This window comes from Neodiprion virginianus, chromosome 3 (assembly GCF_021901495.1).
Source record: "Neodiprion virginianus isolate iyNeoVirg1 chromosome 3, iyNeoVirg1.1, whole genome shotgun sequence".
Lineage (NCBI taxonomy): Eukaryota > Metazoa > Arthropoda > Insecta > Hymenoptera > Diprionidae > Neodiprion > Neodiprion virginianus.
Window position 1 is genome coordinate 26905274 of NC_060879.1, and position 140298 is coordinate 27045571.

Sequence of the window (140298 nt, forward strand, 5' to 3'; positions counted from 1 at the left end):
CAGGTTGAACAGCAAACATGGGAATATCGCTAACGGGACTGCAAGCAAGCAGCATGAGACACCGGAAAGGTTACACTGAGCTAATATGTTACAACTATCCGCGCAATGGAATGTGTCAAGTTTAAAAATTGACAGTTATTGTTCGAGAACGATTACAAGATCAGTTCTACAATTTCATCGCTTTACTTGTACAGTAGCTGCTTCTGCTTGTCTTCCAGAGTAATGTATAATAGTCAGGCGAAAGAAAGAATCTGTGTTACGACTTGCAGTTGCGCGAAGTCGGGGTAAAAGCGGTTGTATATAAAGTACAGACCACGTTCTTGGATCACGAAAATTCCGCGTGATCTGTTGTATTTGGATTAACGCCAATACTGCGCAAACTAAAATCTCCAGGGTACAAATTGATATTTATAAATAAAACTTGGGTCGGTCGATGGATGCGACGAAGAAAACCCCATTTTAGATATGAAATAAAATTGACACTTCGCATGAAATATAACATTACAGTGGTTAAAGAACTATCTCTTGAGGTTTATAACGCACCTCGTAAAAAGTGAATGTCAATGATCTTCCGGTTGCGGCGTCAAGACGAGTGTCGAGTGCTCACGACGAGCGGTATAAAACAAGTATCTACACTACGGATGAACATGTACGAGGTTCCGCCGACTATATCTACACCTCTCTACTCCCACGCTCTCCGGATTTATGCCCATAGATAAACACAAGAAGTAGACCGACTTCGAGCTTCCATGTGTAAATCCCACCAGACGAGAGATCTGGGTCATCTCTCCCACATAGCTGAGTATATAACCTCGATGGAGTAAAGAGGAGAAATAATTGAAGGAAAAAGTGTTATCCACAAATACGCAACAGCTTGACGTTAATTTTTTCAAGAACCAAAATATCACCGACAAAAACGACCTGCTGTCAAACAAGAGACGACAAGTCGGAAAAATTACGTAATCTTTTCATCCTGCGGTAACGTGATCGTTTCGCACGTATATAGGTTGATTGATCAAACGGATGAGGATCGGCCGAAGTTACGTAATACGCGGGGGCCGACATCGAATGCAGGCCGGTTGTAGATCGGCCGAGAACGGGTCGCGGGAGGATCCGAGGAAAGATGGAGGCATCGCTCCGGAGACTCGTGCAACGTCTGTAACACTTATCGGGTGAATGTGCAAGGCGTGCGTGTAAAAGCACACACACACATCTTACACGGGCGAGAGAGATATCGGCAGATGCAAATGCCGAGTCGGATGATTGGCGTCCGGCGACTTCTGACCCTTGCGCGGTGGTCCAATTTGCGGCAGCTTTGTCCAATTACCGGGCATTAGTCATTACCGTTACAACTGTCATTACGGGTTACACCGTTGTTGTCGATTGTCGTTGACAATTCCAGCGCTCCGGACATTTTCTACCAACGCGACGACCAATCACCGCTCCCGATCGCTTGTCCGCTCCATTTTTTTTTTTTTTTTATCTTTCTTTTTTGCCAACGGTACAACGAAATAATTATATGCGTACGTAACGTAGGTGATGAAAAATAAAAACATCGTTACGTTACACGACGGAACGAACGCGCTTTTTTTTATCAGGCTGCTTGATAAAGGATTTTTTCAGATGTGATGTAGATCTAACGAACGATCCTGTCTGAAAAACTTGCTAATACGTGACGAAAAAAAATCCTCCCTCAAGGATATCTGTCAAATCCAATTTCAAAAAGTCATTCTTCAAATTCGGAGTTTTCGTATTTGAATAACATGGGAAAGATGTGATTAGTTTTTAAATTGTTCCCATTTTTCCGCAGCTTCGGAGAATTTCACTTTATACAAAAAAATCCGTTCGTAATTAAACGTAAGAGAAATCCTGTCGCGATGGTTGTTTTCTGCCGTACGTACAAGAATTTTTTCAGACGACAACTGGGATAAAAAAATGCCGCTTCCATACCGAACAACCCAAATCAGTGTACATGGTACAAAGATTTGCAGGACCACCCATACAGACGTGGACTTCGTGTTAGCGAGAGGTAAGATGTATTTTTTTTTTTTTTTTATTCCTCCTGCTTTTTCGAAGAATATCAGGCTTCATTAGAAGACATCAGTACGTTTTCTTTCAACTCTGTTTAAGTCATGCCCCCCCCCCCCCCCCCCTATTTTTTTTACTTCGGCGTATATAGTAAGTCCCAGAGTAGCCGTAGGTATAGTCATACGTATATTCCTCGAAGTTTGGGTAATTTTAACGGGGCAGGCGCCAGGCCCTTCGAGTTCCTGAATGAGTGGCTGGGTCTTGGGCCCTCGAAACCCACCGGGCCCGAAGAGCTAACAAGGTGGGCCAGCGCCTCCCGTAATCACAGGTTTCGCACGGGGCCCGCACTTACTTTTTCTTTCAACTTTCTTATTTCTTTTTTCTTTACATCTTTTCTTCTTCCTCCTTAATTCTCCTTTTTTAATCTTCTGCCACGCAGACGAACGGAGGCTACATCCGGGCCCCGGGCATCACCCTGGCACCATATACCAATTCGTACAAGTTCGTTCGCGTTTCGCTGGTTTTATTATACTTTCCCTTCTCCGATTACCGACTCGGTCATGCACAAATCTAATCGACTTATAACCAACGATTACGGGCAAAATACATAAATACAACTTGGTCGTAATTCCTGCTTCCCACGAATATTATAGGGTGGTCTTGTTGCATACACCGACAACTGATCACTGCACACTTTAAAATGTACTGTGATGAAAATGATCTGCAATAGTTACATTGTTTCACCCTGCACACACCGAATCAGTTTTAAACGCATCTTCAAAGAACGCACGATTTTCAGCACCTCATCTCCCTCCATTACGATATAGATCTTGATTATAGAAGACAATATATTTTATCAAGAATTATTTATTAATATCAAACTCGCATACCGCTCTCTGAAATATTACGACTGCAACTGGGCGCAGTAGAACCCTGTAATTTTGCGGACGAACCCACAGTTTATCTCTATCTTATAAAAAAGCGACGAAAAAATCATCGTTGCATTTTTACTAAATCCCGTATCCAAACTCAATTCGCGAGTGAAGCTGAAACAGAACAACCGATTAATGGTAATCGATCCAGAATTAATTCTATACCTTTGAATTGTCCTTATATTTTCTACCGATCCTGAGTTTAATGAACGTCGGTACGCTTATTGTTATCTGTTGTAGGAAAGCGTTGAGCAGGCTGCGCAAAGAGCGTCTTTAAATGCGGACGATGCGTTGTCCCGCACGCAACTAACTCTAAAGATATTACAAGCAGAAGCGAGCAACAACCACCGTAGATTCACTTATTAGACCACCAGAGTTGTCTAGCACTTTGATATGCCAGCAGAGGAATAGGAGGAGGAGGGGGAGGAAGAGTAAAGAAAAAAGATGAAGATGCCGAAGATGAGGTAAAAGTACAAGAAGAGGGAAGTCGTTTGAAATACCAGCGGTTAGCGTTACGGTTTGAGGCTATGTGTACTGCTAGCATCCTGCAGGCCCATTTCATTGGGACCGATGATCTCACGCTGGTCCCGTCTCAACGGGTATAATCAACGCGCGTTTAATGCCGGTCGTCGTGTCGGGTTCGGTTCAAATCATTCTCAACGACGATTATTCGGCTCTGACACGCGCGACGATCCGCTTACGTGTATCCGCTGATCCGGCCGGGGCCCAAATTGGGACCCGATTGCCGTCCGCGGAGAAGAGAGGAGGAGATTCGCGTCCCTTCGCGTCTCTTCGTCCATCGTGCCAAAGGCGAGAAGGAAGTCATCTCGAAAACCACCGTTTAACGATCCTGGACCTTCGGGGCTGGTTGTCTGTGTGTTTTCTTAACGACATCGGAGCCCGGGCACGAAGCTCGAGGTGGGCCGGCTTCATGCCGCGCAACGTATAATCAACACATTTTTCTACTCAGCGTCGAAAGTTCTTTCTCAATGGCCACACGAAGCACGTTCCCCGGGATGCTGCCTGCTGGCGGAGCCTCTTATTGCTCGATTTCGGCTCACGAAATTACTCGACCACCTTGGGCGCCCACGAGCTCGCCTTACCAGCTCCCCAGCTTTCATTCGCAATTTGCCAATCGCTCGGAAATATTTCATTCTCATTTTACGACTCGTTGCACCCAGCTAAATAATTAACACCGTGTATTTATAACTATACGTATACGTATAGTATGTATACGTAGGCAACTCCAGCTTTGTCTGATATAAGCGTAAAGTTCCGAAGGAACCTAATTCCGAATTATTCAATGACGAAACTTGAAGTAAAGAAATTAATCTTCTACGAAAGAACAAAGTTTCGAATGGTCGGAAGCCCGACGGCTCAAAGTTTTCAAAATTCAAGTTACGTGATAGAGTAAAGTTCCGAAAAGTTAAGTTACGATTGGGCGAAATTCCGAAAAATAAAGTTTCGATTGAGTGCAATTCCGAAACTTAAAATGTACTCGCACAGCGTAGTTTACTCAACCAGTGGGTGTAAAAAATCAGAGAAATCGAAAGTCGGATTGACCAGGATACCGAACGTAAAAATATCGAAAGATCAAAGTGGTGAAATATCACCAAGCCAGAAATTCATAGAACTGAAAATTTTCGATCATTCGGAATTTTGATGTTTCTGATTTTTAAAATTTCTCATTTTTGCACTTTCGGAACCTTGCACTTTGGGAATTTTGAGCGTCGGATTTCGGGACCATTCGAAATTTTGATGTTTCGTCAGAGTTTGATTTCTTTACTTTAAGTTTCGCCACCGAAAAATTGGGAATTCGGCGCTTTCGGAGCTTTTCAATTCGGAATTTCCCCAACCTAACGAGCACACCTGACGAACGGAAATTATAATTTCACCAGTCAGAACTCAGCAATTACGAATATTCAACTTGAGGTTTATTCGCAGATTCCACAAAGGCGACCACTAATTTACACCAGGGTTCTGTGAGTCCATACTATTTTACAAGTCAGATTTAAGCCTGTACTAGGTTATAGTGTTGCCCTAAATTATTGCTCCTGATTCTTGCCGTTCGGTGTTATCCAAAACCTTTGATCAAATTCAGATTTTTCAAATAATCCTGTAACTTCAAAATTATGAGTTAACGTTCTTCAGACACTATTTCGGCAGCAGAATACCCGTGCAACAATTCCAAGCAAAGTGTAATACAAGGATTCACTTCTGTAAGTTGATACATTGTGCACCATTCGTATAATTGTTAAATTGACCAGAGATACCAGATCGCCGCAAACATGCCGAAGGGCTGATTTTTCAAACAAACTGAGCTTCTTGTACACTGGAAGAAACATGTCGTCGACCATTTGCCTCGTAATTACGCAGTCCCGTATTCCTCTAATTGGCCTTTGGTATTCCGGCGTATCTTCTGATGCAGGATTATATTGCGTACAATTAGGTACTTGTCCGCATGCAGAACTGTAAGTTCTCGACTTAACGTTTCGCTCGATTTTCCATACAGCCAGACAGAACGGCTACTTATTCCAGCTATCATACGTGATTACGTCGGGCATAACGAAATGTGGAAAGGAATTGCAGGCTTTAACAAAGCACCGCCGATCTCCTAGTCCAGAGCATCCCTCGGTTCAGGTACGAGTCCTTCCCTTGTAGGGGGGATGTATCCTTGTACGGAACACCTAGGCTACCGTAATAATAAATTTATTGGGCGGTTGGAGCTGATCGGAGAAACTAGGTACGGCAGTAAAGATGCCCTGTTACGTATAATGGAGTGTAGAGTAAGCTGCGAGAGCTTTCAAGATAGGCGCTTGCTTACATATTTCCGAAGGTAAGTGGTTGTCTCATGGGAATTAGTGCCGTGGCCAGAAATAACAGGAGAACAGACAAGTTTTTTGGAATTCATAACAACACAATAGTAAATATTCAAAATTGGGTTGATGCATGCAGTTGTAAAAAATTTAACTGATATTCGATCGTAATGGTTATTTTTTGATTCAATAGTCACAAGCAAAATGCTCCAATATTGGACACTGCTCAATTACAATTTGTAATTAGTTCTATGTCGGTTATAAATTATACGCGTAATTCTATTTCGCCCTCATTGAGAGTTACAAGTTGTGTGATTTGCAATTCATTTCATCCTTGTTACGAAACGCACTTGTAACGACAAAATAAAATAAGAATTAATTTTCTATTTTGTAATTAGGGCGAAATAGAAAATTCGTTACGTCGGTATTTTCTAAATAAGGTGAAATGAATTACAAAATTGAAATTGGATAAAATTCGAAAAAAATTTGCATTCAATTGTTTTCCCAGTTACAAACTCCGGAAGTAACTTATATATGATTTCCATCTTATTACAAAATACGAGTATAATTTATATTTCATTCTCGTTAGATTACAAGATACAAATTCAATTTGTATTTCATTTAGTTTCAGTCACACAATTCACATGTAAGTTGTATTTCATTTCGATCTAATAGCAAAATTCAAATGTAATTTGAATTCCACTTCTATTCTAATCACAAAATACCGGTACGATTTCTATTTTATTTCGTTCCGATTATAAAATAACAATTACATTTGTCATTTGTTACTTAGTGGAAGAAAACAAAAAGACGTTAAATTTAAAAGATCTTGGTAAAACCAGACGACATTACAGAGAAGTTGAGGCCCTCGTTGACAGATATCGGAGTGAGTAACACCAAGGCGACACCAGGATCGCGCGATGATGGGCCCCCTTCAAGTTAAGACCCAGAAAATAAGAAATAATAGAAACAATAACGCCGTGGCAGAGGGCCGCTAGTTCTACCTATCTCCACGTCGTGGCCGGTTGTACGAACCGGGACGGCAGGCGTTCGTGACCAGACCGGACACGAAGCGCTCCGGGACCTGGGGGCAAAGGGAAGGGTACCCGAGTCGTCTTGTTGTGCGGTAGTTACCTGTCCATTGGCGTCTACGAGGGCGCTGCCTGTAACCTTGTAGCGCCTGTAACCGTCGTTGTTGGGAAGAAATATCCATGATTTTTTTTTCTTTTCATTTTTTAATTGATCAAATCACATTTTCTACGTCTCGCACAAGTTATTCACATTACTATACATTTTTGATACCTGCTTGAGTGCAGATGTTCGACAGCTGGTCAAGTTTTAGTTTTTCTTCCGAATTTTTGACCGAGCTGCGATGTAGGATATAGTAATTATGTTATCGTATTATACTAGGAGGTGAACCTGTTCATCGTTGAATGTAGAATGTTTCTGTATAATTCAAACTGGACAGCAAAATTATTCAATCATCATTGGGGGGAAATTACATTTTATTGTTTTGAAATGCTTACAGTTTCCAATTACATTCTGCGATGTCAGAAATACTTTGAGTGGGTAAAAGATTGGAATTGAAATTTCTTTCACCATGCAAAAATGCTTCTTGATCAAATTTTCCATTCAGTCTGTAAATGGTACTTGAATTTTTCTCAAATTTGGTGCACAACTGTGACAGCGAAAAGCCCATCACTCGAACACTTGACGTAATTAGCTTAAATAAAATTAGCGGATCAAGTTCACCAACCAAGTTTTAACTCAACGGAATGATTCGATTTTTTCTAATCCTCTATTGAATTCTAAAAGAAAAGGTATAAAACTACTCGACCTTTGGTAAATAAGAAATCAGGATCGAGACGCCTTGTGCCTATAAAGAAGTTGAATGCATAAAATAAGTTTTGTTACGACCGTAACCGTAGGATTGTTTACAGATATTAGTCCGCGAAACTTCAATCCATACCGTATTACAATATTTACATATTACAGAGAGAAAATTTTTTTAGATGCGCCCTTCGGGTTTCTTCAAAAGCTTCTAACTCGATGATAAAAAAAAAAAAAAACCGTAAAAACTCAATCCAGCCCTTGCTTCCGATATAATTTTCCTCCGCGCAATGCAATGCAAAATGATTAATTAAATTGGACAAGGTTGAAATTTCGAATTTTCACTTTCTCCAATGATCAAGAAGAAAAAAAAAAAAGGGTAAATCGAATTTTTACATCCCCGAACCGATACTACGAGCTCGAAAACATGCCTACCTTATAAAAAAATAAGCAATTGTTTTTTACCGTCAACAAATCCCGTAACATCGACACGAATCGACGAGCACACTCCTAGCGACTTTCTTCGGCCATCCTTGAAGGGTCTCAAAAGTAGTCGTGGCGAGTGCAGAAGCGGGCGGAAGGTCGAAGGGAGACTTACGCCAGTGGAGGACCACCAGGGAGCCGACACGCCCCCGATGCCGAGGCACACTTGCAGAGGAAGAGTCCGAACGCACGCAGACCGAGGCATCGGGCTCACGTAGGTCTCGACGGTGGGACCGAGTGCCAGGAAAAGGCACCTCGAGAAGAACGGGGATCGTATAAGCTTCGAACGGCTCGACGATGGCGGGTGGGCAATTCCGCGTCCCGTCATCTCCTGGAAGAGTTCCCTCCAACGACGCGTCGCGACGCCCACGTGTCCCCGCATATATACCTATGCGCCGAAATCGCCCTTCACTCCGACAGAGGGCGTTATTTCACCGGCTGAAATTTTGCATCCGACTTTTTATGGTCAAGTACCGGGGGTCGGCCGCTCGTCCGGAAGACCAAGAAGACAGGAATTTTCGAAACGTGCTTATGCAACGAAAATCATTTACAAATATCTGCTTTCTATGTATCAACGAATCAAAATCAAAAGTCTGTCGAAATGCAACATGCCGAAGCAAGAAGTAGGAAAACAGGAAAAAGTTAGGGGATTTCAAAATCGAATTGAGCGGCCAATGAGCAAAGTCAGAAGTTTGCTGGAAGTGTTTTCTTTCTTTTTTCAGTCCGTTCTTTTTTCAAACTGGGAACGTTCGGTTATCGGGACCTGATTACCGAATTACATATGCCTACCTGATCAGGTTCGAAAAGAACGTGGTTGAATGACGCGCGAAAATCTGAGGTTTGAATAATCCTACAGCGTCACAGACTGCTTCACGTTTCCGCGTTTCAACCTCTCAGCCTTCGTTATGACGTCAAACCGATTATGACTCGTCGGTATCCTCGACCAATCGAGTGTGAAGTTATCAAATTTCAAAGATTTCTCACCGCCACCTGATCACGCCGTATATAATTAAGTGGAAATAATGACGTCGCTTCGCCGACGCAAGACAGACCCTTACATTCTGCGAAAACGAACCCTGTAATACAAGGCTGCGAAAAGTCATGATAATCATTTCGCCACTGATTTGATAAATTTTCAACTTTTCTCCTAGAGAAAAAAGGAAGAGGGAAAACAAAATACCGTCATGTCAGGTTTAAGGTCTCCGGCTCCGGGACGCGGACCGTGTAATTAGACGAACGCTTCGTGGGTGAGTAAGCTAGCCGTAAATCAGCGGTCCTCTGGACCGCGTCACGTGACGACGTCCCGTCTTCCCGTCTCTTTCACTCCGGCGGTGACGCCGCGGCGCCGCACCTTCTGCTTCGCGACGGGACATCCGGAGCCTCCTTGAGTCTCTGCAACATACGTGGCGGCGAAGGACTGGATCCTCCACTGCCGCCAATTCGAAAATTCAGCTTATTATGATGTGATTGATCAACCAACTTTTGGCCACACTGAGAGAAATTTTTAGTTCCGGTTACCGCTCAGTCCTCGACTATTTTCATTTTTTACCACAATCGAAAGATATTGTTCTAGGTACAAAATGAAAATTCGCTTTGAAGCTGCTACCGGAAAGTCTAGTGTCCGTTACTATTCTTTCTCATTACGATCAATGTTGCTATATTTTCTTGTAACTGTTACGAAAATTTAATGCTTGTGCAACAGTAAATTGACGTTAAAACCTTATTTAACTAAAAAAGTAGAATAAACCGAACAAACTGATTCTGCGTCGCAATTACCAAAAAAGGATCGACAATAGCGCAAAATGGTTAGGCGTACCTCGTTTTTCGTAATTCCAACGATATTCAAACAGTTATTTTAACGATACCTGTTTTACTGAATTTTTCTCGTTACTGTAACAAATGAAATTTTTCTCAGTGCAGTATTAAAAGGATCAAAGATCTTAAACTGGCTGCAATTTACAAGTGACACAGTCATAGTGTTACTAATATGTGTACATCCTTCATATTACAGGCTATGAGGTTATACCCTTTACGAGTATTACGTTGAACAATTTTATCACGATTTCGAATTGAACCATTGCTTCCTAGTTTTTGGCTCTTCCTTTTGTCCGAATGAGAACGAATTAACTTTCCGATCATAAATTCCATTCTGCATTAGATTGTCGGATAGTACCGAATGACACGTTTTTTAAACTTAACTGTTCCGTATGTGCGAAGAGACTAAAATTAGAATTATTAGAAAATTAGAAAATTGTAGCATACACTCCAAAACACCAACTTTTTTGCGTCGCATGAAAGCAATTTATTTTTTGTGCTTTCGCGTGCATGGATTGAAAATGTCGATAAAACGCCTCCAAACGGATCTTATGAGACGTGCGTCGGTAAAACGTGTTTCTGTCAGTTCTCATGGATCTGCCACCGAATGGACTTGATATTTGGAAAGATTAGATGTTTTCACTACAAAAAAACCGCGTCGAGTCGTAATTTTTTCCGACGGCAGAAACTGCGAAAAACTCCAAAACGCGATAAAATTTATGAACGTGTGCTTCTCGTAATCGGTAGGGCCCAAGGGGTTACAAATTGGAGGATTTTCAGTCTCAACCTATACGCTATAACGTATCCAAATTACAGTCGGGTCGAAACTTTGACCCTAAAATTTGTACGCATTCGCTACGATAAGACAACCTGCAAGCGTATCTCACCGAATTGTCATCCCCCGATCGAACAATAGGGTATGATTTGTGAGATATTTGAGTATACGTGACGCGTACATGAGTCCATATTATAATGCGGGTGGAAAAGCACCGTGACGCAGTAAATTCACGGAGAGATAGGAATGCACAATATTGCGCGCCGTCTGTCACTTTCGCTTCGTTCCGCTCGACCGCCTTGCTCGTCTCTCCGCCACTTATCCAAGCCGGACTTACATATTACTTATATCTCAAGTGCTCCCCGCGGAGCCCGAAAACTACCCTCATATTGGGGTTTGAGGTCGGATATCAATCTCTGCATTGGGGTCAGAATCAGGCCGGACATCTTTCCGAGAACCCAAGGCCACCGACTGGAAATTACTACCTACGTCAAAGATGAACATTGTTTGTAATTGCATATTTCAAAATTTGCAGTTCATCACGAATCGATAATCAGTTACGGATTATTTCTCAAACTATCGCAAACTCAGGGACGAATATTATCGGCAGGTACCCTTTAAAAAAAATTCCCAAAAGTATTCTCGAAATTTTTCACGACTCGATGCTTAACTTGAAACTTGACGATTGAGTGATACCGACACCGTTGACGTGTTCTTTACGTAGAGAAACACGTAGGCCGTCGGACGCTGCAATGCTACGGCAGAGCTCGGAGCCACGACAGCTGTGACCGCATCGTACAAACTCCGACAGCTAAAGTCTTATAGCTACCAGACAACCCTTTATGGGTACGTACCCTGTACACACGTGATAGATGCGATCACAACATGTAGAACAAGTGTAAAGCGTTACTTGTACCGGAGGGTAAAGTCCATCATGCGCTGCGGGTCTAATTGGCGTAGGAATCGATTCTAATCGGATTCATTTTAAAAGATCTACTTCACTTCCATAAAATGAAGCTTAAAATAAGCATAAAATAAAGCAAGGTCTCACTTTCATATTTAAAAATAGAACTTGGAGGGTAGAATTTTTGTCATCCCCAAACGAGTTCGATATGCAACATATTTTAGAGGGCGTGAATATTATGCAAAATTTCACCTTCTGTAGTTTCTAGAACATGCTGGTAAAACGGGCATTGTCATAGTAATGGTTCAAATGTTGTTGGAATTAGAAGAAGATGTGGTACAAGCAACTAATTAACGTGGTTCTATATGGTTATCTGTGCTAAGTTTTCGTGTATTTCATCATATTTCTTCAAGCTAAACACTCCCTCTACATCAATTTATCCTTGCGCCAATCATTAAATTATCGCAATGCTATAACAAAATAAGATAGTTAGAAATAATAAAACTAATTCTCATTTTGTACTCCAAACGTCGCTTATGGGTTTTGATGAAAAAATGAAAATATTGAAGTAATGTACAATGGTGAACCAAGACTGTCGGTTTCTCTCCTGGGCGGAGGAAGCTTTCAATGAAGTGGAATTTTCAGATCGAAGCACTGCAGGCAAGATGGAGAAAACGACATGAAAAACAATGGGAAATTATTCCGTAAGACCTTTTTCTAGTCGGCTTCCGTGCTTCGACGACGCGCTCGATATATTTGGATATACGTAATATATAACAGCGAGTTTCCACCGCGTAGCAGGTGGGCCCCGGCGTTATGTTAAATAGGACCGAAAAATTCAGCTAGCCATATGTTAAGTCCCTTGAGTCGGTTACCCCGAGCTCCCCAAAATACCAATTTTTACGGCGTGTCCCGCAATAAAGCCTCCACGGAAGCGTCATTGATCCGTGTCTAGCGCAGTAAACAATCCCTAATCATCGGGGGCCCGATCTCCTCTCCTCTCCTCTCCTCTCACCGGGGCCCGAAAGTCCCGCTCAAAGCAACGCGGTAGCGACTCGGATTAACGAGTGGCTTAGGACGCGGCAGATACCATAGTTGGTACCTCTACCTAGACGAAAACAACACTTCTGGCGCCGTCCGTTCCCCTCCAAGTCACCCGGGTCCACCTTCAGTCACGGCTGTAAAAGAAAATTAGTGTCCTGGGATGAAAGGGTGTTAAACGTACAATGTATTCAATAGTAAGTATCCGCGTCATTATTTGGTCGAGTCCTCGTGCATCTTAACAACGGTTGAACGGAAAACTGTAAGAACAAGACTTGACTCGAGTGTCCGAGAAGCGGGGGGATATTGAAATTTTCTTGGAGGTAGTAAAAAGAATGATCCTTGAGAGTATGCTATAGTCACTCCTTACCGATATTTTGCCGATTAGAGCCTTTGAACTGAGAAAGTCGCAGCCTGCGCAATTCTACACCCAATACCGAATTATTACTGTGTATCTCGCCTAGACAATTCCATTGATTACCATTCCTTCGGTATTAGCATACTCGAGCTATGCTCCGAGCAATTATGCACGTGCCGTGCAAATATAAATGCATTCGATGCGGATCCCGTATATAAGCTGTTCGAACGAGATTTTACGAGCGTGTCTCAAGACTAGTCGAGTCCCCGTTCAATTCTTATACTGTTACCGGTGTCAGAAGTGGGGATAAATGTGCACCGAGGTGAAGTAAATTGTCGGAAAAACGTATCTACCTTATGTTATAGAATCGTTTTCACAGAATTACGCATTTTCCCGCATTCCACACCGTGGGTTCAATGCTGAAGGTATGATCCTCGAATGCTCGTTAACGTTTGCAATAAATCCTCAACGGGAACTTGAAAATCGACTCCATTGATTCAATTGCGTCGAGATGTTGGGGATCGCACAACTTTAAACCGGTTGATCGGCCAAAACTCGGTGTCTTTTATTAATTTCATAACGAGATGGTCGTGCAATGAGTATTTATTAAATTATTATATTCCTGAGCTAAAACTATCTCTTTAAATATACAAAGATCGGTGATACTCGAATTATAAGCAAAAGCCGAGGTGTCGATGCTTCATCTCGATTTAATGGTCAAAAATCTGGTACGTTTATTCGACTTCACTCACAGTTTTAATTCAAGAAATTATTTTCTGCAATTCATTGAAACACTTTGCTTTGATCATGTTGAATACCGAATCAACTCCTAAATAAATAACATCATACGTCACAGTATTTTCGCATAAAACAGTTTTTTCTAACAAAATGAAGCGTCGATATCTAAACTTTTCTCAACAATTCCAGTTATATTTTCTAGCCCTCGTAGCTGAGCAACACGTCAATTCGATAAATACGCAATGTATACATCGACCATCTCGCAACAAAATTAACGAAAGCCGTAGACTTTTGGTCAAGGAACTTCCTCTATCGGCTTGCTTGATCCGAAGAACTCTGAGAGACGATGCTCGGACACGTAGGATTTGATTTCGGGAATCAAGGAGCAGTTCTACGGCTCGAGGCAGACAGGTTCACGCTAAATGGCGCTCGAGCCTGGAGCATGTCGCGCGCCGCGGGGCGTCGCGGCAAAAGCACCGACGAAGACGAAGTTTCATCTCCTTTCCCGCTTTCCCGCCTCCCCCCGCAGTCTTGATCTTCTCTCCTTCCTTTCCCACCCGCTCTAGGTATCTGTCCTTCTATCTATTCTCGCCGCTCGTCTCGCCGGCTTTACACAAGCTATACGCGCGTGATACTCGAATCACGTCACCCATTACCCGGTGCCGGTTTCTGTGCCTGCATACCACCGCACTAAATGCAAGACCTGTTTCCAGGTCGGTATCACCTGCGGACGACCTGGCGCAATGAGCGAAATGTCTTCATTCGTGCCACGAAAATCAAACCTAAAGCGTCGCGGCTCAGTTATCTCGTTATCCCAAAGTTTCAGTTTAAAAATCACTCGGAGACGGCTGGAGGAAAAGTATTTTATTTTTTCACCGTCGCAAACTCCTCTGAGAATAGGTACTGCTGGTAATGATGCCGCGTTTAGGTAGCGTCTCGACTTGTAACAAACCGTTCGATCAAACAACTCCTCATCTCGCATATACAACAATAATTACCGAGGTAATTAAAAACTCACGTATGTGTCAGGTATCCGTGCGTGTACTCGTGTGTTTAACGATTTTTTTGGGCTAAGCAAGTACATATACCTACTGTATAATATCATCTGTGTTAACTGTGCTGTTAATCATTGAATTTGGAAGCAGCGATAATTCTTGACCTCTATATATTTAACGACTACGGGCTTATAGAACATATATATTAATTAAACAGTATACCAAATGTGGAACCGCCGCGACGGACAATTCCTTTTATTTGAGTATCTACCAAAGAGGGAACAGAGAGGAACGAAGCGACAAGGTCGACACCAATCGCCCCACGGGAGAAAGTACACAAGGCAACTTATACGGTATTAACACTACACTCGCACAGACGAAACGTTTCTTACGTAATTTTATACGTATATACTACCGACGAGATTCGCTTCCCGCCTGCGTATAACGCGTGAGATCCCCCCAGAGAATTCATTGTATAATTTCAATGCGGACGAAGGCATTAAAATTTAAAATTCGGTGCAGCCTCAAAATTCGGGACCGAAGACACCGCGGGAACCGTTTCTCGTGCAGATGAGTCGCGCCGCGCTTAAATCGGACATTTGTATTCCTCAAAGATATATTTTCTACGGTATAACCATAAGCGTTTCTATATCTCGTTCTGACTCGGTTTCCGTCGTACGACAACTCTCTTTGACATGATTCAACTTGTAACGCTGCGGCCAGCTACCGATGCTTCTGAATTTCGTTAACCCACGATCACTGATTCAAACGATGGAAGCAAATTTTCCTAGAAAATTAAATTTATGGGAAATGTTCAGGACTGAGCAGAAGTAAGAGTAAAATAAAGGCTCGATATGCGCGGCGATTCAGAGACTGAAAAGTACGAGAATGTAAATCGAAAGCAGACCGAGTAATAAGAATCGAAATTTATACATTCCTTGATTATTTTCTGACGTTGAGATGTGTCCTCACTACAATTTCCTTCGTAAATGAATTATTACTTGTTCAACCTGTCACGGTTTCGTAAATTATATAGAGGCGGAAAGAAAAGTACTCGATCCACTTGAGAAATATACTTCATCTATGCGTATAAATCTTATTTCAGCAATAAGCGTGCACTTCGATTAAGGGTGTGAATAGTTTAAAAGGAAAGCGTTTAAATTCAAATCGGAGAAGATTTTCTTCAAATCCACGATGATATTAAAACGATAATGCGGCTAAATCGGTGTGCGTCGAAGTGTAAGAATAATATCTCCCTTTGCATGCAGCCACGCAGAGACCGGGCTAATTACCCGAATGTTATCTCGCGCTTGACCTAGCGAGGAGCGCCGAGCGGTTAGGAAGCATAAACATTTTCGAGAAGCATAAATTAGTAATAAACAAGCGTGCCAAATAGGCGATTCGGCTTACAAATGGTTATATAAAATCAGAGGGAGTGCCACCGGGGTACCTTATGCCTACCGATTCTAGTTTAACATGGAAACGTTTTGTCGGACATAGAAGGTAAGGGATACCCAGATAGAGGTAAAACTAAGATCTCCGGTATCGATATGCCGACTGCTGCTGTTCCTGCACGTGAGACGCCATTTAGGAAGGTTGGTGATCCGACAATCCGTACCCTTGTTAATTTTACTACGAGTGAATCGTGCATTGAAGATTTATCAAATCGTTACGTTCGCAGGCTCTGAAGGTCTCTTTAAAAATAAAAAAAAAATAGACAGTACAGAAATTGTGAACAACGATGCTTGGTTTTAAATCGCTTAGAAATGGTTTAAAATGTGCCACCGCAGAGCGAAATCGAAGAAATCAACGCGGTTTTTAACAATGTTGTAGCATCGATATTTAAGGTTTAGTTAACAATTTCCATATTTTATATTTTTGCTCGTTGTAACGGGTCTTCATAACTTACAAATATGACAATTTGATAAATCCTTGTTATATGTAAAATGAATAAAGAGTGCCCAATTTTTGGATCACGAGCCTCTGCAAGGTGTACTTTACACCCTCTGCCAATATCCGCGGTACTCCGGTTACAAGTTTGATAGCTTCGCCGCGACACGCATTCGCCACATAATTGCGCGCCTCCGCATTCATACGAGCAGAAGCAACGGCGTGAGCGCAACACGCGTATAAATATGTACAATATATAAGAGAGGGCGCTGGGCCGCGCACACCGCAGGCCCAAGGAACAGGTACATACCTAAGAGAGAAGAGCGCAGGGCCCCGCACGGCCTGGAAGCCCAAAGGCTGCGCCTAAGCTACACGGACGAATCGGAATTAGATGGTATCTTTGACGAGCGCGGCTCTGGGCCCAGGGACTCGCGCCAAGATACGGATCTCCTTGGCGCCACCGTCAGCGGGCTCTCGTAAGGCCCGAGAGCCCGGAGTCCTAGGCTTCGGGCCGAGGGACGTTCGGGCCCCGTAAAATCCGCCTCGTCGAAAGAACTTTTAACCGGGGCTTAAGCGTAACCGATACCCTGGCGGGGGGTCTTTGACACCGCCAACTTACCCGGAACGAGTTCAACCGACCGCAGCCTCCTCATCGTGCACCTCGCGTCGCGCGGAACCCAGCAGTCTAGGAATCCTCGTCTCTATATTCGACGAGCAACCGTATTCACACGTGAAAACTGCTCTTCGTTGGTTCGGGACCACGAGATTTCGGTACTCTGTGATGAAAATGCGATTTGGACTTCTACGTAGAGGATAACTAGCACTATCCGATTCTGAATTAACGAATTTAGCACTAAAATTGTTCCGTTGTAGTTCACAACGCTCAATTTTTATCAATTTTAATAACGCTATTCTCGATCGCGCCTTACTTTCTCAAATATGTTCCTTCGGAGCTGAAAAAACTTGGCGAAGAATGACCCATTCACTTATACGTATAACGTGCAAGTTTCCCCATTGCATCTGGCGTATGGCAGATTTTTGAAACGTCTTACCCGAGTTAAGTAAATGCGAGTGGTTCATCTGGAATTCCCATGAGTACTTACGCACAATTTTTTCATCGGCCTGCATGTCACAATATATTAAGGTTCCCAAGATACGAAAGTACATAGCTGGCGATATTTTCTCCCATTGGCGTTTACGAAATTTACGACAGGTACACAAGCGTAACTGCAGAGAGTGTAACGCGGCGTATAATCCGATTGGTACTGCTCTGCATTCTGGAGCAGTGAGAATACGAAGCAGTTGTATTCGTTAAATAATAACGTTACAGTCATTGTCGGAATTACCTCGAGCGTAGATAAGCTTAACCAATATGTACCTATAATATTCCTTATAGCTGCAGTCGAGCCCTGCACACTGAGAGAAATGCCAACCGTGCAATCATTGTCCGAACGCCGTAGTTATCTCAGCTGATGATAATTGCGACGAAATTACACCAATAGGCTCATCTCGGGCTTTGAGTCCGGGCCTAAGCCGGGCGGGTTTCGTAAGCCGCAAACGTTTGCCATACTTACTGCAGCTCCTGCGCGTTTAGCTTCGGGACGTTGGTGAGTGAATGTACACAACTCTGTACCTACCCGTAACTTCTCGTCGAGCAATGATACCTGCTCGTGCTCGTGCCCCAAAGCTCCCCGGGGCAGGTAGCTTGTCTTCGGGTAATTGTAGAACAATGATCGTCGTGGGCACGTCGGGCTACAAGCATTATCCTGAGAATGAAGGACATCGCTTTGCATCCTAATCCGATCGCAGCGGGACTCCCGATGGATTTGGCAGTCCTCGAATTTCACCGCAGCAACTGATACGATGGAATTTGGGTCAGGACTGTAATTCAGATCGCTAAAGTCAAATTACCTTGTCATTGTACGTGGTTCACTTTACCAAGTGCCTGCAGTAGAATCTCAGGGTGCCTTATATCATACGGTAAGAAATGGCGGTGTTAAATATTGTCCAAGATCGGCTTGCGTGGACTACTGTAAAACAATTTTAATGATCAATTCCAAAACTAAACGTTAAATAGTGTTGTATTGACAAAAAATTGTAGTCTATGTATAAGTCCACACCGTATTTTTCTTACAATCCAAGATGAGTGAAAATTAGAACACAACTGGAGAGAGACTGTCACTTTTCATAGAACTTTTTGCAGTCACAAAAAAAAAAAAACGATGGTTAATAGGCAAGTACTTGATTTGTCATCAGACAATTATACTTATTCGTCGTCATTGTTCAAAATGTTGATTGTTTCAGTACAGTGTCGAATGGAACGTATCACAAAATGTAAGCACAACCATTGGAGTCGAAAGTTATTCTACAGAACATTACTGTATAAACCGTCGTCATTAACCGGAGCATCAATTTATATCCACCAGAAAAAAGGTTGAATCCAACAATAAAAGTCAAGTATCCGACGCCAGTCGAAGCTGGTGTTCAAACATTTGCTCGCGAAGTTACGTCGATCGGTCCCGCGCTGACACGCGAGGGAAACGCGAAGAAGTTCGAGCCACGGAGGCAGGAACGGAACTCCCAGTCCGACGGGCATGACGTTGTAAATATTTGCTGTCATCGAAGCGGCCTGTCAAACGCGCCTCCGCCGTCGACCTGGAGGTAGCCCGAGCTTAATAAGAGGCCCCTCGATCACCCCGGGCACCTTGGGCACCTCGGTCACCTCCGCCGAGTAACAAATGTCACCTGAGTCTGGTATCGGACACTGATGCTGCGGATAGCGGCCGCTTTGTGTCGACCCGAAGCCGCGGCGGTTGTAAGAAAATTGCTTCGAAGGGAACGGAATGACTTGGTGGATTATTTTCATATGTAGCGGGCGGAAGACCTTGTCGTAGGGCGCGTCGCAGTACTTTATACGTATTATAAATAAGTAAAATGAAAAGGAATGACGGAGCAGATGAGTTACTTGTACGATAACCAGAATACTTCTTTGGTCGTAGCGTCACCGACTACTCTGAAAGTGACAAGCTTGCGCATCAAGTGCCGATTTCGAAACTTCGTTTTCCTGCAGGAGGATGGAGACAGTGTCACGATGATATTTGTTCGAATGATGTGTGACGTACCAGACGAAGTGGATTTCATTTGCGATATAGATCGAGGTCGATAATAACGAGGACTTGGTGGATCAGCCATCGAAATAAGAGTTCGCCACGATAAAAGGACGCAAAAGGAAATAAAATTGGTAGCAAGGGTGGCGTCTTGCCGAAGGTGTATCGGCGGTTGTAAGGAATACGGTTCGGGTGTCAAACGCGCGTCATAAGCCAGCAACCTTTGTCCCCTGGGGTATACGTATACCTTTTTCAACTGTCTCTCGGGTCTGTCCTTTTGCCGTTCAAGCTGAGATCCTTTGTCTTAGCTTTTCGAGATAATTAAAAGCCCGGTAGATGCATAAGGGGATCGTGGGTGCGACGCGACGGGGTGCAGATGAAAGGGGGTAGACGGACAGCCGCACCGTCGAAAGGCGACCAAAGGAGACTTTTCGAAATAGGAGTCGGCAGATCTATAGGGGAACTCCTGCTCGATCTTATCTACCGTTTACACCCATCAACTGCCACCTTCATCGGGCCCCGGCGATCCATCTTATTGCTAGCCGAGCTCCGCTCCGCGCCCCGCCGGCCGCAGCCTTCGGATTCCACAAATTCGTAAATATTCCGAGGGTGCAATCCTGGTGCCGGTTCACCTCGAGGGTGACGCCTTTCCTCACGATTTCTGTGCTCCGATTTTACCCGTACCTTTCGTCGCCACGCGTTAACGAATTCTGACGTCGCGTCTATTTGTACCTATAATTGTATACTTGGGCCGTTCCCTGCATCATACCGAAATTATTTTCTTCTTTTACTTGATGCTGCGCCAAGTCTAATATCAAGTTATGACAATTCGAAGTACCTAATGCTCATGTTTACACAGATTTACACAAACTATTTCACGAAACGAACCATTCTGGAATAGTTTGAAGAGTCTTACCCAACGACACTGCCGGAATTCCTTATACCGCTTATTCCTGTTGACATAGAAAACCAATTCAGAAAGTTTTCAGAGACGTAATTACCGATCAGTCCATGACCTGATTCACAGCTGTAGAATTGTCTCGTATTAGGCATATCGCGTCAAAGGGCATAATTGTACACGTATTCTTCTCAAATAATGATTCATCCAGATTTGAGATAAGGTACGGCAGATTTGTCGAGCCGTGCGAGATGGACGTATTAGTGAAGCTCGGAATCGGATATAACGTTGGATAAAAATTAAAAATATTGAATCAGACCTGTATTATACCGTCCGCACAATGTGCTGTTTCGAGAACGAGGTTAGACGATATGGTTAGTGGAGGGAAAGGGGGTAATATAAAACACTTGGTGAAACGGTGTTTCATAAATCCTTAGCGCAACTCATCTCTCGGGCAGAAACCCAGTTAACGGAGTTGTTTATGCTTTCCTGTGTGTATAGCCGCTGCACGCCGGTTTCTGAAATATGCAAATCACGAATTCGCATAATGGTATTATCGCGATAGGCGGCCACCGCGAGATGAGATCGCGGCCATTGCGAACGAACTTTGGGCCAGATATTGGCTCCAGAAGGGCGTGAGTCCCTCTTCTATCGGCTGCGCGAAACGCCGACTGCAATCCGCCGAACAAAAAATCTTTTACCTTTCTTGCGTACGTACGACTGTAAAAAACGCCTACGTGCAACAGTACGTACGTAAGCAAACACGTATATCTTCTCCGAGGAAAGTGAGGTCTGTTGAACCAAAATCCTGTCTCATGGATATTAATAGAAAATTGTTTCTGAACACAGACTACATTCAAAAAAATTTTATTCGCGTATGCGTCAATTTTTATGTAAAATTCCATAAACTTTTTTCGAATCTGTTCGAAGTATCCTTTTACACATGTCAAACTATTGACTCTGTTTCTAACTCGTTCGTCAATATTGGTCTTATTGTCAGCATTATTGAAATTTCTAACATTTATTCTCTGTTATATAATTTGTGCAGTCGTTGTAGGTTGAATTCTACTATATCTACAGAATATCCGTTATTAACGAGTGTTAATTTTATTAAATTAACCGTGTTATTTTCCATGGAACTGAGATATATTCTACTTTTAAGCCAAAATTTTGCTTGTTATCTTCGACTAAAATCAGTCAACCGAATTTTCAAGCAATTTCGTTCAACGATACACGAATAAAAAAATAATTGTTAAGATGTTCCCTGCAGATTTAAAAAAAAAACCTAATTTTCTCGAAAGAATTATAGTTGTAGTTGACTATATCCCCATAACCAATCAATCGTAGCATATATTATAGAGCGATACGAAACTCTTGTTTCGTAGGTAATTCTGGGATTAGGTGGCATTGCAACCGTTACGAAAATCCTTTTCCCAAGTCCCACGGAATATATACTTAATATAGGTATGAGCAATATTGAACAATAGCAATATGGCGTTGAGCGACAAACGACATGCTTTGCGGTTTATAGGCTCTGATAAAACTGAGACGTATTATTTTTAAGAAAACTTTACTAAATTTTATGTTCCAATAGATCCAGTTTATACCTGTGTTAATTGTTTCATTTCTGTTAGTAAATGTGACGAAAATTTTTGTAATTCCAACATTTGATTTGTAATTTGTACTTTTTCTTCCAGTGCATAATACGTTGAAAAATTCTTAAATCAACCGAAACATTTTAGTGGAACTGCTGGGACATTATTTTTCTAACCGTGCAGCATGCTGAAACTCTGAAACTGCTCGGTTCAAAAATCGGTCGGGAATCGAATCCCAGAAAGAGAGAGCTGAGGTCTGGCGATCTATGACAGCGATCCCATCTTCTGTTTCGGTTTCAACCGGTATAAGCTCGAACCGCCCTGGCCATAATTGTCAGAGCTGTATTCCGCCTTCTGTGCCGCAGCTACGGAACTGCCGCCCGGGATCGAGGAACACTGGAAGCTCCGGGCGATAAACTTTATTATCATTTTATTCAGCAGAAGACCGACGATGGGCGGAAAGGAGAGAGAGGAACCCGGAGTGAGTCTCTCTCGTTCTCTCCGCACGGCGAGGCGACACCCCCATTTTCGCAGAGCCTTAAATTTAAAGTTTCCGTTGCCTGCAGAGAGACCTGTAAATCTGCGCGTACCTCCGCAGTATTTTTCGTTTCCGTCTTCCTCGATTTATTTACTTTCACTTTTTGCACAGTGTTCGTTGTACGATGCCTCGTATCGAGCTTCGCCGCACTGCGAAAATCAACTATAAGCGATGCTGCCTAAGCGATGCGCAACACGGCGGCAAAAAGTAGGTGAAGCAACTATTGTCCTACATGCCGAGTTGTTATACCGTATAAAAAATAGGTTCAAAAAATATGTACGTGAACGTAATTAAATACCTGCGTCTGTTTCGAAGCGATAAGTATATTTCCTGTCGTCCGCAGATATGCAGGCGTCTTCCGATATGTTGTACGAGCTAACTATTCGCAAAGAGGTGTCGTAATTACGAGGCGAGCTTTCCGGGCGCACTCAGTTTGCGATTATCAGGTGCGTAAACGGGGAGCGAAGGGGAGCGGTTAACGAGAGTAACGTAAGACGTGCGTAGCAATGTTGTACTCTGCATGCGAGGATCCGAATAGCCGGGACTGGAAATGAAAGGAGTTTGTTTTGCCTTTGTATCGTTTACAGTTTATAGCTGTTCCGCTCGGTGCGTGTCCGTCATGGTATAAAGACTAGATGTAGAGGTGAGCAGGAAAATTAACAAATTTGAACAGCGATACGGTGCCACTAATTGTCTGCAGTGCCGCAACGCGGCTGAATTACTATACGCGTCGTACGTACAATTTCATATCTTGTTTGTATGAGGATGTGAACCTCGAGTGTATACGAGGTATGCATGTACGATTTTATCGCAGTATTATAGTTGAAGACCTCCGTACATTATAACATATAACGTTGTGCGAATGATCAAGAAGCTCGTGCAGGCGTCCGGCTGTACCTGTGGCCATGCGCGTATGGCCGCATGGCTATGGATCGACAGGAAGCATTTCTCTCGCATGCTTATTTCTCGTTTCTCATTTCACGTTGTTACACGAATATCTACGAAACGTGTGTACGTACATGCACGTACCGGTGCGCCGAGTCCGCAAATTCATCTCTTTTACCGGCAAAGTTCCCACGGATCTGGCCACCCGGATAACATCTTTCTTAAACATAAACCATCAGACTCGAAAACACGTATTCAAATTTCATTATTTTTGGAGCACGATTCGGCACTTGACCTCGCGCCCGTATTAATATTCTAGGCAGAAAGTGAACGAAATGCGGAAAACACAAGATATACGGAGATTGCGGCAGACTGCAGCGGTCTCGTCATTCTCACGTCTCTTTCTACGTATTATACCCGTAATACCCAGATATTATTCTCCCTGCACTGTACGTGATGGAGGAAAAAAGAAGATTCCTTTCACTTTGTCATTCGCTTGTTGTATTATAAGTTGAAAGAAGTGTAACGTACTGAAATTCGATGTTAGATACAGAACAGATAAAGATACATTTATGATAAATTTTACCGTTCATTAAACTTGTTGTGCAAATTATTCGATACGTGCAGCTTGAAAAATATGCTGACACTGAAATTCTCGATTTCTATTACCAGGGCAGGTATTCAACGTATCGTGAATGTCAATATAATGTGGTGTCGTTTTTCGATTTACCATACAAATAACGTGGAAATCGCAGTTAGCGATTTTTTTGTACTCTTTATTTACCTGGCACCGTTTTAGTTGTAATTTTGTATTTTCTCGACATTGCGCTTTGGCTACGTTTGCTACCCGCGCTGACGTACGGTAATAATATTTTCAGCTATCTTATGAAACACTTTGGCAAAGAGGGCTCTTCGGACTTGTTGCGGCTTTGCTGCAGCTGGTATGTGCATGATAATTTTATCATACGCTCTATGATTAATGGCAATATAAAAATGCAATATAATCGTTACAACAGCTACAACAGTGTTGACGAAATCTTCGATTACTGAGCGACACGTTTTTATAATAACGAATTGAGGGAATGCTCTACTCGAATTCTAATACATTTTCGCGTAATACCAAAGTGTATAACTGGAGTGTGTTGTATAGAGTTCCATGTAGAATATGCTCTGTATACCCCTTTTTCGCTGCAATGAATAGCCTCTGATAATAGCCAAAATAGAAAACATTTAACGCAGTTGGTCCGGACTGACCATAGCATCTTCTTAACTGACATAGTAAAATACCAACTGTTCAACAATTTTTTCCCCATTGTTTGAAAGCCGCTAATGCCTGAGCGATTACGAGTAATTATCAGCCATATGAAGTGACTTGGAATATCCCAGCTACTTCAAAAATAATTTTTGATTCAGTAAAAATGTGTGAAATTCAAAAATCATTCCTCAACAGATTTTTTAAAGAAACTTTTGTGACTTGTACGCTGAATAATTTTATTTAGCTATTTATTCGATTCATTTAATTTCCCATGTGATTCAACTGGTGTTTTTAGCGTTGAGATAAAAAAAAATTCTCCACGCACATTGTTATCTATCGCGTAGAACTTTGAAATATGTTAATAGAGCAGTGCAAAACTTTCTGCAACGCAAAAGACAGTCTGGCGCCACCTCGCGGAGTTTCTCTTTGTGTTCTCGTAACTTCTGTCTGAAAGTGCTGTCATCTGTAGACGATGGCTGAGTTATTTTTACAACAGCGCTGAGTTTTAAACTATCTAGGTACGACGGTGATGAAAATACAATAGTGATGATAACGAATTCTTCTTGAAGCCAAATTTTTCAACAATACTGGTCTGTTTTTAACATGAAATAGCAATAAAGTCTAGGTTTGGGTGAGTGGAAGTAAAAAGTACGGGATCATTATCATTATTAACAAACTTTTTATTTTTCAGTTATTTAATTTTTTTTCTGCATTATTGGAATGTTAAATGAGAGACATTTTGTTTAAATACTATTATAACTCCACGTTAAAAAAATATTATGAAAAAGTGGTTTACAATTAAATAGTATACACGAAAAGTATAAAAGGCTATTTCATATCGTAGCGAAGGATTTTTCACTTGACAAATTCATATCAATCGCGATGCAAGTTGCATGAAAATACGATGACAATTTCCAAACAGAATCAGATCATTTTATTAAACTCATTCTCCAATGAAAAAAATCTTCCGCTACGTGCATATCAGTGTTGTTGCTACAAATGTACACGAACTAAAACCTAATATCGGCGCGGTTTTTTTTTTTACAAGTTACATAAAAATTACAACTTCGTTTTATTGAAGGAAAATTCAACGTATAAGATAATAAATAAAATCCGTTATTGTGTTAATACGGAAATATTTTATAACATTCGAATGTAAATTGCGTAGCGTGGATAACTTCGTCTTTTATCAGCCATTTTGTAATCCATTTATTCTCATTAGATTTTTGCAAAAAATCGATTAATACCCCACGTGGGCAAGTAAGTAACTTGTCGGAATATCTACTACATTATTATACAACGACCATGTCTATCGGTCAATGGTGCATCAAAAATATTCTCAATTACTGTGCTGGTGCAGGTTTTTGTACAAATTTACAAGAAATTGTAAGATAATTGTTTTTCGTGAGACATTATTGACATTTTTAATACTGACCAAGTGACCAAACAACACTGAATGTTCAATACTGTTACTCATAATGTACGTCTGGAACAAAATTACGGGCAATATTATTGACGCAATCTTCAAGTTTTGTAATACATAACTGCTATGAATACTAATTACACGGATTCCGTTGAAATTCATTAATCTTCACACCGAAAATTATATATTATATTTTAATCAATAAGTAGATGTAATTAGTTCCGTTATTGTTGTGTATGAGTATTGCTGATAATAATACATACAAGTATACAGTGTCATAATCAATTCTAACCAGTTAATTACAAGTACTCAATTGTTTGCTGTACAATTTCAAAACACTTTCTATCACAGACAACGTTTAACGTTTATACAATAATTCGAAACCACCTTCATATACGCCATTAAAAGTAATTAAAGAACTACAGAGAGTTTGATTAGATCAATTGTTTTGTATACGATAAATACGCGTTCTTTTTTTAAACTTTTAATTGTCATTCGCGTTATCACCGTGGTTTCAAATTGAACATTCTTTCGCCGACGTTCATTCAACAGTTCAATTATACGATAACTTAGGATATTAAGTACATTTTGATTGTAAATTAGGTAACAAAGAATTATTTCAACTGCAGGACGACTTGGTAAGTAAATATTAAAAAACTTTTCATTCTATTATTTCTTCTGTTTTCAAGAATTATGAATAATATTAATTACGCGATAAGATTAAGCACAAAATTAGGATATTAATTTAAGTTACAACTCATATTACACTGTAACATTTACAGAATTATTAGCAATATTGTAGACGTCACAATCACACATATATTTGGAAAAATAAATTATATTTTCCATAATGAGGAGGGAAACGAATGTAAGTCAAAAAAACCAGTTAATTCGTTGAATAAATGAATGATAAAATATGAAAAGTTTGTATCATCCTGCAAATAATATTCTTTCTTAATAGTAAAAGTGTAAATAAAAATAACATTTTTAGTACTAGAGATCTAGTTAGTAAACTTCCAATTGGAGTACGATTTTTTTTTACTTTTTTTGTTTTGCTTGTGTTTTCAAAGCTATATTATCAAAAAGCCTAAAACTATATACAAACCTATGTACACGTTAAGTGTTCTATACAGGCACAGGCTCCCAATTAAAGTTTGTTATGAATGCTATCTTACTCACTCAAACATGATACATATTTTTGAACCTAAAATATATTATTTTTAATTCGTGATGAGAACAGCATTTGAAGACTTTTTGCTGTCGACTGTTATTACCTGAAGATAAACTACCCTTCAAGATAACAATTCTAATCAAGATGTTTGAAAACCTGTGCAAAACCTATATGCATTTCCAAACTCTTTTGAACCATACATTCAAATTTACACAAATATTCGGCAATAAAGGCTCACTTAGATTTTTTTTTTTTTTTGCAGACCCTATATTAATACTTACGTAACTGAGGTACACATTGCAGAGCACATTACTTATCTCAACATTGATTTCCTTTGTTAATCAAGATAGACGACACGAGTGAGCCTTAAAATATTTTACCCTTCATGTAGACCTTTTTGAAAACATCAAAATGATTCTTTTTCCTTTCTTTTTCATATTGTCCGTCTTGCAATTTCTAGATATCAAGTCCTTCAATTCATTTTTACCTGGCATTTATTACCCAATCAAAAATATGTATGAAAAAACTGTTACAAAATCACCATTTTTGGAGCAAGGAAATTTTGTAAATGGAATGCTGTAATAAATTCAGATCGTTTACTTCAAACTAAAATCGACTACATATAAAAATAGGGGCAAGATTTAATAGGAATGTTTGTTGATTTTTTTTTTTTTAACTAAAAGTCTACGGACGAAATTAAGTGAGAGGATATACATTTTTATACTCTACATAATGATTATCAAGCTCGGGAATTGATCTGTATCAATCACTTCCGTGTATACATTAGATAGAGTCAGTGTAATGTTTAAGCTCTTTTTACACTCTAAAAAATAGTGAAGTGTATTAAAACATGCACACAAAAATTTCATTGTATCATGACCATTGTATAACTTCTTCAAAGTGAAAAATTGAAGATTTTTCTTATTCTGTAAACACTACAAATTTCCAGCCCTTACAGAATTGGAAAGAACTTCGATTTTTATTTTGGAACATTTGATCAATCACAATGAAATGCCTGTGAAAGTATTATAATTGGTGCGACTATTTAACTAACATAATTCACTAAGCTGGCTTGAATTATTATAAAAAAAAAAAATATATATTTAGAGTATGCACACTAGCTAATGTTTACAAATATGATGAAACAAGCACACTGCCTTATGTAAGTCGAAAATAGATTGCCATTGTTATATTGCTCTATATTATATTTGTTCAGACCAGGTCAAAAGCAACAGGTTAAGATCATAGAGCAGTACTTTCAAATGGCGAAAGAGGCCGCTCAGGCGTACAACATGTTTCTGGTGTACAGCATAACTCAGGTGTTGCTCCGCCACCCCTTAATTTAACCAGATCTAAGTCGGAGAAAAAATCACTTTTCATTGTACCTACTGCGCTGTCCAACCCAAAGCTATCCTGCCTGCAGACGCCTGTGTTTTTGTAACACCTGTGGTCCTCTGTTAGATTTTGTGGAGGCCTACAGCTTCCGCTGTAGATCTGTGATGTGTTGCTTGCTTTATCCAATGAAATTCTTGTATTGTCTTGGAGGGAATTAACGATATCGCGGTGGGCTATTACATCATTTTTTTGATCATCAGTCGATTTTGCTTCAAATTCTTTGAGGCATTTACAGTCTTCAGATAATTTACATAAGCATTTATTTACTTTATTCTCACTTTGCAATGAGATTGAATCAGCTTCGGCGCTATTTAATCTGTAAAATTCATCCTTCTTCAACGTACTTTCATTTGAACAGAAACTATCTGTGTAATAGAGATCACCTTTTTTCAGCGTACTTGCATCAGACCCAAAACTGTCCTGCCTGGAGAGAACATCTCGCTTGAAAACGATATTCTGCAAACAATCGATACTGGGCCTTCTGATCAGTTTCTCCTTTGGCCGGTCCTTGTGATACGAAAGATCGCTTTGCAGTGTTAATTCATCTTCCAAACTTTTTTCATTGCTCGTTGGCTTTGTGTTCTGACTTGCTTTCGATTTCTGATGACCTGACAAGGACCTCAATTTGCTGAACTTTGAGGTATTTTCTACAGACCCATTGTCTGAACTTTTATTAGACCCGGTACTGTCTTGTCTTGAAAATGCATGTTTGAGCTTCTCTTTCGTGGGTGAGATCTTAGTTCTTCTTAAATACGAGCCAGCTGGAGATCTGGAACTATCAGAAGAGCTCTTACTCGAATTGCTGTTGACAGAATTTGAACTGCTGTATCTAGATACGGTTCGATTTTCTTTCTCAGGAGATATTTTGCCTTTAGTAATTTGTCTTAAGTAAGAACTTAAAACACTAGTTGCATCCGAACTATTAAATCCAGTCTGAGATTTAATTTTGCCGTCTGTACTCTCACTTGAATTTTGCCTTGAGATTTCTTTGGTTTTCGTTGTCGCTGATGAACTATTAAGTTGGTACGAAAATTTTTTTCCAATATTACACGGCGTCAAAGGTCGCTCTAAGCCGGTTTCGCTATTGGTTTGACCAACGTATCTCATTTTTTCAATCAGTGGTACTGGAATAACAGTTTCTTTAACTTCGCTTCCATGCCTCGAAATGAGATCATTGTCTTTTCCTGTGATTTCATTCGCATCGCTCAACTGCTTGATGTACCTATCATTAGTCGTCGAAAACAATTTATCAGATTTCTCATGGGGTAAGCCATCTTGCCTTCTGCTATAATATTTCTCATTCAAAGTAGTTTGAGGTTTACTTTTATTACTATTCTGCCGAGAATACATGCCAGGTTTTGTTACTTCCAACGAAACATCTTTGGACTTGGTCTTACTGTTTTGACGGAAATAACGTCCACTGAAGTCATTGCTCTCAGGAGAAATTACAATACTAGGTTTCTCTCTCTCAGGCAATGATTCCTTGGACCTAGAATTTCGTCTGGAATATCGCCCCAAGTTCGGAGCGATGTTTTCATTTAATTTGCTCATGCTTTCACGGGAATATTTTTCCGGACTGAGAGCATCTGGGATTTTTGGATTCTTATTGCTTACAGGACTAGGATCTCGCTCCAAGGTGCTATCGTCACATCCGCAAGAACGCTTCTTCTCTTGATGTATCTGTCCTTCTCTGATTGGTTTCAATTGCGGTGCAAGCGTTTCTGGAGTTGTTGATTCGCTGCTGCTTGGGCTAGGTCCGGTGTAATGCCGAATATCAAAATCTAGGTCTGAAGGTAATGGGGCACCAACAGAAAGGTGCATGGCCAAGCCTTCGAACCAAACTTCCATTACCTCAAAAGGAGGTCTTTTATCCGGGTTTAAATCGCAGCACAAAAATGCAATCATATAAAATGTCTCTGGACAATTGGCGCAAAATTTTTCCTTAAATACATTTTGATTTAGGCCAAAGTCTGATGACCTAGGTAGGTAATCAGGGTCAGCTTGAACTCTGCCAATTATTTCACAGAGTACAATACCGTAGCTGAATATATCAACTTTTTCATCATACTTATTTCCTTTCATCATTTCGGGTGCCATCCAGTAAGGATTCCCCACAACTGTATACCTCTTTTTACGTTCGCATCGTTTTGAACTTCTGCCTTCGCCAGAATGTCGGCTATATTTACGTTTATCAGGTGAATTACCATTTTGAATTATCCTCGCTAAGCCGAAATCAGCTACGACTACAGTCTTGTCTTCTCTTACCAGGCAATTGTGCGAGTTTAAATCTCTATGAATAATATTCATGGAATGTAAATAAGCCATACCAGCTGCAATATCCTTTGCAAAAGAAGTACGCTGCTCCCATGGCAAAGACTCGTTTGTATCATGGAGAAGTCCACGCAAAGTACCGCCAGATATAAATTCAGTTACTAGGTGAAGTTTTTTCTCTTTGTATAGAACACCAATGAATCTTAAAACGTTGTTGTGATGTAGAGAACGTAATACTGCAACCTATGGAAATGTATAATAGATATTTGTAAATATATTGTTAAGAATGATGATACAAAAATTGTTTATATACGTAGACATTTTTATTTTGACTGACCCATAACATGTTTGCAATATAATAAATCGAGTATAAAATCATAATACACAGAGTAGGATGATTGACGAAAATTTTGATTACTGTATTCCAAAATTAAACAGCTATAGGTTTTATTAAAAACTTTGAAATATTTTCATCGCAATGTTATCCTCAATGTTGATTAAAAATGTGTGCACATGCTCTAACTGAAGATATTTTTAAACTCATAGTTCAAATTTTTTTCCATAGAAACATTCCCTGACTTTCCCTGACCAGTTTTCCAATTTTTCCTGTCTAAATTTTTTTTTTTTTTGTCTTTGCTAGTGCTACGAATCCCCAATTCAAATATCCCCAATTCTTCAAGAAATTCGACAATATTAAGGAAAATTACACGAAAACATAATATGTATATATATATATTATGGTGGTCCTTATTTAGGGCTTGGATGAATTTTTTATCATTCACCCCCCAAATAATTAAAAAACGACTCTCTGATTTTTTCAGATTCTTATTCCAACTCTAACCCCTCCTCCAAACGAGTGGGTTTCCCCCATTTGAAATATCCGTGTTTAGGTCACATTCTTAGCATATATTTTATTGTGAGTAATAATTTTCAAAAAAAAATCTGTAACTGTGAGACTTTAGTGGGCATTGGTGCTACTATTTGATAAAAAATTCACATTACCACACGATGCTATTTAGAATTGCAAACCCTCTAAATCTGCCTTTGTTTTTCATTTAGTTGGTGTGCAATTCCTCTAGATTACCTCTTATGGTGTGAATTTTTTCTCAGTACTAGCGCTAGTGGCCACTAAAATCCTGCAGTTACAGATCTACATGTATGAAACTGCAATGGGTCTATAATGACGTCACAATTAAAAAAATTCAATAAAGTAAATTTTGTTATTACTGTAAGGGCAAATTTTAATTATCTTGAAGCAACCAATAAGCTTTTCGTCATACTCTTGGCATAATGGAGGGTTAGCAATTCGATGGATAGATTCTAAAAATTCGAATAATCGAATATTTTATCTAGACTTCACCGATTTACAATCACAATCCCAGAATGGAAACAACAGATTTGAACGTCGTAATGTTAAATGAAAAATATTAGTACCAGATTTCTTTAACATGTTGAGCGCCGCCCCGATTTTCAAGGCAGTCCCCATCAAGCCACGTGCGCCACTAAATATAATTTCAGTGTCAGCCACTGATGGCTGACGCGGCGCTCAACGTGTTAAACACCCGAATATGAATTGGAAAATTAAGATTACAAGCACAAAACTAACACTGCACTCGCTTACCTCTTTTAGGAAGTTTTTTTGAGCCTCTTCGTCAACTCTATACAGTTCTTTGAGGACCATAACTTCACCAGTATCCCGATGCGTAACTTTGTACACCTGCCCAAAGAAGCCTTTGCCCAAAAGCTCTCCTTTCACTAAGTCACTGGCTCGAAATATCCTTTGGTTTTTAGGTTCCACTCGAAAAGATCTGGTCCGACTCAAGTCAGAGGTTGCACTCGATTGTGGAGAACTACAAACATGTTTCAATGTACATACAATAGTATAAAAAGTTTTCTTGTTAAAAAGGGCTAGATTTCGAAAGTTAGCAATTTCATTTATATTCAAGAGAGAAATCTACCCGTCAAGTAATCTGGACATTGAACTACTGCGCTCTTTATGCATGGGATCACGGGTTCTCCTGAGTTGTCTACTTCTTGTTCCACTGATGTATCCCTCGTCACGACGTTTAAACAGCCTTTCTTTGCCCTCTGGGCTAGTTCTTGGGCTTAGAGAACTTGTAATAACAGGTGAGGGAGCATTAGGGAAAGATGGTCGCCTAGATACAGCATCTGGATCATGTTCGATAGTCAACTGAAATGGCATCGTCATTAATATTGTGTTTAGCACAGAGAAACATGGCACAAGGTAGCTGGTGTGTAATTTTGTGGTGAAAGTCTACATGCCAATTATTTTAAAAAATTGCAAAATAGCATTATTGTCTACCTGCAGAACCGTATCGGAATATCGTATTAGGTTTTCGATACTTTCAATAGGTTGTTCTTTAACAGGTGTGCCATTCACCTCTAGGATTCGATCACCAATATGTAGCGACATTAGATCGCTAGACATGTTCAGTCTGTAACATGTTATGCAAAAATATTTACAAATATTAACTATGAAAATCTCATATTTATTACGTATGAACAAATTGTTATTGCGTGCAAGTATTTTCAAGTTGTACGTGCAAATGTAGTTTTTGAAAGTGCTTGGTAAAACCAGATATCAAATTATAAATTTACGAATAATCGACTGCCGACACTCAGACACACGATACTTAGGCATTCAGATTAAGCGTAGTAATTATGATACAATGATGATTAGTCAACTGTGATGAAAACTTGCTCAGAAAATATATCGGTGTTCTTATATATAACTGTCGGAGAGAAACAAGTTTGAAAATTATTGGTAACAAATGAAACTTGCAATAAATATTTATAGGCAGTGAGTATTGTCCAGGCTTTATAACTTCAATTGATCAATAGAGGGGACAAATTCATGAGAAAGCTAGAGCAATTATTCCCTCACTCATACCAATAATTCTCAATCCAAAGCAAATGCAGATGGAAATGGATCCATCATTGATGACAAAAATTGAAGCAAAATATCTACATATTTGCTGCAAAATTGCCAGTGTGAAAGATTATAGCAGAATTTGCTGTATGTATGCTAGCATACTTATGATAAGCAAATTATATAGTGTTAAATTATCGGAATTGCAACAAATGAGGATACACCTTTTGCGAAGTTGTCTCAGCGATAGATCTTGTTAGCTAGATTGTTTGAAATCTAAGAAAAATATATCAAGTACCTACAACTTAGAAACATTTGGTAGGAGATATCTCTTAGACTTCCTAAAAATGTTTGAACAAATAATTTACTAATAATAAATGTGGCAGAACGCAATCGTTAGTGTTAAAAATTTACTGGTTATCATAATACATTGTTCGTGCATTATATTCAAAGACAATGGCATGCAGAAAGTAAAATACAGACCAGTTTTATTCTATAATCAATGTCAATGTGAACGGATAATAATCATCTAACACCAAGCATTGATTTTATGACCGATTACACAACATTAAGTTGGAATTATTAATTTGTTATGAAATACCTATAGTTAGAGAAGTTGCAGCATAGCCTAAACAGAACCTCCATCACAGAGGCAGCCAGCTTACTGATTTTTCCACGCACGTTTCTCATTAACCTGCGTTTTGTTTGTTTTCAGTTATTAGCAAAAGTATTTTATTAGATGTATACCTACTTCAAATTGTAAATACGGGTTACTAATACCAATTTTGCAAGTAAAAAATTGTGTACTTATACATAGATGCATACATTTATACATACATACATACATACTTACATAAATACATACATATATACATATGTATCACAGAAACAGAACAGCTGATTATCTAATAATTTTTATTGTATATGGGTTACCTCAACCCACAAATACTGGATGATTCTAATCAAGTGTCGGAATTCGCATCCGTCTTTTGGCTTAAATTGACAGTTGAATCGCCCATTGAGATCTCTCACAAGTGTAAATGTTCCAATAAATGAATATAACAAAGACGATATTTCCAACGTAATTATATACAAGTAATTTAACATGATGTTATAAAAACAGACTTTTGCTTTCAGAAGTGTGCAATCATTTATTATTAAGACTGTATTTCCCCCACGTAAGACATCAGTTGCATTATTTTATAGTGATTTCAAAATGTCAACAATGAACAGGTGAAACACAAACACAATCATGCTTTGCATCAGCCAAACTGTATTGCACGATATAACTTAATATAAAGGCAAACAATAAACTACAGGAAAAGTAGTGTAAAATTAATTTTTATATGTTTGAAACATGTATTCTATTTACTCACTCAGAGATTCGTAATAAAGCTCCTCCACACGTTCTTGGACTCGGAGATGTGTCTAATGAAAGTTTGATCCCTCTCTGTCTCTTTGGATCTTGTATAACGCCATTCGTATTTGGAGGGATTTCCACTAATCTTATGCTGTGTGGATTTCTGACGAATGGATAATTTGCGGTTTTGCTCAGTGGTTGCATTTGTCTCTTGTAACATACACCACAATACAATTTTGACCTCTCGACAAGGGCATAGCTCTCTCCATCACCAATGAAATTGCTGCATGAATTGCAGGCAAAACATTCTGGATGAAATTTGTGATCTCCTGCCAACATAACTGGGCCTGTGATGACTTGACCACATCCCTGACAAGCCTCTCCGTAAGCAGCCCAATAATCATTTTTACAAAATAATAAACCATCTTTTTCAAAATACCATGAAGATAAAGCAGCATCGCAAGCCGAGCATCTGAAAATATAATGAATGTCTGTTACGATCGACTTATACAAAGTTGCACGAAACATGTTTCTATACATTTCATAATGATCAAGCACAAAACAGAAATCAATCGTAAGAGTTTACCAAAGACTATGGGCAAACAATTTTCTTTTGTGGAATCTCAACTATATGTATTTTCATGTTTTCCACATTAAACATGAATAAGTCATTCAATAAGAATTAAGTCATGAAATGTTTGGTCTAAGGATCTGTACTATATAAATCTTTTGAAAAAAGTCAGTTTCTCGCTGCAAAATCTATAATTTTAGAAACTCTTCACGAAACAGTAACTCATCATCTTTATAAAAAGTGGAGCATGAACGTGTAATATGTGTTGACGAAAACCTCTATCATCAAAATGTTTCCAATGTGTGTATTCACGTAAGTTATTACAAAGTTTCAAGTGTCTTGATTACATTGCAGTGTTGACATACAATTGAAACTTCATTTTGCCTATTCAGTCTTACCGAAAGCAGTCTATATGCCATTCCTGGCTCAGTGCCTGAATAAATTCGTCCTCGTCGATCGCATTTAGGCACCCAGCACAAATCGATGTACCTCCGCACTCCCCTCCCGTATCTATAATTGAAATTTACATTCAAACTAGTCGAGTTGTGCAAAATGTCCTTTAGAAATATATATTATTAAATGATGTTAGAGGTAATAAAAGAACAAGAGTCCAAAAATGATGAATAACAGAATGAACACTATGCAAAGAAATCAAAAACAGGCGTGAAAATGTTTTTGCTTTCTTATATCTTTGATATAAGAAAAAGCATTGTTGCCAAACTCATTACACACTTTACACACCTATGCGTATGCATAGCCTTGCAGTTACGATTAGCCAATTGTATTGTTATGCAATTGTCTTCGCTAGACTTTTAATATCTACTGTTCACAATTTACTGGACCGTATAAATGATTAAACACGTGAATCAACACGAACAAACAAATTTTCGGATATTAAAAGATGTGAAAAAAGGTCTGAATCATAGATTGTCAATACATCCGCATACGCACAGGATTGTCAATTGTGACTGGTGATCGGAAAAAATTGTGGGTGCGGGAACGTAGGATTCTGGATAAAGTTTGCGCGGATGTGAATAGGATTATAACGTTCAGTCAACAATACGATTCGGGTATGACTGAAGGTTTAGTATGCAAACTCAGCGTTTTGCACGCACCAAGAAATTGTGTAAATAGAATGATTAACCGTGATTGCAAAGCGAACACGGGACGCCCACACTTTTAGGTGGACGTCGAGTGTCATCTGTCAAATTTTAGGACTCAACTCGGTAGATTAGTTGCGGAATGCGTGTTGTAAGCGCATATGAAGTGTTAAGACATGTTACAATTCCCGTTAAAATTTGGGATGTATATTTTTTCATGTAAAAACATACCATTTGTTGCGATATCCTCCATCATGGCATCTCGTCGTGGTGGATATTCACGTTCTTATCCCCACTATTCGTTTTTCGCAAGGTGTAAGTATGCGCGACATGGACTACGCTGCGTGAGATCAGTACAGACCATCGAGCTTCGTAAGTTACACACATGGAGGTAGTGTAACATCCGACCGGAACGTCCGTATGTTTTATCGACTATTATTACTGCAGCAGTGCTATTTTTACATTATATTGGTTATACATTTATCTATGGTTTTACAGTCTTCTATTCTCCAGGCTATATGGTATAGCGTAAGTTGCTTATAGTATAGCTCTCAGCTCCGAATGCACAAATGGCATTGTCGAGTGTTATATAATAATTGGATATAATCGTATTAGTTAATTATGGTGTTAATATGATAGTGATATATAATAACGTATAATAATATTATAGCTCTTTGTAGTGCGAAGATCTCGTAACATGGTTTTTAAGCTTTGGTTAGTGAATGTCATAGTTATTTCCATCTAGGGATATTCCAAATAGCTAGACAGTTGTTTTAATTCCTTATGGTTACAAGGTTCTCGTACTTCGAGTTTGGTTAGTTGATAAAAGTAACATGCAGTAATAATAGTCGATAAAACATACGGACGTTCCGGTCGGATGTTACATACCAATCGGTGCTGCTATCTAGTAATTCATTCTTTTCATTTAAGCACGTGGTGTAAACTATTGTAAAAATTTGATGTAAACTTCACTAGTGACTCTGAAGGAGATTTCCGAAAAGAATACGAGCTCAGCTCAATGCATTACGTAGTCCAGGCTTCAACGTTGAGCGTGCCAAGCGCATGCGTATGTTGTGTGGAAAAATTTGCCTATAAATCGTAGGATTTGTGATGAGCATTTACACTCGCATCACAAGTCCGATTTCTCTAGTCTTAACTACGAAAAATGTTAATTTATTTTATCAAGATTAGTTAAAATATACTTTTGTAATACAATGTTAGTCATTGATTAATTTAAATCAATTGATGGAAATATAGTAGTTTATTATTACGTGAAGTAGTGACCTGTCTTGTGGTTAGTTTAACGTTTTTTGATATCGAGATAATTATTAAAATGAAACTGGAAGTTGACTATTTGACGCAGGAGCATCTTATGGGCTTCGAAAATTATAAGGTGAACACTAATTTTCTTCACTCTAAATTTCATATATCAATAATTGTCGTAATTACATTTTGGTGCGGCTTATCTAGAAACCTAAATTACACCCTACAGGTAGTACAGGGTATATCCTTAATTGGGACATGCTGTAACAAATTTATATAATTCATTTCTATTGAAAATTATGTTCGCTGGAATGAAATCAAAATTTTAATCACGAATAGTGCGTATTTTAAATACATTCTTGCTTCATGCCTTAAATCCAGTTTGTTACAGTTGGTCATAGTTCATACCTGTACTTATACCTGATAGATTATAAATTAGTGACTCAGAATTCCAGTAATGAGCGAACGTCTTCTCATCCTCGAAAACTCACTCTTTGTACAAATACCTTCTACGCAGAGAACCATGAATATTTCTTTTTAATTTACAGTACAGCTCACTGGATACGAGTCCCTTGAGTATTTATGTGATGCACCCTTTCTGGAACAAAGTAGTAGAGGTATAAATTATTCATTACCATTACTATCATTTTCATTAAAATTTATTCAATGCGTCAGCACTTTTAATTCACAATACGCATGTGAATTAGGGGCATCATCTGGGTACTTCTACATTTTTCTATTATGCAATTCATTCTACACTTTATGGAATCAGTTTTCTATTCACACTGAATTTTAATGGATATTTTATCAAGACAACGTGAAAGCATTCAGAATGTTTTTTCAAGCTAAAAAAGTTTGCACTACAAGATCCTTTTAGAATAAAATTTTCGTAATTTGTTTTCTTCAGTTTACACATTGGCTCCATATTTCAAAATAAGTAACCTCCTTGGAAAATTAGTTTGAAAGCTTTAAGACAGATTGAGATTAGATAAGAATGATGATGTAATCTGTGTATCTGTTTTATCATCATAATTTTTTGTAATGTAGTATTGTCCAAAATGGGTGGCTCCGAACTTATTGACGTTCACTGGATTCCTATTCACTGTTGTGAATTTTCTGATGTTTGCAAGCTACGACTACTACTATTATGCATCCAGTGACAATATCCCAGAATATCCAAATATACCAAGATGGGTTTATGCTATGGCTGCTTTTAACATATTCATGGCATATACGCTTGGCAAGTATTTCATAAGTACCTCATTCAAGACATGGACCATCTGAAACTTCTGTTTGTGTCGAGAAAATAGAACCAAGCACAATTGTCCAAAGAAAATTAATAAATGACTCGCATAATGTGTTTAACCAGTAGTACGTAGATTGCGCAACTTCTCAAAATACTCAAACGTGCAGAAATAATCAACCAAGTGTATTTAAATAATTTGGTAGCTTATTTCCACAAGGGTGGCTAAAAAAATTTCAATCTTAATATACTTATAAAATAACTGTTACTTTGTTTGGAAATTAGACGGTATTGATGGGAAACAGGCAAGACGCACTCAAACATCTGGACCATTAGGAGAATTGTTTGACCATGGTCTCGATAGCTGGACGGCTATGCTGATTACTGTTTGCATGTATTCGGTATTTGGTAGAACGGATCATAGTGTAGCACCTCTTAGAATGTATTTCATTCTTTGGAACGTGTTTATCAATTTCTACCTAAGCCACTGGGAGAAGTACAACACTGGTGTTCTCTTCTTACCCTGGGGATATGATGCCTCTATGCTGGTTGGTTCAATTCTGATTGATATATTATTCATTGCTATGAAAGCTTATTACAATAGAAATATCGTTAGCTAATTATACTCCTAATTTTCCGGAGCAAGATTGTTATTCGTTTTTCGATAGAATGTTCAACTGAAAGTAATGAAAATTTTATGTATGTATAAAGTACAAAAAATATTGATACTATGAATCTTTCGAGGTAATGTAAAATTATTATAGCTCCCGGCCGTTCATTATTTAATTTTGTTTCTGTGTGCAGTTTTAAAAAATCAATTGCTTGACTTTAAAGAAGTCCAGAAAAAAACGTATCATGCTCTTTTGCAACGAGCTTTAATTTCTGGTCCTTCATTTCACTATTTTCCATTAATGATACAAGATGAAAATGTGTTTTGCCGAGTACTGATTATTTACATAGTTCTCTCTATTTTCATATTCCCCATTTGAAAGGAACTAATCTATTCTAGGCTACTATCATCGTGTTTGTTCTGACAACATTTGCTGGTCATGAAGCTTGGAAATTTGAACTTCCAGGTGGAATTTCAGCTGGCATTATGTTTGAAATATTACTGTACGTCAGCGCACTGGTGTCTAATTTACCAATGGTGGTCTGGAACATATACAAGTAACTGCTATTCTATTATTTCATCATCTAGGTTCCTCCGCTAAGAGAGCAGAAATAAGGAATTATCGTAATTTCTATCAAATATATGGTTTCGAAACTCTTACAGCATGGTTTTAGTTTTCATTTCAACTTTTATAGATCATATAGAGACAAAACAGGGAAAATGAGATCGTTCCCTGAAGCTGTAAGACCTCTAGTACCTGCAACTATATTTTTTACTATTGCAACATTTTGGGTAATATACTCACCAAACAATATTATGGAAAAAGATCCAAGAATGATTTACTTTGCCATCGGAACGATATTTTCCAACATATGCGTGAGTGTTTATTCACATTTTTACAGATATATATATATATATATATATATATAGATTAGATTCTTCAATAATTCAATTCATTTCATTATTTTTATTTTCATTTGCAGTGTCGATTAATTGTTTCTCAGATGAGCAACACCAGGTGTGAGATATTTCCTTGGATTCTTATTCCTGTAGCAGGTGCTGTAGCTTGTTCTTTCATGGTGCCATCGATTGAACTTGAAATTATGTATCTAGTATCCATTTTTGCACTTGTTGCCCACATTCACTACGGAACCTGTGTGGTGAGTCTTTTATGTGCTATTTCTTCCTAATTGTGAATTTCCTCCACTAATTTTGTACAGGTAATAATTTTGTCATTAAAAATACGCTGCAAAACTACTGTTGGAAAAACTTGCAAGTAGCATGATTTTGTTCAAATGTTTGATCATTTTATTGATAAAAAAAAACTGGGATTATTGTTATTCGATCCTCAGTTATTTACCTTAGCTTCAATTGCACAATAAAAAGCCTATTTTTATCATTGACAAAGATCACTCGCAAGTTGACAAAATCAAGAATGTGTGTTTGGATATACGTTACATTTAAAAAAAAACTTTAGGGCCAAGTGTTGAATGATTGATTGCTTACACAATATTTCAGTTAAAAGAAAAAGTAACGTATAGCATTACATATTCTATGAGCTTTCAACAAGTAAAGCATGAATGAAATATGTTCCATAGCTGGTAAATTCGCGTACGTCACTTCGCGAACTGTGGAAATATGTTTAAAATTAATTTTATTCAGCAAGCGTGTTTTTCCAGGAAAGTACAGGCTTCATAGTAGTTCCCTTATTCCCTTGAAAGTAAATTTACCCTATCTCTTTCACTTTCCCTATAGGCATTCTGAAACTGAAGGTTTCCCCTAAATGTGGTCTGAAGCACACCATTTCCCACTAAAAACTACCTGTTTTTGGTAGTTTACCATGATCTTTTAATTTTTAATTTTTGAATTTCGATAGCCGTGTTCTTCTAAATATTTAAATCCATGGATCTCAAACACGAAAGAGCGAATAATAGGCGTAATGTACGAAATTGCTTTAGTCATTTCATGATTTCATTCCAGTTCTTTAATTTTTTCTAAAAGCAAAAATCTTTTAATTTATTTTCATTTAGAATTGTATGTAGATGTAATGTGTTTGTAATTCCCTTTTTTACATTCGAGATCCGTGGGCTCGGATATTTGGAGATATTTAGGTCCACGTCAAAATCAGGTTCAGTATCCTTGCAATGTTTTTGAATTTCTTCACGCATGCAGAAATTGAAGAATCCTAATATTCCCTTATTTTCACACAATTGGTGTCCTATTTCTCCTAAATTACCTACATTGAGTGCTATGAAACCTGAGAGTATTTTTCCTGTGGATTTGTCAGTTGTTTCAACTCATCAGTTTGTAAAACAATAAGAACATATCTCATTATTTTTTTTTTACGGTTTTCTTATCATAGGATTATTCTTACGACTGGTAACTTGAGCCCAAAAAAGTATGGAATGATTAATAATGACGCTATAAACTTTGTTTCAGGTGAGACAAATGTGCCATCACTTCCGTATATATACGTTTCATATAAGAGAACACTCCGAATGACTACTTGCTGACGATACATGTTAAAACATAGAGAAAGAGAGAAGGTGAAAGCAAGAAATCCACAACAACGTAATAAACAACATCTATCAACTAGTTTAGCCAAATACCTGAAACCTCACTTATATACTTTTTTAATCTTTATTTGCTTTAGTTTTATACCATACAACTCTTATGCCGAATATAATTTATATAGATAATTTTCACAACAGAGTAGCCTTGCCAAGCTCATTTCAGTGCAATAATTCTCGTTAGGTATGTTAAACTCTTTTTAACATCAGTCTTGCTTTTGTTATTATACACAACAAAATTTCTGAGTGTGTTAACAAAAACAAAATGATTTTATAATAGAAAAGCTGGCACGCCTTGAATCCTATTCAAAGTAATATATTATTATACATTGTATATCTACACACTATGTTTTTTTCTGATTAGCATTTAATTTTTTTTAGCTCTCTTTTAATGTATTTTGGTTTTGGCTAACACACAAATAATCAAGTGCACAACTCTCAGTTCTTAACATATATCGTCTCTCGGACGCAATATTTTCACTAGCCGTTATTTTAAATCAATTTTTCGTAATTTTTGTTATATATTTTGTTTTGCACGTTAATAACTGATTTGGAATCTGTTGACATGCATTCGAATTAAATTTTTTTCCAACGCCTCTTCCTTCTCACTACTGTCTTTATTGCATAGATTGTATAAATATAGCATACATTATTGTAATCTATCTTGTACGGAGCCGAATTTCAATGTACCAGAAACATTGAGGCTACATTAATTGTAAGAAGTGTTTTACACGTATATGCAAAAGGAAAACTCAAAGGAAAGCTCCAGTAAATAAAAGTTACATTTCGTACAGTAGAAAAATTAAATTTTGATATAAATCTTGCCTATACTAACGATAATCTGTCGTAAACACTAGTGAAATATTAGTGAATAAAGTTTCCTTGTCCATCTGTTAATACTGGACTATTCTCTGAGTGTATTCTTTTGTATTTTAAAAGCAACCCATATTTTGTAATTCTAATACCGGATACATATTGAATATCGCATTTATGTATAAAGTGTAACAGACTTGATGATATAATAAGTATAAGTTAAGAAAAATGTACAAAATAATTATGGACTCTTCTGTAACAGCGATACACAGATCTAGTGAGTGCGTATGCGTATATATTGAGGTCAGATTTGAATTGTGTTACATATAAGTCAGTATCCGACATAGTAATTCCAGTTACAAGCTTTGCATACACACATCACCCATTAGAAGTTAAAAAATAGCCTTTTACACTTTTTTTTAGCAATCCCTGTGACGGTCACAAACAGCCATACTTATCATTGATTAGCCTATAACTTGGTAAATGAATAATAGAAGTCATACTAATTACACATTCAAAATATTTCTCCGTGTATGAATTTTAGCTGGTTTCATTGATAAAAGAATGTACAATCCCTTAATACTTAATAACCTCCATACGTACAGTATACTGGTAGGTAATTTATAGGCACTCATATTTTCAAATAAACAAACTCAAACACATCAAGTAAATACGGTATTTATTTCGTGATTATACATATTGAACAAGTTTATTGTTACACTACTTAAGGAATTATTTAGGAGAATTGGCTTTTAAATATTCTCCTTTTATTTTGAGTCTGTCTGCAGGTGGTGGAAGGTATGGTTTGATTCCATTCTTTCTACGTTCCCTTGTTACTTGATACTGAAATACCAGGAAAAAAATCATTTTAAAGATGAGTGAACATTTGAAAGTTATCCTACAAAGAAAGGAAAGATGTGGATTTTTAGCGATTTTACATACACAAGGAAATCATAATGATGAATTCACATAACACTCTGATAACGTATTAAATTACCCAAAAATCTTTGCAGTTTTTATAATTCATAAAGTATAAAGTGCAAGCATCATGATCAGCATTGTTGTCATTGAGGCATTTGAGTGATAAATGGTGTTCCTGAAATTTTAGAAAAATAATTCAAAATTTTTCGATAACATATTATTTTATGTAACATTTGGGGGTTACGTATCTATCGGTATGCATGTACCTTCAAACACGGATTGTTTTCCTCAGAATCTAATTTAGTCGAACGTTTCCTAGTTGTATCATTTCGCTTCTTCTGTCGTTCTATTTGTTCGTCGGCTGTACTCATTTCTAAGGGACTTCTCATAAACAAGTCAACGTCAACGACACATGTAAGATAGTGAAGGCCCAACTCCCAAGTGTTAATACTAGCAGATACTAGAAACTTTAGATTTTACCGCTGAGTAGTCTCCGTAGATTTGACCTTTCGATTATTTCTATCAACAAAGCAAAATCACGTGGCCGGATTACCCGATAGAAAGCACCACGAACTTTTTCGTGTACTAGCGTCAGTCATAGATTCAGAAATGCCAGTCACGTGAATGGTCTCATGTCAGCAGCTGATGGCAAGTGATTCAATTGATTGGCTAGTAACCAATGGTTCTGGCTAATGGCGTAACAACTATAGAACGACGTCGCTTGTTACGGCAATGCTCTAAACATTTGATCACGTTTACGTGCTAGATAAGAAATCGTTCTTCGGAAGGTTTTTGGGGATGCTGAATTCAATTCTGGCGTTAGAATTATCCGTGGGCGTTCGGTGGTGGCTCTGCGGGGCGGCCCGGGGGGTGATTGGGGGGAAAGTTGCAGCGTCCATGAAAACAAACGAAAATCGTTACTCGTGGGTTTTCGGGGACTGTGTATCTACTTTATACGTTTTTCAATTTTCCATGCAGCAGCAAGAATGGTCTCTGGAAATTTATAAACTTTCGCTATCGAATCGAATCTACCCCCACCCCATGAGAAGAGTAACAGAGAGGGAGGGGGAATTATTATCTTCCGTCATTCAGAGAATTGATATAACTCTTCTGAGCGCCGTGCGGCATCAGTCGTTTCCGAGCAATCGGAGCGGAATCACGTGTTATCGGTATCAGTTCAACTTTAAAACCCTGTTGATCAACTTGTGTCGCGTTGTTCGATCAGTGTGTTTTCACCATATTCATCTGTGAATTATACACCAGGGTCAGTGCGTAGCCTGAAGAAAATCCGAATTACTGAAATAAAAACATTCTACAAACGGTGAAAGTGAATTCTCGTGTCTCGAGTTTCCATTGTTTTGTATAACTTCAGATTTCAGTGAAATCTACTTTTTTTTCGGTGAGTCGCGTGTCAATTTTATTATTTCTTTGGCTGATTTTCGGTAAATGCGCAGTTGTATTGTTAGCAAGTTTATTCAGTCGGTTGAAACAGACAGCTACAGCACAAAAAGTTGGTGTAGAATCGAGTGTTATTGCGGTGCAGATTTTTTGGATTACAAGAGATTAGTGAAGATCTGAATTACGTGAATAGTTCATCGCATCACCAATAAACCTGAGTTTCTACAAGAACTACTACGTGTAAAAGTGTGGAGTGGCCCAGAGTCGAGGTAACAATACTTATTTTAATTATTGATTGACAATTCAAGGTGGTACAATTTAAAGCCGAACTTTTGGTGTTGCACAATATGCAGTGCATAAATATGAAACTAGATAAGAGTAATAATTAATTGGAAAACTGAAAAGCGAATTTGCTAAATTAATTCAAGTGTTTTGTTTTTTAGAGATTTAAGCAGAGACTTCCGAGTAACTTTTCCATTTCTCGGCAACGTTGGTGAGTTTGCATGTGTTAGGTTATGGGTATTTCCCTGGGATTCCTCTGTCACGTGGCGTGGCGGTAACAATTGTTACGATCTTTGATTTCTTAGCTGCATGGATAGGCTCATTCACGATCGCAACGTGCATGACTCTCAGTCGAATAATTTCGTTTCGCAATTTAATTTACCGTAGCTTACTTGAAGTTAGAAATTTTGGACGTTGCCAAAAGTGGAATGAGTATCGCGACAGGTAACCAATCGCTTACTCGGCACTCGCGAGAACGAATTGTGTTTCGTAATTGATGTAATAATCTACGTTTGAATTTACCGATGAAGCCGTTTAAGTGGTGGGTTCACCTGAGGTTTGAATGTATTCAATTATTTACTTTATTGTTGAATCGATAAAACTCTAAAGTCTGGCATGACGTAACGTAATCAAATTGCATTTTACATTATATATCATTTTCAATCTTTTAACAGCCAACAAGTATTGATCAACTGCAGGCTTAGCTCGCTTAGAAAAATGCTAATTGGCATACAGGATGTATTTAATCAATTTTACAAAAGGTTAATGTACCGATAGTCTGCCAACATTTACTAAAATAACAAATGCAGTATTAAAATTTTCGGGATACAACCGCGATACCGTATTCTAAGTAGGCAGACTACGATACAAAAACATTTTGCTCCTAGCAGGTAACTAACGAAAATGTAAGTCAGTGACCACGGCGCAAATGATGAAGAATGATGTGTGTTGGAAAAAATGGAGAATCGTTTAGGTCGAATATAGGTAACCGGGTAGGTAGGTGGACGTTTTGGGATCCGTCGCGGGATTTATGCATGAGTGTGTGAATCTCTCTTTTCCGTTGGGTGGCTTCGTTGGGAAACAGGCGAGGGTAGGAAGGTCGCGATGTACCGTGATGTTACTAACTTTGGTAATTCACAGCGTCAGATGATCACAGAAATTTTTTTCCTAAAAGACTCCGTATTCGAGTCGCTCGACCACTTGAAAGCATTTGAGTATTGACGAAATTGAATTTTTCATTTCTTGTCACTCAGCAACCATTTTTCAATCGTTATGCAATTCAATTATTTAGTCATTACCGATCGTTATTCCATGCGATTGATCTCTGTGATCGTCTGAATGGGCAAAACGCATCTCTGGACCATCTATCGCGTTCCGTGGTACGCTAGATGGGGAGAGATGTTGAGCTCGAAGACTTCGCGTCGAAGAGGACCGCCGACCGTCACGCCACACAATAATGCATGCCCTCCAATCTCCCTTCCAATTTCAATTTGATTTGTAATCTGAGAACCACAATCCGCATAGCAATGTATCTGATATCTAAAAGATGCAGATGCGGATTGGGTTTCTACAGAATTTTTGGGACAAGTCCCAGAAAATACAAAGTTTTTGACAGTTTAATCTGTCGCGCCTTATTGCGCGTAGATTATTCACGAGAATTGGACGCAGCTTTATGCGCGTAAATTAATAACGGGAATCGGACACGTTTTTCTGCGCGTTGATTTTGCATACAGTTTATATATAAGAGTTACGCACTCTTGACGTGCTGATTTTTCAGCTCTTCGTTGAATTTTTGACGAATAACAAGGTTTTCAAGTTCCACAGCGCCTTTGCGCGTGGACTTGATGCTTTTCAGTTATTAGAGAAAGCGTGGCATTTGGAAGCCGGTGCTCAACGCGCAGGAACAAAAATCGCGGTAGTTTATACTGATAGTGGAGAATCTTGACGTAAGTATATATGAAATATATCTGAAATGTACTGAAATACGTGCTTAACTGATCGTAATATTTTCCGTTTTAGGGCAACAAATCCAATTTTTTAATAAATGCACTGAGAACTATAGAATGTTCAGTCAAAAAAGATATTCACTGTAATGACTCAAAGCAAAAAGAGATGTCGATTCAAAACATTTAGAATGTTTTTTATTCATCGATACAATTAATAATCGAAGCAACGAATATCAAAGCGAATATCATGTTGGATGCGAAACATTTTTTGTCAGTGTATGAACTTATGTGATTATGCTAACCATACCTTCGTCTGCTTTAGCTAATTAAACCTTTTGTCTGTTTCAGCTAATCAAACTTTTTGTCTGTTTCAGCTAATCAATCTTTTTGTTTGTTTCAGCTTATCAATCTTTTTGTTTGTTTCAGCTTATCAAACCTTTTGTCTGTTTCAATTATATATATATAATATTATATTATATAATATTATGTGATTGTGCTAACCATACCTTCGTCTGTTTCAGCTAATTAAACCTTTTGTCTGTTTCAGCCAATCAAACTTTTTGTCTGTTTCAGCTAATCAATCTTTTTGTTTGTTTCAGCTAATCAATCTTTTTGTTTGTTTCAGCTTATCAAATCTTTTGTCTGTTTCAATTATATGTATATAGTATTATATTATATAATATTATGTGATTGTGCTAACCATACCTTCGTCTGTTTCAGCTAATTAAACCTTTTGTGTGTTTCAGCCAATCAAACTTTTTGTCGGTTTCAGCTAATCAATCTTTTTGTTTGTTTCAGCTTATCAAACCTTTTGTCTGTTTCAATTTGTCTCTTTTTCGTTAATTATATTTCAATCCGTTCCAGCTTTATAACTGAGTTATGTTGACTATACTGTAAAATTAATGCTTTATTTTTGAGGCTTAGGTTTGGTGCAGCATCAGTCATCTTGTTTTGACCGTTACATAGATTTAGCGATGTAGTTTAGAATCATCATGATGACAAAGTATGGTAAAATTTATTCAGCTATAGTTTCTTTTAATGGTTTTACAGTCTTGTATTGCGATCGTTTTAGAGTCAGTTTTTTTCTCGTGTCGCTCATAGGTCATGTTCGGTTTGTATTTCACTGTAGAATTATACAGGTCTGTCATATTTTGGTGGTTGTGCTCATTCTCTACTCCGAATTGTCTCTGTTTCTTCAAAGATTTCTGCATTGTCTTCCGATAGGTAAATGCCAACGTCTTACAGCGATTCGTAATTCCAGTTTTGCGTATTCTCCGGGTTCTCTATTTTAGTGATGATCTCATATCTCATAAAAAAAAACCGTGCGCGAACATCCAAAGCCAATCACCGTTCACCTGTAAGATAAAATCAATCACCCTTCATCCATAATTAAAATAACCATCTTTCATCCGTAATTCGAACAGTCATCTTTCATCGATAATAAATGGTCCGTGGGTTATATGATCTGAAAAATTTAGAAGAAAGAAATTGATTGGGGAAAACAATTTACCATAAATCACATGTGAAAAGAGTCATTTGCAATTTTTCGAAGAACGTAAGATCGATCTTGCAAGTATTCTCCGTGGAGTAGGCCTACTGGGGATACCACGTAAAAAAAAAACGCACCGGGTGCTCTACCGCTTGCGGTGGTGTGGAAACGAGCATATGTGAACTTATTTCACTGTTCAAATACTAATATATTTTAGTTTTCGAAGTGACAATTTTATTCTTGCGTAAATTTAATTCATTGTCAATAAAGTCATGCTTTGATAATGTGTAACGCATGTGGAATCGTAATACCTTCGGATTTCTCTAGTTTCGTCAGAGTAAATTCGACGTAAATGCATGTTTGTTTTTGATAAATTTCGTTTCTTAATTAAAGACAACGAGGTGCATTATAGATACCTTTGGCAATTTAGAGTTTGACAATTTCAACATTGTTCTCCCCTGTTTGACCTTTCGCAGTCGACACAAGTTAATGTTACAATAAAACACTATATTTGCATACCAAATTAGCACGTATCCCGTGATAACCGATGAAAAAAAAAAACGAAGCTCATTCAAAACCGGGTATTAGAAATGACTTTCAAATTTTGTTCGTTTAAGATACGGGTGATCCGTCTAAAATGGGTTCTTTACCCATTGTACAAAATGGAATACAGTAATAAATTAACTACCCTATTCGCTTTTTAATCTATATTGTAGAAAATTAGTTAAAAATTTTTATGACTTTTTATATCCGCTTGGTTTCCAGATTACTTAACTGGAACTACTGTTGAATACTTTTTCAAAAAATCATTACACTCACATACATAAAAAGAAAGGCTACTAATATGAAAACTTGCATTTTATAATATTATTAATTGATTTCAGACTCAATTAAAAATCACAAAAGAAATGTTTTGTCACATTATACATATAAATTTATTACTTTCGACGGAAAGGAAGTGATCTGTCAAGAATGCAAATCACATATCAATTGGAATAAAAAATAAGACTATGTGAGTGGGAAAAATTTTCAACTGATCATTATTGAATTACTGTTACTTACAACATAATTGTGAGTAAAATAGTTTGTACAAAACGTCCTACTAAGTAAGATAATACATAATATGTGTATGGTATACAAATTTTTCTTATACCTCGCAGATACTAGCCGATGAAGCTGTGAAGGCCGAACTTCCAGAGGATACATCCGTAAAACGCAGAAAAAAAAAATTATGCACCCATAATTAAACGTTTCACGCATAAGTTGGCTGCCTCGCCACCAATTCCCAAGACCAGTACAGGCATTTTATGATCTTCCCAAGAAGAGTATCGCTTGGAATTTAACGGACCTATGTATATTTCCCCAAAACGGACAATCAGCCCATCACCGGAACTGATGCTGTTCCAATAACTCATCACCGATAAATATTTCTTGGATGATTACGAAGCAATTACATGAATTTCCAACAAGTTCCTTGTACTTTTGACATACATAATCTAACTCATTAACGTTCTAACAATATCTCCTCTTCACTTCGTGAAATTCTTCTTCTACCTAAGTCTGAAAATTTGTAAATTCTGTTCGCAGAAATCTATAGAAATACTTCGATAGATCAGAATCTTGTCTCAGAAAAGACTAATGGATTGTTCGAAGCAGAACACTCTTGAAGCTTCCGAAAGGTCTTAAAACTTTTCATCCGTATTTTTTTGACAGAGATATCGTAGATAATTGATGAAAATTTCATTATAGAGAATCCGAAAAATCCATCTTTAGGTGAGTCGTTAGTTTCTGATATCTTGTATAATATTATTACACACGATTGTATACTCTGGGTAATATCATTATTAGGGGTTACCGGAAAAGTGCTGAAATTTCGGATAAAATAGTATCAACTTTGTCGGGAATACATATTCTCAAACTCGAAATTCCTAACAATCAACACTGGCACATAAAGTGGATAGATATGAGTAACCATAATCTGGGCCACTTGATAATAAATTTCTGAACAATCTTGTGTTTGGGGGTCAGCGGACAGATTCGCAGTCTAACCAGGTAATATGAGTAGAATTTGAAAAGAACCTTGATCATCTTTAAATTTTTGTTAATCGCTTTTGTGATAATGATAGCCTGATGTCCATCGACGTTTGTTACAGCATGGACTCAAACATCAGTAACAATCGAGTCTTACCCAATTGCCGAAAAATATTTACAAGCGCTATTTTCGTGTACAAAGTTCTGGGTTTTCCGCTGCAAATGAAATGCATTTTTTTAAAACCACAGAAATCTAACATCAGTTGAGAAATTATTTTTATATGTCAGCTGCATCTTCTTTCGCAATGAAGATAGGAGCGTTGATCGAAGATACATACATATATTATTATTATCTTCAGTTAACGGTACGGGTTAAGTATTAAACATATGTACAGAAATTAAATAATAAGGTACATATAGGAACAATTATACATTTCCATTCTTTGGTTAACTTCTTTGACTATTTCTCCCATCCTTTGCATCAAGAAAAGGTTTCTAACTGTGTTAACGGTAAACGAGGTGCATGTTTATATTTAGATAACATTATTTTTGTCGATCCGATGCAGTTAGATTGATATTGCCGAATTTGGCCCAAATGAATTTTCGTAGTTAAAAAGATACGGCGTCCATACGGGGTTATATGAAAATTTCAGTCTATTCCCGTTTGTCATTCTATAGGCATATTATTATTCGACTCTGTATTATCTGGGTACACGTGGTGAAGGATGGTAACATTAGTTCGTGTCGCCTCTACTTACCGACCGCTTACCGGATTGAGTTGCGCGTGTAGGGGAGGACACAGAGGGCGCTGCTTGGCGACGAATTTATGTTGGGCATTTTCAATTACGAAAAGTCCCATAAAGGAAGCAGTTTTTATGTGTCTTCAGTCAACGGACCATACGCTTATATAGATAGACTGTACAACAAATGTATTTAACCATGTTTCTACAACAAATTTCTCCTCTTTCATTTTATATATTTTTTCCGTATTATTTCATTAGCTTAACCTATCTTGTTGTTTTCCGATGCATATGTATTTTCCGCCACCTGTCGTCACTACTCAAGAATCATCGTATTTGCATTTTCAGGTGATGAACTACGCATCTAGATATAGGAGAGTAAGTTGAGTAGTCTCTACCATCGCTACTCGCTAGTAATGATTAGAATGCCTCTGAAAAATACTAAGTGCGTGACTGTTGACGGTTCGACGGTTGTTTGACATCAAGCGTAGTTGAGAGCAAGTTGAGACGTATATACACGGTGTCTTCACATTCCATTCGCTCGCGGGAAATTCTTACGACATTTTGCTCCGTGTGTGAGACGATCTTGAGATATCAAAAATGCCGAAGTGAGGACGGTTATAACTAGAAAAGATTTGACGGAGCTTGTAAATTTGATCCTCGGAGGTGACAATTTTGGAAAGTGCATGGCTGATTGCTGCTGATTTTTCATACTTGGTTCCTACATGGCTCGCACTCATACCAATCTTCCCGTGTTCGAAATCGGAATGCTAGTTTGAATAATAAACACGGAGTAAAACGATGGCGACACCTATGCAGCGGTAGATTCCGTATCGTCGCGCCTCTCCGCTCCAGCTGCCTACATATGTAACCAATCACTCAGTAGCTTGCCTGTTTTCGTACTATGGTTTCGCGTTCTTTACCAACAACTCGCGTCCCTACGTGTTGTACGGGTTATTTTCTGTTTATGGATTTTCGCCCTCGGCGACAGGGGTTTTGCTGAGATTCTTTTTTTCTCTCTCAAATAGACCATGTCAAAGAATAAACTCCACCATCGCGTGGACAACGGCATCGTCGAAGTGAAGAGTAAGGTGAGGCCCCTCTTCTACCCTCAGTCATCAATGATCTTTAACCAATTCCAATGATCCATTTATTAACGCATAGAAATCATATGTATTTCATCTCATTAATCAGATATCTGACTTAGTCACTGTACTCAGATTACTCTTTTTAAATATTTCTTCAAACCATATGAGTCATTCAGTGCATTCTATGTCATAGAAAGGGCTTGTGACTCGTTCCAATTTTATGATTTCATCAAGAATAGTGTGTTTCTATTTTTTTTTCCAATCGTCTGGCTTTACCGAATCTCTTTACAGCTATGTACTTCATTACACAGCTTAAATTTTAATTGCATTGAGAAAAAAAAAATAAAAATAAAAAATAAAACCAGAAAGTAGGAGTATGGTTCCTGATATTATTTCGAAGCACGACCATTGTCTAACATATTTTTAGCTACGTCGATATTGCGATGTTTTCTTTTAAAAAGTACAATGCGTTCTTGTTCTTAGTTGTATTATAATTATGTGTTTGTATCTTGTGATAATGTGTAATGATTTTAAACAATTTTTTCTTTTATGTGCAGTTTGACGCTGAATTCAGAAGATTCTCGCTGAACAGAAATGAAACAATTAGATATGAGGACTTTAAAAATCTTCTGGCAAAGTTACACCAATTGGATGCAGATTTTAGTTTTTTAATCTCATACACGGACCCAAGAGATGGAGATCTACTTCCTATAAACAACGATGATAATTTGGGTAGAGCGCTGCTTACTGCTAAGCCAGTCCTCAGAATCATCATTCAACGCAAAGGTAAATTCGAGTTTTATCTAATCTTTTTGGTTGGTTGGCCATTTCGATACCTCGGTGCAATTCAACAGCATTTTTATCTACCGTTCGCCATCCATTAGTATTTTGAAATGGAGAGTGTATTATTAACTTGCTGCTTTTGTAAGTTTGAGTAATAACAGACGTGTTGCGAGAGAGTTTGATAATTTTGTGTACGATAACTGAATGGGATCTTATCTGGTTATCTTGCATGCAAAAATCAACATTATATATTCCAACCTCTTGGATATTTTTATAAGTTGTTGACCATTATTGCATTCTTGCATCGAGGTAGATTTTATCTACGGTTGTGAGATTTCTTTTAATTTCAATATTTATTCTGTGTGCGAAAGGCAGTAGTTGTGGTACAATGGGACAGAATGGGCCAGCAGGCTTTTGGTGTATGAAAATGCGACGGAGTACAGCTTTGGGGTGCCTTTGGCCAGTGGCTGTTTGATGTGTGTAATTTATATTGGTTGAAAGAATATACGCGGTTTGCCAAAAAGTGATATTTCACTGCGAATTATTCGTAATCAATTGATTTTCACATGGTTCTAAAAATTCATTGAAAGTGATTAAAACTTGCAGAGGACAATATTAAGAGTGACCAATTTTTTACTGCTACTATCTGTGATCTTCTATAAATTGCCATTAAACTAATGTCGGTATAAAATATATCTAGCTTAGCTTTTACCTCGAGATTTCTCTTACTAAATATATAACCACAGAACCTAAACACAGTGCCATATTTTTCTTGTTAGGTTTAGCTTTGCTCAAAAGCTGAATGATCTATATGTTGGTTATTAAAATCATAATTGTTATACATACATATAATGTATTTTGTAACTATAAGCTACATACACTCATCACGGCATACTTTAACAAATTTAACCTACGTTTGATGTTGCAAGCTTACTAGTTAATTAGGGGTACTTTAGATCAAATTTTTTTTTGTTATGCTTACCAATTTCTATCTCAAATGTGTTAATCCTGTGATTGTACAAATTTTTTATAATAAAATTCAATTATGGAAATAACTTTGACACTGTGGTTTATTTTCTGTTACTGTAAACTCTTATTGCTGATATGAAAGAAAACGTAATTTTTTAAATATTTTTTCGTGTACTTCTGAAACTAACAAAAGTTTGGTAGCCCCCAGTGCTGAAACTATAATTTTGGTTTCTTTGTCAATTAATGAAAAGTTAGTGGACGATTACTGCAAGATATTGAATCGACCACTAACATCAATCTTTTTTTTTTTATTTTGGTCATATAATTTAATAAAATATTATTAAATAGATAAGCTTCCCAATCTCTAGCAGTATTTTCATTCTCGTAAAATTCTTTTATTTCTTATAATATCTTTCTGTATACGTTATTGGAACTATATTCAATCATTGAATCAGAATGAATCTGAGTCGAAAGGGGGCGTTCATTTTACAATCAATTTCTACGCATGATTTTTCACTCACATACTTATTATGTGATAAGCCTTGATCTACACATTAGTAAGTCCTATGGAATGCTTCTTTGTGAATAGCAGATGCCCTACATATCTTCATACATTATGTGCGTTTGGTTTGAAAATATGATCTACTGATTTCAAATGAGCATTCCAAGCATACCTTTCTGTTGCCTTTTGTGGAAGGCGATAGCCATAATGTCTGAGTCGAACGTGATTTGCATGTAAAATTATTCAAGACAATTGTCGCTATATATAAAAGGCAACTGGAATTTCTAATGGCAATGTCAGCTTATTTATAAAAGCTATTTACTTTAATGATAAATTCTTACAATTTTCATGATTAAATAAACAGGTAATATTTTCACAATCTAACCACAAGGGCTTACATAAATTTTTGATTAAAGCAATATCTTATCATTTTAATAGTACACACTATAAATACCTAGTCCTGTTTCCTATTTTCAAATATATAAGATGATACATCTCATTTGAATATGATGACCAAAACTACCCTAGTAGCGTTGCCTTCAGTTGCAAAAATTTGAAAAGACTGTGGGAAGTCTTTCTACAGAGTCAATTCAGAATCTTCCCTGACAGCGGCATCTTGCTACCTGACATCAGACTTCTGCAAGATTTCGAATAATGCAGATTCTAACGTCAGACCCGCAGTCAAATGTGAAAGTAGACGCATAGAGTCTGCAGTTGCAGCTGGTAGGCAAGCTTACCTCAGAATGCTACTAGGGTAGTATGATATTCAAATTGAATTACATAATATTAATTATTGGTAATAATTTTTATTCTATTAATTATGTTTGCAGGGGACAGTTTGGAAGAAATGAATGGGTATGGAACCATGAAACCACGGAATTTAATATCAAGTATTTTAGGTGGAACACCTGGGAAACCAAAATCATTGGCAATATCGAATCCCCATGATTTCAGACAGGTTTGTTCATCGAATAACGATACATGTAACTTTTGCAATTGTCGGTTAACCATGATTAACATGGAAAATAATTAATAATCAGTACAAACTTATACCAACATCTTCATAGGTTTCCGCTATCATCGATGTGGATATTTTGCCAGAGACGTGCAGACGTGTTCGGCTTTTGAAGCACGGTTCAGATAAGCCTCTCGGTTTTTACATCAGAGATGGGAGTAGTGTGAGAGTATTACCCCCTTCCGCTGGTGGAGGAATTGAGAAAGTACCAGGAATATTTATCAGTAGATTGGTTCCTGGTGGCCTTGCTGAAAGTACAGGCCTTCTTGCAGTGAATGACGAAGTGCTGGAAGTAAACGGAATAGAAGTAGCTGGAAAAACTCTAGATCAGGTAGACCGACGCTTTCTTAGTTTTTGGACATGACTCTAACTGAAAATAATTGAAAAGTAATTTCTTGTTTCAATTTATATTCATTGTGTTGATCATGTTTACCGCTAATAAGAAAAATAAATATTTTTTCTTCTATTATATTCAATTGTTTTCAATAATAGTTATCATAACATGAAAATCATGAAGCGTACAAGATTGGAAATACACATTTTTGTAGTTCGTAAACTTCTCTTCTACATTCCAATACATATACTTGATGAAGCAATTTACATAAGATCAAAAATATAAAGAAATTTTGACTGAAAACTCACTTTGGGTATAGGTAACTGATATGATGGTGGCAAATTCATCGAATCTGATAATAACGGTGAAACCAGCCAATCAGCGAGGTGCCTTGGCTGCCCCAAGACGTGGTTCATTTTCTCGTAACAGTCAACTTTCGTCGGGCAGTCACCAATCAACACAGAGCGCAGCAACAGGCAGTGACGAAGATGCTGATGAAATTGTAGATTTAACTGGAGTAACACTACATGATGATGCATCAACTTCGCATCATCAACACCCACATCACCACCACCACCATCATCACAACCACTTCAATCATGACCAAGGTGTATTGCATCTTTAGGTTGAGAAGTGTACGGTATATATAGCATCGATAAGCAAATTAGATAAATTAAAGGATCGGCTAAATAGAGGAAGCAAAAAGAAAATCAGTGATGGTAAATTATAGGTAGAATGACAAAAATTTGCGAGAAAACTGTTTGCTACATTTCTATTCGAACAATCAGAGAAGGCATCTAGATTTTCTTCTCCTTTATTGAATGTATATAGTACAGACGGATTCTACTTCATGAATCTGTTGGTAAATTCGATATGAACAAGGAAAGAATGGTTACATTTCTTTTTCTAGAATGAGGGAAGGAGCAACAATGTATGCAACATTCCACGCACTGAATTCACAGTTACCTGTGATTGTTAGTCCCGAAATAATACATTTGGATACTTGCGCACGTTGATAAATATGACTGAAATATACAGGTCGAAAAGTCTTATTCCTTATAAAGTAAAAACTTGTTACCCCGGTTTTTTTTCGCAAGTTCCACAAAATCAGTGCAAATTGTCGACTTACATCATGAATTAAGATTGATAGTAAAGAGTAGTTTGGTAAATAGATTCACGTTTGGCACAAGATTTTTTCACTCGATATTTATTATCGTTCGTATCAGGCGATTAGGCGGCCTTTTTCGAAACCTATTGTACATATAACGAAGGTGCGAATATATGTTTTGATTTTTAAAGGAATAATATTAGAATTTTGTAAGATATGAAACATTGAATAATTTCAAATTATTCATATTCGTTATAGGAAATATTTGAAATAGAGTATTAGATTGAGGGGGAAATGAATACAGCACATATCTGGTATTCCGGATGTAGTACTTACAAAAATTTGTCTGATGGAACACAGTATGAAACAAAGTCCGTGGCTATATACGGCTAAGTTCAGTATTTCATGGGATACCTAATTCCCTAATTAAACTTGACAAAAGATACAAAAATATATAAATTAGAATTACTTGTGCAGAATCACCTATTATATTTGAATTATGAGTTTTATACACAATTCTGATTTAATGGGCAGCTCGAAAAGCGAATGATAATTTTATTTTTAAAAATACAAGCGACCATGAAATACTATAGAATAGTATTTTTATATAGATAATTATTCATAGATATTAAAGCAATTTCCCTATTTAAATGGTAAAGAAAAAAAAATTAATATTACGAATAGTATGCTATAATACAAGTATTAACGAATGGCAGCATTTCAACGTAAGCGTTGGACACATATTGAAAAGTACTTAATTGTTTAAACTTGAAGTGTACTTAAATACATTCTATACACCATGTAGAATTTAGGTGAACCTAGAGCAATTTAATTGAGTATGAAAAGTAAAAAATCGCAGTAATTTACGACTTTTACAATACCTACGTGCCTAATAAAATAACTGTTGAAGATTTAGTAGTATAAACATGAAAGTTTAACAACTAAATAAATTGTTATATTTTTTGTGAGAGTTTTCCAGAACAGCAGTTTGCAATAGGATTTTTATTTGACATACTGTTACAATAAAACATAATATTCATCTCATACTTAGATAATTATTAATTGATCTTAATATTATGGAAATGTATATAATCCAAAGGAAGTATTTCTTTTACTGAAACATACAATATAAGAGGCCTTAATCAACAATAAGAATTGTAAATAAAATTAACTATAATTCATGATTTCATTAATTGTAGAAGAATTTTTATTCTTTTATTGTAATTCGACTTCTCGTTAAAAATATGAGTCGTGTTCTTCTTGTATGTAAACCATTCCAAATATTACTATTTCTCTGATAATCTTTTACAATAATACATTTCAGCACGCCTATTCGTGTAACCTTGGTTTTTAAACTACGTATGTCGAGTGTTGAAGTTTTTGAAGTTTAAGCCCATTTTTTATAATCGTTACTTGTTGTCTGATTTAACGATAGTACATTGAATATTGATAATATGTTTAAGAGATCAAATATCGACAACTAATCCGTATGCTTTCACGCGTTGTACTCCAGTTTATTAACTGCCTTTTTCGATCAGTAATAATTTTTCAACATAGGTAGTAAGTTCTTCTAACATTCCCAAATATGCCGAACATTCCACGTCGTGAAATTTTGTTAAACTCTCGAGAATATGATAATATTAGATGATGGGAAGGTACATACATTATACAAGATGCAGTTGAGCTAGAGTAGTTTGTTGAAATTCCTTGTACTAACATCTTTAGTTTTCTACCATTGAGTAGCATTACTTTAATATCTTATTTTCGTGCATTCCACAAAACTTACTTCAAATTGCGTAATGCTTGGACTAAAAAAAATTTACAATAAAAAATGAAACACAATATGTTTATCGATGAATTTCAATCAGATTAGTAATGTGTAAATAAAACTATATAATAGATGTATTATTATACATATAAAACATAAGATATATATAGAGAGAGAAAATATGATATTGATATCTACAGCAAGAAATTGTTTGACTTGCCTTTCAAACAGTACAAGAGTTACATGATCCTGTCCAGAAATGATATCCAGATTTGGCATGTAATGTTCAATACATATAAATGATGTTTTTTAAAGGGTGCGTACTTTTTCACATGCATAGTGCCTTCCACGAATTTATCTTTATATCTACAAATTTTTGACTCGCGCTTCTTTCATCGATCTTCATACGACGCCAAAATTATTTATTCACCTAAATATATTTTATCATGGTTTAATATGCAAACAATTTTTAAATCTTGGTCAATTATGTGTAATGATGTAGATCTTTTTAATGGCAGCTTACAGAATAAAGTATTTTATTGTATAATAGGCTTGCTCATCTTATTTCAGGCCTTTGAATTTCTTTCATATTGTGCTAGGCGAATTCAGTGGAAAATGTTCTGAAATTTCACGTGATTATTTCATATATTTTTACGTTCATACTCTATTGCAGCAAATTGCTGGCAGTGGTTAAAACTATCTTGTCAGACTGAATAGTGAAGTGGTACATAAATAATACAGATAATGTCATTTACTTTTGCTCTAGTTTTTATTATTTGTAATCTAATACAGAGAAGTTTAATATTGTAAAAGTTTATGTATGGTGTGAAACCTGACCTATTATTTCCACAGTGTGAATAATGAAGATGGGTATATAAATTTTCCAATTATCAAGTGTTTCCTCAATTTTTATCGAACTCCCTTCGTTTTTCATAATAAAGACAAAGCATGAAGCTATTTTTGCAATAGAGGTAATTATATAAGTCTTATATTTACAGTGATATTAGAACTGATGCCAATATTAATCTTCTTCTGGCCACGGTTTGCCAATGCCCTGCGTTGCTCCCATCCTTGAAGGGTCTTGACTTGGATAATGAATTGGTGTAGTTCCTGGAGGAAAGATAGGTGCAGCAGCAGCCATTGGAGGAGTAAACATAAATTGTGGAGCTACTGGAGGTGGAGGTATCATCATGATTCCTGGCGTGGCTTGCAAATTAAAGAAATTGTTGCCCATATTCTCAGGTGGCGGGGGTAGTGCTCCAGGAAGCCCGGGAACAGGCTCTAACATTTCCTTGATTGTTTCTGCGGCCGAAATAGCCTGTCTGCCTTGTGACCTGCCCCACTTTATGGTCAAACGTCTTCCTCCCAGTATTAGTTTGTTGAATGTTCGTTCAGCGGCAGCTTCCGCCGCACTTCGCTGTGTGTATTGAATAAAGGCACACTGTTGCCGCGGCACCATTGTAATTGATCGAATTTCACCATATTGATAGAAATGGTCACGCAATTGTTTTTCCGTTAAAACATCTCCCAAATTTCCAATATACAAAGTTGTTATTGATTTGTCCTCTGGTGGTTCCAATTTTGGCATTGCTGCAGCTCTGCGCATCAATTTGTCAGCAACGGGATCGTTTACCCCATAATAACGATCCTTGATATTTTGATCTGCTAATGGATCATCGGGATCTGTGGGCTTTTCGTGACGATAAGGGCACTCTTCCCCTCTCTTACACTCTCCTTTCACCCAAAAAGAGCAAATGTGAGGTCTGTTTCTTTTATAATATGGACTTGTCCTTGCTAGCTTCATCAGCAAGTCGCTGGCGGCAGCTGATTTACCAACAGCACCTGCTGGAGTTGTTGCATCCAGTTTGCCTATTTCATTGTCAATGTTCTGAACATAGTATTCCTTATTCACATCAGATCTTGGCAAATCGTCTTTAATTTTTAACGCTGCATCTCGTACTTGGATTGGCAGGCCATATTCCAAGTCTAAGAGGCATGTCTGACATACGTTTTTCAGACGACTACATGTTTGACAAACTTCAGTCTTTTTGAAACGCATTCTTGCACCTGGACACCATCTGAATACTGTGAATGGACGCATGCATATTTTACATTCTTTGCCATAGCGTTCCTTTGTCTGCAAAAAATACACAAAATAGTGAACAAGATGTCATATGTAAAGAATATCTCATGTTGACTATTAAATACTTGAACAGGTTTAGGTTAAAGTGACTGACACAGGTAAAAATCTCTTGCACAGTTGTGATTACAATTTTAGCTGATTTAAGGTGCTGATGGGATGGTGTAATGCAACAAAGATTTGATGTATTAAATAATTTACTTACCATACGAATATACGGATTATCGCCCAAACATGTCTGACACAAGATCGGAAATTCCTGTGAATGAAAGAATTGGATTAATTTGGCTATTTGCAACAGAGACGAAGCATTGACGAAAAAATCACTTGACAATATAAAATAGTATCAAACTTACAGCATCTTCCCAATTTTGTCTATTATAAGTATTTGTGGTTTTGGAAGTGGCCATTACAAGATCCGAGCCGTTAAAGAACTCTACGAAATGGAACAATTTGGAAGTGGATTAGCGACACTAGCGCAGCTGTTGGGGTTTTCGCTAAATAACCGCATTCACATACTTCCTCTGTCCATAGGCATAACTTCAGTGGGTGTAACAACCATGGAGATTAGAGTAAAGGAGTGGACACAGCATAGGAGAATGTAGTAGCGGCGTCCTGAAAAACCCGTCCTTCAATTAGTTCTCCGCTCTGCCACTAGCATCGCATGGGTCGAAAAGATCGTAAATATAGTAATAAAATTACTGACCGATCCGTGCTTGCGCAGTAGAATGAAAAGTGAGGCACCTAAATGATAGTATATTGGAGGTTAAGGAGACTATTTTTGTTTTATCAGTGCTTGTGTAAAGTATTTTGTGCCGTGCTTTTCGTGTAAGAACAGTTTTGATTTGTGTCACAATCTCTATCAACAATTCAATTTCGAGTTTTCATCGTACGCTTCGACGTTTTCTTCTCTGAGCAAAGTAATTTCATTCACTAGTGTTTCAGCTTATTTTTATTCAACGAAATTTGATACACCCATTTCAATAAACATAATAAATTAATGAACATTGCACATTAATAACAAAAAGTTTTACACATGTAAACATAAACACTGCACGAATTTTGCCACATTGAGGTTAGGAAATAAGTAGTAACAGTGTGTCTGTACTAAATAAATATATATATATGACTACGATCCTTTTGATCGCAGCGCCGCCGTTTTAGGCCAGGATTTCGTGTACATTTCTGAAGCACGCAGTGTTCATTCCTCTACTCTAGTCTCCATGGTAACACCCCAGTAACAGCCATAAGCAGCCCAGGAGCATATATTACTGGAGATAGCTTCGCATGTACAGAAAGTGTAACGAAGGTGTGAGAGAGAGGATATACTCGTTACAGCCTGTCTCTCCCATTTCTAATGTGGATAAAAAGACATAAAGTTTATAAATCTTAATAGAGATAATCAATAGCAATATTAAAATAAGGCATAGCAATGGGCAGGCTCTGAATTTTCCATAAGGCACTGTAAGGTGACCCATATTGTATACGTGCCAATAGCGTATAGCTGGCAACCAATTCACTAGAATAATCCTCGAAAGTCTCGCAAGGCCGATAATTCCGACGAGGAAATACTGATCGCAAAAGGGAAATTTTCCAAATACGCATGCACACACGAACAAACCCTAGAACACTGACCATTCAATATTTAACACTACATTTAACACAATATTTATATAAAACAACTTGAATCTCATGACGCAATCGAATCATGTTATGTTCTGTTGTGCTCGATGATAAACATAAAAAAAAAGATATTTCTAGGTATAAAATACTTAATCATAACCTAAAGCTTGTATACCTTTAAACATATAAAATATACATTACTTTTCATTGTACTACAGCAATACTTACCACGCTTAATTATATAAGCACATGTGTAGTGTTTTATAGCCAAATATGAGTTTCAGTCTACGTTCACAGCCCACGTCATATTTTTATTATCCTAATTCGGACTAACCAATTCCCCCGAGTTCCATTTTTCATCATTCCAGAAGAATGGAGAGCCAAGTTGTGACTATGAAACAAGGACGCCTCTGAGATTCAAGGAAGCCTTCATCAAGGCGTCCTTTATCCTTGAGATAAGGATGGACTATGAATACGGGTGTTAGATATGTCGATCAGCTCGATGATCCCCGTGAGAAGACGCGTAACCGCGTTCACCGCCAACCGCCTCCGCCAACCACCTCCTCCGACCTCCTCGTACCTTCGTCCTCCCCCCCGCCCCTCGTCGTCGTCGTCGACCTACCTCTTCCCACCAGCTCCTACCACCTCCTACCATTTCCGAACACCTCCGACCACCCCTTAACACCTTCGAGCAGTTCCAACAACCTCCTACCACCTCCTACCAATTCCGAATACCTCCTACCACCTCCTACCATCTACGATCACCTTGTAGCACCCACTACCACCTCCTACCAGCGTCTACCACCTCCTACCATTTCCGAACACCTCCAATCACCTCCTACCACCTTCGACCGCCTTCGTCTTCCTCGGCCACCTCGTTCCCCTTCTGCTCCATCGCCCCACCACGCGACCGACGCGTCGTCCGCGTCTTCCTCGACCTCCTCCGATCACCGCCAACCACAGCCAAACACCTCCTATGTTGACTGATGAATATAATGGCAGTTACCCTAATGGGCTTTAGTGTGACAACCGAAAATCGTCGTGCGCTTGCTTTCCGTAAGATGTTCCAACGGTAGAGCTGAGATCTTGCTGCATATCATCAGAGAGTTACTGATTTCGACATGATGCTGGCTGCATTCACCTTCCGAGTAACACGATCATCGCAATGGTGAGCCCAAGCCAGTACGCAGCCTGCGTGTGCTTACCGAAAATTACCATAGACGATTATCATGAATAATAATAGATCAGATGTAATAATGATGCAGAGACCGGAAAGTATATATGTATATGCGGTCCATGTAAAATTTTATTTACGATTAATAAGTGATGCATACTATGAATTTTATAATTGTCCAGGAGACAAACTAGATTATCTACAATAATACAGCTATAATACGAGAATGGAAGAATTATTCATTTCGAAATGGGATTCTATTCGACACGCGCTCCATGTATTCCATAACGTTCATGTTCATAATTATTCCAACAACTTTTCACTTGCTCTCTCGATCTTGAATTTTCATAGGCATAGAATCGAAACGTTGTTTTAGCTGGTCGCAAGTGAAGTATCTGCGTTGGGTGGAGGAGCGGAATTGTTTTTCGAAAAGTATTCGGATGGAAAAAAATTCAGAGTAACTGCAATACATAACGGATGCGCTAATTCTGAACGAGATGAAATGGATGCTGCGTATATGAGACAGTATTTAACGCTGCGTAGTGATTTAAAGACCTAGAAAGGTGATAGGGAGAGAAAGAACGAGGCTTCTTAACACTTAAAGTGTATTTTAACACACATTTGAAAGATACGAGCGAAATTTTTCATCATCCAACTGTCGCAGAACGGCAGCGTTATTAGCCGACCCGTTCACTGAAGAATACATCTTCAATCAACGGCTGACCATCGAAGGGCATGGCCGCTTGAGTCTGGAATCGGCAGGAGAGATAAAGTGCGTATTTCTTGTATGAAACGTGAAAACTAAAATCATTATACATCATATCATATCATCATACATCATACATCATACATCATACATCGTACATCATACATCATACATCATACATCGTACATCATACATCGTACATCATACACCATCATACATAGTATTAAAGGTCGAAACAAAAGTTTGGATGTCGGATGTTCAGAAAGTGACGTCACCAATTCAAAATCAGCTAGCCGAATTCCTCAGTCGGGAAACAACCGCGCAGTAGAGCGGACGTATGAGAGTCGCGCTCCGCAAATTTCGAGTACCGGGTTCTCAACCTCCCGGATCCCGCGCTTCGGGTCCGCTACGTATTTCGAGTACCGGGTCTCAACCTCCCAGATCTCGCGCTTCGGGTCCGCTACGCGGTGAAACTCGACTTCCAGGATAAGCGCTCCGTAGTTCCTGGTTCATGTTTACAATAAATTATTTCAATTCGTTTTTCGCGCAACCCCAAATTCGGTAGCTGTCAGTCCGCTGATAAAATTTCTCGACTTCCAGGATAAGCGCTCCGTGGTTCCCGGTTCATGTTTACAATAAATAATTTCAATTCGTTTTTCGCGCAACCCCAAATTCCGTAGCTGTCAGTCCGCTAATAAAATTTCTCGACTTCCAGGATAAGCGCTCCGTGGTTCCCGGTTCATGTTTACAATAAATAATTTCAATTCGTTTTTCGCGCAACCCCAAATTCCGTAGCTGTCAGTCCGCTAATAAAATTTCTCGACTTCCAGGATAAGCGCTCCGTGGTTCCCGGTTCATGTTTACAATAAATAATTTCAATTCGTTTTTCGCGCAACCCCAAATTCCGTAGCTGTCAGTCCGCTAATAAAATTTCTCGACTTCCAGGATAAGCGCTCCGTGGTTCCCGGTTCATGTTTACAATAAATAATTTCAATTCGTTTTCCGCGCAACCCCAAATTCCGTAGCTGTCAGTCCGCTAATAAAATTTCTCGACTTCCAGGATAAGCGCTCCGTGGTTCCCGGTTCATGTTTACAATAAATAATTTCAATTCGTTTTTCGCGCAACCCCAAATTCCGTAGCTGTCGGTCCGCTAATAAAATTTCTCGACTTCCAGGATAAACGCTCCGTGGTTCGTGGTTCATGTTTACAATAAATTATTTCAATTCGTTTTTCGCGCAAGCCCATATTCAGTGGCTGTCGGTCCGCTAATAAAATTTCTCGACTTCCAGGATAAACGCTCCGTGGTTCCTGGTTCATGTTTACAATAAATAATTTCAATTCGTTTTTCGCGCAACCCCAAATTCCGTAGCTGTCAGTCCGCTAATAAAATTTCTCGACTTCCAGGATAAGCGCTCCGTGGTTCCCGGTTCATGTTTACAATAAATAATTTCAATTCGTTTTTCGCGCAACCCCAAATTCGGTAGCTGTCAGTCCGCTGATAAAATTTCTCGACTTCCAGGATAAGCGCTCCGTGGTTCCCGGTTCATGTTTACAATAAATAATTTCAATTCGTTTTTCGCGCAACCCCAAATTCCGTAGCTGTCAGTCCGCTAATAAAATTTCTCGACTTCCAGGATAAGCGCTCCGTGGTTCCCGGTTCATGTTTACAATAAATAATTTCAATTCGTTTTTCGCGCAACCCCAAATTCCGTAGCTGTCAGTCCGCTAATAAAATTTCTCGACTTCCAGGATAAGCGCTCCGTGGTTCCCGGTTCATGTTTACAATAAATAATTTCAATTCGTTTTTCGCGCAACCCCAAATTCCGTAGCTGTCAGTCCGCTAATAAAATTTCTCGACTTCCAGGATAAGCGCTCCGTGGTTCCCGGTTCATGTTTACAATAAATAATTTCAATTCGTTTTTCGCGCAACCCCAAATTCGGTAGCTGTCAGTCCGCTAATAAAATTTCTCGACTTCCAGGATAAGCGCTCCGTGGTTCCCGGTTCATGTTTACAATAAATAATTTCAATTCGTTTTTCGCGCAACCCCAAATTCGGTAGCTGTCAGTCCGCTAATAAAATTTCTCGACTTCCATCAACCATTATCGATGGTTGTTCGAGGTGGTTGAAGGTGGTCGGAGGTGGACGAGGAGGAGGACGAGGAGGACGAGGATTTGTGCTGGGTGAGTAAAACACTTTTATAATATTTGATGGCAATTGTACTTATATTTCATCTGAAATATTACAAACTTGTCACGCTTACAATAAATTATTTCAATTCATTTTTCGTGCAAGCACATATTCAGTAGCTATGAATAATCTTATACAATTTATTATATTATTAATTAATCAATTAATATTCTTATAATATTTAATGGCAATTGTAATTATATTTCATCTGAAATATCACAAACTTGTCACGTTTACAATGAATTATTTCAATTCATTTTTCCTGCAAGCACATATTCAGTAGCTATGAATAATCTTGTACAATTTATTACATTATTAATTAATTGAATAATCACATTAATCCTTACACAATATTTTTGATGTATTCCTATACTAAAAATATTCATTACTATTCCAGGTATTACCCGAGGTGGTCGGAGGTGGACGAGGAGGAGGACGAGCTGGACGAGGAGGAGGACCAGGTGGACGAGGAGGAGGACGAGGTGAACGAGGAGGAGGCGGGGTGGGTTGTGGGAGAGGACCTCTCCTCTCCTCAGAGGAGGGGTGGGGGAGGGGCAGGGAAGGGGGAGAGGTGGGCGGGGAGGGGGAAGGGAAGGGAAGGGGTTGGGAGGGGAGGGGAGGGGTGGGGAGGCGAGGGTGGGGGGGGAGGGGAGGGATGGGTGGTGGGGAGGGAGCGAGGGAGGGAGGGCGGGAGGGAGGGAGGGAGGGAGAGAGTGGAGGACGGATGTCAATGCGAGCCCGTTAGAGTTAATAGCAGTAAACCCCCCCCCCCCCCCCCCCCGGCCCGCCCGCCCGCCAACCCTCCCTCCCTCCCGCCCTCCCTCCCTCCCCACTCCCCGCCGCCCACCCCTCCCCACCCCACCCCTCCCCACCCCTTCCCTTCCCTTCCCTTCCCTTCCCTTCCCTTCCCTTCCCTTCCCCCTCCCCGCCCACCTCTCCGCCTTCCCTGCCCCTCCCCCTCCCCTCCTCTGAGGAGAGGAGCGGTCCTCTCCCACGACCCACCCCGCCTCCTCCTCGTCCACCTCGTCCTCCTCCTCGTCCACCTGGTCCTCCTCCTCGTCCAGCTCGTCCTCCTCCTCGTCCACCTCCGACCACCTCGGGTAATACCTGGAATAGTAATGAATATTTTTAGTATAGGAATACATCAAAAATATTGTGTAAGGATTAATGTGATTATTCAATTAATTAATAATGTAATAAATTGTACAAGATTATTCATAGCTACTGAATATGTGCTTGCACGAAAAATGAATTGAAATAATTTATTGTAAACGTGACAAGTTTGTGATATTTCAGATGAAATATAATTACAATTGCCATTAAATATTATAAGAATATTAATTGATTAATTAATAATATAATAAATTGTATAAGATTATTCATAGCTACTGAATATGTGCTTGCACGAAAAATGAATTGAAATAATTTATTGTAAACGTGACAAGTTTGTAATATTTCAGATGAAATATAAGTACAATTGCCATCAAATATTATAAAAGTGTTTTACTCACCCAGCACAAATCCTCGTCCTCCTCGTCCTCCTCCTCGTCCACCTCCGACCACCTTCAACCACCTCGAACAACCATCGATAATGGTTGATGGAAGTCGAGAAATTTTATTAGCGGACTGACAGCTACCGAATTTGGGGTCGCGCGAAAAACGAATTGAAATTATTTATTGTAAACATGAACCGGGAACCACGGAGCGCTTATCCTGGAAGTCGAGAAATTTTATTAGCGGACTGACAGCTACTGAATTTGGGGTTGCGCGAAAAACGAATTGAAATAATTTATTGTAAACATGAACGAGGAGCCACGGAGCGTTTATCCTGGAAGTCGAGAAATTTTATTAGCGGACTGACAGCTACCGAATTTGGGGTTGCGCGAAAAACGAATTGAAATTATTTATTGTAAACATGAACGAGGAGCCACGGAGCGTTTATCCTGGAAGTCGAGAAATTTTATTAGCGGACTGACAGCTACCGAATTTGGGGTTGCGCGAAAAACGAATTGAAATAATTTATTGTAAACATGAACCGGGAACCACGGAGCGTTTATCCTGGAAGTCGAGAAATTTTATTAGCGGACTGACAGCTACCGAATTTGGGGTTGCGCGAAAAACGAATTGAAATAATTTATTGTAAACAAGAACCGGGAACCACGGAGCGTTTATCCTGGAAGTCGAGAAATTTTATTAGCGGACTGGCAGCTACCGAATTTGGGGTTGCGCGAAAAACGAATTGAAATTATTTATTGTAAACATGAACGAGGAGCCACGGAGCGTTTATCCTGGAAGTCGAGAAATTTTATTAGCGGACTGACAGCTACCGAATTTGGGGTTGCGCGAAAAACGAATTGAAATAATTTATTGTAAACATGAACCGGGAACCACGGAGCGTTTATCCTGGAAGTCGAGAAATTTTATTAGCGGACTGACAGCTACCGAATTTGGGGTTGCGCGAAAAACGAATTGAAATAATTTATTGTAAACAAGAACCGGGAACCACGGAGCGCTTATCCTGGAAGTCGAGAAATTTTATTAGCGGACTGACAGCTACTGAATTTGAGGTTGCGCGAAAAACGAATTGAAATAATTTATTATAAACATGAACTGGGAACCACGGAGCGCTTATCCTGGAAGTCGAGAAATTTTATTAGCGGACTGACAGCTACCGAATTTGGGGTTGCGCGAAAAACGAATTGAAATAATTTATTGTAAACAAGAACCGGGAACCACGGAGCGCTTATCCTGGAAGTCGAGAAATTTTATTAGCGGACTGACAGCTACTGAATTTGAGGTTGCGCGAAAAACGAATTGAAATAATTTATTATAAACATGAACCGGGAACCACGGAGCGCTTATCCTGGAAGTCGAGAAATTTTATTAGCGGACTGACAGCTACCGAATTTGGGGTTGCGCGAAAAACGAATTGAAATTATTTATTGTAAACATGAACCGGGAACCACGGAGCGCTTATCCTGGAAGTCGAGAAATTTTATTAGCGGACTGACAGCTACCGAATTTGGGGTTGCGCGAAAAACGAATTGAAATAATTTATTGTAAACATTGAACCGGGAACCACGGAGCGCTTATCCTGGAAGTCGAGAAATTTTATTAGCGGACTGACAGCTACTGAATTTGAGGTTGCGCGAAAAACGAATTGAAATAATTTATTGTAAACATGAACGAGGAGCCACGGAGCGTTTATCCTGGAAGTCGAGAAATTTTATTAGCGGACTGACAGCTACCGAATTTGGGGTTGCGCGAAAAACGAATTGAAATAATTTATTGTAAACATGAACCGGGAACCACGGAGCGTTTATCCTGGAAGTCGAGAAATTTTATTAGCGGACTGACAGCTACCGAATTTGGGGTTGCGCGAAAAACGAATTGAAATAATTTATTATAAACATGTACCAGGAACCACGGAGCGCTTATCCTGGAAGTCTAGAAATTTCATTAGCGGACTGACAGCTACCGAATTTGGGGTTGCGCGAAAAACGAATTGAAATAATTTATTGTAAACATTGAACCGGGAACCACGGAGCGCTTATCCTGGAAGTCGAGAAATTTTATTAGCGGACTGACAGCTACTGAATTTGAGGTTGCGTGAAAAACGAATTGAAATAATTTATTGTAAACATGAACGAGGAGCCACGGAGCGTTTATCCTGGAAGTCGAGAAATTTTATTAGCGGACTGACAGCTACCGAATTTGGGGTTGCGCGAAAAACGAATTGAAATAATTTATTGTAAACATGAACCGGGAACCACGGAGCGTTTATCCTGGAAGTCGAGAAATTTTATTAGCGGACTGACAGCTACCGAATTTGGGGTTGCGCGAAAAACGAATTGAAATAATTTATTATAAACATGTACCAGGAACCACGGAGCGCTTATCCTGGAAGTCTAGAAATTTCATTAGCGGACTGACAGCTACGGAATTTGGGGTTGCGCGAAAAACGAATTGAAATTATTTATTGTAAACATGAACCGGGAACCACGGAGCGCTTATCCTGGAAGTCGAGAAATTTTATTAGCGGACTGACAGCTACCGAATTTGGGGTTGCGCGAAAAACGAATTGAAATAATTTATTGTAAACATGAACCAGGAACCACGGAGCGCTTATCCTGGAAGTCGAGTTTCACCGCGTAGCGGACCCGAAGCGCGAGATCTGGGAGGTTGAGACCCGGTACTCGAAATACGTAGCGGACCCGAAGCGCGGGATCCGGGAGGTTGAGAACCCGGTACTCGAAATTTGCGGAGCGCGACTCTCATACGTCCGCTCTACTGCGCGGTTGTTTCCCGACTGAGGAATTCGGCTAGCTGATTTTGAATTGGTGACGTCACTTTCTGAACATCCGACATCCAAACTTTCGTTTCGACCTTTAATACTATGTATGAAGATGTATGATGTACGATGTATGATGTATGGTGTATGATGTATGATGTACGATGTATGATGTATGATGTATGATGCATGATGATATGATATGACGTATAATGATTTCAGTTCTTACATTCCAGACAAGAAATACGCACTTTATCTTTCCCGTCAATTGCAGACTGAAGCGGCTTGGCCCTTCGATCGTCAGGCGTGGACCAAAGATTCATTCTTCAGTTAACGAGTCAGCTAACGAGTCGAAATGTTCTTTGCTCTGAAAATCACGAAAGAAATTCAACTTAACCACCTTAGACTTCTGACGGAAAATTCAACGATTTAAACAAATGCTGGAATCAATTCTTTAATGCACTGAGCATTGAAATAAATGGTCACTACAAAAATCGGAATAGAATCTAAGAATTCAATGTTCAAAGAATCATTCTCTGATAAAATGTGTGCAGAAACTGAATAAACTTTTGAATATACACTGAATGTATGAACGCTTACTTCTCTCATCCTCTTAAATGTTATTATACCTTCCTTAAATCATGCATGATTTGAGTCGTTCTCTCACACACTCCGAAAAGGCAATTCATTACACGTGACGACATGCCGGTGGCCTATGAGCTGGAGCACAGGCGCTTCCGTTCCTTCTATTGGAGCGCCTGCAGCAATTTTTTCGAATTAGTTTCGCTGATATAATTAGCAAAAACGGCAAAAATCTTTCGCCAAGTACATCAAAAAATATGGTCATTACCCACAAAAATACGTTCTCTGATCAAAAACGTATGCATTCAATCACTTCATATAAAAAAGATTCAAATATATACCTACTACTTTTAAATACATGTGTATTAATTCACAATGAAACCATGATTGAAACTTAACCCCTGCCACGCTGGGCTTAGACTGAGCTCAAACTCATCCAACTACAAATGATAATTAAGTATGAATAAAAAATAAAATGACTCATACATTGAAAAAAATTCTGAGAAAAATAAAATAATTCTTGGAAATAATTTACACCTGAATCAATCAGACGACGAGAAGAAAGTTTTTGTTACACCTATTAGCTCTCGAAATATACCGATTTATCACTTTGACGAATTTTTTTGGTATCTTGGGAGTGGCCCCTCGTGTCCAAATTATTTCACATAAGAGGTCTTTTGGCAATAAATCTCCGTAATTGTTTTTCATAAGGATCCGTCAATCAAGTCTTGAGATAAAAAATGAAAAGCATAAAATGCCAATTTTCACGCCCCGTCGAAGATGGAGTGGATTATTGAGTTATCAGCCGCTGGGCACATGTTTTTCTGACCTTAGAAACATTTGTGATCGAATAATTTGAAAATCCCGAGACAGAGGTATTTGGTCCTTTCTATCCAGGGATACCTTTTAGGAGAGTGACTTTTGTCATTGATCCAACCGAATGTTATCTGAACGAACAAGCTCCTTCATTGTTGCTTAGAAAAAACTTTGTAATATTAAATAAGATGACCTGAAGCAAAATAGTATCAATTTGATGGGAACATAATTACATGTGCGTAAGCGTAGTTCCACCCCCCATGTGACATTACTTCGAAAAACACAGAAACAAGTATCCTCTACTTTTTCTGCTCTTTCAAATGCAATTAATTGCATCCAGATATGAGCAATAGGTTTTTAGTTACAAATAACTCGTAACTTTCAACCCCCATAATTATTGACAATTTAACCCCATCGTAATCGGACAAAATGCATTTTTTATTATTCGCCATGAGAATTATCCTCCAATTAGGTTCGTTCTAATATCTCAACTGGAAGCCTGCGAAACTGCGAAGCTACCGCTGGGATGCCTGACTTTGGGGGTTGATTTCACCTCTTTAGAACCGTTTGTCGGGAGAAAAAAAAAATACCCGTCTCTTAGATTTCGATGAATAACATACCACAAAATAAGCGAAACCGGGGAGGGATTCCTCGGGCCTTACCTTGGTAGTCTATATTTGGCGAGCTAAGTTACTGATTGTGCGGCTCAGTACAATTTTGCGATAGAATTCAAAGTCTAACTTCTAAATTGTCCAAAAATGTCCGTTGGATGTCAGAATTCCGAGAAATCCCGATGTATGTACCGGAAGAGGCTCGCGTCACTCGTCTGTAACAGATTCTTTCATGAAGTCTTCCATGCACTATTCCGACGTAATTTTGCGAGAGAAATCGATTGGGCGTAGTCCCAACACGCTGCGATCAACGCATCGAAAGTTACAGCCGAAAAACGAGAACCTGTGTTTTCGACATTTTTCAGCAGGTGCTTTTTCGCTTGCCATTTCTCTTCTGTTGGTCCTACGCTGTTTTCGCTGCGTTTTTCGAGTTCCTGAGGGTCCAATTAGTCAGGTAAGGGTCATTCAAATCGAATCTGAGACCAAAAATTTTCGGCTCCGAAAATGAAAAAAAAGTAAGGCTAACCCCTTTGTATTTTTGGTGAAAATTTTCGCAATTTCGAAAAGTGCCGGAATGAATGCTTTCATGCACTATTCCGACGTAATTTTGCGAGAGAAATCGATTGGACGCAGTCCCAATACGCTGCGATCAACGCATCGAAAGTTACAGCCGAAAAACGAGAACCTGTGTTTTCGACATTTTTCAGCAGGTGCTTTTTCGCTTGCCATTTCTCTCCTGTTGGTCCTACGCTGTTTTCGCTGCGTTTTCTGAGTTCCTGAGGGTCCAATTAGCAAGGTAGGGGTCTTTTAAATCCAATCAGAGACCGAAAATTTACGGCCACAAAAAAATAGGACGGGTTGTACTCCGGGAGTGCCGGCAGAAGTGAAAACTTGAACATCAACGTTGTGCATTTTTGAATATGTTGGAATGGTTAGAGAATAATTTCGCACGAATTGTTTTATTTATCAGTATAAAAGTACTATCATTTATGTGGTAAAATACAATATTCATTTATTGCGCTATCGTAGACAAACATGACAATTTATATTACACAAATAATATGCCCGTTGATTTTCACGATGTCTTTTTCTTTTTCTTCTTCATTTTCTTCCTTCGAATCTTTTTTTCCAATTTTTTTCTACGCTGACGCCATGCACATTGATATTTCCGATTTTTATTACTTTTCTTCTTTGGTTTTTCTGAAAAACGAAGATTATTTATTATTATGTTATTTCATTTATTGTCATTTGAAATTATTTGTTTGGAATCGTATTCTTTATGATTTTATACTTCATACACGTTTTCACACTCGATTAGCAAAGCACTGGATAAGCCCAGGCGCCAATCGCCACTTAAACGAGACAGACGGAGCAGGCATACATTTTCGCCGTACGGTAGAAAGAGAGGGGGATATTACCCCCTCTCCATCCGTCTTACGCTTTTTCGATCAGGCTACGGATCTGACGCGAGTTTAACATTTTGTACCCATCTACAAAAGTGCCAAGCGCCGCTAAAGAAGTTTTCACTTCAAAAACTAGTAGTGGCCTTGATCGGCTGACTTCTAGACAACTTGTACAAGGTAACTCCTAGCGGACGTTTTTTAGGTATCTTGGCTAAGTTATCAGTCAGTAAGTCAGTAAGTTATCTGAAAACAGACATCTTAAAAGCAACTTTCATACACTGGTGTTTCTTGGGCTGATAACTCTATGGAATCGTGTTCTCTCCGATTCTGTAAGCTCTACGCATCAGTATTGTGTGGAGTGTTGGCAGTTAGCGTGACATCGTAACATCATGTGTATCATGTTTATTTATCGAAATGCCGAAGCGAAGGGGGATACCTATCGAATAATATTGGCATCGAATCGAGATGAATCGTTGAAACGACCAACTGCAACGGCTCATTGGTGGAAAAATTATCCTAGGTGCCTGGGAGGTACGAAATAGTATATTGTGACCAGTGCTTTGCGGGTAAGTGGGCTTAAGGGCAAAAGAGGCCGTGTTATAGCGATCCAGTAACACCTTTATCAGCTGGTTCCATTTGCATTCTGTAAGATACAATAGTTATTTTCATACATAGCAAATGCGCATAATATAAAGATTTCCTGACTAGTGTAAAGTGCCGCACGACCTGAAGGCAAGTGCGAAACTCACATGAGTCAAGAGGTCTGAGGTCCCTACCCAGATAACATTTCCTGTAGCATCAGATCGTACACTAGTTCATGATACATGCTTCGTTGGGACTCTGGTGCATGACTGATCGGCAGCGCCCATGGGCAGCGCTTTACGGCAGACTTAAGGCTGACGCCGACTAGACCGCGGCGGACGGCGGCGAAATTTTCGCTCATACAGTTATCCATATAGGTGTTCACACTAGACTGCGGCGGACCGCGGCGATTTTTCGCGAGTTCCAGGTTGGGAATATTTCGGCGGTGCGCCGTGCATCGCCGCACATCGCCACCGTTTAATGTGATCACCCGACCGATACCGGAATTCATCCCAAGTGTGAAAATGGGGCAACCTGCGTTACTTTGGTGTAAATGGTTATGGTATTCAAGGATTCTTCTCATTCTCTCCGCTGTTCTTGCGAATAATAAATGTATTCATTTTTACATCTTAAATAAATCCCACAGATATTAAATAAATGTTACGTAAGTAATTGCTTCATTTTTAAGGAAATTAAAGTAAATGTGAATTTTAGAACAACAAGTTATGATCAACGGATTATTTTGTGTGAAAATTTTTTTTTTTTTAAAGTTCGGGTATAATACCGATTTCGTGAAGATTGTTTTTTATTTTGCGTATTAATTTTTATGCATAAGAAATGAGAGAGTATATTTTGAGCTAAAATTTATTTCATTTTTACTATACATATATTATATGTATAACAGGGTGTTTCAAAATAAAAAAAACTTCGATTTTCCAACGGGCCTCACCCGAAATAGTTAGTTTAGGTAGAAAAAATATTCTGGCGAAAGATGAGCATTGTCGGTTGAGTGGAAGATCGGACACATTTGATTTTTAATCTTTTTTTCCTTTTTATCGAATTTATGATGGATAATTGTTAGTAAAATTTTTTTTCGTGTTTACAACTGCCAGCAGATCAGTTTGTGTCAAATAAGACGCTCCTGGAACTCTTTAGTTGATATTCAATAGGGACGTCTAACGGGTTTTCTGATTATTATTCACTTAAAATACATGAAAAACATTTTCTCACTCAGATTTAAGACTAACACTATTGTCCGGGAGCTGGCTGGAAAGGCTGCTCAGCGCCCGGTTTGAAACCGGGAGAACTGACCAGTACCCGGCCAGTTCCCGGTTTCAATTTCCGCACGGGATATATATTGCATATCTTTCAACCCCTAGCGTACGGATTATGTCTAAATGGTAGAAAAGTATTTGAAAACACAAAGAAGTATAGTTTAGAATTGTTCTATTCGTTTAACCTTGCATTGTTTTGTTGTTTTCCAAATATGTTTATTCAATTGTAAAAAATAATTCACACGTATGTACAAAATTACAATAAAACAGTTATAAAAACAGTTATATACATGTCAAACTACAATTACGACGAACTATATGATGCTGCTGAAACGGAACGAAAGTAATTATGAATGGAATATGCAACTGAATATTCACATAGATATGTTCAAATTTGAATATGAATCGGACTTTGATTGTGTAATTAATTTTATTTGAGTAGTAAGAAATTTGAGTATACTTCATAAGTCAGCGCCTTGAATGTAGTACAAGTGTTCGATTGTCAGTGTGTATTAATTTAACAAATTGACAAATAATATTAAAGTGAAAGATGAAAAGAACCGCAAAAATCGGATCAAAGATTGCACAAAGTTTTATTATTATATGTGGAAATTGCTGTGCAGTAGGGGTGTGCGGGTACTGAAATTCTTCGGGTCGGGTACCCGAAAATTTCGGATTATCCGAAACTTTTGGATTACCCAAACTTCTCGAGTTCCTCAAAAATGTTGGGTTTGCCGAAAATTGCGGAGTTTTCAATAATTTTGCTCGTGACTGTTTTCGCTTCTCCAAAAATACCGAGATTTCTAAAGTGAGCAGAGGTTTGCGAAAATTTCGGACTACTCGCCGTTTTTCGACTAACCGAAGTTTTCGGACTACCCGAAGATTTCGGGTTTGCCAAGAAACCCGACCCGAACCCGAATTCGAGTACCCGAAATCTCGCGTACCCGCACACCCCTACTGTGTAGTATACATTGCCTTGAGCAGAATAAGAAAAATACTGTATCAGATAGTCCTTATCATAGATTAGAAATATAACTCAGGTTTCTGCCTCTGGATAGGTACAACACGCCTCCACAGAAAACAATAGATGATGTATGATATTGCATTGTCTCTATTTTATCTAATTTATAATTAAATAAATAAACACTTAATTTTCATGGGATTTGTTATTTGTATTCCTTCAACTGTTAGTCATTTGTTGCGCTAGATAACTTTTTAGCACTCTTGAGGTTGCAATTAGACTAGGAAAGATCATACAAGTCGATTCTGAGACAAAAAGATTTTTAATAAAACACAGTAAGGCTTATCGTTTTGGATTTTAGGTGAAAATTTGTACGATATTTAATAATGCTGGACTCGATCCGTGGATGCACCTTATCGTTGTAATTTTGCGACAGGAATTGATTGCACGCTGTCCGATTACGCTTCATGTAACGAATCAAGAGTTTCAGCCAGAAACATTCATAATTTCTCTGCTGCTGGTTCCTAGCCTCTTTACTTTTTGATGCTTTTTCGGCGTACCTGAGGAATCAACTAGTCTAGAAAGGGTCACCAAATCCATTCATAGAAAAGAATTTCATTCACGTAAAAATTGCAGCTTTTGATTATCCCTTTGAATTTTTTTGGTTCAAATCAGGCAGATTTTGAATAATGCTTGAATCCATTCCTCAGTGTATTATATCTCAACAAATATACATAATATCACGTTAACAGACACGATATTATTCTATACGTTTGATATGACATATAATTTTGGTTTTCCAGTAATGCTTCTGCTATTTCTTCTGCTGTTTACTAATCATCAATACTTGTAATGGGCGCTGAATGATTCTACGTGTGTTACCTCGATAATGTCGATTACTCTCTTATTCCCGACCAAGTGAGTTCTGTACTTTTTGTATACGTTTCACATAATCTGCTCTAATGTCGCTACAACATCAGAAGGCTATCGTTTTTCTGCGATGTTTGGGCTGAAAAACTTCTCGTCTTAGACTCGCTTTTCAGAATGCTCCTTCTTCTACTTGAACCTTTAGAAATGCAAAACAAACGCATGGAACATCTTAGGACCAATAGTTGAGAAAATGGGAGGAAATTTTTAGTTTTTAGGCCAAAACTTTTAATTCGGTATTCGCAGCAAGTTTAGACGATGCGCAATCATTTTACCTCTTAAAATAAATTCAAGACAATATAGAGTCCCAATAAATGTATTTTAGAATTTTTCATTATTGTCCGAAAATGGACCGAAAAAATGCAGAGGGGAGTCGTTCGCAGCGACTCCAAACTGCGCGCAATCGATTCCTCCCGCAAAATTACGTCGATATAGTGCATCATTATATAGGTTCATAAAATTAATAATAACGCTGTGATAATTCGCGTCAAACTGTAAAAAGTAAAGAGAAGCAGTTAGTTTTGTCTGATTTCATCGGTACGATCATATCAACAGAGTACGCCCGATAATCATTCTCAACTCTGGTCTTATCTATGCTATATTTGATTTCGTTATCGACTTATCTGATAAACAGTATGTATATGTATATAATAGGTGTGGATATGGAACCAGGCAAGGAGGGCGGTACCTGGTTAGCGTTATCAACGGAAGGACGATTTGGCGCCCTTCTAAATTTAACCGGAGAAAAGAGATCGACCACAACGCCAGGAGAGGGCCGCGGCTATCTTGTCAAAGATTACATTATTTCAGATGTATCCGCAGATAAATACTTGGCAAATCTTTATGAAAAAAACCGTTATGAACAAATCTATAATCCCTTCAATTTGATATTGGTCAATCTATGGTATGTTACATCCGAGTGTTTACGACTTATATTATTACGCATTATATTTACGAAGATTGATAAAACTGATTTTTATTGTAAACAAACTATTTTTTATATTTTGACGAAAAATATATAAGTAATTACAATCACAAGCATTATAAGTTTTGGTGATGTTAGTCCCAGTACAAAAGTGACTGCCTTTTCACTTACTACGGCTTCAATTGACATACAATGTTTTTCGTCAGGAATACTCATGTGTCTCTCCTATGCAGCGCCGAAAATTCTGAAGGACCAGAAAAATGTTTGGATACCATTTTAGGTTTTGGGAATAGTCCTAGGGGTCGACCTCTCAAAAAAGTTACGTTAGGGAAGGAAAGATTTAAAAACATCGTTCAGGACGCAACTATTTTGGACCAAGACAAAATAATTGAAAATCTCATAGAATTCCTCAGATGGAATGAAAAGTATAGAAATCGATTAACTTGCACAGTAGTAGCTCTTTTAGATTCATTTCTAAATAGCAATATTTAAAAATTAGTTTGTAAAAAATAAGAAATTCTAATGTAAAAACTTTCCTTCTGTAGACATTTGCCTGACCCAGAACTCGAAAGTAGAGCTCCGAATTGGTATAAAGATTTGAGTTCAGTTTTCGTTCATATCCAGGATGCAGAGTACGGAACTAGAGCACACTCAATATTGATGGTGGACGGATCGAACAGAGTTACTTTTGTAGAAGAAACTTTAATGCCAGATGCGTCGTGGAAGAGACAGACTTTTACGACAGAATTACAGATATTTATGTAACAGATACTGTATATACCAACTCATCACGGATTGCCAGATTTATAGTTTAAAATTACTTTTCAAAAAAAAAAGGTTGAATATTATAATGTTAAGCTTTGTTTAAGGTTAAAAACAATATTGTACCTCAAAAGTAAAAATACTATGTAACTAATTATAAGAAAATTAAAAGAAGAGAAAGGATTCAGATAACTCCATTCACTCGATCTCCTCGTCTGTACTTTCATCTGTCCCATCCGTAAGCAATTCTTCGGACATATCTGTTATGGAGCCAGCTGACACAGTGGTTGACTCTTCAGTATTCTGCTGAAAATCAATGGAAAATCGATATTTTCAAGATCTAAAGGTGTATGTACCTCCATTAACGGATTTCTGTGTCAATAAAATTACTAATCATAGTGAGTTTCAAATTATTTACTAATTACAACGTTACAAACCTCCATTTCAATTGCTTGTCCTTTTATGTCTTTGTTTATCAAATTCCCCATCCAAAACGCCTGCGAACTGTTGTTCAGCACAAGCATTCCTTTTACACTGAAGACTAATTTCTCGAGTGTTGATTTGGCAACAGGAACGTATTTGGCTAAAGTCGTGTCACCTGTTACCGTGCTGTGGCAACACAGAACGTGGAGATACCTTGTTCCTTCTGTGTAAGTTTATAAACATTTGATCATAAATTGATTTTTTCCCTAGGTACAGAAATTTGTTAATACTCAAAAAAAATATAATTACACTCGCTCAATAAAGAAAAATTGTGCCTCGTAATGTGGTTTTGAACAAATAGTTGTCACTACCTCACAAATATTATGCACAATGAAATTTGTACCTTGCAATTGTTTTACAATTCCCGTTACTTCTTCGACGTGATATTTCAAGTTATGCTCAAGAACTGGCATGCCAGAAGTTATGAACAACCTCAATAACACGGGAATACGTTGCAAAAATAGCAGCCAATTGGCCTTGACCTCCATCATCTTACAAATTCGAACAATTCTTTGCACACCAGTTGCAACAGAATTCCAAATTTGTATTCGTTCGCCATCTCTAAAAAGAAATAAGCGTATACTTCTGATGTATTTACCAAATTCAACCACTTATACCATTTGACTGTAGCCAAATAAATTGGGAATAAATTAAAATATATCTATCTTGTACGATAAACAATGCCTATACATTACTGTTTCATTATGGTTACCTTTTAACTACATCTAGTGATTTCTTGACACCTTCGATTAGTCCTAAAAAAATTTGATTGAACAGTAAATTGAAGGTGCTTTTGGTAATAGAGAGTATTCTGGCTAAGGAGTCCTGAGGTTTTGACAATTTCTCAGTTTCTTCTGGCAACCACTTTAACAGTGTTACCACAGTGTCTAAGGGATCCGGTTCATTGTTGAGCCAACTTTTCAAAAGAGTCTTAATGGCAGATCTATAGGATGAAATATTCCGCTTATCTTCAGGCCAATCAAGACACAAAAATCCAAACGCCATTTTTGCTATCAGTGGACACAAAATATATTTTAAGTCAGTAAAAGTTTCTACAAACGATACATGTCAAAGTAATGAGTACGATATTAAAGGTCAATTATACAATACAAATTTAACAAAACGAAAGGAGTGAATAAATTTATCATTTTATTTATATAAGTCCCATGTAAATTATTTTTTCAGATACTGTCTAAGTAGGTACAGCAAAATTAGTTACGTATTTCTCAGTTTATTGAATTAAATCATTATGAGTTTCTGTATACTGGTATAAATAATGGGTTTAATCGTTATGATGAGAAAACTGAAATGGTAAACTATAAGGTGTAATACTAAACCAATATCAAGTTGCAAATGGTAAATGTTTTTAGATAGTACAGCTGTAACATCACTTACCCAAATTTCCTCTATGTTGACTAGCAAGACTTTCTGAATGTTTTATCAAAGCTTCATACAAATTAACAAGAGCAATTGCAACAGGAATTCGCGTAGCAACGTCAGCTAATGATTCGACATATGAACATGATTGAGTTACCAATTCTTTGCAGGATCGCAATAACGTGTTCATTTCATCAGTCTGACTTGCAACAATCCTCAATGCCTCTGAAATTATTTGTTCGTTATTCTTATACAACTCAACAGATATGCATTATTTAGAATTTTTGTTAAACATTACATCTCTGCATGGTTAAAATAATAAATATGCTTTCCCAAGGAAAACTCACCTCTCAGCATTTGGTTGTTCACAAAGTTATGAAATCCTTTCCAATTGAAAATTGCAGCCAGAAGACTCAACAGTAATTGCAAGCATTCTCTATTCTGAATATCATCTTTATCACGTAACTCAGTTATTACCTGGTCCAACTTACTACATACCTTGGGCAATAATCCAACCAAATCTCTCATAAACGATTGAGAAGCTTCATTTTCCAACATTCCCAAGAGTTCCTTAACTATGAAACATACTTGAGCTATTGTGATCGTTTTTGGTCTACTTTGAGTCAATCTTATTTCCATCGAAAAATCGAGAAGATGCGCTATCTGCAAACATGAAGTTATTGGAAAGAACCCAGTTCAAAGCAGCAATAAAATGATTGTACAGGACTGGACTCATTATTTGTATACCTTTGCATCTAGCTGTCTAAAATAAGCAGGGTTCTTCGAAATTAGATCAAAACCTGATTCCCAGCAAGACCATTCAGAAAGACTGCCGGATTTGTCTAGAGAGGTTTTATTACCACGTTTGCCCGTTCTTTTTTCGACCTTGCAAAAAGGCGGTGATGGAAAATAGTGGAAATAGCATACTGGTGGTTGATAGTGAGATCCAGTCATTGCTAAATTCATGCTTAGTTCGGCTTGAAGATTCATTAAGTGGTCCAACCGTTTTAGTAAAATTCTTTGCATTGTGCTGTCTGTTTGAGTTACAAAGCCACTAATTGTTTCTCTGAACCTTTAATAGATATTGTATCAGAAATTTACGTTAAGAAGATTTTACTACTTGCATTTATCATAAAGACATAATAGCTTACCAATTGATGCAATGAAAAATTTGATCCAGTGAAGCTTCATCCGGGTCATTGAGATCTTTCGGTAGGAAAACTGGGCATGCCAATAGACCATCAATCAATGATAGGTCACCATCACTTCCTCTCATGTGGCAAGCTTTAATGAGCCGAAATAAGGCCGACACTGCTGAACCGTCTTTACCATCACCAAAACTCACTCCAAATTCATCATCCACAGGTGATTCCGCTTCTGAATTAAGTGAGAATCGCACCGACAAAGGTCCACTAATGAAAATATCAAACACCTTTTGATTTCTTATGTTAGATTTTTGAAATTGTCATTTTTGATTCCGTAAAATTGTTCCCGGGAATAAGCTTCATTACTTTACGCAAATTAGAACTGTCTGTGACAAGATATGATGATGGTAAACTTAATGGTATGTATAATATTGCTGTGAATTTGTAATCTTTTCAGTTCTGTATGTAATCAGAGTATGATATTACCAATATTAGAATATAAATGGCCAAGGTATTTTCGTTCAAATATTTTAATTTTGTACTAAAAAAAATGAATATATCTAGACAAAATCATTACCTATACTCTGTCACTTTTGTGAGATAGAGATCAGATAACTCAGCTGTAAAATGATCCGTGATAGTTTCCTTCAAAAGTTTTTCATCAAAGTCCGGGGTATTTGCAATAATATCTGCCATTTGGTCATAAAACAAAGCCCGAGCCCTGGAGCAGCTCTTCACAGCCTTTATTGCTTGCTCTAAACAAAATAAATAGTGATAGAATCAATCAATGTCCCAGTGACATGCCCTGAATTACTAATATCTATACTTCATTTCAAATAATAACAATAAAAGTCTTTCGACTTGCCAAATAATTGTAATGCGCGTTCTACGGTCCTTGGATATGCTGCTGCATGTTTAATAGCCATTAGTGCTCCTAAGACACCCTTGCATTTGGTCCTAAATGAACGTTCAATTTAGCAGCTTTAATTGAAAATAAAGTATTAAATATTGCAATGCCTACCTTCATATATCATTCAAATTGTTCATAAATTTATGTGTAATGGGCGAAAGTACATGATTTACCTGTCATTTAAATAAGGAAACAATGAGGTAATAAAGAAATATTTTAGGAATATTCTTTGTAGCTAATATTTTGGTAGACTTTTTAAATAAAGTAGCAAGACTGTTCTAGCCAAACATCTTAGCATACAAACATACTCACACTGGTCGCACTGGAAGCGAAACTCTTATCGTAATTTTTGAAAATACATGGAACAAGAATAAATATCTGCTATTACTCACACTGGTTTTGACGCAGCCAGTTGTTTCAATAGAACAATGTCCAAGTCAGCTTGCAGTGCTTCTGACGTTGAATTAGAACTCATGCATAAACCGTGTAACAAATCGCTGACAGTAGCAACCTCTTCCAAGTCGAGTTCATCAACTTCTTCAAGAAGAGTCCTTAGATGATGGGAATGTTTTTGTAAATGTTTCCTTTCATTTTCATCACGTGCCATCTTACTGAGAATTGCAAGGGCATTTTTTGATGTTGCAGTTCCAGCCATAGTTAATTTGATAATTTTTGCAAGGACTTCTTGTTGCTTGTGAACAGTTTCGGCTTGACTTAGAAATAATAATCGAAACCATTCAATTGCAAATTCAGCATACACACGATCACCAGCTTTTAATAGATGAGAGGCCAGAGTAATTGCCACAGACTGTAAATCTCTAGCCACCTTAAAGAAAACGCGATTTTTATTTGATGAAGACATAATATTGTATTATCCTATACCACCCAATTTTCATAATATTTTAATGATATAAATTTTTCGAACTTAATCAGGTTAGTGCTGAGTGGAGAATCAATACTTTTGTACTAAATTAATAATGATATTAGGGATAATAAATTACTAAAATTTCTTAGCACTACTAGAAAAGTCATGCTTTCTTATGGATGTATTAATTTGACAAATAATCAATGTGGGATTATCTCGTAATTAAATTCAAAAACAGAGCTTATTTTCAACATATGAACTTCCTCAAGTTTGACGAGAAGTGAAATTATAGTCAATTACACACTACATACCTCTTTATAATCGTAATAAAGAGATTTTAATAAGCTGGGCCTATAAAAACCAGATCGGACCCGATTTTTCACCAAAGTCTCAACGTTCTTTTTTTTTGCACTGTTACTTGAGAAATTAAGTAACAACATAATCAGGTCCAGTGGTTTTGGATCCTTTTTAACACGTTGCACAACAGTTAATGCAGCATCAGCTATTTGCTTGGACACTTGATTTGACCTTTTTAGGGCAGCAACAGTCAGAACTTGATTGGTAAAACATTCTTCGATATTTTCACCAGCAAGTGCCTGCATGTCTATGGATCGAATAGCCATTAAGGCCTTTATACAAGTTTCCGGAAGTAATGACTCAGCCAAAATAAATCTACAATATGAACACATAATTGTAATACAGTAGCAACCTATTGAGCAGAGCAATATGGTATTAGAATAGAAGAGCATACTGAGCCAGAATTGAATTATTTGTATCTCTATTCGTAGTAGAAAGATAAATAATTCAATTGTTAAAACCTTGTTATAGTAGGAACGGCATTCAATTTTAAATTCTGTTGCAGCAATTCGAAGCACTTCTCTCTAATCCTTCCCAAATAGTCTTTACTCAGGGTCAAACGGGATATACAATCCAGTATGACCTCTGTCAATTCTGGGTTGTCATCTAAAAGCTTACTGAGTATTTCACCAATAATATGATGCTGGGCATCAATGACAATGTCGGGTAAGTACGATATTATTTCACTTTGAAAACACGTTTGAGCTGATTCCAGCAATTCTTGAAGCTTTACGAGAAACGTGTTGGGATCGACAATCTGTTCCAAGAATTTGAATTGTCTTAATAATGTACCTGACCAAGGAACATCGCTTGGCGTTTCTCTGAAAGTATGTGTACAATTAGAGAATATTAGGGACTACACTTGCTTGTTATGCTTTCTTAGGCATCAGGGCTGGGCGCCTCATGGTGAGCAATTCGAAGGTTTATCGCTACAAACCGGAAAAAAGTGTTATAAAAACGTTTTGGTATATGGTTATAGACAAGTTGGTGAAATATTTAACTGTTGTTTTTATAATACAGAGAAACCGAAGATAGGGATAATATAGACATTGGATATTTTCTTTCCAAAATTAGGACTTGGTGACTAGTAGGAGGAAATAAACTTACATTGTGAAAAACATTCTTCTCTAAAATCAATTTGGAGACTTATGTATCTGAGTACACATTGGGATGACAGATAGGTCTTAACAATAGGGAAAATACTCACTCAACGAGTACAGCCATAGCAAGTCGGTCCAAAAGCGATACAGAAATGCCTGTCTGAAGAGGTGAAACATGTAATAGAATTCGTGCAATAGATTCAGTATTCTCATCAATTAAAACATCTTGATTATCATTCACAGTTTGTTCTAATACATTTTGAAGATTATCTACATTCTCGATGTATTGTGTCCAATGTTTAATAATTTCCTCTTTATCGTATTGTTTTGAGCTTAGTAACTTATTTAAATTATTAACAATATCACAGCGACTTTTACCTGGAAAGTAAGATAGTTAGAGGAGTAACTATATGAAGAAAGTACAGTGAGCGTCGATTATCAGACCCAATTGGAACTGGGCATCATTCCAGTAATCGAAAATTTGGGTAACCAAACATTGTTGGAAAAAAACACTTATTGGTTGATCGTAATAGAATAGGTACATGAAACATTAGTTTCAATATCGGGGTTTGCTTTTTCACAGCTCCGCGGATGAGTGATAACTGACGTTTTGGATAAACCAAATCATCATTCGGATAACTGACGATCGAATAATCAACGCTCTACTGTACCAACTTTCAGCATTGCAAAAACCAAGTTTCTTACATAATTCATTGGGGCCGTCATCAGTAATAATGATACCAGCGTGTTTCAGGAATTGCCTCAAATAATTAGCCACATTTTTTTCCATCAGTGATTTCTTAGCACTTTGGCCGCGAGACATTCTGGAATGTTGGGGAGATTTTAATAAACTCTTTTGTTCAGCAATGCAGTTGCGTTTCCGCAATCTTGTTGCAGGGCTATCTAACAACTGTGACGGAGATATTTTCCCATGTTTTCGTGAGCCTTTTTTAGGTGAACCTTCGTTAAACATGTCATCATCTGTACTTTCATCTTCTATAGCATCTGGTTTGTTTCTACCAATTCGTTCATTTTTTTTTATCTTTTGGGGAGTAGTCATGTTTTTCACTGCGGATTGCCTAGTTGCACCGCTTAATCGCTTCCTGCTGAGTGGGTCAAATTCTTCGATATCCTCATCTTTTTTGGAATTCTTCACCGCGGATTTCCTGGTTGCACCACTCAATTGCTTTCTGTTGACTGGTTGAAATTCTTCGGTATCCTCGTCTTCTTCTGAATTTCTTTCAACTGAACAGCAAGTTTCAGAACTATTGCCGGATATTTTAGATGGAGTATTTGTTCTGACGCTTATTCTCCTTTTCCGACTTGCAACAGTTGGAGTACATTCTGAATCTGAAGAATTGCTTCTATGTAGTCTCTTACGTTTTGATTCTGGAGTTTTAGGTAAAGCAGGGCTAATGGCAATTACTTTTTTTGATGCCTTGGCAGGAGTTTTACTTTTATTCAGCTTCTTTGATTTCGTTACAAAGGTTCCATTCTCATCCGAATCTTCTGAAAATATTACGCGCTCGGGCGAAACACTCGCTAATCTTGTACGCTGACTGACTTTTTCCACATTTCTTGATTCTGACATTTGCGTACTGGTAAGCATTCTTCCTTTCTTTCTATTTGAACTGGACCAAACTGGAGATTCATCTCCTGAATCATCTGTCAAGTTTTCTTCACAGGTTTTAGACCCTTCTTTCAATGGTGTTTGTTTTTTAGTTTCGCAGAATTCATCCTGATTATTGATCGACAGCCTAGAAGTTCCGGTCTGACCAAGCAGACTTGGCATCTTCTTCAATCTTCTTTTATCCATTCTTGCATGTATTAACTGTAACATTAGCAGCAACAATCTTCTATTAAATTTCGTCTCTATACTTTTTTATACCTGTTTCTAGTAGCACTTTAAAATCGTTAAAATAACATACAAAGCACGAGAATTAGTAAATATGAAACGTAGTGATATGAAAAATAGTATAGAATTCAAACTGGGGAAAAATAAACAGATACTCGATCTAAACTCAAATTTATAATGGACTAGCAGCCCATCCCGGTTTCGCACGGGCATATAATAATATAATAAAAGAAAATACACAATGTTTACAGTGAGTTTCTAATAAAATAATATTTATATTATTACATAATATTATTATATGCCCGTGCGAAGCCGGGATGGGCTGCTAGTTTTTAATAAAAGGACGCTTATTGTGACTTAACTATAAAAGATAGAGACATGCTGTCGCGACATTTTTTATAGATAGTGATGTGTTCTGAAAAATTGTAATACATCATTTTGTTCTATCATTAATAGTTTTCGCAGCACACGCAATGAAGGAAGTTTTTTGTTTATTTTTTTACAACTTGGGTTAGATTATTCAAGTTTTAGTAAGCATCCCTAATTTTTTTAAAAATGAAACATAGCCTATGTCACTCGGGAATAGTGTAGCTTGCCAACGGTGAAAGAATTTTTTAAATCGGTCCAGTAGTTTCGGAGCCTATTCATTTCAAACAAAAAAACAAACAAACAAAAAATCAAATCTTTCCTCTTTATAATATTAGTATAGAAGTATAGATAGTATAGATGTGAAGACTTGATTAAAGCTCAAAATTTTCGCAATTATTGAATTTCAAGAGTGTAATTTGAATCGGTAACAATATGCATATAGACGTACACAATAAAATTACCATCAACAGATAGTATTTTATTGTTTTCATTCAGAAATGATTTCAAACACCGCTGTAAACAAAAACAGGATTGGTCCGGATCTTACGAAACGTACCAATAACATCGCTTCCTACAGTGTGATGTCAAGTTATAACTACACATATACGCGGGCGCTTATGAACACTGTAGAGTTCAGTGCTTAAGAATTGTACCGTGCAGCGTACTACATGCATAGGCTGTTGGGTCCGCCAAAACGTGTCTGAAAATCTCAATGGACAAAGTTCGATATTGGAAAATGTCAAAAGTATTGGGAATATGTATGTTAGTCTCACCTGTCAGATTCTGTAAATAATAACTTGTTATAACAAACTGTACGATTGAGATGTACACCAGGTTAATTGGAGAAAAACTTGAGAAAACTATTGCTAAATGTGTATCAAATTCGTTGATGAGCAGAATGTTCTAACAAGTTGCGATCGGTGGCCGACGACTGTGGCCACAGCCGTGCCAGCGATATATGACGAATACGAAATATACAAGCGTATAGATAACAGGGAACGGCTCCCGCGTTTTGCGTTACCAATTTACATTGTTTGGACTGGCACAGATAATGTATAAAAGTAACTAGGGCTAGGGAGATATGTACGAAGTTGAGGATATCACACTGATTTTGATATAATGTAGCGAGATGCGTCGCCACGTGACTCAGATACACACACGCATGGAAGCGAGTGAGTATACCAGCGTATGCGACTCTAAAGTCGAACGGCTTCGGCGCTTGCGAGAACTAAATTTCGATTTGATAAAATAGTCAACACATAAGGCTGGCAAGAATGGCCGCTGTTCTAGGAAAGTTCAGAGCTTTACAGTCGGTGTTTGGCAAAGCAAATTTGCCAGCCCTTACCTCGACAAGGTATTTAGAACCATTGAGAAATAATTAAATCAAGTTAATTGCTGTGTTCGTTACGCATTTTTCTTACAGATGTAAAAAAATATCGAACGAATCTTACACGTACATACAATATATGTTCACAGATTCGTGGCAAGGTCGTCTGAACGTCAGGATACCAACGAGGGATGGCTAAGCAAACTTACGGTCAGAAAAATCGAGCCGACCAAAGAATCCCACTCGCGGATGCTATCGGATAAAGAAATAATATATGGGCTAAGCACGCATAATATACGTCCAAATTCTATGGACAAATACCTGGTCAATTAGTAAGTTTCGCCCGCCAATAGTAGTCATGTGACCTTTTCTCTGTATATTTTTATGATCCACAATTGCCTAAAAGCTCCGAAATTTCACACATTTAGACAATTAAACGAATGGACGCTAGCCCGTAAATTAGACACGTTACAATTCGGCTTTAAATTATTGTAACAATACAGAACAGGAAACAGATATAGAATTTGTTGATTCTATTGTTAAAAATATCGTTCTCAGCGTTCTTGTTATCATCCATTTTTATACCTTGTTATGCAATTGGAAGGCAAAGAAATAGATAAGCGACTTATGCTTCAGACTCCAAAATAAAAACAACTCATTATGTTGCACAACATAATAGATTGTCAAGTCAATCAGTAGGGGAAACGTGTTTTGCATGACATCCGATGGACAAATTATACTGTTGCTATATTATTAAATGGATCGAAAGTAGGGATAAAAAACTTACATTCATTTCATTTCAGCCAAGAATATGTTAATCTTATTCATTCCAAGAAATCAGATCTACAATGCGATCTGATTGGTTCTTGGGTCGTCGAAGTCGGGGATATGGACCAGGCTTTGCATCTTTGGAGATATACAGGAGGCTACGAACGAGTTGATAGAACTCTGTCAACATTATCACAGAATGAGGTGAAATTATTGCTTCAATTCAATTGCCAATTCATTGAAATGTTATCGATAGGATTAAATTTACCTTATATGTTTTTTTTATCATGAAAATTTTTATATCCGTGTACTACAGCCATCTACTGTTATTTTTACAGCAAAAGGCATTACATGTGATTTTCCTTAGTATTTGGGTTTTACTTGAACCTTAAGATCTTCAATTTATTAATTTATTTCATAAGTAAGATTCACTACTCTGGATTCGATATAAATAAATTAATAAAATTATTAATGGAACTTTTTTGATTCAGGCTTATCACAAGCTCATACAGGAGCAGGGCAGTTATCTGAGGTCCCGACATCTGCAGTACCTGTTGGCGTTCAGTTTTTGGCCGCAGTTGGTGATGAGGGAGGGTCCCAACATATACGAAATCCGTAGCTATAGTTTAAAACCTGGTACCATGATAGAATGGGGTAACAATTGGGCACGGGCAATTAACTACAGACGTAACAATGATGAAGCATTTGCTGGATTCTTCTCACAGATCGGACGGTTATACAATGTCCACCATATTTGGGGTGAGGTTTTCTTTATTTTTTTAAACCTCTATATAGCAGGCTACACCTTGGGTCCCCTATTTCCCCAAAAGTCCCCTATTTTATTTCAGCCCCTATTAGCACTCTAAAACTGAAGGTTTCCTTTAAATGTACCCTAAAACAGTCAATTTTCCCCTAACCCCCTCCCCCCTCCCCCCTCACCATTTTTACCAATCGGGTACTTTTTTTTTCATAAACTAAAATGGACAAAAAAAATCAATTTGATTACTTGAGAACAATGTTTATCAAAAATTAAATAACACATTGTGGAAATATAAACATTAGACCTCAGCATCAAATTAATTTTTTCAGACCATTATACTTTATGAAAAAAAAAGTAATTAAAAAACATCCACAACTTCAATGTATTTTACAGTCAAAATTTGAAGTGTGCCCCCTGTCTCGTGTTAATACTATGCGAAAATTTTTATATTTACAGGAGATTTTTTTTTATAATATTAACATATCTTTGGGGTGCAAATGAAAAAATTACAAAACGAACAAAATAATGGGCACCCTAGTGTGAATTTAATTTTGTTCTATTTGGTCAATACTATAAAAAAATATTGGGACCCTAATACCCCCTATTTTCACGAAACTTTTCCTCATTTTCCCTAAAATTACCTGGCTTAAGTATTGTGAAGCCTGATATAGCTATTTGTTGAGATTAGTTGGATTGCAAAATTATGTTTCAATTTTTCATGCACCTGTAAAATAATTAATACCCATTCCATATAACAAGTTATAAAAAGATGAAAACTCACGTGGATGCATTTGGTTTGCAGCTTACAAAGACTTTCAAACGAGAAAAGAAACCCGTGAAAGTGCTTGGCGGTCTCCGGGATGGGATAACTGTGTTGCATACACAGTGCCCCTCATCAGAGAAATGCATTCTCGTATTCTGAGACCTGTATCATTTTCGCCTACAAAGTAATTACTCTGTAAGTGACATAAGGTGAAATTATTTGCATTTGTACAATACTTATTACCCATTTACCTACCTACCTACCTATCTATCTGTGTATACCATAAATTATAATACCTACTGTAATATTGTTGAAAAATTGTAATATTGTACACCTCGGATAAATAATGTAGAAATTGAAGAATACAGTGGCTACGACTCGACTAGTGAAGAATAGTTGCTCATTACTTAAGTATCATTAAGTATATAATAACAGCATACCCCTAGCGTCTGTTCTCAATACATTAGATTGTGAATGAGTGTTAAAGTGTAATGAATCTTGAAGAAAACAAAACTTGTATGTTTAAAAAATATGAAATATCCGCAAAAAACACGTTTTCCAACATTCTTTACCCTCTGTTCAAGTAAATGGTTTTTCTTCAGAGTGGCCAATCATTTTTGCAGAATGATTTCCATGATATTTCCAGGTTTTTCAGAACCAAATTTATCTTATTTTTCGATTTCAAATTAATTGGTAGACTAGGACAACCGATGATTCACTGATTTCATAAAACAAAAATATGTCTCAATATCATTAATTTACTGTAAATATTGCTAGTTCCGTAACTTAATATATTGGCAACTCCTATTGTTGTATGATACATTTACCTTACCTAGCGTGATACAAGTAAAGATTGAATATTACGTCGCAACTACAAAGACTGCATGTGATAGTTTGTTGAACATATATTATCCGTTTCATGAAAAAAATGAACAATCACTGATGTAATGAATTATGATGCTTATTACTCACGAACGAAGCTGGCAACTGGCAGTAGCATTCTTTGTGTGCTATGTAATGATTCACCTTCCTTTTTCTCTGCAATAATAGATTTACAGTTTGAAATTCTAGTGTACTTGAAGTAGCTGAGTTTGTCTTAACTGGAAATTCATCTCTATGTTTATACCGATATTCAATTACGTTGACAAACATTTGTTTTGAAGGAAAATGTCGCTAAGGAAACTGCGGTTTGACAAGATCCAGAGTGACATATGATTTGATATTTTCAATTTTTATTATCTAATCAGCATAGTGGTTTTGAGTGGCTGAAGTGCATGTAACAAACGTTGGTCTAATTGTTTTAATGTAGCACACGCTCACTCTGCCCCATCCATCAGTTTAGTTAAAAAATGTATTTATACTCTACCTAAACTTAAAAATAAAAATAATTAATTATGATAATAATTATTATAATTATTAAGACCGACGATACATCGGATTACTGACAATGCGTGCGTTGCTTATTCATTTTTTTTCTTGATTGGTTACTTGCTATAAAGGTATTGGTTTTCTTTAGTTTAATTATATATGTATATAATAATAGAGAATATTTATCTATACTCGTATGTACCTATTTCTGTTTATAATCAAGTATATGTTTATGTTACTTTTTTTACGTGAGCATGTATGACCATACGATAAGCTCACAAATTAGATTCACACAGGGCCCATGATACACAAATAGGGAATACGTTACAATTGCTAAGTATGCGGATTAAGGTTTCTATTGTTACTAATCATGTAAGTTTTTATGTTTGTGAATTAACAGAAATATACTAAATTTATCTCCATCATAGAGATACAGGTGTTTATATCTGGAATATGATATTTATGAAGTTGAAGTTACAGATATTCTATTCACTTCACATTATATGATTAGTGGAATATATATGAATAAATAAACTTGGTAGGTAAGCTGGCTTCTGAGGAAGCAAGCATGAGTCATGATGATTGTTATAAATAAATGACTGAGCATTTTTCTAATTCGATGTGTACTGGAGTTGGTGCTAAATACATTTTTCACCTCCTTTCATATGTTATTTTTCGTGCTCAAATACAGCTTTCAGTGAGGTTACTCAGTGTGACTTGATATTATTGAGATTCCAGTGTTTTTCAAAATTCACTATTATGTATTCATTTTGAACTTGAAGACGAAAAAAAATCGGTAACAAACAATCTACAGTAAAAAGAATAAAATGTAGTTGTAAGATGTTGAAAAAATAAGCAACATAATTTGTCACGTTACTTTAGTTGCATGATATTAGATATGTTCCTAAAATTAAATTAAGTCCACCCGTTTTGGTCTAGCAAGTGGAATGAATATGCTGATAACGGAACAGGCTGGTGAAAATTCGATGAACCGTGAGTTTACAACATTGCAATGCTAACGTTATCCCTTTTTGTTGCATCGTAGTGACGGGTTTACGATAAAGTGCTACAACCAAAAAATTGGTTTTCAACTTGGGCCCTCAGGCTTAGTTTTCTATAACTTTCTAGACCTCGGTTTACATAAAAAATACCGCTACGTGAAACGAAATTACAATTTGCCTAGTTAAAGCCTGATACTGCGTTGAAGCGTAACTTTGGAGAGTATCTGTAAACATCACTGTCTACAAGTTCTAGTCGACTTACCTAAAGTTCCATTTCGTAACAATAAACATAGCAAACAAATATTTACAAATGCTGACAACATCGAAAATTGATATTCCAAAGTGGTATTTTTTACTAAATTCAAATAATAGTTACGATTGAAATGGAATTAACTTTCTCATGTATAACCGCAGTACAAGATTAACAATTTGTGCTACATATAAAACCCGATTTCTTAAGTTGCAGATCGAATGGTTTTATCCGTAATTAAAAAGTAATAGAAAAGATGATTCTACAATACCAATAAGGAGTAATCGATATCATATTATAACATTTCTTTTCTGTTTTTAATTTTCATCAATTGCATTCAAATGAAAACTACGGAAATCGATACGTTAATAGCACGAGTTGATCTTAGCATCTGTGAAACATGTTGAGACGTTTGCAAAATAGTCCATTAACTGACAACAAGTTCTAAACTCTCCTACATTTTCCACTGCATACGGATTTACATCAATTTCCTTTATTATTACTTTTCACTTTAATAGTGTATTATGTTTAGCGTGTTTTTGTATATGTACATATCGCGCCACTCTAATGGTAGTAGCTTCAGTTGATTGTGACAATTTTGACAAGCATCATGCACTGAACACATATCCGAGCCAATTGCGACCTCCATGTTCTCTTTGCAAAGACTTATATCACAATAATTGAACACATAATTGAATAATTCATTAATAAATATTGTATACATACTTCTCACCTCCTCAATTGCATCTTTGCAAACGACCCATTTATCAAGTTAGTGTAGTGACAATCTTTTATCATTAAACCCAGCCAACTTTCGCATTGTAAAGTCTGTCTTTTCAGTTGCAAATACTCGATAACTGACATGGCTTTGACAATTAGCATATTGTCAAAGTAATTAAATAAGTACTCACTCAAATGAAAAATAAGAATAATCTTAATAAATGTGAATTATAAACTGATAGGATCATATTGCACAAACATTTTTTCCCCCATTTTATATTTAGTTTTTAATTGATAGCTTGAATTCATTCAATAGTTTGTCGATTTCGATGTTTGAAATTAATACAACAGGTCAATTTTTTTTAACTGTCTTTAACTGTCTTTATTTTGTCATCGAGTTTTACCAATTTTTTTTCCAGACAAGGAATCTCATAACTACGGTAGCTGTGAACATCCGCTAACCGTTTCAAATAACGTTTTAACGGACTTCAGTTTCTTTCAAGTTCTAAAGCAAATAAAACTAACAAACAAGCAAATGAACGAAGTCAATTAGAAATGGTAACAATTTTATCACTATTTTTGCAAAGTGTAGTGATTACGTAATCAAATATACTGAATATGCGTATATTAATTTTTGCAATCAGTCAAATTTCTGCTTCTTCATCTTGCGTTAAAACTGTCACAATCATCTGACGTTGTATTATTTATTGAATTAATGAATTAGATAAAAGATATATAACAAATACAGGTAGTAGAGATACTAAGAAATGAAGGAAGGGAACAGGAAGGAAAGGGAAGGAAAGGAAAGGAAAGTCACAGTATGGTTCAAGAGTATAAAATTGGAAAGTGTACTGGATATCAAAGTAAACATGAGACGTTTACTATAGATTATATCATGCATCGTAAGTATTGCTGTGAATCATACAATATTCTGTGTTTCTGATTTTACGCAAGTTTTCTCAGATGAATATGGTCAAAATAACAAATAAAAATCAAAAATATGTGTACATGTACGTAATATGTTTGCTGATCAAGTCTTACTTTCACACCTTGTACAGTTTCAATGTTTACACGATGTGGCATTGGAAGACGTACAGAAAGTACAAAAAATATATGTAAAAAACAAAACTGTAGTTACGGAAAAGTTATAAAAATATCAAGTTTAGTACGTTTTGTTTTAATACCTTTACAGTAGCTTTGCACAACCACACCCTACTCATTTAGAATATCAAGTAATTATCGAGGTGGGGTTTTTAGAGACATGGAATATAATTAATGATTCTCAACTATCTTAGCAAATCGTACTAGGAAGTTAGTTGTTTGAATGAAGAAAGGTTTAAAACGTGTGAAAACTTAGTTCGTTTGTACATATAAAAGGGCTTTGTATTGTTTATGTTTGGATTTGATCAGGGCTAACAATTCAAATAATAAATTATCCCATGTTCAACCTAATATCCAGCAGTAATTTCCTGTTCTCTTAGGTATTGGTGCAGGCACAACGAATTGACAACCATTGTTTATAAGTTAGCAAATATTTAGGAGGTCAATTCAAGAGCACAAACTGCAGTCAGACGTATGTTATATAATAGTTAAGATTAGAGGCTATTCGGGGGGAAGGATGTAGAGCTATTACTGTGAGCCAGACTTAGCATCGAGCCACTAAGGCTCTCGTCATCGGGATAAGACTCTTTTGATGCCTCTGCTATCGCCAGTGCACTGTAAGAATACAGAAGGTTTACAAACGATAATTGAGATGGTCGATCAAGAGTTTTCTGATGTAATTAAAGACTGGTCAACTCAATATCGAATTTTCAACGAACCACACGTTCTCTACACTTAAAAATCTTCTCATATACTCGGCCAGGACTAAATTTACAAGCTTGTTTCAAGAAAATGAAACAGCGATTCGTCATATTTTGACCTTATACTCTTCTCAACTACCAACTGAAAATTTTACTGCAATTACGTGACAATGCAATTTTTTGAAGAGTTTTCTTTCTTCATTAATGGCAATTTATTCTGGTAATATTTGTTGTTATTAAAAATATTTCTTTACCTGTTATACAAGATCTAGACTTATTTTTTAGATTCGGTAGTTGATTATGCCTTGAAATATTGGTCAGTTAAAACATCAATACAGAAAACGTCGGATGTGAGGCAAGAAAGTAAGAGATTTGTTTGCTGATTCTGATACACGTATTATCTTAAAACATAGGCAGGCTGCAGAGAGCAATTCCCTATTCACTATTACTATAGTTTTGAATGCAAGGTAGTATATTTCTCTATCGTATAACCGCACAAAAGACTTTACATACTACTGTTTAAAAAAACTTTTCGTGAAAATTATCGTATTATCTAACTACAGGAAAATATTCTGGTCCATGAGAAATGACTATAATCCCTTATCAATGTAGGACATTAGCTAAGTTTTTTTTTCCCCTAATGTTATTTGTATCAGCCGTAAAATTTTCAAGTTTCTTATCTTTGTAAAAAAACTTAGAATAGTGAATGAGATTAACAAAAAAAAAAAAAAAAAAAAAAAAAAAAAAAAAAAAAAAAAAAAAAAAAAAAAAAAAATAAAATAGATATTTGTCGCAGAATGTCATAAAAAAAATTCCGAAATATTGAAATGACTTTCAACATTTTAACTTAATCGTTTCTATATCTACAAACGAAGGGTTTAAGAAATAAATCATAATTATACCAATGCGGCCAGTGTAAAAAATTAAAAAATCTAAGATCTTGAATTACTTATTGTATTGAAATAAACATCTGTAAAGATATTTCAGGTTTGTGAAAACTAGTAGTGAAATTACAAATGGTCAGTGAAATATCTAGCAATTTCTCAGTAAGATAAGATACGTACCTAAAGCCAATTCTGGCACTCTCTTCATCAAATTGTTGCAGCTCTCGTTCTTGTCTTTCATGGAGCAAACGGATTCGTTCACTGCGTTCCTGTAAGAACTGCTGCGTTTCCAGCTCCATTTTTTGTTCAAGAAGTGCTCGCCTTACTGAAACGCGATCTTCCAATTCAAGTCGCTCTCGATTTCTCTGAGCCTCAGCTTGCATTTTATTCTTTGACTGATATGCCATCAGAATTTCTAACTCATAATTTAATCTCTCCTGTAAGAAAGATATATTGTCATTGTGCATTGTAAATTTAAGTTATTGACTAGTAAATCAATCAATTTTTTTCGAGCACCATATGGTACTAATAAGAGCGTCATGAACTATTAGGAATTGTTTACTAACAATAAGATACATTTACCAAATAGATCAACAATAAATTATTGGACAGTGTGCAATTCTATGCATATTAAAAACTGACCTTGAGCTGATGACATTCAACTTCTTGTGATTCATCCAATCGAATACTTTGTTTTTGTAACATTTCAGCGATGCTTTGTTCATATTGATCACCCAACAGAGCAAGCTTCCGTCTCTGCTCTTCTTTCAGTTTTTTAATCACTGCTTTCTGCTCATCTTTGGCAGTGGTCTGTAATATCTGTGTTTTGAGCGCTTTATACTGACGTGTCTGAATTTTGCATGTCTCTCGAAATTGTTTGCGTATTTGCATTTCCTTTTGCTGCAATTTGACAGTGGGATTAGCTTTTAATCGTTGTTTATAAATTCAATTTAGCCTATCAACAATTCTTTGACGCTGTAACGAAATTATTTACGTAGCTAGTAGCTTTTCTCATTTACCCACTCATCGAGTGGTCAATTTTTCCTGCTTTATCCTTATTGTGTACAAAAATATAGAACCAATTAAAAAATGAAATCATCTTTATAGCAATAAGGATGTACCATGGTGTCCAGTAAAAAATCCGCAACAAATTCAAGGACATTTCCAGGAAATTTCGAGGCCATTTTCAGGTTATCCAAGGACATTCAGAAAAATGATGATTGTTACCTAAATATTAACGTAGTGTATAGACAAATCAGAGAATTCGTGAACTGTGACGGCAGAGGGCAGTGTACCAAATCGAAGCGAGATATACATTGTTTCCACTATAACCTGTTAGTAGGGAGAAACGAAGAACGCGTATCGAGACGGTAATTCACTTCTTAAAAACAGTTATTTAGTGAACACAAAGAAATATATCATTTGCAGCAAACCTTAAAAATAGAATATTTACAAGACACACGAAATAATTCAAGGATATTTCTAGAACCTTTGAAGTACAAGCAAAATTCAAGGACTTTTCCAGGACCTCAAGGACTTCCAGGGCCACTGGACACCATGTGGCATAACAGTTGGACAATAAGTCGTGAGGACGATATTGTCTTCAAAATAAAGCAATAGTTTGGTTTTAAACAGTTAATAAAAAAAGAATGTAAACGAAAAAAGATTCAGAAAGACATTACATAGGACATCATTAAACATGGATGACAAATCGATAGAAAAAATGAATGAAAATACCTTCAGACTTTTGGGTTGTTGTTTAAGTTCGAGTGCATGCTTCTTGCGTAAATCACGTTCAGCCCGCTGCATATAGTCCTGTTGATTGGACAATTCCGTGGTATGCTGCCGTTGCACCTGTTCCTCCCGAAGTGCATGTACTGCTCTTTGTTGTCTGTATTCGAGTTCCTGAGTTTTTTCATGGTGACGCAGTAGCATTGCGTGAGCTTGTTCAAGCTGCTGCTGTCTTTTATTCAGCTCCTGTGGGATAAATAGTTGCAGTTCGATAACTACAGAAAATCTACCAACAATATACTTTCTGTACATTTATTGAGATCGAGCCAAGCTCCATCTATGAGGGTTTGGGGTGATAATTGAATAACTTAATTCTGGTCTGATTATGAGCAAATGTCATTAGAGAAAAGGTACAAACCTCTCTTAAGAGTTCCTGCTCCAGACTATGGAAAATGAGTAATTTTTTTCTACGAAATTTACGAATCTCGAGATCAAGATATTCGCGTTGTCCTCTAGCAAGTCTTTGCTCGTCTTGAGCTTCCATCTGCCGTAAACTATCTTTATGACTTTGTAGTGTAGCATCCCGCTGTCGCTTTGGTGTCACTTCATCTTGCGATAGCTCCCTCTTCCATCGTTCCTTATAAGCCTATAGAAATATAAAGTCTCAGACTAAAGAACTTCATGCAGAGGCGTGAATCTTCACGAGGTAGAATAATTAGAGTAATGACAATGAAAACTCAAAGTTAAATTGCAAATTATCACGATATGCTGAAACATTGATTACGCGGATGTAATAAAGCTCCATAAACTTTTACCTTGTAGTCACGTTTTTGCTGAGCTTCCAACGCTTTGCGGTCAGCCTCTTGCCGGCTGGATATTTCTTTCTGCAATTTCTTCTCTGCATTTTGATTTTGCTTTAATTTTCGCTCCAACTCCTGAAGATGTCTGAGTTGCAATTTCTCTAACTCTTTGCTAAACTGTTGAAGTAAGGTTTCGTATTCTTTGTCCAACAATTGCTTGTGCGACTCAACCTCCATTTTACAACGTTCCTCTAATTTTACCTGAAAACAATGGCAAATGAACATGGTAAACTGTCCATTTGTAAGAGAAAAGTACCCATTCAATATCGAGAAAAACAGTTGTTGTTAGTAGTAAAAAATAAATGTTAGTAGAATATAGAGAGAGTAAAGACATTCCAAAGAGAAGTAGCCAAGAAATAATAGATAGAATATTACACATTAGAAAGAATTATGTAAAATTTCACGAGCCATCAGACACTAAATTTTAAGCGTAAGAATTACTCACCAGAGCACCTTGATGTTCTCGTCTCATTCGTTTATAGCCGCTCATTTGCTCATGCATTTCTTCCTGCATATGTTCCTTTTGTTGTTTGGTGACTATTGATGTAGTTCTAATAGTGGCAAAGTTATTAGCACCATGTTCAATTAGATTGGCAGTAACACCAGCTGAAATCTTGTGACGATTCCTCACAGAACCAGTCGAGTATTCATTTGAATCAGCAATTGGCAGCGGTAAGCTATTGGTGGAGGAACTTTGAGAACTTGCTGAAACACCCATTGAATGAATCGAGTGCTCTGACGTTATAGAATTGCTCTTACTACTGTCACCACCTGTCTGCTCGTCAGGTGTGTCTGTAACATCATTATGAAGTTTTATGTGTATGATTTAACTGCCTACAAGATAATCAGGTTACAATTGTTTACTCGTATAGAAATTTTATCGACCAGTAAAAGTGAACTGTAGTTTTGAGAAAATACAACTTACAATATAAATTTATTTGAACAGTGACTTTGCAAATAAAATATGATCTTCAATGTATTACATTCATATTATGTTTTGTTATTGATTGGAATCCTTTATTGATTTACAACAATTCGGTTATTGCTCAAAAGTTTGCAAAACTAAAACCGTAATTGTAGAGGATTGCATGAATGAATCATAATGCAACTATATCGGAATAATGGTGACTGCAAACAAGATTCGAGATTTCTATTTATACTAAGGGAAAATTATTATTATATTCTTAATGTTCAAAAAAACGCTGTCATTAACTGGAAGAATGATTCACATTCTGATTTGATAACCAAAATCACTACTAAGTACACCAATCCACGCTCTAGGTCAAAATTTGACACATGACGAATCTAAAAATTTTGCATTCGTTTGTTTCAGATGGTTTAGTTACCAACTTAGCCAACAGCCAACATCAAGCTCTTGGCATTAAATTTTTTATGAAAAATTACAGAATAGTGATGATAAAAATAGTACATTTCAATAGTTAGTAAGGAAAGGTTTTTTCACCAAACTAGCCCTAATGAATGGTAGTGAGCAAATCTATTGAGTACGTAATTGAGACATTAAAACATACTGAAAAAAATAATTGTGTATGACATATCATATAGTTCTGTACTCAATTGGTAGATATATAATTTACACGAAAAATGATGAATAGAAAAAGTAATCGTACCATCAGCATCTCCAACCGTACTTTCGGTTTCACAAGCATCAATCATCAGTATTTTCTTCATTTTCCGATAGTTGAGATTATCCAGTTCCCTCACGGCAGCTTTTGTTCTCTGAATCAGGTCGATCAAGACGTGCGGAGAACGTGTTCTAGTCACAAATTGATGCTATAGATTGAGGAAAGTGAAATTAATAAGCTTGCACACTTTCTCTGTTATAATTACAGTCAGTTTTGATATTACTCATGGACTTTAAAATAACAGGTCACAAATGAGTTGACACAAAATAAAATTGAAACTGGAACCAGTCAGCTATTAAGAATCCTTACTACAGATAGCAAAACATAAGATTCATATTCTGAAGTCCTACTGATAGGACTTTCATTGTTCACTCAAACCTAGGAATAAACTTAAAGTTTTTAATAAAGTCCCGGACAAACGGGATTGCAAATTTATGAATGTGAATTTCAACGTTCTCTTATAAATTGTGCTGAAGTAATTTTGGTTCCACTCATTACGTTTTACCGCTAACAAAAAACCATTGATAAGCACTGTTTCTGGTAAAATGAGTATTTAGAAAAGCTAAGGGAACAAAAGGCTATAAATGATTTTGAAACAAAACGAAACCTGTCATTAAACTTGAACGTTAAAAATATCCACTGCTAAACTTACCGACAGCAACTTGCCCGAAGTACGTCTTTCAATTGGATTTTTAGTTAAACATACTTCTACAAAGTTCCGGAATAGATCTGTCCAATCTGGTGAATTTAGAGTCGGAGTATCATTTTGAGCAATATGATACAAAGCACTCATGGCATTCATGTTAAAGTAAGGTGGTTTTCTTTCAGCTGAAACAGATATGCCCAGTGTCAGAGGATTCAATCTATTAATTATATTCATAGTCAGTGCCCAATCAAATTATATCAGTAGTTTTAAACAACCTGAACAGTATGCTAAACAAAGAAATTAATAGGTGAGGAAAGATTCGCGAATTTACCTAATTCAATACATGTGATTCCTAATGACCAGACATCCACTTTCCCATCATACTGTCCTTCATCCATGGCTAAAATAACTTCGGGAGCCATCCAATACGGTGTGCCTACAAAGCTGTTAGCTGGGCACTTGATGCTGGCAGATCCAAAATCAGCCAGCTTTACCGTACCATTTTCAGTCAGTAGAATATTTCCTGCTTTTACGTCTCTATGGATTCTCCCTAAGGAATGAAGATAGTGTAAGCCTCGAAGAACACCTTCGCAGATTGCAGATATCTCATCTTCTTTGAGAGGCCGTTTATGGACTTCTATTATATCAGATGCTGAGCCGAGGCAATATTCCATCACAAGCTGGTAAATCAATATCATTATTTCAATTTATTAATCTCCTTTAGCAATTGTTGGGTATAGCAAAAAAATATCTTACACACTTCTAAAATGCAAATCACGGCCCTAACAATAACATTAATAATAAAACTCATTTAATGATTAAATCAGAGTTAAAAATCTTAACGATTAGATTGGTGCACATATTTTCATCACATGCGGTGTAATCAAGTTTTCACTCCACATCCTGCCCGCATTAAAAAAAAACTCTCGATTACAAGGAATTGTGTACAATACAGAACTTGTGTGTTAGTATTGACTTTAAATTAGTTATACACAGTAATGTCAGTTTGGTCTACTTTTGGGAAAAACAATCTCATACCTCAAAGGCTTTAAAAAAAGCTCAATTATTTACAAATTTTTAAAGTACGTCTTATACCTGTATGGGAGATATAATATGTCAAGAACCATTTGACTAATTTTTTAAACTCTGTTCGGGCAATACAAGACAAACTTCTAATCGACTGAATCAAATTTGCTGTACCATATACAACCTAGGTATATCTAGAATGGTTTATCGTTACTTGATTCAATGGACGTGTTAAACCCTGTGGCATCCTGAAATTATATAAAATGACGTTGTTCAGATATTTACCCATGCAGTGTGATCTCTGAGGTAGCATCCTTTGTATTCAATAGTATTGGGATGGTTGAGTTGTCGAAGAAATCGAATTTCCTTGAGAATATCCTGCCATTTCTCGACAGTCTGTTTGCCGAGATAAGACATTTTTTTGATAGCAACAATTTCCCTCGTGACGAGGCATCGCGCGTAATAAACTGCTCCGAAGCTACCATGCCCAATTTCACGCAGATCCTCAAATATTTTCTCCGGATCATTTTTCTCAAATAACACAGCTATTTCGGGGTCCTTCAGGCTACCGGGCCTGGGAAAAGCTGGCATAGTAGCAGACGTCCTGTATGGGTGGCCGAGGCCTTCTCCACAGTTCACACCTGCTTATCACCGTATCCTTTTCTTTTCCTCGAGCCCCTCCAGTCTCAATTAAATCTCTGTCAGTCTCGTTTCCAAACCATCATTTTACCTATGAAAATTTTGAAAAATGTCAATTAGAATTTAAAAAAAAATTCTTCACAAAATTAATGTTTTTAAAAGATATTTTAAAACCAGTGTTCGTATTTCACATCTACAATTCAGAAATTTTACGAATTGTTTTCTTTTGAATAATGGAAATGTCCATGAATTTCAGTGATGAATAATTCTTCCAAAATTCTAGGCTTTTTAGATATAGCAAAATTTTTCCTCTTTTCATTTATAAGAAAATTCTTTGGTTTACAAGGATACACCTACGCAACAGCACTACTAATTTGTTTCAAAGTAACATAAATATTTTGCCATGGTTGAAGGAAGGTTTGTTCTAAAAATAATTTATTATTGAATTTAATTTTACAGTTTTAAATTATGCGTAGTTTTTCTTGTTACAAGGAACAAAATTAGGACACATATTAATTGGAGCTGAAAAACATTTTGTTTCCGTTATATACTACTGTCTATATATTATATAGACATGAACTTAAAAAAAAAATCCAGTCACTATCTTAATGAGCAACAACTTTATAGTCTGATTAAAAATTTCTGCGAATCTGATCTTTGACTAAGATCAATTTCATTAAAAATAAATAACCAGGGCATAATTGTGAGCTTTGTTATATAGTACGAGAAAAGTGAAAAGTAAAATTATGAGTTGGCATAATGAAGAAATTCAGTGGCTTACAGATAGTAAAGCAAAAGAGCAAGGATTGTGTTACTTTTCCTTAATGTGGTGTGTATAAGTATAAATTCTTGCATTCAAAATTATCATGCATATGGTTTATTAAAATTTTCTAATTATGTCCTTAGCAATAAGTAGAGGATAAATGATGTATAGAAACTATAAGTCCATTAAGCTTCACTTCATAAAAGTGTTATTACACAAAAGGAATCATTTATCTGCGATGTAACTTTAGAAGAAAAACAACAAGGAAATAATTGCACATTTAAATAATCGACAGTTATTTAAGACGAGGATATGAAGCTAATTGTGAAACTCCAAGTGCTCAGTACTACGAAAACTGTGTTCAAACGCCTTTAGTAGAGTTCAAAATCTGTATTGGAACAAGATATGATGATAAGAATATGAATATGTAGCTCAGAATTAACAATTTATTGGTAAAAACAATATTACAAGTATACTACGGAGTGCGAGATTATGAATATGAATGAATTCATATCTTTGAAGTACGTTTATAACAGTTTAGAGACACTAGCTACTCTCGAGTACAACATAATGAATTTCTTATCAACGGGTGAGTAGAGTGATTTACGTATTCTGTTAAAACACTTTTCATAAATCATTTCAAATGAATCATAATAAATAATTTGCATAGCTAAATCATTTTCAGCATGGTAGGATGTATCTAGTGTACAGTATGATTGTGTGTCCCAAAAAATTACGGAATGATTATTTAAATGGTGTAAACTGGAGAAGCTGGTAATTTAATTTTTAAGACCTGTTTTTTTATTTCAGTTTTCCTACAAAATTGCAGTGATCACGATTTGAACTATTTCCTCCAATGCCAAAAGCATATCTGATCGTTATCATTTTCACACACTGTCCATCCTTTACAAATTATCTGACAGATTTTTCATTTAGCTCCTCAATCGATTAAAGAAATCTTTGACCTAAAATAACGATTGGTTTTAAGAGTGACTCTTATCCTTTGTTGAAAGAATATATTAACGTGCAATTGTTGTAAAATTTTTTAACCAGCAAAGTTGGCCCAAGTGAAAGATGAACTGACTACGTTTCGTTTTTATCGACAAAATGTTCGAAAATTGATTATTCAATTATCAATATTTTTACTAACTGAAATGAAGAAAGCCTGCTACATTTTTAGTTAAACTTCAATACAAAAATCATAGAGATCAAATTTATTGCTTTGTTCAGGCACGAACTGTTAACAAACATACACATCTCTAATCATTGAGATGAGAGGTTAAAGGATGTTGTCACATTCAACACCTGAATGAAGCGGTAAATTTGGACAAGGGAATTTTTCTACTAGAGTTTTAATAAACCCATAATGTTAATGATACTGAAACTAGCAAGTAATACGTCTGGAAGACTTTCAGGGAATGAGCAAACGATAAAATTTGAAGGAATATATTTGAAAAAGTTCCGTGAATGATCCTGTCAACTTTCATCGTTTGGTCATCCCCTGGAACCTTTCCGCCTGTATTACCCGCCAGTTTCAGTTTTATGTAATGTTATTGCAGAGGAAATGAATGAGAATTACTAATAACGATAAACTGAATTCTGAACGGTTAGATCACTGAAACCCAAATCAAAGTGGTTTAGCTACCCTTTGATTTATGAAAATGAAATATATCAATGTTATCAGGATAAGAAAATTACACAATAACGTAATTTCTCCAACGACCTGCATATCTTCTTTTTTTTTTTACATCAACACATTTGGCCAACCTCAATAAAACTGGGAAAAAAAACGATTGTAGTAACTTCTATTTTCCTTTGAGTGATCAGTTTTTAAAATGAGTTTCCACATAGACTATAATTTGCGATAAGTACTTCAATATTTTCTTATTGTGTCAAGAAGTTCGTCATCAGACTGCTTTTCGTTTGGGTCCACAATCTATAACTATAGGCTTCATTTAGAAGTAATGTGTGAAGAAAAAAAATTCGTATTTATAATAATTCACTGGTAACTGAGAACGAATGAACGGAATAATAATTGATTATTACAGTGCTGGGAGAGATTAGGCTTCGCAGGCAGGTTTCACGACGGGGTTTCCTCTAATTTGTGTCACAGGCGGCACAGGGAAAAAGTGATACTATTAAGGAGCAAGTGTTTACCAAATATTCGGAAGACGAAGAGGCGGACGAAACGTTCTTCAAAGCAGTTGATTGCTGTTAATAGAGAATATTTTGACTTAAATGTAGTCTAATGTTATTATGCATTGCCCACGTCATTTGCGTGAATGTGACACATATCCTGAACTGTTGAGGCAAGGCTTGGTCAGCAGCACACACGATCATTAGGAGACGATATTTAATGTCGAACAAACCCCGTGAAAAACGGCGACGAGCTACTCGGAAGAGTGTTAGGCGGAGACTACAACAATTGGAAAGTGTTTTCGGAAATAGTGGCGAGAGGCTCGAGGGTGGCGAGAGGGTGGAAAAGGGTTTTGATAAAAGAAATTCCGGAGATTGAAATGCGGGTGTAAGGAGGGTTGGGTCTCGGGAAGTGAGTGAGTAGTGAGGTCGACGACAATTTGTCTTGACTGGAGAAGGTGGACCCCTTCGTGCGGGCCGAATTCTTTTTAGATTTTGATAACCCGAACTCGGTGTAAAAATCGAACACACATACTCGCCTAGGCATACGCACATCCATACACCCAGAAACGGGAGGTGGGGGGGAAAGAAAATTTGTGTAGCAGATAGCCGCGACAGTATACAATACACTCTCGCAAAAGTATTCACCTTCAAAATGGCGAGTGTACAAGCATGCGCGCAATACAAAATAGTTTAGACGACGTCCCTCCTTCTGTTCGACGATCCCGAACGCATATTACCTTTGTCGGCAGCTTCGCGAGGCATTCGGTTATTTTACTTTGTATTTGAGTTTCGGTTAACGCCGGAAATCACACGCCCCGAACCTATCACATATACACACACGATATAGTTTTAACTCTCCGATAGTACCAACAATACGCGAATACCGCACTTGACTAGATCCACGATAAATTTGCTAAGTTTTTGACGCCTTTTCACGAGCACCGTGCCCCCGTATATTGATATGGAGTGGCGCTACCTGGCGAACGGCTCCTATACTTCCTAGGGCGGCGCCCCAACCTCCGATTTTCTCGCTAATCGATAACTCGAATTCTTTCTTTACCGATCGACGCACCCGGTCAATGATCGCATAGATAAGGATATTCAAAATCAAAAAACCATCACCCATTCCTCTTCATCTTGGCAAAAATCATTTGAAGCTTTCAATTCAAGACAAACTTTTTTTCTACGTATTTTTCACAACTTTTCGTGTACCATGCTCGTAATGTGAGACTTTGTGTTACTTGAGTTATATATACTTTTCGGATGACTAGATATTTTTTTGTAATGTTATTTCAGAGATAATGATAAAGGTACAGAAATTATTCGACTTTTGAAGAAATATTCAAATAAACTCCATGTTTTTGAATTTTCGTCAGGGTGACCTTCCAAAATTTGGTCTCTAGCATAAGTTTCTAAAGATAGTACCTCAACTGATGTAAGTTTTTCAAATTGAATAAAACGTAAAATGAAGTGATTCTCTGCATCCTGAATAATGTCGGGAATTAAAAATGTAAAAAAGGAATTCAAAAGTAAACAGAGAACAGCTTCGTTTATCTTTACTTATATCGCATAATGTTGAAAAAAATCAACTTTGAGATTTTTGCACTTGTAAGTTGAGGCTGATAATTTTTGTGACAAAGTTTTTCATTTGATCGTTGAAAATCCAATGTTGGAAAACGGGGGTTATTTGTAATAACAAACTGTCATGTTTGCTGTAAAATAATAGTTGATGAAGCTTGAAGAGTTATAAAAATGATTAGCAAAACCATCTAAACTGAATCATATTTGTATACATACCAATGTATGTATGGACATGATGTCCAATAACAGTCGTAGTAATAACATTAAAAATAAAAACGGACCAAAATATTTGGTGAATAGTAGGACATGTATAATTGAAACACCAATTCATCGAAGATAAACTGTAAACAAAAACTATGTAGATCAATGTTACAATAATTATTCTTGAAAAAGACTTCGTACTATAGTACATTACGAAATGTAAGTGTGAATTAGATAGATGTTAGGTGTACACTCGGATGTCCCGTGTTTAGGGTGTTGACGAATTTGTTCAAGATAAGCCCCAAATAAATTTTTTAAAAATTCGTCAACAACCTAAGGGACGCCCTTAGTGTACACTGTACTTGTACCATAAAAATTATACTTATTACTTATCGATATATAGCACAGAATAAGGTGAAAATGTATATTCAAGACATAAAAATTACGCATGAATAAATAAAATATCCATACTTTTTAGTTATGGTACTGTACTCTATGGATTCAGTTCCTTTCCAAATCTTCCATTAGTGAAGTTATAAAAGAATTTCCATTTATCAGTTTTGTTGTTCCAACTACGAATTCCACATTGGCTGTAAAAACAGATTTTTTGTTAATATAAATGAAAATTTGTTAACTGCACAGAAGATTATTAAAAAAAAATTATATTAATGAAGAACATCAATCTATGCCTTACAATCTTCTTGTAGTGACAAGAATCGCAATGCAGATATCTCAGCATATGTACAACCACCGATAAAAAATACTAGTACCAATCGCGTAGATTCGGAAGTTGAATCTTCACTTGTTATCGAATTTCCTGTAACAAATAAAACGAACATAAATTAGCGACTTCTAAGGGGTCGACTTAGATTCGCAATATTTCAGGAAATTAGTTTTATCGACTAAAAAAACTTCGTCACTAACTAATTGTCGTAAAATTTGACCATTACAATCAAAATTCTTAAAACCTCAAACTCCAATTTTTTCCAATAGCATCAGTCTGGAGGATGAACAAATTTAACATGGAGTATATATACAATACTTTTATTGATACAATCTATGTAAAAAGACCATATTGATTAAAAAATACGCATGTAATAGTAAATAATTTTGTCTAAAATTCGACGTTCCTTGAGTCAATAACCTACGCTTGCAACTCGTTGGAAAACTCACAGTATGTTAATACTTATTCTATCTACTAATACCAAAAGAAAAAGTATCATTAATACTTCTCGCTGGGGTTGAACTCAAAGTTTGAAGATTAGTGCTGACGGTAGGACCAGGCAATAGTCCTAATACATCATTCAATCCTTGCCATCCATTAGGTTGTACTAATTGTTCAGCCAGCCTCACACTCAAAGGAGCATAGACAGAATGAACGTAACTGATATCCCTCGGGGTGACTTCACTTTCATCCTCGACTGTTAGTCGTAAGGCTTTCCTCAACACGGCATATTGTCTTACAGGCTGTTGGGGTCGAAGCAGGCCAGCTTTTTCAAGGTTTATTAACGACGGCAAATGTTGATAGCCATAAGTCTGTACTATCTCCCTTTTGTAGTAATCGAGTAACTTTGGCTTCAAACCGGAGTTCGTTAGTGATTGAATACAAAGCAGTCTCAATACTTTCAACAATGGTTGCTGTTGAGCTATCATATCCTCGATATATGAATTAGGTTTGTCTGTTTCTATACAATTCAACAATTCTTGTTCCGTCTGTAAAGCCTCCAGAAAATTATTTGAATCTGTTACTTCCTTGATCATTTCCGCTATAGTTGTATCTGCCCAAAAGAAAAAGAAAACGCATCACATATTGTGAACATAAATATTCATGGTCACAATTTTATCAAAACCTATTGCATTTGATATTATTAAATACGTGCGAATGCACTTGTCAAGTAAATTGCGTTGACAATAAATTATTTTGCTCACGTCTTGCCAGTGACTGCTTTGTCGCTAACATGTGCGGTAGCCTGGCGACAAACTGTTTTATTTCCTGGACGCTTTTGTCACCGTGTCGCTCATCAAATTGTGATGATATGACTTTAGCTTTGCGACTTAGTACTGGTCCTACGCCGTTGAAGTTTTTATCCCTATTTCAATAAATAACAAATAAGTTTTCTAATGACGATAATTATAGATGCAAAGAATAATTTGATTCGGTCACCTAATCTCTGCGAAAAGCTCTTCACCAGAATTTAAAATAATTTGTTCCTTTTTATCGAGAGGGAGGACAGTTGGTGAATCATCAGAATCGTGAAATTTTTCAGCAGGCAACTCAACGGTTGCTGGAAATAACAAAGTTTGTAATCTTTATACTTTGTTTGATAAAGAACAATGCCTGCAGTAAAACCACAGAAATCATTTTTCAATATATTTTGCTACCACTTCCTGCTCACTTATAGCACACACATTGCATGCTTATCTTTACTTGTTATTATGTAATCATAATCAAAGATAAATGACAGTAAAGAAAATGTATTAATTACCAGGAAAAACAATGGTTACACGATAAGGATAAAAGAACTTACTATCATTTATGCCGAATATTTCGTCGATAAGACCTTCGTAAGTCAATTGGGTAACCAAAGGGGAGAGTAGATCAACCGATCTATCCAACAACAGCAGGTGTTCTATTAACGGAGTTTGAGTACCATCTGTTTTAACATCTTCTTCCTCTCTGTGCAGCCTTTTCATCAATTCCCAAACCTTGTTAGCTGCTGGTCCTCGTCCAGTGACCTTAGGAATTCTACCATACAGTCTCTGAAGGCTCTGAATAGCTTGCGCTACCTGATACAAGCAAGTTGGGTCATTTTCCAAATAGAATTCATTGAATGCTCCGCTGAGTTCCATCGACACTAAATCGGAATCGAATGGAAATAGATCACAGGCAAATTCTTCGAATAATGTGAAACTTCCATATACTCCTCGGTTTTGTAGCTTTTTTTCACACAGCAGACTTTTTCGCGGAACGAAAAATAAGTGAAACTTCTTTTCCGGCCTCGTACCTTCTTCGCTGTTGAAATATAATAATTACACCAATATGGCATATCAGGCAATTCGTAATTGTATCAAACATATCCATCTAAATATCGTACTTTTTGTTTTCTGTTATTGATTGTTTTTTTGTAATGATAAAAACTTTCAATTCCTTAATGAACATTATATTTGAACTTACGGTAGAACTTGTCTATACGTGAAAATGATTTTCAGATTTTTTCTCATGTGGAAAGAGTTACAAACTTCAAGAGGCTACTTATATGTCTGATTTAAATGTATGAGAAAGGAGAGAAACATCACCGAAAGTGATTAACAAAAAGTAGCAAGGCTTGTTTTAATTTTGCTTTGATTGTGAGACTCTCATGAGATTAAGTACCAAAGTTTGAGGAGTTCTACTGTATTCCATATTAGTACTTAAGATTGTGAAGAAGCGATCAAAACTGTTTGTAGTTTTTTGATTAATCTCCATCCCATGTTTAGGAAATTTTCTTCATTATTTTGAAATGACTGGTTTACAACTATAACTTACCCGTGAACTTTCTCAGCGATTAAATCCATGAGATGCAAGTGAGGTCTTGTGATAAATATTACATTAGCAACATCTGTAGGTTGAAGTCTTCCACTGCAGAGCGGAATCACTTTGACGACGTCGTGTTCTTGTCGTAGATTGGACTTTCCCACCACGCCAATCGGTCCTGCTAGGGACTTGTCGCATATGATTGCCTTTACGAATCAAACAGAAAAATATTAATATTATATTCTTTAAACAATATTAGTAGTTGGGATTCGTAGGATTATAGATTATTAGGAAGTAGGCCTCCTTATAACTTTACCTTCGTCCCGTCACATTTTTCTAGCAAATTGAGCAACTGTTTTTTCGCCTGTTCTTGGACAAGGCCGATGTTCAATTTACCGCTCGACAAATGTGCCGACGACATTATTTATCAGTGGAATATGCCTACAATTCTTTTGAAATGTGACATTAGTTTGAGGTTATGATGGATGTTTGACAGCTCATGGGCAGCGGACGCCTTTTAGTCAACGTGATCCGACAATGAACGAGGCGTGGCGAAGTAACCCGACATATTCAAATAGAATGGCGCGGATCTACTTCCTCTGCATCTCGTTTAACGGGACAATCTTGCTTGCATTCTTCAAATATGAAATAATTGTTGTATTAAATACAGCTAGGTGCTAACTCAGATGACAAAGGAAGTAGAGAGAATGAAATAATTGGTAAGAAAACCACGCACACTATAAGTTAGCCGGTATTCGCGTGACAGTCTTGTTTATGAACTGCAACTAATGACACAGCGATTCTTCCGGTAATCATAGCGATAGAACTTTTATTACTAAACATAATTTGCCGACTATTTCCGCGATAATTAATGGGGAATCTGTGAAAAGATCTTAATCTAGCTTCGTGCATTTCATGTATACGCGGTTCAAACATGTTCACTCGGCTGTATATTTATTACGATCAGTGCCACGACGGTCGACGATAAAAACGCATCGGATAGTTTCAAGCAGTTTCATTCTCAAGTAGGCGTTTACAAGATAACGACTTCCTCAGGCAAGACGTCACAAACATTTCACAAACCGAATCTGCCTGTAAGATTTTTTCGATATAATGCTACACATCACGTTTACACATGCATGTAAGTATAACGTATTGTGATTTTACAATGAATTTCGTCAAAAAATACCACAGAACAATCAGCTAGGTGCTGACAGATTTGAAACACTACGTACAGCAATTTTAGCTCTAATCGAACGACGTTATTGTCATGTATTCCTACGTATACAATGCCAATCACTCATCAATTGCAATTTGTTGATCCTGGTCATTCGGTTTTTTTCCGATTCAAAACGTTATCTGAATTATGCATATTCGTTTGATAGTACAATACATGACGGTTTCAATAATCGAACTTGTAAACTTGAAAATTAGTCCGGAAGGTCAAAAGTCATCATGTCAAAGACCTGGACAGCCAGAACTATGGATCGCTTGTCCTGGAGGTCGAGATCCACCAGGTGGAGGATCTGAACAGCTAAATCTACGGAAAATTAGTCCTGAAGCTCGAAAGTCACCAAGTCAAGGACCTGGATAGCCAAAACTACGACAAATTAGTCCTGAAGGTCAAAAGTCACCAGGTCAAGAACCTGGACAGCCAAAACTACGGAGCGCTTGTCCTGGAGGTCGAGATCCACCAGGTGGAGGACCTGGACAGCCAAATTTACGGAAAATTAATTATGAAGGTCGAAAGTCACCAGGTCAAGAACCTGGACAGCCAGAACTACGGAGCGCTTTTCCTGGATGTCAAAATCCACCAGGTGGAGGACCTGGAAATCCAGAAATACGGAAAATTAGTCCTAAAGGTGAAAAGTCACCAAATCAAGGACCTGAATAGCCAGAACTACGGAGCGCTTGTCCTGGTAGTCGAGTTTCACCAGGTAGCGGACCTGGAGCGGAGAAACTACGGGGTGCTTGTCCTGGAAGTCGAATTTCACCAGGAAGCGGACCCGAAGCGTAGGATCCAGGAGGTAGAGAACCCGGTACTCGAAATCTGCGGAGCGCGATTCTCATCCGTCCGCTCTACTGCGCGGTTGTTTCCAGACTGAGAAATTCGGCTGGCTGATTTGGTCGTGACGGTTACTGTAGATCGATGACGTCAAGAGAAAAAAAATTTGGGTGAAGTCACTTTCTGAACATCCGAACATCCAAAATTTGGTTTCGAACTTTAATACCATGTATGATGTATGATGTATGATGTATGATGTATGATGTATGATGTACGTATAATGTATGATGAATGATGCTTTATGACGTATGATTTAATTTACAATTTTTCTGGTGAACGTATTATAAAGGCTTAGTTTTATTGTACGTAGCTAACTGAAAGTGCAAAATAGATTATGGAAGTATAAATGATATTCAAAGGTACATAAACATAGATATAATTACGTTTTAGCCAAGTTCGAATGAATTCAAAATATGTATCTAGGTATAACAAGTATACCTCTTATACAGAAAAAATTCGATATTATAAGAGCGTGAAAGCAATGTAGGCTGCTGGATTTCTATAAAAGATCATAATCGTTGAATTATCTAAATAATAAGTATAATGAATTCATCGGAGAGAATTTTTATATTATAAACTCACAAATTATACGTCTATCGGCACTGTGACACAGTTTTTACACGGCGTTGAAATCACTGAACATAAAACACTAATTTACGCCACTGATGAACGTCTTTTTGATCACCTACTTCGGTAATATTACACAGTTACCTGCAATGTGGAATTCTATGCATTCCGAGGTATGTTATATCGGAAGAGTCTGAAAGTAAAAGGTTGCTAGCCTTTTCTCACCTGTTCGGAAGTGTCCTCGCTGATTACAAGAAGCGCGTTAGTCATCGATGAGTGGTTCACGTTTCCTCTTCACCGCACGATATTTATTCTCGTACAATATAATGGCAGTATAATGCTTGACTCGTTTTGATTCACTCGAATGAATATTTGAATGAGCCATTGCAAAGGTATTTTCAAAATATTATTAATTATTAATACACAGGTATTAAACGCTGTGATTTTCTTCAATCTCAATGCTTTCTTTTTTCCCAATTTACATTGTCTATACGCAGTAATAGGTCCGTGATCCCTGCGGCTATACTCCTATGCTCACCACAGATCAATGATTGGTGGAATTTATGGAAATGTTGATTCATGATGAGCAATATCAAATGTTCGATAAATCATTTTCAATTTTCGAATGAGGTGCCCAGGTCAATTTCGACATTAACGTATATATCTCCAAATATCGAAATCTACGTATCTCAAACGTGAAAAAGGGCTTAACAGCCTCATTCTATGCACAATTCCGAATAAAAACACTCCAATCGATTTTCATTTGACGCAGAAATAAAGAAATGACATGCTTTCTACGAACTTAATATTCCGATTTCGTAGATTCCATGCCATTTTTTTATTTCCGCGTCAAATGAAAATGACTTGCAGTGTTTTTGTTCAAAATTGCGTTGCCAAAAAAAAAAAATGAATGAGGCTGTTGAGCCGGTTTTTATGTTTTTCGATACGTAGATATCGATATTTGGAGATGTATACAACAATGTCGAAATCGACGAGGGCACCCCCTTAAAGAGAGAGAAATTACAGTTATACAATGCACTGTAGGCGTATTGATGTGGGCCCAAGGCCCACCGTCGCACATATTACAAGTCGACTGGTTCAGGGTCTTGGCAAGAAACGTATCAAGCGACAGTTTCAAAGCCTCGGGAATCGAAGTGTCCGTGGACACGGTTATAGACCCGTTTTGCGGTCTGACCGTTCCTCGCGTATATACTACAGGTATGGATATACGAAACATCGTACAGGTGAGTACAAGAGTTCGACGATAGATTTTGGAGTATTTTCCTCCTCGGCTAGGCCTGAAAAGTCGACTTATGGCGTGGATCGGTTGAAATAGGCACCCGTGCGTATAATCGTTGGGTCTCAGCTTTTAACCTGATATTTATGTATGCACGCATGCGAGATCGTGCGTGATATGGAGGTAGTGCGATAACTTTCTGCATCATTGCATGTGAGACGCGTAAGAGACGCTATTGGTGGGATCATTAAACGGAACGCCTTGCCAGCAATTAATGTCCAAATTTATGCCAAGTTTCGTGCATTGAACTGGAGACATAATAGCTTTGTGGCATACAATTCGCTGTAAAATGTACGAAAACAAATGCGCTCGTGATTGTTGTACTAGACAGGAGAAAGTGCAATAAAAATGTTAAGGATTATTGAGGAACGGCTTGAGCGCTTAATTGTTTTATATCTCTCGCAATCAGCTGACTAAACTACGTAATTAGAAATTATAAAACCAGACCGAGTTATTATAATCTTCGGTACACAGGATCTTGACTTTGGCTTTCGCTTCGACAAAGAGAACGAGAGAAAAGAAAAGGAAAAGTTTTCAGTTTTGTGTCGATAAGAAGCAATCAGAATAAAGAAATCACTGTGCATATAAAATGAGTTTAACCGTTAAATAGATCAGCGGTCTGAATAAAGTCACAGTTTCGTCAATACCCAGTTGTTTTTGTCTTGGAGTACCTGTTAAAATAAAAATTAGTACTCTTCAACCTGAGAATAACTTTGAAGGAGATGACTGAATTTCAGACAATTCTGAACTTGCGTAATAACGAGCCCCCCCCCCCCCCCCCCCCGCCCCAAAATGCAACGTCAAGAATTTGAACCTTACAGTTTTTCTACACCAGTATCTCATCGAGTTACTTCTTCGAGGATGAAAATCAACGACTTGGAGTTTTGATGATCGTAGGAACTTTTTGAGGTGTATCTAATTGAGCCCGAGTTTAGTCACCGTTGATTCATTTGTGCGGGTTGTGCGGCGCTCTGGAGGTCTGCTAGACTCGAGAAAGACTATCAAGTAAAGGGGACGGGATCAGTTTTCAGTTGTCCGTAGTCCTGCGGGGATCGCGTTTCCGGCAGACTTGGTTCGCTGACTAAAAAGACGCGGTGGCGAGTCTGCCAGGCGTGTCATTGATAATCCGAGCGAATCTTCGCCGATTAGAAACCGATAGAAATTCTGTGAGAGTGCCGGTGGTTATTCATAGGCCTTTCGCGGCTTTGCGATTGTAGCAGTGTTTAATTCGAACCAGAAAGACGCCGCTCCGTTATAAAAATACAGCTAATCTGCAGGCGCTGTATATCCATACTCGCCCGTATGCGTGCATAGGATCATTTACATCGCAATATAAATATACACACATGATACTGGGTTTGAGGTAAGTACTGTCTATTCGTAAATGACGAATTGAAATTGCTTTGTAAATTTTAATCGTGCTTTTGCTCAAGTTATAACTATAGTTATTCACTAGTTTGTATGCCGAATTATTTGTTAAACTCTGCATGCAAACAAGAATGTCTGGCTGGTCTGTCTGTCTTTACTTCGAAAAACCGGTTTCCTTACTTCCCCGTAAATGATTCATTGTCCTGCGACACGCGGTACAGAATGCAATATAACTCATTTCACCGGTTAAAATTCAGTGCAAATTGTTTACCACGTAACGGATTTATCGGTTAACTTACTTCCGACGATTTCCGCTGAACCGTTTTCAACAACTTCTACAAACAAGTTTGACATAAAAGGCATGCTGCGGGTGCTTTGACCGCACGAAAGCGGTGATGAAATATACTGATCCTTCCGCTTTTTACAATAATGTTGTTGTTAGTCTTTTTTTTTCATCCTTTTTACGCGATGAGAAGAATATTAAACACCGTAAAAGTGAAACGAAATTCTTTTAAAATTGTTTATGGTTTCTTACACTGAAAGAAAATCGGATAATATTTCCAGATAAACAACCACAAACGACACTTTGTGGGCACGATCAATTTACAAATTATAGTCATTTTTATCCGTTATTTCTGCCACTTTCGATCGTACGTGATTCAAAATTTCACCGAAATTCAGTACAACCGCTGTGATAAAATAATAACTGATAAAATTGTCTGGTCTTGTAATAATGTTAATACTGTTAATAGTATACTAAGAAAAGAAGAACACAAAACTATTATAGCAGTCAATTCGTAAAGCTGTACTCTGTACCTTATATTTTTCCCTTCAAATTCATCGCAATAACAGGTGTGTTAAATTCAGATACAAATACAAGAAATGATTTAAAAAAAAGTGTTATATTTCATAAAAGTTTTCAGCCATCGGTGAATTTTGAAAATACAACAAATAAAGTGAACGTTGCGATATTTCTTTCCTCTTGTGGAATCGTTTGTTTTTTTCTCACACGCAACGATTCTATCTAACGTGTATTTAAATGCGCCAATATCTGAATACACAGTCCACTTTTGATAGGTTGATTTTCTGAAATTTCTCACTGAAAAATAACTGCTTCCGATCGCATCACAAAAATATCTAAACCGGTCATTTTGTAGCTGGTTTGGTTGAAACAATTATTACAGTTTTCCACGGTGAAAAAAAGCTCCGAATGAAGATGCGTAACCGAGTACGTTACATAGAATCGAACCCGGAACGTGAACAAGAAATTCTTACTACGGGCAGGGTATGCCCGATGCATCACGATTGCGGACAAACGCCTCGTTCTAATGACCTACTCCTACGTACAAGAGTGGTAAACCTGAGTTCAGTAGTGGCCAAGCGTTCCCGAAGGCTGGGTTAGTTATTAAGTGAGCTTTGCCACGATCGGCTTGTATTTTATCCTGCAAGAACTTTAGCTCTGGATTAGTTGGTAAAGAGTCAAGAGTTCGTATGTGCAAAACCTGGTGCGTATTTATTTCGGATATTTAGACCTAGTCCTACATGAACGTATGTTATTTTTTATCACCTACAATTCCCACTTTAAACGTGAACCAAATACAAGAGAAATCTCTAAAGGTGAAACGGCCGGGTTCACCGCACAGTTTCTTTTTACAAATAAGACATTCAAATTTAGCACACAAATTCTGGAGTTGTAGGGATTCGTGTATGCGCTCGGTAAACTGTTCAACCTATTTTGCATTCAATATTCAAATTTATGCGACGGGTGGAAATCGGCTCACCGTTCAATAAAACTGTTTTTGTCTTCGAATGAAAGTAACTATGTCTAAACACTCGCAGCGAGGTCAATTTACACAGTTTATTGAACATGAGGTCATGTTTGGTAACTGACTATAATAATTATAACCGATGAAATTTTCTCAGAACACTATTTTAAATTGTTAATACACCCGAGCGTGTCGTCGGACTATCATCAAACTGTTTACAAACGGTTCTATAATTCATCTACAATTGGAATCAGACACTTTCGTATTCCACATGAGAATTTGTTTACATTATCAGCACTCGTTATTAAATTTTAATCGACAATTCATATTATATGTACATTCAATAGGCGTAACACTCGGACTTTACGAAACATTCACGTGTCGTTAAACTTTGGCTCATTGCATACAGCGGAGAAATTTCATGTAATTTGTTATGCCGTGCTGCACCACCGCATAAGTGATGTGGACATAAATCCCTACTTTTACCCTACTCCTTGCTTTTTATACCAATATATGTTACAACAGCTTTCGTGGATCAAGTGGATCGAGAAATTTAGCAAATTGTCGGTTGTAAAAAATTTGGGCCTGAAATAATTAAATATAAAATCTGTAATTTGGATACGCGGTTCGATTTCTCGCGATATGACATTAAACTTGACCGTCCACCATTCCGACCGTTACTACTATCCATAAACACGCAAGATTACGAAAAACTGTTAATGGCCATAAAATACGACTCGAGAAGCGACACTTGGAGTCAAATTAAAATTCAATACTGTTATACGGCTTTATAAGCATTCAACTCGGGACACTTGTTGGGATAACTTATAGTTTTGACGCGCCAGCAACAATTCAATACAATTTTTCGTCATGTTTAACCAAGTACCATTTATACACACATTAGATTATGAAAGCCGCAATATCTCAACCGGAATATTTATTTTGCTATAGCTGTAACGATCATTTCCTCGGAGAAAATTAATGAGGTACCTTCTTCAGTCTCTTTATTGTTATAACTATGTGACAGTCTGAATTCAATCTTTCCCGCACCTTTCTAATTGACTTCTTCCGGTACGGTGACTAGCGGAAGTTGAAATTGTAATTTTTTTTTTGTTTTTCTTCTAAATTTGAAAGCAATAATTTACGGTCGATACACCTTTCTCCTCAATAAGGTATTTTATTTGTCGATGTAGCCATGAATTCTGATCGTGAGAACAATTACTGTCTTATTGCTTTAATAAATACAGTGATTACTGTACACGCAGCCCGGACCGAGAACAAGATCGTTATCGTTAGAGTTATAATTATAATTACACGCCCGATATATTGCAACGAAATTCGCATTGGTTAATAAACACCCCATCCATGGGAACGATTTCTCGTAAATTATAAGATGCGCTTCAATGCATGCATGACATGTGTTTTGCGAAAATTGCTTTGCAGTAACTCTCATGCACTAACTAATACCGTATTATCCTTCGCATTGTTCCAGGTATACTCGAACGGTTAAAAATATGTATCAAGTGGCTTTTTGCCTCGTTATATTCGGCACCCTCTTTTTCTCCGATGTCCTGGGACATGGAAGACTGATCGAACCTCCGTCCAGAGCCTCCATGTGGAGATACGGATTTAACACACCACACAATTACAATGACAACGAGTTGTACTGCGGTGGCTTCAGTCGACAGTGGAATCGTAACAAAGGAAAATGCGGAATATGCGGAGATCCGTGGGATGTGAAACCGGTGGGAAAATCGCTACGTCGAAAACGATATGATATTTATTTGGAAATTGGGCGTTCGTTGCACGCTCGTTAAGAATTAACAAAGTGGCACGCGATCGAAGTTGGAATTCGATTTTTGTTCACAAATCCACGACTTACTCAGTTACTGAAAAGAATATGATAACAAAGCAATTTAGCATACGGTACAATTCACTAATCCATTTACGATAATTGCAGCCTCGACCAAATGAAACTGGTGGGAAATATGGCAACAGTATAATAGTACGAAAATACCGTACAGGTTCCATTATCCCGGTCCAAGTGGAACTGACGGCGAACCATCATGGATACTTTGAATTCCGTTTATGCCCGATGGCACACGCAGGCACCGAAGTGACGGACGACTGTCTGGACCAGCATGTTCTTATCGAAGAAAGCGGGACACCTAGATACTATCCTGGACCTGGAAATAAAATCTTTGAAAGTCACTACAAACTTCCAGACGACGTGACGTGTTCCCAATGCGTTTTCCAATGGAGATATGTGGCGGGAAATAACTGGGGCAAATGCGATAACGGAACAGGTGATTTTAAATTGCCGATAAAGGTTTTCTTAAGCCGTATCACGAGTGAGCGTGGGATGTAGAGAAGTTGAAAATTCCAACGATCTTTGCATTATATTTGTGAGAGAAATAGATCGGTACAATCAGAATTCATGATTGGAACATTTCACGTTTTTTATGGGATTTCGGCTGCACCGTAGTAACTGAGATTTCGTTTCATTACCGAATTAAATTTGACCCCTTTACCGACGCTAATCGATATGTAGAAATCGCTATCAATTATATCATTCGATGCCTTTTTAGACTCTAACGTTGCGTAACCAGCGTATTGTACTACCATAATTGACCGAAGGGTTGGTAAATGGTCTTGCATAACTTCATCGAGAATCATTCGGCAAGAATAATAAACAGTCTTACAAAGAAAACGAGAGAAAAATACAGATATGAAGTGTATAACTATGGTTTTCAGTATTTGAAGCTGACCCGATTTTGTACGGTAATGTTTATGAAGAAATTTTACTCGCCTATGATCAACGTATCGTTTGTTTCTCTCGTGTCGCTAGTCATTGCCGCATGAAATTTTTTTACAAAGGAAGCTTTTTCCAGTTTTGATTCCAAAGTGGATTTTCGTTACAGAGGCTGTCGGCTGTGGTCCCCAAGAGGAGTTCAGAGCTTGTGCGGATATTTCGATCGGTGACAACCAACCTGCGCTACCTCCACGACCAATTACGCCAAAGACAAATGCAACAGGTGGAACTTCGACAACGAAACACGCCCAACCATCGCCTACCGAGCCTTCTCTCGTGTCTGATATATCAGGGCCTTACTGGGTGGTCAGTTTGGTCATTGCGGGGACATCGTTGCTGGTTATATTAGCTGCTTTTGCCTTGTTGTACACGTACTATTATCACGCTGGAAAAGCCAAGCAGTGGTTAAGGGCTGGAAAGTTATTGACGCCTGACAATGCGGCACCGATTGCACCTCCGAGACAGAGGAAACACCAAAATTCAATTTCACACTCACCTCTGGATGCTTAGCTTGCAATCGGACGTGTGTACGAATGAGTGTGATTTCTTATTTTATAGCCGTAGTGTTAAAGCAATCGGTGTAAGATTCAGGCAGCAGCTCCTATCTGAAGATAAACTTATTATGTACTTATGGTATATGATTATGTTGTAATCTGAGTTTAAGAAGCAGCCGAACGATGTACTCGCGAATAGTTTTTCGATCTCTGAAAACACTTTCAAGTTAACGGAAGGTAGAAAAAAATTGTTCAACGTCGCGACGAAGCTAATTTTGGTTAGTATAAAATTACAATTGTTCGTAAGCGTTTTCTTTATATGTTAAATATTCCTTAATTATGACTAACCAGTAATGTAACAATAACCTTAAATCGACTGATTTTCAATGGTTTTTTTTTGACTTTTTAAGTTCTCTGTATCGTTATGCTAGATCCTGTATATAGAATGTACGACTATTCGTCAAGTAAAATTATTTATTTTCTAACATGTGAAAATTATTGGCACAAGCTTCGAAGCGTCCAAATTACCCGAAAAGTATTTATTTAGGAATATTTGCATGATTACGGTGATGCAAATTGTATTTAAAATGTCCACACACGTTTGACTAATGAGTTTCTAGGAAGAAATTATTTTACGCGACTGAACGATGTCGATCAAAGTTTACGTACTTTTACAACCTGACAGTTTTTTATAATATTAAATTACTTTTAACTTAATCCGAAGAGTGTATGGATAGTTTAAATCGTGCTCGTAGTTTAAAGTATGAATGAAGGATTACCGACACGTGTTTATTATTTAATTGACTTCAAATTTTGAAAATTTTACTACAGGGGTTATATAAACAAGTGATTTGAATAAAAACAATGACTTCATCCTTTCTTACATATGATAATTAAATATTTACAATAAACTTAATTTGATTATAGAATAAATTTAATAAATTGGCAGTTATTACTCATACGGAGTATGTTTCCGCCCTACAGCAACTAATGCCTCGTGATAGAATGATTCTTTACCGTTCAAATTTTCAGCCGAGGGACGGCGTGTTTTGCAACCGTAAGTACTTGAAAGATTGGACATTTTTCATCGTCATATACATATAGACAGAAAAGATTGTTTCAAATTACCAAATATATTCAGTCAAAACCAGCGTTTGCCTGAAGTATTCATGAGCCGAATAAAATGAATAGTGTCACACTAATCAATGTAATTTACTGAATTTTTTTTAAAACAGATTACATCTTCTTCAATTGAGAAAATACTTGTTTCACCATATTTAGCTCAGTCAAATACACTACGGTTGTATCAAAAAATCTTACTCCGCATATGATGAGCTTGATAAAAGCAAATCTCAAAACATCATGCAATTCCCATTTCCATCTCTGTCTTTCGATTTATTTCACATACGTAGACTGATGAGGAAAGTGTTTTTTTATAGGTCAGGCCAGCTTTATCCGATATTGGAATACTTCTCAGTATAGCACACGCTTCTTCCGGTATTAACTTGTTCTATATAAAAATGTTAAACATCCTTGTAGGTTCTACTACGAATTCATCGTCTCGATACCTCGTCTTCGAATTAGCGTCAGATGCATTTCAACCTCACCTTTAACGGTTGATGTTTTCTGCGCCTTTGTACGTTTTGCTGCGGATATTTATTTACATTTTGCCACGGATAAGATAAGATCGGAGATGTATGAATAACGCTTCTTCCAGCAAAAGTATGTTGCAAAACATGATTAACAATAAGACCGTAGCGATACGAAGCAGTATTTATAAATATAACAAGATTAAGGTAATCAAAATCCCCTGTCGTTCATTGTATTTTCTGTGCATATGTACAAGAAAAACTATTTGTCACTCTACCTAACACAGATTAAAACTTACAGCTTCACCTGGTACAAATCAATAAAAATTCACGTATATAAACTTAGTCGTGGTATAAATCAAGAGAAAAAGGAATATCCACGAGTTTGTTTATTGAAGGCAAGAATGTGTGATATTGAATTATGAATTTAAAGTTGACAAGGTAGTATTAATTTTTTATGGCGGATTGAATAAACATTTTTTTTAACCACCCACTGATGTTTAAAAAATATTCACAATTTTTCCAAAAATTGTGGAAATACGTTAGTTACACTCTACGAATGACGATCGTTCAAAACGACTCGTCCCAATGACCTACCCCTACATCATACAAAACGGGACAGGTTGACCGCAGTAGCAGGCAAGTATTGAGGTGAAATAGACTGGTTGCTTCATCAAGTTTACTCCGATCCACTTGTCTTTTACGCGTATATGTCGAGCAATTGGAATAGTCAAGAATTCTCTCTCAGAGTTTTGGCAATTGAGAATTAAGATCGTTGATAAAGCGTGGTGCGTTTTCATTGGCAGCTGGACATTTAAAACAGAAGTTGGTACATGAAAAGTTATATAAGGTAAGTGAATCTGTTTCATTCTTTTTTAAAATACCTTCAACTAATTTCAGAGACGAATGTTACAGAAGATGCATCTATCAATCTGGTGGAACATATGACTTGTTTAGTGTGCGAAATTCAAATTTATCATGTGAATTTATGAGTCAACGTCTGAATTGATTCAAGCTCAATTCTTGGTGTTTTAATTACGGGAACTATTACAGAATCGCGATTGTGTTTAAGGCAGCTTATTACAGCTTGAGCTACTTTTAGTCGTACAACTGTATCATGCCTGTATCAATCGTTCGTCGGTCACACGTTAAAAATAAATCTGAAAACTGCAATTTGAATGAATTCGGATGCCTAAAATCGTGATTGAATCTGTTAACAAATCTAATTATATTGTTACGTGTAATCCGAGATCTGAAATAGTAATACTGTATGGCAAAGCGGGAATTTACGGCATACTTGTCATTCGGTATAATAGTAAAATTTCAACACATATACTGCATTATTGTTTTAGGTGTCCGCCGACAAGTAAAAAGATGTATTACTACGTGTTCCAACTTTTCATACTGGGTAATGTTTTAATCTACGATGTATCGGGACATGGAAGACTGATCGAACCTCCGTCTAGAGCCTCCATGTGGAGATACGGGTTTGACAATCCACCTGATTACGACGATAACCAGGGGTATTGTGGCGGTTATGGCATACAATGGGGCGTGAACAACGGAAAATGCGGAGTGTGTGGAGATGCGTGGAATTTACAAGAGGTAGGTTCCTTATCTGCATAGAAATAATGGTGTAAATAGCAGTAAGGTAAATTGGGAAGTACCTCAAAACACATGTATATAGGTATGTACTACCAACGACTCAGAAAGTCGTCAAATCAATTTAGCGTTTAACGAAAGTTTCGATTCTTGTGTGATATTTTCAGCCTCGACCACATGAAACGGGTGGTAAATACGGTAATGGGATAATAGTGAAGAAATATCGCGCCGGTTCTATCGTCCCGATAAAAGTACAAATAACGGCGTTTCACAAAGGATACTTTGAGTTTCGGGTGTGTCCGGTGAAACAACGCGGTGTCGAAGTGACGGCCGAATGTTTGAATCAAAATATTCTGATTGGGGCAGACGGGAAGTCCAAATATTACCCGCAATCTGGACCAGGCCTTGTTGAGGTCAACTACAGACTACCTGCTCGCATGACCTGTGAGCAGTGCGTACTCCAATGGAGATACGTAGCCGGAAATAACTGGGGCGATTGTGGCGATGGAACAGGTAAATTTCAATTTCAATCGCCGGGACTTGTGCAATACGTTTTCCCATAACGCAGTGGGATTACTGCATAATATGACAAGTTATACGTACCACTATAAATTTTTATATGATAAATGTCCTCAATTTGATAAAAACTAAAAGAATACTTTCGTTACAGGGGCTCTCGGCTGTGGTCCGCAGGAAGAATATAGGGCTTGTGCGGATATTACAATTAGTAAGACTTAATGTTTCTGGGCCATATACTTACGAATACTGTCTCAATGTCCAACTGAAACGTCTGCTACCAAAGAAAATTATCCATCACTAGCAGTGCCTTCATTGTCTGATCGTGAAGCAATAGGCTCTTATTGACTCTCCGGTTTCTTCATTCCTGCGACATGTTTGCGGGTTGTTTCAAAATTAGTTGGCCTCGGCACTATTGGTGCGTAAAAAACATCGATATCTGGATATCCTGCCAACTTCCGATGACTGTATCCGAACAGTAACGGCAGCGTTATTGCTGCACGTATCATAAATGGTATTTAATTCTTGAGATTTGTGTACGTATAAAGTAGCAATATTGTTATCGGACTTGACCAACAAGCGTGAAAATAACCCGGAAATTTTCCGTTTCTCAAAATCTTCATGCAGGCTAATAAAAAGTGTGCCACAAACCAGAAAGAATGAGTCACAATTACTCGGAACTTACACGATGAAATTCACGATAATTGGCGGTTGGGTTCTTTTCCGTCCAAGTTCCTTGATTACGACACGAACTTATACATATATGTATTACAGCAATGATGATTCTTCATAACATATTTGTCAGTTTTTCGGTTTCTTTATAAATGCTCTGTATTGTATGATATTTTCTGTAACTACGTACTTACAAAATATAGTTATATATTTCCAGATTATCCAATTTCTCTAAAAAATAATGCATATATTTGCATAATTATACATACTGAAAGTCTTTAACCTGTATTTAGCAGAATTTTTTTTCTGTTTCCACTCTGTGAAATTTTTGTTCATCTCCACTAAAATTTCCAAAATTGCTGAAGTGATCTGTAATGGTCAGCTACAAAGATGATATGTGCACATGAAAATTGGTCGTGGCCACGAATGGTTGATTCGTAACGGTCATAAATTTCAAAGAATTGACCTGACTCACCTGAGAACATAACGTTCCCTGAACATCCCATGTGTATCATCCAGTTTAGGCAGATATCCCATCATGGAATGAAGTAAAATAACATATGAAGAAGTAAACTAAAGAAGGAACTGTTACAAGGCGTTCTTGCACAATTGTGCCACCGACCGAACGCATTACGAGTAAGAGACAGCTGAACAAGCTTTTGCACATGCATTGTGACCTTTAGCGAGGGTTTTAATAACTGTGGTAATTTAGTAAATATGGTTTCCGCAAGCTGATTATACACAAATAAGAAGTGTCGAAATTCATTGATACAAATAAGGCTATTTGGTGACTACTTTTCCGCGGTAATTCCAATATTTATTTGGAGTACCTACTCGCTAAAGTGTCGCGGTTTCACAATCAGATTGCCCCGCGTGTAAATGTATACTGACATATACATCCAGTAGACAAATTAGAGCTTCTATTTGTATGGCTGTAAAGTGATGTCCTCGACGGCTTACGATTATGCAAGACACCTTGCCCTAATGACCTACCCCTATCTAGTATAAAACGGTAGATTCCGAAAAGTTAAACCAGTTGTTTTATCAGGTTCTATCCCATCCGTTTGTGTTTTACACGCGCAGTTTTGTAGAGTTCTCGTCAAGGGTTTGACAATCGAGGCTTAGGTTCTCTTTTAAAGCGTGGTGCATTCTGGTTGGCAGCATTTGTTCGAACCTTTCCCATAATACTGAAAATTGAGTTGAAAACTACAATCGAACTCAATTGTAAGTCGAATGTATGGAATATTAAATTATTCCAAAGTCTTATTCTCATCTCACTGGCGGTCAGGACTATCTTCCTTCATAAATAAATGGAGTCTTGTGCATATAAGTGGTGATACTGTATGTAGACGGGAGCTTGTTGATAAATTTTTTCTAGTATATTGTTTTAGGCGTTCTCCATCAAGGCAATATGTATTGCTTCGCTTTTCAACTTGTCATACTGAGTAGTGTTTTGTTCTCCAACGTATTGGGGCATGGAAGACTTATCGAACCTCCGTCCAGGGCGTCTATGTGGAGGTATGGTTTTAATAACCCAAGTGACGAGAATGACCAGGAAGCGTTTTGTGGCGGTTATGGCGTCCAGTGGGGTAAGAATAATGGAAAATGCGGAGTATGTGGAGATGCATGGAATTTGACTCCGGTAGGTTTTCCAACTTTATATAAATAATTATGTAAATAATAGTAATGCGAATTGGTATACAACATGAAACACATACACATGGTACTGATCAAGTTAGCGTTTAACGAAAGTTTCAATTCTTGTGTGATATTTTCAGCCTCGACCACATGAAACGGGTGGTAAATACGGTAATGGGATAATAGTGAGGAAATATCGCGCCGGTTCTATCATCCCGATAAAAGTAGAAATGACGGCGTTCCACAAAGGATACTTTGAGTTTCGGGTGTGTCCGGTAAAACAACGCGGTGTCGAAGTGACGGCCGAATGTTTGAATCAAAATATTCTGATTGGGGCAGACGGGAAGTCCAAATATTACCCGCAATCTGGACCAGGCCTTGTTGAGGTCAACTACAGACTACCTGCTCGCATGACCTGTGAGCAGTGCGTACTCCAATGGAGATACGTAGCCGGAAATAACTGGGGCGATTGTGGCGATGGAACAGGTAAATTTCAATTTCAATCGCCGGGACTTGTGCAATACGTTTTCCCATAACGCAGTGGGATTACTGCATAATATGACAAGTTATACGTACCACTATAAATTTTTATATGATAAATGTCCTCAATTTGATAAAAACTAAAAGAATACTTTCGTTACAGGGGCTCTCGGCTGTGGTCCGCAGGAAGAATATAGGGCTTGTGCGGACATTTCAATTAGTAACTAATAATCAATCTTCACTTTTTCCTCAATTTATATCTGCGAGACCAACTAAGACGCCATTATCTGAAAGAACATGCGCTTATTGACTCTTCAGTTTGTTAGGTCCTTGGATACCTTTGCTGCTTGTCATAAAGTTGTTTAAAATTATTGTTCGTAAAAAAAAAAAAAAAAAAAAAAACACTCAAACTGGGTATCGGACGGCCACCAGTTATATTCATACCATAATTGATGTATGGCATTACTATTCATAACACACGTTACAAGTGACACTCAATTTGTCAATAAACAAGAAAGAAGTTGTAATAATTAATATGTACTACTAGGAAAATCGAATTGATATGTAGTACCGTTATTTCGTAAAATTTCATTAAATACTACTCCAAATAATACTACAATAATAATAATACCGCCTTAGCCACTGAGTGTATTCCATTTTTTCATTGTCTCATTATTGACCTGTATTATCCTATGACTTGTACGCACATATTTATCAAATAAAACTGTTTATTGTATTAAGAATTTCGTCTCTTAAGCACCGTTAAAGAATGTAGTGTGTAGATGATATGTTTACATTTGAATTCTTATTGTTTTCAAATTCACTAGTTTGTCAAATTTACATCTTTCAATGCTAATTAATATTTGGCGAATAATCACTCGACAAGAAGATTTTGACAATTACTTATCTATATTTCAACTATGCACCGTATTATACCTCATGCGAATTGGCGATTTCGATTAAATTCTACGCCATTGTCTTCTCACCTTCCGATTTTTATTGTGTTACTTCCAACTCTACCCCTTATCTCTGAATTCGAATGGAGAATATATGGATTCCACGTGAACTTTGAAAGGTGATTGTAAATTTACCGATGGCATTGAATAGTGGCATTATGAGTGTAATCCCTATTAAGAAGAATTGAAAATCGGACGATTGGGAAAGTTTTCGACTAGTCTAAAATTTTAATGTCGCATGAGAGATTTATACTTTCGGAATATTAGCCTTCGTATGTAGACTATTTTATTGTAGGAACATAAACAAATGATGCGAATGAAAATAGTGTATATGTATAGATCGGGGTAAATTGTAGAAAGAATAGCATTCAGAAGCGTCAGAATATCGAATTTTTAAAGACTTCGAAGTCTACTTGGCATAGAATTTTTTAAATTCACAAAGGTGAAATACAGAAAATTTCCAAGTATGGAAGGCCATGAGAATAAGAATACATCAGAATTCTTGATGATTTTATAATCTGGTTTTCTATCTTCTTCTTTTATACATTTTTATCCCTACGCGATGAATATACACCCACTTGTTACTGTAAAGAATTTGAATAATGCCATTTTCAGAAGGAAACAGATCATTTATTGGCCAATCGATTATAGATAGCACTTTTCAACCTTGAAGTATAAGTTATCTTTTCTTAAAATAATTCTAAAAACGATTGATATTGTAGTCAGCCAAAAACCCGCAGGTATATCACTATACAAGTAGACTTCCCGCTAATCAGAAGCCGTTATACTTTTATAAGTTGCCATATGTAATCTACCGTACGATTATGCACATTATTGACTCTGCTATCGTAAACAGGAGCCCGAAAACTCGAGGGTGGAACGTTTGAATGGATTTCGTTTAGAATCCAGTGAGTAGTTGTTTTATAGCCGTATTAATTACAACCTGGACCACTGTGAGTCAACGTTACGCTTGAGCGTGAAACTAGTTTAACTGGTTCTTGATTTATATCTTTTTTCAATGCAGTAATATTTCTTAGAATTATAAAATACTCGGTACGCGATATTCATCCTCAATATTTGACTGAGAAAGTATTAGAACTAAGCACGATCCAGATAATCGTAAGAGCATCTTTACTATATGGCATATGTACGAGCCACGTGAGTTTTAAGTAACAGACAGAAGCCCGTGCAAAATACCATGTACTTGCAATTATCGTCACACTTGGAAAGGCGATAAGTAACGAGAATACAAAAATCTCATGGTTGGTGAAAAGACGACGCGAAGTAACTCAAATTATGACTCAAACAAGTAAGGATCAGTGGTGAGGATATTTTATACCATGAACATCATCAACAGGATGTTTGAGCGGTTTCGGATTGCGCTAAGTGAGACTTTTCCTTATAGCTAAAAACTTACATAGTGACGAATTACGATTGTGCAAGATGTTTCGTCCTGATCACTTACCCATGTGCATATAAAAGGAGACAGATCAGCCGCGGTGGCATTAAAGTATTTTTCCTAGAGCGAAGCTCGTTGTTCAATTACGTGTGCTCCGATTCGCTGATGTTTTATGCACAAATCAGGCGATTAAGATTGTCAAAAACTTTTATAATTAAGGCCCCTCTTAAAGGGTAGTGCATCCTATTGTAATACGTCAAGAGAATACTTCGTTATTTTAAGTATTCTCCAACAAGTAAAAAGATGTATTACTACGTGTTCCAACTTTTCATACTGGGTAATGTTTTAATCTACGATGTATCGGGACATGGAAGACTGATCGAACCTCCGTCTAGAGCCTCCATGTGGAGATACGGGTTTGACAATCCACCTGATTACGACGATAACCAGGGGTATTGTGGCGGTTATGGCATACAATGGGGCGTGAACAACGGAAAATGCGGAGTGTGTGGAGATGCGTGGAATTTACGAAAGGTAGGTTCCTTATCTGCATAGAAATAATGGTGTAAATAGCAGTAAGGTAAATTGGGAAGTACCTCAAAACACATGTATATAGGTATGTACTACCAACGACTCAGAAAGTCGTCAAATCAATTTAGCGTTTAACGAAAGTTTCAATTCTTGTGTAATATTTTCAGCCTCGACCACATGAAACGGGTGGTAAATACGGTAATGGGATAATAGTGAAGAAATATCGCGCCGGTTCTATCGTCCCGATAAAAGTACAAATAACGGCGTTTCACAAAGGATACTTTGAGTTTCGGGTGTGTCCGGTGAAACAACGCGGTGTCGAAGTGACGGCCGAATGTTTGAATCAAAATATTCTGATTGGGGCAGACGGGAAGTCCAAATATTACCCGCAATCTGGACCAGGCCTTGTTGAGGTCAACTACAGACTACCTGCTCGCATGACCTGTGAGCAGTGCGTACTCCAATGGAGATACGTAGCCGGAAATAACTGGGGCGACTGTGGCGATGGAACAGGTAAATTTCAATTTCAATCGCCGGGACTTGTGCAATACGTTTTCCCATAACGCAGTGGGATTACTGCATAATATGACAAGTTATACGTACCACTATAAATTTTTATATGATAAATGTCCTCAATTTGATAAAAATTAAAAGAATACTTTCGTTACAGGGGCTCTCGGCTGTGGTCGGCAGGAAGAATTTAGGGCTTGTGCGGACATTTCAATTAGTAACTAATAATCTATCTTCACTTTTCCCTCAATTTATATCTGCGAGGCCAACTGAGATTTCTGCTACTAAAGAACATTCAGCATCTTATAATGAGTTACCTTTACTTGAAAACATCATAATATCGACGGGAATTTTAGGCGATGGATGTTTCCTCACTTGGTGCATGATTTTTAGTTTATCAGATAGCATTAAAAAGTGTAAAAAACTGACAGGCACGAACCTGTGAATATAATAAATATTTATATGCATAGACTAGCAAAACTGTTAGACATAGCCACATGGTTTCGTGGATTTTGATCGACGCCACCATGTGTAAACAAGTTCCGTCAATTATAATTTTTATCTTATTCTCACGCTATGATGATTGTAATCACTGAAATATTAAGAATATAATATCAACACTTCAAGGGACAGATTCTTGACGAGAAGGTTCAAAACAACTGCAGCAGCGCATTGCGTCAAATTATTTTTTATTTTTAAGTAGCAGATTTCTAAAATCTGCATTACTCAGTGATTCCTTGCCAACAACGTTACCTGATATTCCTGCATCGCCATTTTTAGACAGAGGTTTCACACTGCGTGGTATCATAGAAAGCATAGTTTTTGGCGCATTGGAACCAGTTCGGCTTGTGGTTGTTCCACCAAGAGATTTAATAAGACTAACGTCGTCATTGATCGATCCCTTTTTGCGTTCAGGAGGCTGACTGACAGCAACACTGATTACTTTGTCTTCTATGGTCATTCCATCAGTAGCTATCAGTGCTTTGCTCGCGTCAACTTCGCTTTTAAAATCAATGTAGGCAATACCTTTAGAGTGCCCATTGCGATACGTTACAAGGCGAACTTCCTTTAGGATACCATGAGCACCGAAGAGTTCTTCAATTTGCTCCTTTGTCATCGTCAAAGGAAGACCTTTGGGTAAAAGAAGTTGAGGTAATTGCTGTTCCATAAGCAAATGGTCGAAAAATACATTTTGAACATATTTCATAATGCGACTTAACATGTTTTGTTCCACCTTTTCCGTAATTTTCAATTTCAGCAGAAACGTGATGGGTTTCCAAGAAATGTATGCAACTTGACTTTCTTTTTCACAACACAATCTGTTGACTTTAAGACTTCTAAATTGGGAAGACAAGAGTTGACAGTAACATGTTACCTTTTACAAAGAGTTTGTTCTTTTCCAATCCACAGCTATACTTGAATGCTGGTCCTCTGGTTGTTTTATCAGGATCGCATCGAGAAACAAACATGGGTCGGCCGTTAATTGGTGTTCTATCTAACTTAAGTGCCAACTCAACACTATCCTGTAACAAAAAATTATGACTGCAAATTGTTGAACAGTAGTTTTACTTTCATCATGTATGAAAATTAGGTCATCTATGTCAACCTATCGTGCAGGTAATGTATTAAATACTCACTGCACTGCTAAGCTGCACGTAACAGAACCCTTTACTGCGACCTTTGAAATCTTGTACCATTTTAAAAAGAGTAATTGGTCCTGCAGGTTCTAAGGCGTTTCTTACTTCATCTTCCGTTGCATTGTAGTCCAAGTTGCTAACAAAAACGGTTATTCTCTCATCAACGGTGCGCGAGTTATCTTCATCCATCTTTTCAACTTCTTTTGACTTATATCCTGGCGGTGGTGCAAGTTTCGGCTTGGTGCTGGATTCGTCTTTAGATGGCTTATAGCCAGGTGGTGGTGTTATTTTATTCTCCACACTTAGAACACTTTCCTTCAGCTTTGGCCTCGTAGTTGCTTCAAACTTTCCTTGCTTATTCGGAGATCCTTGCAAGTTTTTCCATCTACCTGTATCTTCAGGTTTTCTTTTGCCTGCCCGTTTGGCTGGTGCAGACGTAACTTCATGTGGCAAAGCAGCAGCTTGTACCTTCTTTCGCTCTTCGACAACCATTTCTAATTTCTCTTTTGTTTTCGCCTCACAGGATTCTAACTGTTCCAATGTCCCTTCATCCCGCTCAAAATCTAACCAAGCATTGATTATGCTCTCTGGCCAATCTTTGACAGATCCCAGTGCTTTTTGGTACAATTTACGAAGATGCTTTGTATCTCCGTAACATCTGGAACATTGAATAAAAATGGAATCATTGATTATTTTAGATTACAATTTAGAACAAATTGCATACAGTAACTTTTGTATACTTGGTATAAGCTGGACTATTATTTTTAATCGCATCTGAGATAATGACGTTCTAGATCTTCTAGATGTTCCCGTAAAGAGTTTTGAAATATGATATATTACTTATCAAATCATTAAGTACCTTTCCAAACCAATATATTCCAACCAACTGGCAGCAGCTGTGGAATGTCCTTGAGAGAGTATATCAGCCCACAAGGTTCTAGCCTTTTCCATGTCATTTGCATGAATTGCTTCGGTTCTGGCCCAGTACTGCAATACCACACATCCGGGATCGCCCTCCAGACCGAATGCTTTTGCCAAATATTCACAAGCGCGATTGAATGTTTCTCTGATAATTTCCAAGAGTTTTTTCTTGTCATCCGGGAATAGATCAATCCTGCGACGTAGATACTCAAGGTAAGTCAGCCACATACTGCGATATTCTTCAGCAGATGTGAAACCAGCCATTAAACCTTTCTCCAGTAATGCCTGCACTTCGGTTAATGGTTTATCCCATCTTTCATAGGCTCTTAACCATTTTTGCCAAATTACTACATACCATGGTACATTTCTAGTAGCTCTTTCGTATAGTGGTTCCAAAATGGATTGGATTTTTATATTATTTTCCATGTATGTAATATATTCCAGCCACAGCGAACCTTCCAAACTAAGCTCAGCTATGGCTCGTTCGTAAAGTATATTGACACGTGCTGGATCTCCGTGTTGTTTTTCAAAACGTAGATATGCTTTAAAGGCATCTAATAATTCAGGCTCACCTTGAGCTGAGATAAGTTTTTCTTCAAAAGGTAAACGCAAGTTCAGTTTTGCGAACGCTCGTTCATAGCCAGTTAAAACAACATTGTCGTCTAGGGTTGCTTGTGCTCCGTCGCCAGCGCGCCACACTTCATATTCTTCATACGTTTTCTCCATGTCAAGTAGAGGACATGTTAACTGACGTCTGAATAAAGAGCCAACGCGATTTATCTGTTCTTTGCGCTCCGACTCGTTAGATGCGTCTATCTGAAAATACAAATAATTGTTCAGACTTGTTGTGAAATAATAATCACGCTACAAAATTTGATTTAAATTAAAAGTATTGATAGATTTTGATTATTGTGTTTGATGATAGTCTTACCATTAAAACTAACACATTTTCAAATTCTCTAAATGCTTCCCATATGATCGCGCCTTTGGTAACGTGCAAGCCAACGCAGGTTAATCCCCGTTCAAACAAATTTCTAACATCTGTAGCAGCGTCAGTAGCAGTACCCAAACTTCCTATAGCGAACTGAAGATATTCCAACCAAACTTCCACAGCTGTAATAAATTGAAATATTGGATCATGACATATTATGTCTCTCATCTATAATGAAAATTAGTTAGTTTTCGATTGAGCTACACAAGTTTTCATATATTCTTACAATTTCATTACAATCTAAATAGGAAATATTTTTTCAACAATTACAGCTTGATCAAAGAGTTGATTTTTCCCTTACAAAACAAAAAACTATGAATAAAAGAGCAAAAAAGTTGTAATGCACCTAGCCATTGCCAAAAAATTTGTGTGTTCTATAGATTGTGACAGGATAATGTGAACAGTGCCTACGGTATGAATGAAACAATTGCCTTTGTTCTCTGCACTTTTATGATTACATGAATAATGTGAAAAATTTAGGAGAAAAAGGAATTCTAAAGGATAATAAAGGTGAAATACAAAAAACAAATGAAACGTACAAAGATAGTCTTTTACTGCTCGCTCGCACAACTTTGTGACCGCCTCTCGTTCAGCGCTGGTTTTAACTGAGCTGATTTCGTCTCGCAACCAGGAAAGCCATAGTTCAGAGCTAAGAGGATACTTGGAGCTCATAGCTTCTCTGGCACTCTTCAGTTGATCTGAATATTTCTGGCCCATCTCTTGCAATTTTGTTATCAAAGCAACATGGCTAGAATAATCATAGGGACTTTCTTCCAGCTTAGCATTCAAGAGTTTGATTTCTGCTTCGTTAGCCTCTTCGTCATCAGAATCGCTGTCGTCGTCAATATCATTGTCATCCATTCCTAATTCTTTTTCAAAATCTGCTTCGTCTTCTATCATATTGTAGTTGGAATTATCAAGATTATTACCCTGTTCTCCATCAGAGTCCAAAAGGAAATCGCTGTCATTTTTCTCGTCCTCGCCAGGATTTTCCAACTCCATTTCATCCATTGTTAGTTATTTACGCGAGTATTATGTACGATGTATTTCGATATCAAAACCTATACGGCTAATGATCCAATGTTATGAAAATGACCGATCTTGTATTTGCTTCTTAGAATAACATTTAGGACACGGTCAGGATCTCAGGGTGTCAAACATTGAAGGTTATGTTTTTATACATCCCGAAATTACAACGTATAAATGAGTAACATCTGCGCAGACGTCGATTGCGCATTACCGCGCGATTACCCACAAGTCGCTTCGAAGGGTTATTTCAAAAACGATTGTGAAAGTTAGTTTTAATTATAATGATTATAATGAAATCATAGCGAGATTACAAAGTGGATCTTGTTTTCAGCAGAAATTTGGAAATTGCGGTATTAGGACTGATAGAATTACAGAAAGAAATCTTCCGCATTGTTTTAAATAATCCTGACGGACTGTCATACCGATTTGTAACTTATGAAGCTTTTCAACAATCTCACGATTCAAACAATCCTTCGTAATTATCCAAAAAATATTACTGATAATTCTTTAGCACCTTGTGTGTAAAGGCCAAGTAATCAAACAGGCAGTAAGATAGTTGGTAATACATATTGTGAACGACTATTCCTTCATTTTAGGGAAGCTTTCGCAAATTTCGTACAAGCTTTTGTTGCTCTCACACACGACTTATTAATGCGATGCTATAACCAATAATGCATCACAAAAAATCATCTACTTTATACCAAGAATTTTCCTTACACACGAGTAAATTTTATATCAGTTTTTGTATGTATTTATAGTAAACTTTTCCTATCGTTTGTCTCTGCGCGAAATAAATATACATCTGCATACGTATAGGTATTGAAACTTTGAGTGTTATTCCCCTTACATATGGTCATATAGGTACGGCTTTTGCAGAGGAGAAAAAAGGTCAGGGGACCGGTTTCTAAACTTTTTTTAAGTAACGTGCGTCAGACTTTACGCTCCTCAGCCCAGAGCCACATTTACAGTATTTTGCGTACGGTGAAGTTGCCCACGCTTTATGTTACTACATTATTATACAGAAAGAACGTTCAGCAGCAATTGTTGGTCTCAGCCGTTGTACACATAATCACATGTGTATGAATATCCATATGCATACTTCTAATGTGGTACTTCCCCAATTAGTCTAGTAATCTACGAAGTCATGTGTGAGGCAATAAGAATAAGGAAACGCGATTACGTGCACGATTTCAGCTTTTCTTTTTGTGTTTTCGCATATATCTACATAGGGCAATGCAGATATTACGTCGCAATGCATGTTCAATTAAACTATAGTGAATAGCTATAAAATGGAAACACAAAGAAACAGGACCATTATAATTAGTAATAATAGTGCGTTCGATATTTACATCTGCTTGCCCGATTACCTCGAAACACGACGCTTCTTCTTTTTCCTCGCGACGCGTTTAGGGGCGTTCTTTTCTCTTCTGGCGACGCGTTTCGAGGTGATCGAGTAATCAGACGTAAACATCGAACTCGGTTTGAATTTTCTATGTACAATTTTTCATATTTTACGACAAATTTGTTTTCAGAATATCGGCAAATATATGCAGTTGTAACCTGTTTCACATTAGACCGGAATTTGTAATCGAAATGAAATTACGACGTTTTAAACTGTCATATTCGTGATGGATTTTTATAATTATCCATTCATCTTACAAATGAAACATGTGAATTAATTTTGGGCATGAATTATTAGATCTCCAAA

General features: G+C 37.3%; 15 protein-coding genes and 1 long non-coding RNA gene across 31 annotated transcripts; 8 read left to right on the forward strand and 8 right to left on the reverse strand.

Annotated features, from left to right (window-relative positions):
• Nucleotides 1–25542: 25542 nt before the first annotated feature.
• On the reverse strand, nt 25543–37467 carry LOC124299845 (probable serine/threonine-protein kinase DDB_G0271402). 2 transcript variants are annotated; one of them, XM_046753233.1, is made up of 8 exons: nt 37296–37467; nt 36363–36474; nt 35410–35865; nt 34635–34727; nt 33467–33599; nt 33102–33334; nt 32765–32993; nt 25543–31386 (listed from the first exon to the last, which is right to left on the reverse strand). In XM_046753233.1, exons 1-8 carry the CDS (start codon nt 37318–37320, stop codon nt 28720–28722), a joined length of 3948 nt encoding a protein of 1315 aa, XP_046609189.1. In that variant the 5' UTR covers nt 37321–37467; the 3' UTR covers nt 25543–28719. The 2 variants fall into 2 exon arrangements, with proteins under 2 accessions (XP_046609189.1, XP_046609190.1); XM_046753234.1 differs by lacking the exon at nt 34635–34727 and having other exon boundaries at nt 37296–37466.
• A 652-nt stretch (nt 37468–38119) lies between these two features.
• Nucleotides 38120–44234, forward strand: LOC124299846 (ethanolaminephosphotransferase 1-like). Of its 2 annotated transcripts, XM_046753235.1 has the most exons (8): nt 38122–38457; nt 38876–38944; nt 39375–39567; nt 39856–40118; nt 40580–40737; nt 40876–41056; nt 41164–41340; nt 42620–44234. In XM_046753235.1, the coding sequence occupies exons 1-8, from the start codon at nt 38398–38400 to the stop codon at nt 42680–42682; spliced, it is 1164 nt and encodes a 387-aa protein (XP_046609191.1). In that variant the 5' UTR covers nt 38122–38397; the 3' UTR covers nt 42683–44234. The 2 variants fall into 2 exon arrangements, with proteins under 2 accessions (XP_046609192.1, XP_046609191.1); XM_046753236.1 differs by lacking the exon at nt 38876–38944 and having other exon boundaries at nt 38120–38457.
• On the reverse strand, nt 43990–45087 carry LOC124299847 (coiled-coil-helix-coiled-coil-helix domain-containing protein 7). The gene is made up of 3 exons (XM_046753237.1): nt 44751–45087; nt 44561–44659; nt 43990–44406 (listed from the first exon to the last, which is right to left on the reverse strand). The coding sequence occupies exons 1-3, from the start codon at nt 44871–44873 to the stop codon at nt 44296–44298; spliced, it is 333 nt and encodes a 110-aa protein (XP_046609193.1). The 5' UTR covers nt 44874–45087; the 3' UTR covers nt 43990–44295.
• Nucleotides 45088–52762: 7675 nt separating this feature from the next.
• On the forward strand, nt 52763–61045 carry LOC124300050 (partitioning defective protein 6). Its single transcript, XM_046753675.1, has 5 exons — nt 52763–53461; nt 54016–54244; nt 56543–56670; nt 56780–57058; nt 57381–61045. Exons 1-5 carry the CDS (start codon nt 53402–53404, stop codon nt 57684–57686), a joined length of 1002 nt encoding a protein of 333 aa, XP_046609631.1. The 5' UTR covers nt 52763–53401; the 3' UTR covers nt 57687–61045.
• Nucleotides 60685–62623, reverse strand: LOC124300049 (pre-mRNA-splicing factor RBM22). Its single transcript, XM_046753674.1, has 3 exons — nt 62434–62623; nt 62283–62336; nt 60685–62074 (listed from the first exon to the last, which is right to left on the reverse strand). Exons 1-3 carry the CDS (start codon nt 62485–62487, stop codon nt 60959–60961), a joined length of 1224 nt encoding a protein of 407 aa, XP_046609630.1. The 5' UTR covers nt 62488–62623; the 3' UTR covers nt 60685–60958.
• A 12196-nt stretch (nt 62624–74819) lies between these two features.
• On the forward strand, nt 74820–81301 carry LOC124301277 (transport and Golgi organization protein 2). 5 transcript variants are annotated; one of them, XM_046756136.1, is made up of 4 exons: nt 74820–74865; nt 79871–80120; nt 80348–80566; nt 80687–81301. In XM_046756136.1, exons 2-4 carry the CDS (start codon nt 79879–79881, stop codon nt 80904–80906), a joined length of 681 nt encoding a protein of 226 aa, XP_046612092.1. In that variant the 5' UTR covers nt 74820–74865; nt 79871–79878; the 3' UTR covers nt 80907–81301. The 5 variants fall into 5 exon arrangements, with proteins under 5 accessions (XP_046612092.1, XP_046612089.1, XP_046612088.1 ...); XM_046756133.1 differs by lacking the exon at nt 74820–74865 and adding an exon at nt 75685–76003 and having other exon boundaries at nt 80375–80566; XM_046756132.1 differs by lacking the exon at nt 74820–74865 and adding an exon at nt 75689–76003.
• On the reverse strand, nt 75199–75645 carry LOC124301280 (uncharacterized). Its single transcript, XR_006907442.1, has 2 exons — nt 75368–75645; nt 75199–75269 (listed from the first exon to the last, which is right to left on the reverse strand). It is a non-coding gene; the product is annotated as an uncharacterized LOC124301280 (long non-coding RNA).
• On the reverse strand, nt 80766–90508 carry LOC124301270 (Fanconi anemia group D2 protein). 3 transcript variants are annotated; one of them, XM_046756116.1, is made up of 17 exons: nt 90138–90508; nt 89921–90064; nt 87846–88971; nt 87248–87518; nt 86502–86861; nt 85995–86355; nt 85211–85644; nt 84774–84865; nt 84486–84663; nt 83915–84175; nt 83511–83835; nt 83111–83426; nt 82782–82988; nt 82099–82396; nt 81730–81947; nt 81341–81549; nt 80766–81209 (listed from the first exon to the last, which is right to left on the reverse strand). In XM_046756116.1, exons 2-17 carry the CDS (start codon nt 89927–89929, stop codon nt 81102–81104), a joined length of 4773 nt encoding a protein of 1590 aa, XP_046612072.1. In that variant the 5' UTR covers nt 89930–90064; nt 90138–90508; the 3' UTR covers nt 80766–81101. The 3 variants fall into 3 exon arrangements, with proteins under 3 accessions (XP_046612072.1, XP_046612073.1, XP_046612074.1); XM_046756117.1 differs by lacking the exon at nt 89921–90064; XM_046756118.1 differs by lacking the exons at nt 87248–87518; nt 87846–88971; nt 89921–90064; nt 90138–90508 and adding an exon at nt 87148–87226.
• Nucleotides 90509–90560: 52 nt separating this feature from the next.
• Nucleotides 90561–93372, forward strand: LOC124301276 (protein NipSnap). Its single transcript, XM_046756131.1, has 5 exons — nt 90561–90718; nt 90841–91023; nt 91495–91663; nt 91951–92218; nt 93022–93372. Exons 1-5 carry the CDS (start codon nt 90639–90641, stop codon nt 93168–93170), a joined length of 849 nt encoding a protein of 282 aa, XP_046612087.1. The 5' UTR covers nt 90561–90638; the 3' UTR covers nt 93171–93372.
• An 815-nt stretch (nt 93373–94187) lies between these two features.
• LOC124301272 (serine/threonine-protein kinase Tao) lies at nt 94188–109483 on the reverse strand. Of its 4 annotated transcripts, none has more exons than XM_046756121.1 (12): nt 109192–109483; nt 105199–105643; nt 104219–104567; nt 103894–104069; nt 103227–103389; nt 102044–102390; nt 101554–101829; nt 101157–101384; nt 100745–100984; nt 99650–99907; nt 99188–99444; nt 94188–98037 (listed from the first exon to the last, which is right to left on the reverse strand). In XM_046756121.1, the coding sequence occupies exons 2-12, from the start codon at nt 105502–105504 to the stop codon at nt 97917–97919; spliced, it is 2721 nt and encodes a 906-aa protein (XP_046612077.1). In that variant the 5' UTR covers nt 105505–105643; nt 109192–109483; the 3' UTR covers nt 94188–97916. The 4 variants fall into 4 exon arrangements, with proteins under 4 accessions (XP_046612077.1, XP_046612076.1, XP_046612079.1 ...); XM_046756120.1 differs by having other exon boundaries at nt 109100–109483; XM_046756123.1 differs by having other exon boundaries at nt 101554–101799; nt 109100–109480.
• An 840-nt stretch (nt 109484–110323) lies between these two features.
• On the reverse strand, nt 110324–128425 carry LOC124301274 (vacuolar protein sorting-associated protein 33A). 2 transcript variants are annotated; one of them, XM_046756125.1, is made up of 8 exons: nt 128071–128425; nt 113763–113956; nt 112765–113249; nt 112401–112521; nt 112166–112326; nt 111466–112014; nt 110931–111053; nt 110324–110826 (listed from the first exon to the last, which is right to left on the reverse strand). In XM_046756125.1, the coding sequence occupies exons 2-8, from the start codon at nt 113789–113791 to the stop codon at nt 110738–110740; spliced, it is 1557 nt and encodes a 518-aa protein (XP_046612081.1). In that variant the 5' UTR covers nt 113792–113956; nt 128071–128425; the 3' UTR covers nt 110324–110737. The 2 variants fall into 2 exon arrangements, with proteins under 2 accessions (XP_046612081.1, XP_046612080.1); XM_046756124.1 differs by lacking the exon at nt 128071–128425 and adding an exon at nt 114067–114369.
• LOC124301275 (uncharacterized) lies at nt 117480–125073 on the forward strand. Of its 4 annotated transcripts, none has more exons than XM_046756130.1 (4): nt 117480–117600; nt 122306–122558; nt 122774–123119; nt 123735–125073. In XM_046756130.1, exons 2-4 carry the CDS (start codon nt 122328–122330, stop codon nt 124133–124135), a joined length of 978 nt encoding a protein of 325 aa, XP_046612086.1. In that variant the 5' UTR covers nt 117480–117600; nt 122306–122327; the 3' UTR covers nt 124136–125073. The 4 variants fall into 4 exon arrangements, with proteins under 4 accessions (XP_046612086.1, XP_046612085.1, XP_046612083.1 ...); XM_046756129.1 differs by having other exon boundaries at nt 117493–117626; nt 123735–125070; XM_046756127.1 differs by lacking the exon at nt 117480–117600 and adding an exon at nt 118645–119042 and having other exon boundaries at nt 123735–125071.
• On the forward strand, nt 126495–128058 carry LOC124301279 (uncharacterized). The gene is made up of 4 exons (XM_046756137.1): nt 126495–126558; nt 127061–127313; nt 127478–127823; nt 127981–128058. Exons 1-4 carry the CDS (start codon nt 126542–126544, stop codon nt 128046–128048), a joined length of 684 nt encoding a protein of 227 aa, XP_046612093.1. The 5' UTR covers nt 126495–126541; the 3' UTR covers nt 128049–128058.
• Nucleotides 128426–129909: 1484 nt separating the features above from the next.
• LOC124299620 (uncharacterized) lies at nt 129910–131148 on the forward strand. The gene is made up of 3 exons (XM_046752886.1): nt 129910–130140; nt 130277–130622; nt 130780–131148. The coding sequence occupies exons 1-3, from the start codon at nt 129910–129912 to the stop codon at nt 130842–130844; spliced, it is 642 nt and encodes a 213-aa protein (XP_046608842.1). The 3' UTR covers nt 130845–131148.
• Nucleotides 131149–133051: 1903 nt separating this feature from the next.
• On the forward strand, nt 133052–134098 carry LOC124299621 (uncharacterized). Its single transcript, XM_046752887.1, has 2 exons — nt 133052–133505; nt 133670–134098. Exons 1-2 carry the CDS (start codon nt 133275–133277, stop codon nt 134063–134065), a joined length of 627 nt encoding a protein of 208 aa, XP_046608843.1. The 5' UTR covers nt 133052–133274; the 3' UTR covers nt 134066–134098.
• A 588-nt stretch (nt 134099–134686) lies between these two features.
• On the reverse strand, nt 134687–138760 carry LOC124301271 (squamous cell carcinoma antigen recognized by T-cells 3-like). Its single transcript, XM_046756119.1, has 6 exons — nt 138101–138760; nt 137502–137683; nt 136509–137386; nt 135650–136307; nt 135388–135535; nt 134687–135143 (listed from the first exon to the last, which is right to left on the reverse strand). The coding sequence occupies exons 1-6, from the start codon at nt 138570–138572 to the stop codon at nt 134695–134697; spliced, it is 2787 nt and encodes a 928-aa protein (XP_046612075.1). The 5' UTR covers nt 138573–138760; the 3' UTR covers nt 134687–134694.
• Between the last annotated feature and the right edge of the window lie 1538 nt (nt 138761–140298).

Excerpts from the sequence above, each read along its gene's own strand:
- LOC124301276 (XM_046756131.1), top strand. The coding sequence starts at position 90,639 with ATGGCCGCTGTTCTAGGAAAGTTCAGAGCTTTACAGTCGGTGTTTGGC. Across the intron at positions 91,024-91,494 it reads GACAAATACCTGGTCAATTA|CCAAGAATATGTTAATCTTA; the intron begins GTAAGTTTCGCC and ends ATTTCATTTCAG. Across the intron at positions 92,219-93,021 it reads CAATGTCCACCATATTTGGG|CTTACAAAGACTTTCAAACG; the intron begins GTGAGGTTTTCT and ends TTTGGTTTGCAG.
- LOC124299846 (XM_046753235.1), top strand. The coding sequence starts at position 38,398 with ATGAAACTGGAAGTTGACTATTTGACGCAGGAGCATCTTATGGGCTTC. Across the intron at positions 38,458-38,875 it reads TGGGCTTCGAAAATTATAAG|TACAGCTCACTGGATACGAG; the intron begins GTGAACACTAAT and ends TTTAATTTACAG. Across the intron at positions 41,341-42,619 it reads TTCACTACGGAACCTGTGTG|GTGAGACAAATGTGCCATCA; the intron begins GTGAGTCTTTTA and ends ACTTTGTTTCAG.
- LOC124300050 (XM_046753675.1), top strand. The coding sequence starts at position 53,402 with ATGTCAAAGAATAAACTCCACCATCGCGTGGACAACGGCATCGTCGAA. Across the intron at positions 54,245-56,542 it reads AATCATCATTCAACGCAAAG|GGGACAGTTTGGAAGAAATG; the intron begins GTAAATTCGAGT and ends TTATGTTTGCAG. Across the intron at positions 57,059-57,380 it reads CTGGAAAAACTCTAGATCAG|GTAACTGATATGATGGTGGC; the intron begins GTAGACCGACGC and ends CTTTGGGTATAG.
- LOC124299845 (XM_046753233.1), bottom strand. The coding sequence starts at position 37,320 with ATGATGGAGGATATCGCAACAAATG. Across the intron at positions 35,866-36,362 it reads TGGCATATAGACTGCTTTCG|ATGCTCGGCTTGCGATGCTG; the intron begins GTAAGACTGAAT and ends TTATATTTTCAG. Across the intron at positions 31,387-32,764 it reads AAAAAAACTTCCTAAAAGAG|GTTGCAGTATTACGTTCTCT; the intron begins GTAAGCGAGTGC and ends ACATTTCCATAG.
- LOC124301275 (XM_046756127.1), top strand. Across the intron at positions 122,559-122,773 it reads ATCCGTGGGATGTGAAACCG|CCTCGACCAAATGAAACTGG; the intron begins GTGGGAAAATCG and ends CGATAATTGCAG. Across the intron at positions 123,120-123,734 it reads CAAATGCGATAACGGAACAG|AGGCTGTCGGCTGTGGTCCC; the intron begins GTGATTTTAAAT and ends TTTTCGTTACAG.
- LOC124299847 (XM_046753237.1), bottom strand. The coding sequence starts at position 44,873 with ATGAGAAGTCCCTTAGAAATGAGTACAGCCGACGAACAAATAGAACGA. Across the intron at positions 44,660-44,750 it reads AAAACAATCCGTGTTTGAAG|GAACACCATTTATCACTCAA; the intron begins GTACATGCATAC and ends CTAAAATTTCAG. Across the intron at positions 44,407-44,560 it reads AAAACTGCAAAGATTTTTGG|TATCAAGTAACAAGGGAACG; the intron begins GTAATTTAATAC and ends CTGGTATTTCAG.
- LOC124301277 (XM_046756132.1), top strand. The coding sequence starts at position 75,862 with ATGTGTATCATGTTTATTTATCGAAATGCCGAAGCGAAGGGGGATACC. Across the intron at positions 80,121-80,347 it reads TTGATATTGGTCAATCTATG|GAATACTCATGTGTCTCTCC; the intron begins GTATGTTACATC and ends GTTTTTCGTCAG. Across the intron at positions 80,567-80,686 it reads TTCCTCAGATGGAATGAAAA|ACATTTGCCTGACCCAGAAC; the intron begins GTATAGAAATCG and ends TTCCTTCTGTAG.
- LOC124301272 (XM_046756121.1), bottom strand. The coding sequence starts at position 105,504 with ATGCCAGCTTTTCCCAGGCCCGGTAGCCTGAAGGACCCCGAAATAGCT. Across the intron at positions 104,070-104,218 it reads AATCACATGTATTGAATTAG|CTGAAAGAAAACCACCTTAC; the intron begins GTAAATTCGCGA and ends TATCTGTTTCAG. Across the intron at positions 98,038-99,187 it reads AGTGCCAGAATTGGCTTTAG|TGCACTGGCGATAGCAGAGG; the intron begins GTACGTATCTTA and ends GTATTCTTACAG.
- LOC124301274 (XM_046756124.1), bottom strand. The coding sequence starts at position 114,171 with ATGTCGTCGGCACATTTGTCGAGCGGTAAATTGAACATCGGCCTTGTC. Across the intron at positions 113,250-113,762 it reads ATCGCTGAGAAAGTTCACGG|CGAAGAAGGTACGAGGCCGG; the intron begins GTAAGTTATAGT and ends ATATTTCAACAG. Across the intron at positions 111,054-111,465 it reads GAGTTCAACCCCAGCGAGAA|GAAATTCGATAACAAGTGAA; the intron begins GTATTAATGATA and ends TATTTGTTACAG.
- LOC124300049 (XM_046753674.1), bottom strand. The coding sequence starts at position 62,487 with ATGGCCACTTCCAAAACCACAAATACTTATAATAGACAAAATTGGGAA. Across the intron at positions 62,337-62,433 it reads GACAAAATTGGGAAGATGCT|GAATTTCCGATCTTGTGTCA; the intron begins GTAAGTTTGATA and ends TTTCATTCACAG. Across the intron at positions 62,075-62,282 it reads ATAATCCGTATATTCGTATG|ACAAAGGAACGCTATGGCAA; the intron begins GTAAGTAAATTA and ends TATTTTTTGCAG.
- LOC124301279 (XM_046756137.1), top strand. Across the intron at positions 127,314-127,477 it reads ATGCGTGGAATTTACAAGAG|CCTCGACCACATGAAACGGG; the intron begins GTAGGTTCCTTA and ends TGATATTTTCAG. Across the intron at positions 127,824-127,980 it reads CGATTGTGGCGATGGAACAG|GGGCTCTCGGCTGTGGTCCG; the intron begins GTAAATTTCAAT and ends CTTTCGTTACAG.
- LOC124301270 (XM_046756116.1), bottom strand. Across the intron at positions 82,989-83,110 it reads GAACAACCAAATGCTGAGAG|AGGCATTGAGGATTGTTGCA; the intron begins GTGAGTTTTCCT and ends AAATAATTTCAG. Across the intron at positions 81,210-81,340 it reads GACAAGCAATTGAAATGGAG|CAGAATACTGAAGAGTCAAC; the intron begins GTTTGTAACGTT and ends ATTGATTTTCAG.
- LOC124299620 (XM_046752886.1), top strand. The coding sequence starts at position 129,910 with ATGTATTGCTTCGCTTTTCAACTTGTCATACTGAGTAGTGTTTTGTTC. Across the intron at positions 130,141-130,276 it reads ATGCATGGAATTTGACTCCG|CCTCGACCACATGAAACGGG; the intron begins GTAGGTTTTCCA and ends TGATATTTTCAG. Across the intron at positions 130,623-130,779 it reads CGATTGTGGCGATGGAACAG|GGGCTCTCGGCTGTGGTCCG; the intron begins GTAAATTTCAAT and ends CTTTCGTTACAG.
- LOC124301271 (XM_046756119.1), bottom strand. The coding sequence starts at position 138,572 with ATGGATGAAATGGAGTTGGAAAATCCTGGCGAGGACGAGAAAAATGAC. Across the intron at positions 136,308-136,508 it reads GAATATATTGGTTTGGAAAG|ATGTTACGGAGATACAAAGC; the intron begins GTACTTAATGAT and ends TCAATGTTCCAG. Across the intron at positions 135,536-135,649 it reads ACGTGCAGCTTAGCAGTGCA|GATAGTGTTGAGTTGGCACT; the intron begins GTGAGTATTTAA and ends TTTTTGTTACAG.
- LOC124299621 (XM_046752887.1), top strand. The coding sequence starts at position 133,275 with ATGTATTACTACGTGTTCCAACTTTTCATACTGGGTAATGTTTTAATC. Across the intron at positions 133,506-133,669 it reads ATGCGTGGAATTTACGAAAG|CCTCGACCACATGAAACGGG; the intron begins GTAGGTTCCTTA and ends TAATATTTTCAG.